Here is a 120,529-nt window from a genome sequence, read left to right as displayed (position 1 = left end):
ACATATAAAACTATAATAAGAATATAAACATCTGGCAGTTCAACAGTGCAGTTGTGCAAAATGACAGTGTGTTACAGTCTGTTTTTCACACTTTAGTCCAGCAAGTAGATGTGTGTGTTAGTGTGTAGTGAGTCCGGAGTTTTTGTTGTGTTATTTTGTCCATTTTATCGCCATCCCCGGTTGGTGTTGAAGAGCCGGATGGCGTGGGGGAGGAACGATCTCTTCGGTCTGTCTGTGGAGCAGGACAATGACTGCAGTCTGTCACTAAAGCTGCTCCTCTGTCTGGAGATGCTGCTGTGCAGAGGATGACTTGGATTGTCTGTGATGGACAGGAGCCTGTTCAACGTCCGTCGCTCTGCCACTGATGTTAGACTGTCCAGCTCTGTGCCAACAACAGAGCCAGCCTTCCTCACCAGTTTGTCCAGGCGTGCAGCATCCTTCTTTTTCAAGCTGACAATCCCCAGCACACTACTGCGGGGATTGTCACAGAAGATGTCATTTAAACTGTGAGAACAATAAATACTGGGTAAGGAAGGTAAAATAGAACTGGTTTGACCGATGCACACATTTTTATTGGACCTCAATGGTTTGGAGGGATGTTATCTTTTAGAGTTTCTCTTACTTCATGTAGTCATTTATCTCAAGATAAGATTATCAAGACAAATATAGTCAACTGAAAATACAGAACAACATCAACTGCAAGTAAAACAATGGCTAATTATAGAATCAAGCAGAGACATTTCCTCAGTTTCAGTTTTTGAATGAAAGTTAACGTGTCACGAGTTGCTTATAGTATTGAAGTGGCTCTTCCGGCTTTTCTCTCTTATTTGTTCCTCTCTCTCTCTCTCAAAATCAGATGAAGAAAGAATGCAGACCAGTATAAATCACGTAGATTAGAAGTAAATAGATGAATTGTTCATACTGCATTCATCCTGTTTTTTTCAAGAGAGAGAGCTCAAATCTTGTTTATTTCTTCCTCCTCCTGCTTGTCTGTCCTCCATTGTTTATTTTTTCTTATTCCTATAATTTTAGCTCTTCTTTTGTGTCTGTTCTCTGCCTTACATCTTTTCATCTCTTCATTCCTTTCTCTTTTTCCTTCTGTCCTCTTCTTTTCAGGTCTCTTCTTTTCTCTTCTACCTCGTTAATGCACATCACTGAGGCTTCTTTTTGAGTGTGACGACACATAAAGCCTTGTTACAGTTCGTTTTGTTCACAGAGTCATGATGGTGTCTAAAAATAGACTTATTCAGGGCCAGTACTAACTAAAGAGTAACTAGCAGGGCCGGCCCTAGGAGTTTGGTGGCCCTAAGCAAGATTTTTTCTGTGGCCCCAAAACATGCACAGGGCAACTACCAAATCACGTGCATAGCTTGTAATTGGGTTAAAACACACATGCACATGATTAACAGCAAATATTTATTTTTTTAAAAATGTATCCTAGACAGGGACAAAATGCGAATCACACACTTATTGTGGTGTGGCCCCCTCTAGTGGATGTGGCTATAAACAATGACATAGAGTGTGTATGCCAGCGGCCGGCCCTGGTAACTAGCCCTGCCATTATGAAATAAAGAAATTAGTATTATTTGGTGACAATTTGATTAAACATAGTAATATTATGGATATGATTGAAGTCGGCACAATATACCTAAAATAAAAAAGCACACATATTAATTGTGCTGCTAAGGTGTCAACCTGCATAAATACATCACATGTCAGGGTGTGAGCATTGACCTTATTAAGTAAAAATGATTAGTATCAACACTTGCTACTTTACAGTTTTTCTCCAGTGTACTGGAGTGAGGATTAAATATCTTTACTTTAAATGCTCCAAATACCCTCCAGCCTTCAGGTCACAGACATTATTTCCTCTCCACAGATTTATATTGATATTTGCATTTACATCACATGCACACTGAAGCCACAGTTCTTTGTTGTGAAGGCCAAATGTTTTTGAAGTTGTGATCGTTGCATCACTTCTCCTGTTCGCCCCCGTGTCGTCCTGCGGGCCAAATTGACCCGTTTTAAAGTTTGAAAATATATATATGTTTTCACTGTGAGATTTCTGATGTCCACATTTTCAACATTTATGGGAAATTTTTGAAAATGTTTTGGTGGAAAAAAGAAATCTTAAAAAAATTCTTAAGAACATTCACAAAAAAATCAACCAAAATCCAGCGAATTTCGCTGGATTTTGGTTGATTTTTATGTGAATGTTCTTAAAGAAAATGTCAGAAGTTTTACTGATTTATATGTAGTCACTTTAGATATGTTTGGAACATTTTTACTCTTTTTTAAAAATATTTACAAGAATTTCTTGGCAAATTCAGAGGATTTTTTTTTAAAATAAAACTATTAAGGGAAACTATTCAGGAATTATTTTAATTTTGTTCCTGAAGGCTTTGCAAATTTTCTGGACTTTTGATTAACCTTTTTGCTGATGTTTTGGGGTTTTTTTCAGACAAGGAAACAATATTTTTTAGTGCCCATAAATAAAGACAACAGGAGGGTTAAAGTAAAAGCTGTATCCTGAACTAAATCGCCCTCTAGTGGTAAAATGTGGCTCTCAGTCCAGAGCAGCTGTTAACTTGTCCAGATTTGCCCATCATCCAGCCCCTGCAGGATATGAACCGCTGGGAGGAGACTGGACCTTCAGACCTACATATGAGTAAAGACTTTTCTGTAGTTTAAGCTAAAGGAGTCAAGACTTTCAACCGGCATCATGGCTACAAGGTGTGTATTTTCTATTTTGTCCTATTTTTTCATCTGAAATTCAGTTTGGCTTCACTGTTGCACTGTAAAGATGTTTTTCATATTATTAAGCAGTAGATTAAATGTCAAAAATGTGTTATTTTTGTATGCAATTTGCAGGTTCTTTGGATTCCTGCTCCTTTCAGTCTTTCTCGGTGGACTGAATGCATCAAGGTACAGTGGCATGTGTACCATTCTTATTATGTCTCCTGTATTTGTAAAGGATTGCTGTATTTACTTTCCTGATTCCTTTTATAACAGACCAGCTATAAACCAGGAACTGTCCAGTATTTTCAATGAGTTGTGGAGGTTAGATGTGAACCGCATGACACCAGGGATAGACTACACAATCTCTGTTCAGGTATGGCACGTTTTATAATTCAGACGACATTTATCTTCATGTGTTTTTACAGAGCTGTGTATATTCTGTGTTTGAACTGTGCAGGGCAGGGCCGGGTTCGTTAGCCAGGGCAGCCATGTTGTGCATGATCACGCCTCACAGCCTCTATTCTCCAACGTTAATGAGAACAAATTGAGCAACACAACCACTTTCTCCCGTAAGTGTATCTGAGACAAATGTCTTCCCACTTAACTTTCAGAGTATTTGCAGACCTTCCTGTAGTAAATGGGATTTCTGTGCTTGCAGGCTTCATGAGTATCCTGGACAACTATGAGCGTTCGACAGGCGTGACAGAACGAGTCACTACAGAGGAGCTGACGGAGATTAATCTCTTCCTGGATGCCGTCTTAGAGACACAAGTCATGAAGGTATATTGACATGTTACAACTAGCTGCATTTAACTTTCAACAATTCGGATAACGGCCTCTTTTACAACCACTTGTTTGCTTTCTTGGGCCTCTCAAAGCACCAAGATGAGCCAATAAGAGCTGTTTTGTTCCCCCACTGTCTGTTGTATCCTACGTTTTGTGGTTTTGAGGCAGCAGCTGAACTCCAGTGGGAGTTTTGTCTCTTCCTGCTGCACTGAACACATTACTTCATGGTGTTAGAGAAAAAAAACAAACATCTGTGTGCAGCTGTGGAATGCTGCTCTGGCCTCGACGATCTCCCCGAAGAGGATCACTGGAAAAATGTGGACATGGAGTACTTGTTGTATTTGGACCAGAAAACATATTTAGACAATGGACCTGATGGCTGTAGTGGACTTTAGGACAAAAGTCTTGACTCAAATACATATTTTAGTATAACGCTGCAAGAAGTACAAGCTTTGTTATGTTCTCATTTATTAATTGATTGATTGATTAAACATATATTTGTCACATATGCACTCATGCAGATTAAACACAGTGTGGCCATGATAAATAAAGACAAAATATATTTCCACAGTGAAACTTCTGATGTCCACATTTTCAACATTTTTGGGAAATCTTTGAACATTTTTCTGGTGAAAAAAAAGAAATGTTAAAAATGTTTCTTTACGAACATTCACAAAAAAATCAACCAAAATCCAGCGAATTTCGCTGGATTTTGGTTGATTTTTATGTAAATGTTCTTAAAGAAGACATTAGAAGTTTTACTCAAATATATGTAATCACTTTAGATATTTTTAGGATTTTTTGGAAGATTTTTACTCATTTTTTAAAAATATTTACAAGAATTTTCTTGCCAAATTTGGGGGATTTTTAAAAATATAACTTTTAAGGGAAACTTTTAAGGAATTATTGGAATTTTCTTCCTGAAGGTTTTGCAAATTTGCAGAAATTTGGGGAATTTTTTTTCAGAATTTTAGGATTTTTTTCAGACAAGTAAACAATATTTTTAATGCCTGTAAATAAAGACAACAGGGTTAAAGATGGAATCAGCATTTCAGCAAACACTAAAATTCTGGTCTGAAAATCCAAGCTCTTACCTGGTAGAATTTTTTTCATTAATAGTTATATTTATATTTACGATTAAAGATATTTTTTTTGCTGTTTTTTTGTGTATTTAATCCGTTCTGTGAGAAAGACACCAGAGTTGGTTTTTACTGATCAATCTCATCTGTGTTTCTTCTCCACAGCGGGCTCATCAGTACCTGGTGAGCAAAGGAAAGTCCAGCTCCGACTTGAGGCTGTTTAAGAATCAGCTCAACCTCATCTGGTTCCACCTCTACCACAGGCAGAGAAACACAGGGTGAGATGTGAGATGATTGTTTTTATTTATGAAACAAAAGGAGAAAAACTACAGCTGTGTGAGAGATCATCTAACTGTTTTGTCTGGGATATTTCTCACCTAAAACATCCCCAGCCTGGACTCCTGTGGATTTGAACACGTCTTTGTCGGAGAAACGAAGTCTGGAACAGAAATCATCGGTTTTCACAACTGGGTCCAGTTCTACCTGCAAGAAAAAAACAGACATTTGGACTACAAAGGATACAAGGCCAGGGAGCACGACTTGGTGAGTGTAACAGCTCATCAGAAGTTTTTATTTCTGGATTCTGTGGTATTAACACCTTTCTATTGATGAAACCAAGTCCCATATAAAGGGCCAGAGTCTACGACTTGACCATGTTCGAACGTTAAGGATCTTCAAACCACAGAGAAGTCAGTGTCTGAAGGCAACAGGATTTATTAGAGTAGTTCTTAACAGTGATTAACCCCAAGAAAAACTAAAGATACTGAGCTGTGCATCGTCTTTTATTCTGTGAGCGTTGGTCATTTTTCCACGTCTATAAGGTGTACGATGGGAGTGACAGTTTTGACACTATTGTACTTTTCTAACTCTATTGGTCAGATCTTGTCACCAATATATCATATTTCATTGTCAGATTACACTTTACAGTGGACATTAGGTTATCATTAGGCCATGTTTCACAGAGAATATGCCCAGACATGTTCAGACTTTTACGTCCCATCTTATCCTCATTATTTTGTGGCAGATTTCATTCATGATCAATTTATATGTTACTATGATTCCAGTATATATTAAAAGTTATAATACCTTAAGTATACACCGTTATGTTTTGAGCACTCCACATTTCATCTCCTAGAAAGCATCAAAGTTACAGATTATACCTTGTGATCAACCCTTCAGCCATCTTTACACAGCTTCTAGTTCCTCTTTTCCTTCACACTCTTTCAATACACTCAAAGCATCGGCGGTTATTAGAATATTTAACATTCAGTACTTCACACACATACTACTGCATTTGCCAGGATTACATCATCATTCACTGTCAGCATATCGTACTCAGAGAATATTCCACTACACTGTCTGCAGCCTGATCACGACGACCACGTCCTGAACCTCCAGTTCAGCTGGCACGGCATGGTGAAGCCCGTCAGCGGCGCCTTCATCGGGACCAGCCCCGAGTTTGAGATGGCCCTCTTCACCATCGTCTTCCTCATGAACACAGAGAGAAGCACCACGGTGCTGGTCAACATCGACCAGTGTCAGATGGAGCTGGTGGTCATCAGACATGGACGCTCCCTCGGGACGGCGTACCCCAAACTGATCAGCAGCAACAGCAGGCATGTCAGGCAGCACTCACACTGATGAGAAGGGTCTGGATGTGCCGCTGTTTTCACTTCTGATACACAATGATATGCGTTTGAGAAGATGTCTTTACATAAAGGATGCTTTCAAAGTCAAATATTTGGTTTTTGTGTGCAATTCTTTGGGCAAATGATGCTCTTTCTAACCTTAAAATGCATTTAAATCTGCCTTACAGATCCAGTGAGTTAAGGTTTAAGTCTGTCCAGGAAATATTTAAATCCTCCACAAAGTTAAAAATCGCAACAACACATTGATGAAATACTCTGTTATATGATACTATTGTAAATAACTGACCTGAAATTGTTCTCGTGCTTTAAAACAAAGGTTGTAACTGTGAAGAAAAATCCCAGGAGTCCTTCTGATGTTTGCGTATGAGCCATGTTTTATTGCTGCAGCTGCTCCATTCACTGCGTCCAAAAAACTTCCAACGACTTTGGCAGAATTAGATCCAGTGAAATTCCCGGTCAGTGAAGTCTGTAGATTCTTAGGAGCAAACTTCTGGAGCCAAACTTTGTCTAACTGAAGTCAGTGGACTAGATCCTGTTTTTTCAGGGGTCTCATTGCTGGCAACCAACTGAATATTTCACTTTTCCATCTGTGTAAATAGTGTTTTTTGTTGTTGTTCTTACATAACAGAGGACTGAGGCCTAATAAATGGATATATCATGTGTGAGGCTGTTCAAAGCCTCTGCTTTTATTATACTGGGAGAAAAACCTGAGATATGTTTTTGCTTTTAGTCATTTAAAAATCAAGTTTCATTATAAATTCTCCTCCAGAAGTCTCACAGTTGTGAAGTGCAGGTCGAGACTTTAGTAGTTTTGTGACTGTACAAGGATGACAGCATAAATAACTATGTCCTGATGACATCCATAGACCAATATGAAGTCACAGTCATAGCACCACCTAGTGAATGGACAGGAAGTGCTGCATGTTTAACCTGTACATGCTGCAATCTGCCTGAAACTTTACACATGTGATCACAGCCCAACTCTCTTGGGCATTCATTGGCTGAAATATACTCTCAATCACAGTGCCACCTGGTGGACATGATTGGATTCACCGACCAGCAAGAGTGCGAGGACCCGTCCAACGCTGCTTGCAGCTTTAATTTTACATTTTATATTTGTTTTCAATTGACATTACTTAATAAATATTTTATTTCACTTTGATATGAAAGTGTAAATTAGCAAATTCTTGACCAAAAAAAAAAACCCACTGGCAAATTAAACTGACCATAGTTTAAAGTTGAAAAGTCATGAAAGAGGAAAACTTCCAAGGTGGATGAATATTTTCTAATATTTTGTCTACAATGATAAACTGTCCAGTTCACATGGTTTGATCCTGTAGAAGAAGCAAACAGGTTAGATAACTAATCACAATACGTGTGTTCTCCATACCAGATGGCCGTACAAGTAAAACATCCACAGCTATTGGATTTTTATTTCTGCAACAGATTTTCACTAAAAGCAGAACTGTTTCTTTGGTTCCTCCCGCACGGAGGTTTTACGATGGAACACGGGGGAGCGACACATGCTGGTATCACTTCCGACGCCGTTCATCAACACTGACAGAGTTTTATGCGTTTACTGTTGAACGACGGCGTTGACCATGGAGGTCCTGGGAGGAGAGTTTAGCGACATGAGTCCGCAGGAGCTGGCAGCTCCTGTCAACACGGTGGCGGTGAGTTACAAGAAAAAAGGACGGAAAGTTTGGAGCCACGAGCAGTGAGAAGCTAACGTGTTAGCCGCTAGCATAGTGCAGCACAACAGAGTGTGGAGGAGTTGGTGGTGAATTAGTGCAGTTAAAGTGTTGTTAGCATAAAATAGTTTATATATTTGCGTACTGAGTGGCAGTCATTTTGAAGACATTGATACAAGCAATTTTTTAAGCAACTGTATGATAAAACATGTAGCAATTAAATTAATGACAGGCTTGAGAAATATCTGATGTGGTTTTTGTCTTCTTTTTTTTTTACAGGAAAAATGGAAATTGTTACCGGCCTTCCTGAAGGTAACAGGACAGTTTTGTGTCCAAAATTTTGTACTAAATTTGTTGTATTTTTTTCATTTAATGCTGCAAACGGTGATGGGAGAATTGGTAGAAGTCCTCTACATTGTCATGGCGTATGTAACATTATATGGCTATGTCAGTTTAGAGCATTTTGTCATGTGCATTTCCTGAAAATAACTTTTTTTGTGAGGGCTAAAATAGGAAAAGTAAATAAATGAGCTGAAGTCAAGAAAACTCATTGCCTTGAATAAACAAACCCAAAAATATAACTAAAATCTCTTTCTGGTCTTTGACTAATCCCACCAAAAATGATTTGCTGTGTATTAAAATGACACATTTAGAAGGTTTTTTTTTCCCCCATTGAGATACTTCCTTCATGTCTTAACCCTGGGAACCCTAAACAGTTCTCTGGGTGTTTTTTTTTTCACCCCATTGTAGTATTTTTCATCACTGTCATTTAATTTTTCACTGAAACATACAGTCCTGCACCTCTATGAGAACAACACAATCATCGCTGTAAGTAGAGGAACTCAAAAATATAAAACATATAATGTAATATATAACTACTTTGAAATTCCGCCATATGTATGACTGCAACGGACAGTCAGGACTGCAGAAAAAATCATCGGTGCCAGCCTGCCCTCCATTCAGGACTTGTGCATGTCCAGAGTCAGGAAAAGGGCAGGAAACATCACTGCAGATCCGTCACACCCTGGACATAACCTGTTTCACCTCCTCCCCTCCGGCAGGCGCTACAGAGCTCTGTACGCCAAAACCATCAGACACATGAACAGTTTCTTTCCACAGGCTGTTGCTCTGATGAACATTTGAAACCAGTCACAGTCTGAATCATGAACGTAAACATCCATAACCTCAACAAACAGTCCTATAAACAATAAAATTATAACTAGAAATGCACCATTTCCACTGATCACTTAAACTAAGTTATGTCATGTTATGTCATGTTATGTTAAATTTTCTTATTACGTAATGTTAAAGTTATGTTTGTATTTTTGTATTTTTTTGGTTGCAAAATTTATGTTTATTATTTAATTTTCTATTTGTCTAGTACAAGAGGGTACTGTAAAATAACGGAGTCAAATTCCTTGTATGTGCTCACATACTTGGCAAATAAAAGTGATTCTGATTCTGGAGCTGGAATTAACAATATTTCTGTTGTCAGTTAATCTGTTAACAATTTTTTCAACAAATGTCAGAAAACGGTGACATCATGCATCACAGTTTGGCATCTGTAAATATAGTTTTGTTTAAAATAATGTGTTTAACACCACATACAGTGACCTTTATTTATTCTTGCATATAGCGTCCACTTGTCCTTCAGTTTTTCGTGTGTTGTTCTTTTTGTAGGTCAAAGGTCTCGTAAAGCAGCACATCGACTCCTTCAACTATTTCATCAATGTGGAGGTAATACACGAACCAAACATGAGTGCGTTTTAACTGTTTTTGTTGCATCTTGATTGAAATATTAATGTTTTCTTTTCCAGATAAAGAAAATCATGAAAGCAAATGAGAAAATCACAAGTGATGCTGATCCAATGTGGTACCTGAAGTAAGTCCTAACCTGAATACGTCTGACGTAGAAACTTCTAGATTCAGATTTAAATACAAAAAACGACGTGTTTTCTTTGCAGATACCTCAATATTTATGTTGGCATGCCTGATGTTGAAGAAAGCTTCAATGTGACCAGACCAGTGTCTCCTCATGAGGTGAACTTTATCCACCGAGGGCTTTTAGAAGGACAATGGCTTGTTTCTGGTGTTAAATATGAACTATTGCTAACTATATTCTAACATAATTGTTATTAGAGGGACAGAAAGTTAATCAAGAAGCAGCAATATTTCCCAGTTTTGAACAGTTGCTCAAAATGTGAGGATATCGTTTGAGTTTACAATACCCGTGGTGCGTATTTTCTGTAGATTTTTTTCAGATTTGATTGATTATGTGGCACGTTTCTTACTCAAATACGTGAGTTTTTCCTGCATAGAGGACTTTGCAGTGCTTCCCAAAGAGATTTTAGATTTTAGGAGCATTACCAGTGTCAAAATAATAAAAGAAAAATTATAAATTGAAACCATTTTTGCAAATTAAGGTTTAATTTACACGAGCACAATAGACATTTTTGTTCATTACAAATGGTCAGAAATAACAAAAAAATGCACAGATTTCTGTTAAATAAGTTGATATGGTTTTATTGCTTTGTATGAGGCCCAATCAGTCAGAACTCTGAATACATAAAACGTTAATGAATAAATGCTAAAGTTAAGCATTAGTTTTAGGGATGTTTGGTCGTTATTTTTGGTGAAATAGTGTAAGCTGCTATGTTGCAGTCTTTTGTAAGGTGATGTGATGCAACTAATTATTTGTGCACTGAAGCATCCTTTCAGATCCACACGTTGGATCAAATGCTGTAGAAATGCAGCTCATCGTTTGTTTCCGCAGTGTCGTCTCAGAGACATGACCTACTCGGCACCCATCACAGTCGACATAGAATACACCCGCGGCAGTCAGAGAATCATCCGCAACGCACTGCCCATTGGAAGGTGTCTTTGTTTTTCTATTTTACACCCAGTGAAAGTGGCATTTAAATCTTCAGCAACAAAAATCATTGAGCTGTTAAATGCTGTACCGCTGTCAGCTCTGTATTTTACTTTTTTTTGCACTTAAAATAACAGTTTCTGCACGGTAACAATCATATTTTACTGTGGGATCACTCACATGTTCTTGTTGTTGATATCTTTAATTGTTCTCCTGTCAGGATGCCCATCATGCTGCGAAGCTCCAACTGCGTCCTCACAGGAAAGACGCCCATGGAGTTTTCGAAACTCAATGAATGCCCTCTGGATCCAGGTAATAAAACAGTCAGCCTAAAACTACATAAGCACATGATCCCAATGTAAAACTACAACAGTGAGTCAGTACAAATGTCTTGCTGCCAGTGGCTCTAAAAAGTTTAACTTACTATGTTCTTTTCATCCACAGGCGGTTATTTTATTGTGAAAGGTCAGGAGAAAGTCATCCTGATCCAAGAACAGCTGTCCAAGAATCGAATCATCGTGGAGCAGGACAGGAAGGGGGCAGTCGGAGCCTCAGTGACCAGGTACTGAGACATCTCCAGTAGCCAGTGACTCCGTTCAGTGATAGGATATAAAGAATAGATTACACGAAACTATGCTGTGGAACTTTTTTGCCCTTTTCTCTTACTGTTGATGTTCGCAGGAGTCAAGTGTAAAACAAGCCAAAAAGCTTTTCTACAATCCAGGATGTAGATTTTATGAGTTTTCTTTCATTCCAGGATAGAAATGTTTTACAACCTTACATCTCAGAAATGTGTTTGTCCTGTAATGTAACATACACGTGTTGAATTAATGCAGATATATGGGAGTGCTTAAAATGATCTCATGTATCTGTTAACCCTCGTGTCGTCCTGCGGGTCAAATTGACCCGTTTTCAAGTTTGAAAATGTGGGGAAAATAAGTATATTTTCACAGTGAGACTTCTGATGTCCACATTTTCAACATTTTTGGGAAATCTCTGAACATTTTTTGGTGGAAAAAAAGAAATCTTTAAAAATGTTTCTTAAGAACGTTCACAAAAAAATCAACCAAAATCCAGCGAATTTCGCTGGATTTTGGTTGATTTTTTTTGTGAATGTTCTTAAACAAAATATTATAAATTTTACTGATACATATGTAATCACTTAAGATATTTTTAGGGTTTTTTTTTTTGAAGATTTTTACTCCTTTTTGAAAACATTGACAAGAATTTTCTTGCCAAATTTGGGGGATTATTTTTTAAAAAAAATAATCTTTGAAGGAAAACTTTTTAGAAATGTTCTTCCTGAAGGTTTTGCAAATTTTCAGGAATTTGAGGAATTTTTTTGCTGAATTTTTGGACTTTTTTCAAACAAGGAAACAATATTCTTTGGTGCCTGTAAATGAGGACAACAGGAGGGTTACAAGTGTTGCAGTTAGTTTGGCCTCATTATCCCCGAATTTTCCCACATTTTTACATGAAACTTAATGTCTTCTTTCCTTTTCTCGCCTCTTCATTGCAGCTCTACTCACGAAAAGAAAAGCAGAACTAATATGATCGTTAAACAAGGCAGGTTCTACCTGAGACACAACACGCTGTCCGAGGACGCTCCCATCGCCATCATATTCAAGGTAGAGGAGTTTTTGTTCCTGCTGAATGTCCAGCAGGTGGCGCTGCAACACAGCGAGATGATTTTAGATGGAGGAGTTGTTTTTCATGTTGTTGCCTCACAGCCTGAACTAAAGACGCTTCAGTAAAAGGCTGTTTTGTGTCTGTCTGTCCTTCATCTCAAACAGCAAAAACTCCAAATCTGACCAAGTCTGTTTGTCTTATTTTTAGTCAAAATGTTTCATCCCTCTTGGTCTAAGATATATTCACTTACAAGAGACATTTCAGTAAGATGGAGGGACTTGTTTTAAGACAATGCATCTTGAATATCTTGTTAAATCAAAAACAATCTTGAAATTTCTTGTTTTGAGTTGTATTTTACAAGAAAACTCAAAAGCAGTTTAACCCTCGTGTCATCCTGAGGGTCAAATTGACCCGGTTTAAAGTTTAAAAATGTGGAAAAATGTACGTATTTTCACAGTGAAAACTTCCACATTTTCACTTTTTTTGGGGGGGGGGAATTTTTAAACGTTTTTTGGTGGAAAAAATAGAAATGTTTCTTTAAGAACATTCAGGAAAAAAATCAACCAAAATCCAGCAAAATTCGCTTTATTTTGGTAGATTTTTTTGTGAATGCTCTACAAGAAAATATTAGAAGTTTTACCGATATATATGGAGTCACTTTTTAGATATTTTTAGGGTTTTTTATTTATTCAATTTTTGAAAATATTTAGTTTTTTTTATTTTTATTTCCTGCCAAATTTGGGATTTTTTTTAAATATAACTTTTAGGGGAAACTTTTCAGGAATTTTCTTCCTGAAGATTTTGCAAATTTGTCTAAATTTGGGGATTTTTTAAATATTTTTTTTTCAGACAAGGGAACAATCTTTTTTGGTGCCTTAAATGAAGACAACAGGAGGGTAACACCTAAGCTTGACAATCCTGGTAAAATGCAGCTTAAAATAAGTTTTCCCAGCTAATTTTAACATCTCAAGATTCAAAATCTTCCCAAGCCATTTTTCACTTGTTCTATTGGCAGATTTTCTCACTTATTTCCAGGTAAAAGTTCTTTAAAATAGTGTTTTTTTTTCTTGTTTTGAGAGGGGCACTTTTTCCAGTGTAAATAACACATGCATGAAGTGGAAGGTTTTGATAGAAGTTGTCGTTTATTTAAAAGTCTGCAGCTTCAATCGTTCTTTGAAAATGCCAGTTGGACAGCTGGTATCATGAAGTAGCAAACCTCTGCAAACGTGCTACCTCGTGAGCATGAAGCAGTCGTTATCCACCGCTGTGCATCCCGGCTGACTTTCCTGCAGAAACAGCCGCATCAGTTCCCACCGCTTCGCATTTCCATAAGCAAATGTCACCTTCTGACTCCCAGCTCACCTCTCCCTCCCTGAAAACACACTTCGCCGCCGTATGTCGTCTCGTCTCCGCTCTTGTTCTCGTTACAAAATGCCGACTGTGCGTTTGTTTTGTCCATAAGGGCTTCATCTGGTTACACAAATTAAAACAGGTTTTCATGTTGCGTCTGTGTGCACATTCTCTCCTGTTTGCATGTTGTTCACACAGGGCATGGGAGTGGAGAGCGACCAGGAGATAGTGCAGATGATCGGCACCGAGGAGCACGTCATGGCCAGCTTCGCTCCGAGTCTGGAGGAGTGTCAGAAAGCCCAGATCTTCACGCAGACTCAGGTACCTCAGTGGCAAATATCTGCTGGGGCTGAGAGGTAGAAATCATTATTACAAGCCCACAGAAACACTCGGGTTACTTTACAGCACACGAGGAGTCACGCTCAGGCTTAGGAAGGAGCTTTAATTAGTTTTTAATTTGGATTTACAAATACAAATGTGCAAATAATGTCACCATGAAAGCAAAAATGTTCAAATGTTGATCTAAAAAAGTGCTTTGTGTGTACGTTTTGAAACCTCTTCATTAAAGGAATAGGTCCAGATTTTTGGAACTGAGGTGGATGAGAACACTGATGTCAGTCTCATGTCTGTACAATAAATGTGACCCTGAAGCCTGCTGCTAGTTAGCTTAGCTTAGCTTAGCTTAGCTTAGCCCAAAGGCTGGAAACGAGGAATCAGCTACACTGAATCCATCCACCTGTAGGAAAATCCGTCTTCTAGCATTTCCAAAGCTTCCAGACCTCATGATGGCACTTAGATTCAGAAACTTCTCATTCTTGCTCTTTGGTTTTTGTACCGATTTAGCAAATGAGATGAAACGTGTTTCTAATTTTATATTTTTTGAGGTTTTTGTTACAGTTTCCTTGTTTCCACTCTTGTTGCTAAGAAACTAATGATTATTTCCACTGTCAGTTAATCTTTTTTTTTGTTTGGAAAATGTCCCAAACAGCTGAATCAGTGTTTTGCAAAACAAATGTGCTATTTTGGAACCAAAATATATTTGATTTACTGTCACAGAAGAGTAAAGAAGCCAGAAAATAATCCATTTTAAGATGCTGTAATCCAAAAAAAAATCACTTATTCTTTACTTGATTTATCTTTGCGTCTGTACTTGGCGCGCATTGAAGCTAACTTCTCTCAAACTCTCAGCAAGAAAGAACACATATTCCATTAAGTGTATTTAAAATCGCATATAAATCATTGAAACTGTTGTAAATATCTGGATAATTTTCAAACCACGGCTTGTTCAGAATAATTAACTTGGAAATGAAATGTCTGACGGCGATGAGGTGAGTTCAGAGCAGCTTTAAGTCCACAAACGGCAGCGTTGAAGCATCAGTCAGCACTAATGTTCCCGTTAAATCCATCTGAAGAGCAGCACGTCGGGACGCACAAACAAGCGGCTGCTGCCTGTTGACAGAAGGTATTTTCTTTGTCTCTCTGTGATCCGATGACTGAGGTTTTGTCTTACCAGCCAGTTAAGTAATGCTTTCCATGCGTTATTCAGGAGGCCCACGTGCTTTCTTTGACATCTACAGATGAATGCAATCGGCCAATTTGTTTTTCATAAAGATTATGTTGTTAGAGGAGCCGCCGATGCATTGATGAGGCCATATTTGCTTCCTAGCAACCGGTGGCCGCTGCTCTCATGTTCCTCTGTCTGCCAGCCTCCATGATGTCTTTTCATGGCATTCATCGGGTCATTGTGTTGTGGACAATGAGGCCTAAATCTATATAATTAAAGGCAGATAAGGCTTAAGAAACATTGTTATCAGATTATGATAAGTAATCTGCCCGTTCCAAATTTGACTCGTCTTCTTTGGGGATGTGTGCTGAGACGTTAGAAACTGGACAGGTGATTTAATCAGATCATTAATGTGTTTTATTTCTCTAATTAGAGGATTATGTTTTGTGCACAGCTGCCTTTAGGCCGTTAAATGCATATATGTTTGTGTATTTCGTGCGCTGTGGACGGCAGGGTGGGTGGTCCTGGAGAAAACCTTTAGTCTCATTAACCTCTGACCTTTTCAGTGGTTGAGCAGCGGCTGCAGCTGCCTCAGGTGTGTGGGTGTGAGTGTGTGTGCACGCATGGCTACGTGCGCATTACGCCCTTTGTGATTCACTTGACCCACCAGCGGCCCGATGCACGTGTTTTCTCTGCTCTTTCTTTAGAAAATCCAACACGTTTCCATTTAGACATGACATTGGCGTCTGATGGCAAATGTCCTTAATGGCAGCGTTTGATTGACATGGTGCTAATTTAACTGAGTATCGAACCCCAGAACCCGTTTATGTAACGTTGATTATCGAAAAGTGAAAACTGAAGGCATCGTATTGTCAAAAACATGTAAGATCCTGCTTTCCTCTGGGACTCTGACTCCTGCTGTGCGTCCTTTACCCGTTTCTCCTTGTCATCTTTGCATCTAATGCATGGTCAGATCATAGACATGTTCACTTGGAGAGAACTCTAGAATGTCTTTTGTTCAGTGTGACAAAGTTATAAGACCATAAATCATGAAAAAAACCAAAGTTGAATTCCTTTGGTTGCTTATTTTACAAAAATGGACATATTTAAACGTAGAATCAGCATCTACAGCATTTTTCCAAGTGCCTTCAGGTGTTAAGAACATTGAAAAAGACATTCTTTGCTTTCATACTTTTTCCTGAGTGTCCCTGAATTAGATTTATTTTAAATGTGAGTGTTGGTCACTGCAGAGTCACTTCATAGTTGCACAGAAGAGCTCAGGTTTTCTTTTTCTTTTTTGCAAAATCTGGTTTGTTTTTGGAGAAACAAGGCAGGTAGAATGAAATGATTTTGATAGCATCTAACAATTTTAAGCTCAGATTTGGTTCATTCTTCTGACACATTATTTCAAGGACAAGTTGAAAATCTGATGATTCTTCCTCTTTTTTTGCAGTTTCCGGCTCTGATAAATGGCGTCTTTATGTAATTTTTAAAAACGTAACTTGCCTCTCAAACATTTCAGTCCTTTACCGTGTTTTATTAGATTTTAAAAAAAAGCATGTTGATGGTGGGATGTTTTCCTCAGATAAGAGATTATTGGACTGAAGTATTTCTAACTCAAATCCAACCCACACAATTTCTAATTTATCTTGGCTTTAACTATTTTTTTTGGCTCAGTGTTGTAATAGTAGAACCATTTTTTAAACTCTTAGTTTAAAAGTCACATCAAGGGGAACTAACCTGCATCAAGATGGAGATAATAAGATACAGAAGTTTGTAACTTGATGTTCACTTTAACCAAAAATTATCGTCCCGGTTTGAGTTTCGAAGCTGAGGTGAAACATTGACACCAATATGCGTTTCAAACGACGTTGAACTCCCCTGGTTTCTGCTTTCTAACCGGCATTTCAGGCTCTGAGGTATCTCGGTAATAAAGTGCGACGACAGCGCATGTGGGGAGGCCCGAAGAAGACCAAGATGGAGGAGGCCAGAGAGCTGCTGGCGTCTCTAATCCTCACACATGTGCCTGTAAGTGAGCTCAGGAAACTCGTAGCTTCCCGGTTTAATCCACGCAAAATGATAATTGTTTTCTGTTCTGGCTGCAGGTTAAAGAGTTTAACTTTCGAGCTAAGTGCATTTACTTGGCTGTGATGGTTCGGAGAGTGATTCTAGCTCAAGGGGACAACAAGGTGGACGACAGAGATTACTATGGCAACAAACGTCTGGAGCTGGCCGGACAGGTACGCTGCAAAATCTGACAATCTGACCAAGTCTGTTTGTCTTATTTTTAGTCAAAATGTCTCATCCCACTTGATTTAAGATAGATTCACTTAACGAGTGACATTTCAGCAGATGGAGGGACTTGTTTTAAGACAGCGTATCTTAAATATCTTGTTAATTCAAACAATCTTAAAATTATCTTGTTTTAACCGTCGTGTCGTCCTGCAGGTCAAATTGACCCGTTTTAAAGTTTTAAAATGTGGAAAAAATATAAATATTTTCACAGTGAAAGCTTCCACATTTTCTAAATTTTTGGGAATTTTTTGAACATTGTTTGATGGAAAAAAAGAAACGTTAAAAAAATGTTTCTTTGAGAACATTCGGGGAAAAAATTATTTTTTTTCTGAATGTTCTTAAAGAAAATTTCAGAAATTTTACTGATATATATGTAATCACTTTAGATATTTTTTAGGATTTTTTTTGCAGATTATTTATTTTTGAACATATTTACAATTTTCATTTTTAAAATTTTTATTTCTTACCAAGTTTTTTTTTTTTAAGTAAAACTTTGAAGGAATTTTCTTTCTGAAGATTTTGCAAATTTTTGTTTTAAATAAATTTGGGGAATATTTTTGCAGAATTTTTTTTTCAGACAAGGTAACAATATTTGTGGTGCCGTAAACGAAGACAACAGGAGGGTTAACACACCTAATCTTGACAATCCTGGTAAAATACAGCTTAAAAAAAGTTTTCCCAGCTATTTTTAACATCTCAATATTCCAAATATCACATCTTATTTCTGGAACTCTTCCCAAGCCATTTTTCACTTGTTCTATTGGCAGATTTTTTTTCACTTATTTCAAATTAAAAGTTCTTTGAAATAAGTTATTTTTTCTTGTTTTGAGAGGGGCATTTTTTTTCCCAGTGTACTACACAACTTTCCTTCATGTGCTAATTTACTGCTTGTACTTTGTTTAACTCTACATTCAGGTAATTATTACTCTTTATGTTAAAAGACAAGAACATCAGCTCCCTTATTTTCTCTTCGTTCGTCAGTTTGATCGACTGTAAATGAGCCGGAGTTCAGTTCTGACATTAAAGGCACCCCGTTGAACTGGTTGGTTATTCATTTTACACAGGCGAATGGTGTTTACTGCTTTTTTCTTTACTCCTAGCGCTACTACAAAACAAAACGGGCCCGGTGCGTGTTAACAGTGTGTCCAGAAACACGGCAGTCGCGCTCACACGCCTCAGTGGGAATGGATCACAGCGCTGCTCCGACCCTGATCTCTCACCTGCATCTTTGTTCCTGCCACCTTCTTTTAATAAGACTCTCATTATTTCCCCCCCCCCGGCTTTGTTTTTCCCTGTTTTGTTTTCCCCTCCACCTCCCCCACCCCCACCCCTGTATTTCAGCCTGGCTTTGTCAGGGGAGAGATATGCGGTGGCACCAAAATCCCGAGGATGTGGAAGCATGGGGATTTTTCAGCGCCGTGACAATAGAAACGCTGCCTTGACTGGAGCGATTGAGCTAATCCGCAGGCCCGGCTCTGATAATGTAATTACGGCTGTCTTAAGGCCTTTAATTTCCCCCCAACCTGCTCTGTGCAAGGAGTAGGAGATGGGGAGGAGCGGGGGGGGGCACAGAGCCCTCTTTCAATAGGGGGCTTACACACTAACAACGCCAGCAATCTCCTCACTCTCCAATTATGGTTCCCTGACATTCAACTAATTGGCCTGGCTGCGCAACGGAAGCTTAATTTCTTTATTAATTTCAAGCAGCGCTGCCTGTTTGTTTTGATGTATGCTAATGCACGGGGTGGGTGGGGGTTGTGAGAGAGGTTGCCTCCTGTAGGCCTGGCGGAGGAGGACAGGGACCTGGGACAGAGGCCAGGTCAGGCTTATTTGTAAGCCGGCACACCTGGTTATTAAACGTGACGGTAAACGCACCTCAGCGCTGCAAAAACTCCAAATCTTACCAAGTCTGTTTGTCTTATTTTTATGCAAAATGTCTCATCCCGCTTGATTTAAGATTAATTCACTTAGCAAGAGACATTTCAGCAAGATGGAGGGACTTTTTTTTTTAAAGACAATGCATCTTTAATATGAATTATCTTGTTTTGAGTTGTATTTTACAAGAAAAGTCAAAATAACTTTCACCCTCGTATCGTCCTGCGGGTCAAAATGACTCGTTTTAAAGTTTGAAAATGTGGGAAAAAATATATTTCCACAGTGAAACTTCTGATGTCCACATTTTCTACGTTTCTGGGACATTTTTGAACATTTTTTGGTGGACAAAAAGAAAGATGTGTCGTTAAGAACATTCACCAAAAAAATCAACCAAAATCCAGCGAAATTCGCTGGATTTTGGTTGATTTTTTTTTGGTGAATGTTCTTAAAGAAAACATTAGAAGTTTTACTGATATATATGGAATCAATTTAGATATTTTTTAGGATGTTTGGGAAAATTTTTACACATTTATTTTGAAAATATTTACAAGAATTTTCTTTCCGAATTTCTGAGATTTCTTTTAAATAAAACTTTTAAGGAATTATTGGAATTTTCTTCCTGAAGGTTTTGCAAATTTTCAGAAATTTGGGGATTTTTTTTTTTTGCAGAATTAAAAAAAAATTTAGACAAGGAAAATATTTTTTGCTCCCTGTAAATGAAGACAGCAGGAAGGTTGAAACATCTCAGATTAGGAGATTACATGAGAGTGAAAACTGTTTTTTTTTTTTTTTTTTTTTTTAGCATGTCTGGCTTATTTTAAGACACCAAAACTTGACAGGAATCCTACCAAGCCATTTTTCACTTCCTCTATTGGCAGATTTTTTTCACTTATTTCAAGGTAAAAGTTCCTTGAAATAAGTTTTTTTCTTGTTTTGAGAGGAGCGTTTTTTCCAGTGTGTCTGACCCGACGGTTTGGACACTTGACAAGTGAATAAAAAGTTCACGCTGACTGTCTGTGTTTTCCAGCTGCTGTCTCTGCTGTTTGAAGATCTGTTCAAGAAGTTTAACTCTGAGCTGAAGAAAATCGCAGACCAGATCATCCCCAAGCAGAGAGCGGCTCAGTTCGACGTGGTCAAGCACATGAGGCAGGATCAGATCACCAACGGCATGGTCAACGCCATCTCCACGGTGAGTCGGAGCCCGTAAATTAGACCCTCCAGAAAAACACGGGCAATAATCCTTGATTATGCGGGCTAAAATCCTTGATTATGCGGCCTCAAATCCTTGATTATGCGGGCTAAAATCCTTGATTATGCGGCCTCAAATCCTTGATGATGCGGGCTCAAATCCTTGATTATGCCTGCTCAAATCCTTGATTATGCGGGCTAAAATCCTTGATTATGCGGCCTCAAATCCTTGATTATGCGGGCTCAAATTCTTGATTATGCGGGCTAAAATCCTTGATTATGTGAATAAATATGCGGGGTTTTTATGACATTTTATGCGGGGAAATTGTGGAAAGTTGATTATGCGGGCTCAAATCCTTGATTATGCGGGCTCAAATCCTTGATTATGGGGGCTCAAATCCTTGATTATGCGGGCTCAAGTCCTTGATTATGCGGGCTAAAATCATTGATTATGCGGGCCCAAATCCTTGATTATGCGGGCTCAAATCCTTGATTATGGGGGCTCAAATCTTTGATGATGCGGGCTCAAATCCTTGATTATGGGGGCTCAAATCCTTGATGATGCGGGCTCAAATCCTTGATTATGGGGGCTCAAATCTTTGATGATGCGGGTCAAATCCTTGATTATGGGGGCTCAAATCCTTGATTATGGGGGCTCAAATCCTTGATTATGGGGGCTCAAATCCTTGATTATGCGGGCTCAAGTCCTTGATTATGCGGGCTAAAATCATTGATTATGCGGGCCCAAATCCTTGATTATGCGGGCTCAAATCCTTGATTATGGGGGCTCAAATCTTTGATGATGCGGGCTCAAATCCTTGATTATGGGGGCTCAAATCCTTGATGATGCGGGCTCAAATCCTTGATTATGGGGGCTCAAATCTTTGATGATGCGGGTCAAATCCTTGATTATGGGGGCTCAAATCCTTGATTATGGGGGCTCAAATCCTTGATTATGGGGGCTCAAATCCTTGATTATGCGGGCTCAAATCCTTGATTATGCGGGCTCAAATCCTTGATGATGCGGGCTCAAATCCTTGATTATGCGGGCTCAAATCCTTGATGATGCGGGCTCAAATCCTTGATGATGCGGGCTCAAATCCTTGATGATGCGGGCTCAAATCCTTGATGATGCGGGCTCAAATCCTTGATTATGCGGGCTCAAATCCTTGATTATGCGGGCTCAAATCCTTGATTATGCGGGCTCAAATCCTTGATTATGCGGGCTCAAATCCTTGATGATGCGGGCTCAAATCCTTGATGATGCGGGCTCAAATCCTTGATGATGCGGGCTCAAATCCTTGATTATGCGGGCTCAAATCCTTGATTATGGGGGCTCAAATCCTTGATTATGGGGGCTCAAATCTTTGATGATGCGGGCTCAAATCCTTGATTATGCGGGCTCAAATCTTTGATGATGCGGGCTCAAATCCTTGATTATGGGGGCTCAAATCTTTGATGATGCGGGCTCAAATCCTTGATTATGCGGGCTCAAATCTTTGATGATGCGGGCTCAAATCCTTGATTATGGGGGCTCAAATCCTTGATTATGGGGGCTCAAATCCTTGATTATGCGGGCTCAAATCCTTGATTATGCGGGCTCAAATCCTTGATTATGCGGGCTCAAATCCTTGATTATGGGGGCTCAAATCCTTGATTATGCGGGCTCAAATCCTTGATTATGCGGGCTCAAATCCTTGATTATGCGGGCTCAAATCCTTGATTATGCGGGCTCAAATCCTTGATGATGCGGGCTCAAATCCTTGATGATGCGGGCTCAAATCCTTGATGATGCGGGCTCAAATCCTTGATTATGCGGGCTCAAATCCTTGATGATGCGGGCTCAAATCCTTGATGATGCGGGCTCAAATCCTTGATTATGCGGGCTCAAATCCTTGATTATGCGGGCTCAAATCCTTGATGATGCGGGCTCAAATCCTTGATGATGCGGGCTCAAATCCTTGATTATGCGGGCTCAAATCCTTGATTATGCGGGCTCAAATCCTTGATTATGCGGGCTCAAATCCTTGATTATGCGGGCTCAAATCCTTGATTATGCGGGCTCAAATCCTTGATGATGCGGGCTCAAATCCTTGATGATGCGGGCTCAAATCCTTGATTATGCGGGCTCAAATCCTTGATGATGCGGGCTCAAATCCTTGATGATGCGGGCTCAAATCCTTGATGATGCGGGCTCAAATCCTTGATTATGCGGGCTCAAATCCTTGATGATGCGGGCTCAAATCCTTGATGATGCGGGCTCAAATCCTTGATTATGCCTGCTCAAATCCTTGATTATGCGGGCTCAAATCCTTGATTATGGGGGCTCAAATCCTTGATTATGCGGGCTCAAATTCTTGATTATGCGGGCTAAAATCCTTGATTATGTGAATAAATATGCGGGGTTTTTATGACATTTTATGCGGGGAAATTGTGGAAAGTTGCAAAGTATGCGAATAGTTGTGAAATATGCAAAAAATACGCGCGATTCACCTGCCGTCTGGCCGCGGAGGGATGTGTCCTCTAATCATACACTGGGACTGCTGTGGGGTTACTGGACTGACAGCCTGTGCTTTGGGACTGGTAGAAGCTCACAGCAGCACCTGCTGCTTGTTGAGGACAGTAGCTGCAGAATGATCCGAGTTTTCCTGTCAGTCTCCAAAACGGCAGAAAAAGTCGCTAGATTTGTGGCTAGTCGCTTTTGACAAAAAAAGTCGCTAGGATGCTTTGGAAAGTTGCTGGATTTAGCGAGAAAGTTGCTAAGTTAGCAACACTGGCGCCGCGCTCCGCATCAGCTCGTGTGTGTGTGTGTGTGTGTGTGTGTGTGTGTGTGTGTGTGTGTGTGCGTGCGCGCGCGCACTGATGACGTCAGGCCGGGCGTCACATAAAAACTCACTCACAACTCCATTTATATCGGTTATAGTTTTCTCATTTTATGCGGAAATTGTGAAATCAAGCGGGACCCGCATATTTCTCTTTTTTTTTTTTTCGTGGAAATGTGAGATTCTTGCGGGAATTATGCGCTGTTTTGCGGGGATTATGCGGCCTTTTGGGAAATAATTGACCCCCGCATAATCAGCGGCATTTTGGTGATTAATGCGGGAATTCATGCGATCGCATAATCGCGTTTTTCTGGAGGGTCTAGTAAATACGCAGTAACACCTGAATGTTATGGCTGATCCTTGTTCACATCCTGGTGCTTACAAACATCTGGCGCTCAGACGAATCCGTGAGGCAAAGGTTCAGCTCCGTCCTTTAGCTCTGTCTCTGTAGATTGTGTTGGAAAGGAGACACAACAAATTAAGATTTTAATTTTTTAACCCTGCAGCTTCTTAGCGTTTTTTATTTTTATTTCTCTCACATTTTCACTCAATGTGGGAAAATCTTTCACTACTATATAAAGTCCTGCATCTCTGTAGAAGCAGCAAAGCCAGGAGTAGAAGTGGAGAGTCTTTGGTGCAACATAACCCACTTACAATGTCGTAAATAAGAGTTGAATTATTTCAGAAAAAATAGCTGAACTTGTAGAAAGTTTTCCAAGGTTGCCAATACTTTCTCCATAGATAATTTACTACTTACATTTTTAATTTACTTCCATACGTGCTTCTTATCTGTCCTGTTTAAACACATCTAGCAGAGGAGGAATTTCTGCCATGTGACCGTTAATGACTCAATAATGGTTTCCCAGTTGCAATGAGAAGTGCCTAATTTTTTATTTTTTTACAGAATCTGACCAGAGCAAACTGTGAATTTATGGTGAATTTTTAAATGAGACAAGACAAATAAATGATCTTGATGAAACTGTACAATTTCTAACTTTAGATATGTTGTTTTTTTTCACACCAAAGGACACGTCACATGTTGGTAATTCAAAGATTGTCAGACAATTTTAAATCTGAACATTCTCTCTTTTCTTTTCGCTGTTTCTGGCTCTGATAAATGTTGAAATCTTGGTGGTTTTCTAAAGACAACATACCTTTCAAACCTGCCGGCAGCTTTTAGGGTTCAGAGGATAATAAAGACACAACCCTGAACTGTTAACTTTTAATTTATTTCACCAAAAAGCGTGTAGTATGGTTTTTCAAAGGTCAGGATCTACTCACTGAGCTGCTCCCACAGCTTTCAGCTTCTGTTAAAGGAGGCTGCAGTTTGATGTTTGACAGACGGAGGCTCAGTTGTAATTTAATCAACCCCTCCTAATTAATGTAGTAATCCTAAATTTTTGAAGGTCAGGTTGTATTTTTTTAGCCATGAAAGCAATTTAGCCTACTTTAAATAGCTTCTGTAGCGGTTAATAATTTGTCTTCGTGTTTTCTGTCATGACAGGGAAACTGGTCTCTGAAGAGATTCAAGATGGACCGTCAGGGGGTCACCCAGGTTCTGTCTCGTCTCTCTTATATCTCGGCTCTCGGCATGATGACCAGGATCTCGTCTCAGTTTGAGAAGACCAGGAAGGTCAGCGGGCCGCGGTCCCTGCAGCCGTCGCAGTGGGGAATGTTGTGTCCGTCCGACACACCCGAAGGAGAAGTGAGTCTCTGCAGCAGCTACACCCGATCTGATCCGATGACTAAAGTTACACAAACATCAGCTCTGTGTGAACGCAAACAGTCTCCATGCTGAATTAAATGTGTTTTGTGTGTAAAAATAATGCATCATATTAGTATACAGTGCCCTCCATAATTACTGGCACCCCTGGTTAAGACGTGTTTTTTATCTTCTAATAAATTCATAAATTTTCTAAATAATATGGGACCACAATGAAAGAAAGAGGGAAAATCCAACCTTTAATTCAAGTGTATTTATCCAGTGGGGAAAAAAAATCACACATTAAGAAATAATTCTTTTCCATCAAATCATGTGTGCCACAATTATTAGCTCCACTGATTTTAAAGGTAGTGTCTACAGATACGGACCCGTATCCGTAGGCCACAGGCTACGGATACGGCACTTTCCATTTGCCAGACAGATACGGACCTGTACGCGAGTCTCGCGAGTCAAGAAGCTGCTAACCACTGCAAACTGTTGAAAGGTAAGCAAAGGTTAGGGTTAGTGTTAGGGTTAGGTTTAGGGTCCGTACCTGTAGTACCGATGCTACGGGTCCGTACCGCTAGCGTCTACCGGGAGTCACGTGACCAGATCTCGCGTATCTGATTGGCAAATGGAAAGTGCCGTATCCGTAGTCCACAGACTACGGGTACGGGTCCGTACTTCTAGCAACAACCGATTTTAATACTTTGTACAACCCCCTTTTGTTGAGAAAACAGCACCTAATCTTCTCCTATAATACATTTTTCAACAATTTTCAGTGTGAGAGTTTGCTTCTGCAATAAAAACTGGATTTATTTTAAGGTTTTCAACACATCTTAACCAGGGGTGCCAATAATTATGGAGGGCGCTGTAAATAGGATTCAATTTGGTTGATTTTTTTCCCGAATGTTCTTAAAGAAACAATTTTTTTTAGCATTTCTTTTTTTCCATCAAAAAATGTTCAAAAATTTCCCCAAAAGTTTTGAAAATGTGAAAGTTTTTACCGTAAAAACATTATGTTTTTTCCACATTTTCAAGCTTTAAAGCGGGTCAGTTTGACCCACAGGATGACACGAGAGTTAAAACAATAATTTCAAGACTGTTTGACTTAACAATAGGGCTGGACCCGACTATCCGTTTGCTATGGCACTATCCGGATATAAATTTTGGTATCCGAATATTCACCCCACCCCCCGACCTGTTGGCCCGTTTTAAAGCTTGAAAATGTGGGAAAAAATATATTTTCACAGTGGAACTTCTGATGTCCACATTTTCTACATTTTTGGGAAATCTTTGAACATTTTTTGGTGGGAAAAAAAGAAATGTTAAAAATGTTTCTTAAAAACATTTCCAAAAAAAATCAACCAAAATCCAACAAATTTCTGAAAATTTGTAAAACCTTTAGGAAGGAAATTCTGATAATTCCTTAAAAAATTTCCCTTTAAAGTTAAAAAAAAATAAAATGAAGAAATAAATCCCCCAAATTTGGAAAGAAAATTCTTTTAAATATTTTTTGGAAATTAGTAAAAATCTCGTCAAAAAAAATTCCTAAAAATATCTAAAGTAATTACATATATATCAATAAAACATTCCCATAAAAATCAACCAAAATCCAGCGAAATTCGCTGGATTTTGGTTGATTTTTATGGGAATGTTTTTAAAGAAAATATCAGAAGTTTTACTGATATATATTTGGAAACACTTTAGATATTTTTAGGATTTTTTAGAAGATTTTTACTCATTTTTTGAAAATATCTACAAGAATTTTCTTGCCAAATTTGGGGGATTTTTTTAAAATAAAACTTTTAAGGAATTACTGGAATTTTCTTCCTGAACATTTTGCAGATTTTCAGAAATTTGGGGGGTTTTTTTGCTGAATTTTTGACTTTTTTTCAGAGAAGGAAACAATATTTTCTGTTGCTCATAAATGAAGACAACAGGAGGGTTAAATGCCGTCGTCTTGTGGTTTGATGCTTCTGTGTTGTCGTGCATTTCCCCTCTGATATCTGCTCAAACCTGTCCTTTCGTAGGCCTGCGGTCTGGTGAAGAACTTGGCTCTGATGACTCACATCACCACCGACATGGAGGACGGTCCGATCATCAAGCTGGCCTTCAACCTCGGGGTGGAAGACGTCAACCTGCTGTGCGGAGAGGAGCTCTCCTACCCGAGCGTCTTCCTCGTCTTCCTCAACGGTAAAACTCCTCCGCACCCGAGAACGTAACGAATAAATAAATAGACAAACGCAGAGAGAATTAACGCCGGATGCTGTTCCTTCAGATCGCTTGAAAAGAAAAGTCTTAATCCTGCCTTTTTTGAATGCGGTGCGTGTGAACATGAAGGGAAAAACATTCTGTTTAGTTTACAGAAGGTAATTTTGTGTTTTGCGGGGCGGCTGATAAGTCGTTAATTTCACGGCAGCAGTAGGTATTATTCTTGAGTCAAAACTTGGCCCCTTAATTACTGTATATGTTTGTCTCGCCGCCGATAACTGTCAAATTATATTAGCTGCCATACCATTTAATTAGTTGGTAGCAGCAGGTGTCAAAGCCCTTCAGAGTGTGTTCGGCGCAAACGTGCCCTCACACAGAGGCAGAGCACAGTGTCTCCTCTGTTCTCCGCTCATTTGTCTGTCAGGCTTGATATGAACAAACCCCTGCAGGCAGTTTGAGCTCTGCTTTCTGTGTAGAAAAAAAACAAAAAAAAAACGCCCGTTTCAATCCTTCATTCCATGCAGAGTTTGTGGATGCGAGCTTCGAGTCACAAATTAAAAAATTCAACTGCAGTGTTGAGTTGATTGATCGTGAATTGTGACTCTTTTTCTGTTTCATTTATTTTTTTTATTGGTATCCAGAGCCTTACAGGACAAATTAAACGCGTTGAGAAAAGAGAAGTGAAGGCATTTCAGAAGATAAAGAGTAAATAGTTACAGCTTAAAGTTCTCCTCCTGGTTGTCGTCTTTCATCTACAGAAACAAAAGTACAAAAAAGAGAGAAAAGGCAAACACGCATCTGATAACTTGTGTTGTATCTTACGATTCTTTTTCAAGTCAAAATGTCAGAATTTTCTTTTTGCAGATGATTATAAAACTAAATTTGCTCTTTTTCCTCGTTTTCTGTGATAGCAAATGGAATATCTTTACGTTTTAGACTAAAGACGCCACATTGGGCTCTGAGGAGCTGTGAGGAGTTTTTGTTTTCCAGGTAGAATTATTGAAAACGTAATGAAATATCACATTTGATCATTTTTAGGTAAACGCAGAATTCACATAAAATCGCACAAAAATCCGCTCAACAGAGCCATCTTCTAGAAATAAAAATAAAAAAGAGTTTTAATTGTAATGCACTTTTGATTTAGTGTGACATTGAAGATACAAACAAAACAACCATGTAATGAAAACAAAGCAATCACAATAAAAAGTAGAAACTTTAGGGGTACGTTTGATTGAAAGCTTTGTTAGAAATAAAGGTCTGTAGGCCTTTTTTTGGAACGTCCACCGTCTCTGAATCGCTCAGGTGTTCAGGGAGGGAAAGCAAACGTCATATTTCTGGAATCAATTTGAGTTTTTGTCCTCCGTCTGCTTTACCTCCTCAGGTAACATCCTTGGTGTGATACGAGACCATCATAAGCTCGTCAGCACCTTCAGACTGATGCGCAGGGCGGGTTTTATCAACGAGTTCGTTTCCATCTCCACCAATCTGACCGACCGCTGCGTGTACATCTCATCTGACGGAGGACGGCTCTGCAGGTGGGGAAGTTTAGCTAAAAATATTTTTAAAAAACGAATAAAAATGTAGTATATGGAGTACATGCAGCACGGCACTGTCGCTTACAGCAGCCAGGATTCAGTGTTTTGTGCTTCAGAGTTGTCGACTTTGAGAGTTTTTCTTCATTATGTGCTCACAATAAAGCAGAGGAGAAACGTGCCTCAGTGGTTGAGCTGCTTTGGTGTGTGCCGTTTATCTCCTGCAGGCCGTACATCATCGTGAAGAAGCGAGTGCCGATGGTGAAAAACAAGCACATTGAAGATCTGTCTCAGGGCTACAGGTGAGGCTGGGAGTCATCGCTTGTTTTTAAAGAAACAGGGTTTTTCATGGAGCTTGTCATTTGGATTTCATTCATGTGTTTAGATACCGAACAAAAACCTCATACAAGAAAGTTATTCATTCATTTGCTGTACAAAAATGATATTAATATCGTTCTTATTTTGTCTGGAAGTTTGAGTTCTTTCTTCTTGTTGCACACTTCTAGAAAAGGGCCTGAGTTGTGGGTAGATTTTTCCAGAGTTTGTCTTTGTAGAATATATTTCCTACTCAGATTCCTAAAAGAATATCTCAAAACGGTAACGCTCAGTGTCACGTTTAATGGTTCTCATGTTGCTTTCGTGCAACTTCCTGCCCATATTTATTCTGTTACTGGTTTTTATGTGATTTAATCTACCTCCCACTCTGTATTGTATATATCTTGCCCCTTTTGCATATGTTGTAATACTTATTATTATAGTCTTGTTTATATGTACTTTTGATTTTATTATTTGTTGTTGCTAATTTAGCTTCTTATCAATTCAGTCTTTTCTATTCAGTTCTAACTTGTGCAGTGTTTCAAATCAAATTAATCTTTTCTGAAGCATCCTTTTTTTTTTCCTTCTTCACTCTAGAACCTTCGAGGATTTCCTGCACGAGGGCCTGGTGGAGTATCTGGACGTGAACGAGGAGAACGACTGTCAGATCGCGCTTTATGAATACATGATTAACAAGTGAGTGGAACAAGATGACCTTTAAGAAAAAAAATCCTCCTGGTGTGATCCGCGCAAACCTCTTCTGTTTGCCTCATTTCTTTAGAGACACGACGCACTTGGAGATCGAGCCCTTCACTCTGCTGGGAGTGTGCGCCGGCCTCATTCCCTACCCCCACCACAACCAGTCGCCCAGGAACACATACCAGTGCGCCATGGGCAAGCAGGCCATGGGTAAGACGCAGCCGAGCAGGTAGCTTCAGTCGGCAGCCAGCAAACTGAAATTGTTTCTCGAGCCTCCTCCTCACAGCTGCAGCTCTTTCCACAGACACTACAGTAATTCAGTCCTGCATGAACGCTGCTCTTAAGCCTCCCAAATCTGCCGGTTCAGAGTTTAGAGTTTTATTTGCACGAGTTAAAATCATACAAAAGGACATTAGAATAACAAACAGTACAGATACAAGCAGCCTGCTGGTTCGTCTCTCCTGAAACTCGGCTCCTGCGCTACTCCCTGTCACAATGCATTTGTGTGTGTGATTGAGTGTTTGTCTTATGTGTGTGTGTCAGTGTGTGTATGCGCATGGACATCAAACATGGGGCGCTTGCGTAGGTTCTCCATTGTGCAGTGTGTGCGGAGGCCCTTTCCCTGCCAGTCACCCAGAGTGTCATTAGCAATTCATTGTGTCTGCTCTGGCTGTGCTCAGGGGGTCAGTGTGCTCAGCTGCAAAAGACCACAGAGTGTGCACCCGGAGCTCCTTGGTTACCAAAACTTCCCCAAACGGCCCTGCTAACATTCGTAAGAGCCGCGGTCACCCCCACCCCGCCGCTTCACCTCCGTCCATCCCTTCCTCCGCTCCCCCTCCCCTCCAATCTTTACAAAAACACAGACTGGAACTATATTTGGCCCAATATCCTCTGCCTTGTCTGTTTTGTATGGACGGCGCTATACATGTGCAAATCTGGCTGTGTGGCCCGGGCCCATTATCACACACTCTGTGCTTGTAGCCTGATTGTGAAGTAATAGCATCTGACAAATGTCAAGGCTTCCAGGGAGGCCAGGCTTTATGCCATAACTCGCCCGTTCCTGCTTCGCTGTGAGACGCTGCTAGCCACACCCAGTCAGACGGGATATTTAACACCTTTAATCTGCTAAAAAGAGCTTTATTGACAGTTACAGAGGTTCTGTGTACATTAAAACCCTACAACTTTGAAAATAATATTGCAGGTACACGGTAGAATTGTCTCAGAGTCATTTTATTAAGTATTCCAGAAGTTTCATTAACTGTATTAGTTGTGTTTCATTTTGACTCACTGTGGGTTGTAAAAACTTGGAATCATCATGCATAACATTTTCAAAGTGACCACAGCTGTTACCCATACTGGAAAAAATGGCGACTCTACAAACTACGGATATTTTACTGCTTGGATTTTTGATTTGCTTCTATGCTTGTTTCCTATCTGCTGAACACTGCCTGCAGTTCAACAAAAGCGTCTCGATTTGTCACGGTTTTTGTGAGAACTTTTTCCTTTTTATGGAATCTAGTTGCTAAAATTGGTTTATTTTTTAGAAAAAAAATGCAAATGAGATCTGTAGAACGAAGTGATTCTGATGTTTAGCTTGAATGAAGTCAAAGATAAACGGGAGTAGTTCAAGGACCTTCAGAAAGTTAGCCCTCGTGTCGTCCTATGGGTCAAACTGACCCGTTTTAAAGTTGGAAAATGTGGAAAAAAATATATGTTTTCATAGTGAAACTTCTGACGTCCACATTTTGAAAATTTTTGGAAAGTTTTTGAACATTTTTTTTGGTGGGAAAAAAAAAAGAAATGCTAAAAATATGCTTCTTAGGAATCTACAAAAAATCAACATGCATTTCTTTGTCTGAAAAAAATAAAAAAAATTTAGCAAAAAAAATTCCTCAAATTTCTGAAAATTTGTAAAACCTTTAGGAAGAAAATTAAAAAAAAAACAGAACAGTGAATTTCACTGGATTTGGTTGATTTTTATGTGAATGTTCTTAAAGAAAATATGAGAAGTTTTACTGATACATATGTAATCACTTTAGATATTTTTACTAATTTTCAAAAAATATTTAAAAGAATTTTCTTGCCAAATTTGGGGGATTTATTTCTTCATTTTATTTTTTTTACTTTTAAAGGAAATTTTTAAGGAATTATCAGAATTTTCTTCCTAAAGGTTTTACAAATTTTCAGAAATTTGAAGAATTTTTTTTGCCAATTTTTTTTTTTTTCAGACAAAGAAACAATATTTTTTGGTGCCTGTAAATGAGGACAACAGGAGGCTTAAACAATGTCGAATCTTATTGTTTTTGCATCTTGTGCTGTAACACACTCTTCAAACCTGCCAGCGATCTTTCCAGAGTTCAGATTCACTCTTGGTGTTTCATCTCTGTAGGAACTATCGGCTACAACCAGAGGAACCGCATCGACACTCTGATGTACCTGCTGGCATATCCTCAGAGGCCGATGGTCAAAACGAAAACCATCGAGCTGATCGACTTCGAGAAGCTGCCGGCCGGTCAGAACGCCACCGTGGCTGTGATGAGCTACAGCGGCTACGACATCGAGGACGCTCTGGTCCTGAACAAAGCTTCACTCGACAGAGGTGAGAGCTGCTGGTCTTAAAGTACCGTTGATCTTTCAGTGGATGCGACTTCAATTTTAGTTAAATCAGCAGCATATCAGCAGTTCCAGGCAGCAGACAGGAAGTCTAATTGCACTAAACATGTTTCCCTCCAGGATTCGGCCGCTGCCTCGTCTATAAAAACACCAAATGCACACTGCGGCGTTACACCAACCAGACCTTTGACAAGGTGATGGGGCCGATGCTGGACGCCACCACAAGGAAACCCATCTGGAGGCACAACATCCTGGATGCTGACGGCATCTGCTCCCCTGGTGAGACACCCAGCATGCTGTGCTGCTCTTCCCTCGACTACACAGCAAAAACTCAAAGTCTATTTGTCTTATTTTTAGTCAAAATGTCTCATCCTGCTTGATTTAAGATAAATTCACTGAACAAGTGGCATTTCACCCGATGGAGGGACTCGTTTTAAGACAATGCATCTTGTTAATTCAAGCAATCTTGAAATGATCTTGTTTTGAGTTCTGTTTTACAAGAAAACTCAAAATAAGTTAAATACATCTCAAACCAGGAGGTTACATAAAAGCAAAAATCTATTTTTGAGTGAAAAACTGCTACTTTTTTTAGCATGTCGGACTTATTTTGACTCTGAGTCAGAGTTGACCGTTTTAAAGTTCGAAAATGTAGAAAACGATGTATATTTTCACAGTGAAACTTCTGATGTCCAGCCTAGCTGCGCCAGACAACCCACAGCAACGAATTCAATTAGTATCCTCGGTAAGCCTCGAGGTTGGATGCTCCTAAAACTGACCGGACGAATCACCATGAAGTGTAGAGTCGGAAGGCGGGCGTAACTAAGTGACGACAGAGGCATGACGATTCTGACAGAACAACCGGAAACAACTAGCCTAGCCGCGCTAGACAACCCACGGCAACGACTTTCATTCTCTGCCAGGGTCGACAACAAAAACGACAACAGTCGTTGAGCTCCATTAGCGACGACTCTGAATAATCTTTCTGTTAACATGTCTGTAATATACTTGAGCTTCACCCATGACTGTATAAATAAGGCTTCACCGAACTACCGCATCCTCTGATTTCCGGCGCTCTAGGAGCCTATTCGTTGCGTTGATTGGTTGTATACCTACCCAATTGCTGCAGAGTGATTTGAAAGACGACCTTTTAGCCCGCCTCCCTGCCTGTCGAGAGTTCCTAGACCCTTGTGTCTTCAGAGCTGGGTCTAGCGCGGCTAGGCTATCTGATGTCCACATTTTCAACATTTTTGGGAAGTTTTTGAACATTTTTTGGTGAAAAGAAGAACTGTTAAAAATGTTTAAGAACATTCACATAAAAATCTGCCAAAATTCGCTGGATTTTGGCTGATTTTTATGTGAATGTTCTTAAAGAAAATATCAGACATTTTACTGATATATATGTAGTCACAATATTTTTAAGATTTTTTTTGGGAAGATTTTTACTCATTGCTACAGTAAATGTGGCCAATTTTATCGTTAACAGTATTCATGACTCAGTACTGTGGTTTGTTTAACCCTTTATGCTTCAGTGCGTCGTAGGTGTACCGCCGGCGGTACACTTACTAATTTGCATAGGAATTTCAAGAATGTCCGACGGCTGCAAACACGATTATACAAACACTATACGCCGATGGAAAGCTTAGATTCTCATGAATCCGCCGGTATAAACCACTTTCAGATGCGATTACCACAGCGGGTGAGAAAAACACATTTGTCCGACAAAAACAAATATTCATCCATCCGTTCTCTACACACGGCTTCAACGTACACAGAGCGACTCACATTTCCGGGTTCATTATTACACACAGAAAAAAAGATTCCACAAAAAACGGCCATAATCCAACCTTTTACATCCAGACAACACAAGCCAGTAAACTATTTTGTCCAAAACATGTCCTGAAGTCGGTATAAAATCCACGAATCGGTCGTTTTCAAGGAAATGCACCTCGCGATGTGCGTCCAATATTCCCTGTATTTTTCGTCATTTTTTTTATTTAAAAATAGAATATTAGCGATTTTTTTGTACTGAAAACGGCTGGAATTGACTGAAGCTTAAAGGGTTAATGTGATATGATTCATCTTTGATTCAGATTATGGAGGATTTTGATTCTTATAGAGTTAAAGAATCGCCGACGTCCACGAAAAGAACAGAGTTTCACTGAGTTAGTTGAGTAGCAGAGTACCCAGCTGTCTTTATCACCACTCCATTTTGTGCTGGCATGCACACACCATGACTAAACGAAGGACACTATCATGGTGCAATGAGTCACTTTGCACATTTCACACACTTGCACACTTGTTTCATCAGCGTCCACTGAGAGCTTCCAACGTGGCATCCAAAATCTCTTCAGAGCAACAATTTACTCAACACTCAAGTTAGATAAAAGGTCGTTTAGCTCAAGTTTGTCCACAGGGTGTCTTGCATTCTCAAGCAGCCGAGCAGCAACTTTTATAAACGGAGTAAATCCTGTAGATTCGAGCCACAACAACGTACGAGGCTGCAAAAAAATCCAAAATACTGCATTTACTGATACACATGAGTAGCTTTATTTTCTGGTGTTGGTTGAAAACGAGCTGTGAGAGTCCGCATGTCTGTCCCTGAGCGTTGTTCAAGACGAAGAAAACATACAAGATGACTCAGAGAGCGCAGTACTCCGCCAAAGCTGCTCAGTTTTTTGTCGTTTGTGGATCCAGACTAGAAGCCGCATCCATGCCAAAATCTAATCGGTTGGTCCTTGTCTTTTCTGAGCTTTCCTTGAAAATTACACAGACGGCGATTGCAGAATTTCTTCTTTTTTGCTCAGTTTGGTGAGAGCAACAAAGATTGATTTTGTAATTTTGACATTACAATTTAAAGGTTATATTTGGGTCAAGTTTTCCGACTGAAGGGCACGTCGCAGATGTGGAGTTCAAGGACTCTTGGAGAGTTCAAAATCCCACAAGTCGTCCCGTTCTGACGGTTTCTGGCTGCACATTTGGCAGTTAATCAGAAGCAGCGTTCCTTTCAAACCCACAGCAGGTTTTTGGTGTGTGTCTGCATGCCGTTTTAACGCCGTTTGAACTGTCGTGTGTTGCTCAGGTGAGCGAGTGGAGAACAAACAGGTGTTGGTGAACAAATCCATGCCAACTGTCACCCAGACACCACTGGAGGGCAGTACCCAGCCAGGCCAGCCCCAGTACAGAGACGTGCCCATCAGGTGAGTGCGCTTCAGCTCCCAACACCACGCCCTCCCACCACGACTTGTTCACCTCACTGTGGAGCCATTTGTGCAGCGTTTGTATATGTGTAGGGAAATACCAAAACAAGACTCAGCTCTTCTACATCCTGCACTCTTCTACATTGGCTCTACTGTTTTCTCTTTGCAGCTATAAGGGATCGACCGACTCGTACATCGAGAAGGTTATGATCTCATCCAACGCTGAAGACGCTTTCCTCATCAAGATCCTCCTGAGGCAAACCAGGAGGCCCGAGATAGGAGACAAATTCAGCAGTCGACACGGACAGAAAGGTGCTTTATACCTCAATGAGATACGAGCAGCTCAGACCTGCCGTAAGAAAACAAAGGGTTGCATTAATATTCACCGCTTTGATGTCAAATTTCAACCTGTTGCAAAAGATTGTAAATGACTGTACCCAAAAAAAAAAGAAAAAAACCTCTGTGCTGAGCGTTTGTTGAGTCAAGTCCCAGTAGCTGTTGCTCTGTCACTGCCCCCCTGTCCTCATCTTTCAAGAGCTCTTTTCAATTAATTGGCTCTTTGTCCTGTGCCAGACTATGCAAATTTATTACACCCCAGCAGTATTCTGCTGCTACTGGGGAAAAAGTGTTTACAACCTCCATTGTTTTGCAGCACCTCCCCTATAGAGGGCTTGTATGATGTTTTAATCAAAAAGCTAACTGGCGCCATGCATAATTTACTCTCTTCATTAACACGGTGGGCACTGGGCGGTCAGCTCAGGACGGGACAATGTCTTCTGTCTCAGATGGTGACGAAGAGAGAGGGGTCGCCGTGGGGTTAGCCGGAGGAGCTCTGGATGGAAACGCCCAGATGTGCAGCTGAAGGACTGCTAGGTTTTAATTGAAGCTCGTTGCAGTCACGCCGAGGTGTTGGCCGCTGTGAAGAAAAGCTTGTGAAACCTACATTTTTAGCACCAGTGGGTTTGTGTCTGTCTCTAGAAGTGACTCCTGATTCAACATATGTGTAATTATTTAATTAGAAGTGAGTCGGCTGCTGTGGTAGATCTCACAGCTACTCATGACTGGTCTCATAAGTCCTGGTCAGCAGAGCAGAATGAGTTAATTATTTACCGGTCACACACACACACACACACACACACACACACACACACAGCTGTGGAGGTGGGGGAGGAGGTGGAGGTTGTCCGTGGTCGGGGCCTATTGTGCGAGCCGCCACTGTGGAGCTGTATGAGCCGTGATGGAGGGCTCTGGACCCTTGCTGTTGTCTTGCCTTTCTCTGCTGATTTCATGCCTCTTTTATCATTCACTTTCACACAAAACAAACAACACCGAGGATGTCTGCTGTTGGAACTAGTGTCTCTCTCTGGTCAACTTCTCCACCGCTTTCCACCTCTTTCCTCCTCCTCTCGCTCCTCTTTCACCCCGCTTTTTTACCCCCGATATTCAGCCTTTTTCTTTCTGCCTTTCCTCTCTTTTTAGTTTCTTCTGGCCCTGCATTACTCGCCTTTTCTCGGCTCTTTTCACCTTCTTCCTGCTGTTGGATGACTTTCCAGTAAATCGCCGCGCTTGTTCCCCGTCAACATCCTGTTGCAACATCCTGTAAGGCATCAACAGTCTTCTGTGTCGCCGACTGCTCAGCTAATAGTGAATTTTTCCCACGTGCACTGATTGAATTTCTCCTCTCCAGTTGATCCCCTCCACTTCCTCTGACTTGAACTGAAAGTCATGGGTGTGTAATCCTGGTCTCCCTGTCCGGCTAAGCACCTTTCTCCACTTCCTGCTCTCCTTCTCTTCGCTCCTCTTTCTCCGTCTTTTTTTTTTCATTTGCAAATGGGCCTACAATCTGTTTACCCTGGCCAGTGAAAAGTGCTTCGGCCCCTCGGCAAACATTTGCACTCGCACTTAAACTCCTGGCTGCCCGGGTGCTTGTCCCCCACATCATGTGAGTCAAAAGAGGAGCCTGTCTGTCCACATGAGTATGGAAATGTCATCCTCCGCCAGAGGTCCATGCAGAGCCTCCCAGCACAAACACAGACAACAAAACTGTTTCACTACAGGTTTTGGTGTGGTCACTTACACTAAAGGACAAATCTGCAATTTAAAATTTTCCATTTTGGCTAAAAAATGAGAGAAAACTGTTGGTAACCTTTTTGTTGCACCTTAATTTTATAGTTTTTTTGTTTTATAATAAACATTTAGTCTGTAAAATGCAATGGAAAAGATTGTTACATATGTATAAAAAGCACAAATGTTTGCCAACATACTAACTAATTATCTGCATTTTATCCGTTTTATTCTCTTTCTGTAGATTTGTTGCTTGCGGCTTTGGACGGCCACATGGTTTTTATTTATTTTTTGTCTTTGTCAGATTGTGCATTAGTTTCAGCATCTTTGTTCTTTGTGCGTTTGTGTTCACTTCAGGTGTTTGTGGCCTCATCGTCCCACAGGAGGACATGCCGTTCTGTGACACGGGCATCTGTCCAGACATCATCATGAACCCTCACGGATATCCCTCCAGAATGACGGTGCGACTCTTTGCAGCTGTTAAATAACAGATGTTGCATTTTCATTGCATACTAATCTGGAGATTATTCCCTCTAAACCAGTGTTTTGTTTTGAAAATGTCAAAAAAGAATGTGAAATGACTGCGATGATTCCCCTGGAGGGTAAAATGATGTATTTTATTGTGTAAAATCCAAAAATGTGCACTTTACTGTCACATTTCTGCAGCTGGAACTAGTAGATGTCTGCATTTTTGCTAAACGGTGATTGAATGATGATCAGAATAGCTGCAGCTGAATTTTTCAACCATTGATTCATTAATCGACTAATAATTTCACCTCTAATATTCTGCGTAACGTCTATCGAGGAGGTTAAATTTCCTTTTGTTTTGGTGAAAAGCGGGTAATTTGACGGCTAATCCCGGACCTGTAGTCGGCTGTAATTTGTGATTTTTGGCCGTGACTTCAGTCTGAGTCACCTCAGTCGCTGTGTTGACTGTCGCTCTTCATAAGTTTGTGTCGGCTCTTCTGAGACAAAACCCTCATTATCCCGGCTCCTCTTCTCTCTGGGTTATCATTGGCTTCCAGAGCACACGTCCATTGACGGCGTTAAGCAGCAATCTCACTGTTCACAAACAGATATTTGTTGCTGCGGAGACGGCTGCCAGCGAAGCCGCCGCCTGTAGCAGTGTGTGGAAGTTTTATCAAACATGCCCAGTACATCTGAACTGTAGCATGGTGCTGAATGTGAATGACATGAGACTTGGCCCCGTTTCTGGCTGCTTTTTTGTCCGCTTACACTGTAAAAACCTGAAAGATCTTTACTGCTGAAGTTGTCAGTGCCAGTGTGTTTGCTGGCTGTGGTTGCCATGGAGAAGGCTCAGAAATGTTTGGCTCGGGAGGACGTTTCTGTGGCCGGAGAGTGATATGAGAGTAGGTGTTTCCTTTTATGCGGTGGGGTCAGGGGTCCTCCGGGTGCGACCTCGGTGGAATTGTCGAAATCAGTCATCCTTGGACCGCTGTCCCGACCCTGAGGGGTACATGTGCGATCTAGCCTCGCCCACAGTATCTGCATGTGATGTAAATCAGACTTATGAACAGAGCTGTTGTTCTGTTTGTGGACTCCATCAGGTGGGGAAGTTGATTGAGCTGCTTGCTGGGAAGGCGGGAGTCCTGGACGGCAGGTTTCACTACGGCACGGCCTTCGGAGGCAGCAAAGTGAAGGATGTGTGTGAGGATCTGATCCGTTATGGCTACAACTACCAGGGCAAAGACTACGTCACCTCAGGAATCACTGGGTAACAAAAACATGTTTTAGATCAGCAACCACAGCATTTCTATAGCATCCTCATTTTCAGATTTCTTGTGTTAAGACCTTTTGGCTGTTGTTATTTCTACTGGGGCTGTCAAAATTAACGCGTTAATGCGGATTAATCCATCAGCATGATTAATCTGATTAATAATTTTAATGCAGTTAATCCATCTGCAGCGTAGAATGACTCAAAATCTCAGAAACGCCTCTGATATTCATTTTTGAAGTTTGTCCAAGCAGACTTATAGGAGATAACACTAATAATTTATTTTTTCTCTATTTCTTCATGTATTTTTCTACTGAGTCAAATCCACTCAACTTCAGTTTGACTGATATTATCTCAAGTACACAATAAAATAAAATGTTTTCTGAAAATTTATCAAAACAGAGTTATCTGTTTTTGCAAATGAACTCTTCATATATTCCCTTCTTCCTTGGATCTGTTTGCTCATACAAAATGAAATGAAATAGATTAAAAATTAATAATATTTATTCATGATAAATCAAAATTAATCCACAGCAACCCTGTGATTAATCTGATTAAGAATATTAATCGTTTGACAGCACTAATTTCCACCTTTACAGTAAAATTGTGAGCTTGTGATTTCAAAAACATAATCATACCAAACCGTCACTCTGATTTTAATGCTATGCAGCTGTTTCTAAGAGAGTTTGCTTTTTCCATCATGCTCTTCATCAGTTTTCTTTCATGTTTCATTTCCTACCTAACTGGTCATTGGGTCCAGTTGTTAAAGCAAAGCTTCTTGGCGACCAAATCTTAAATGTCTGACGTCTCAGAGGCCCCTGAAGGCACCATTATAGTCATGATGTTTTTGTAAAGCAGCACCTGCTCTCACCTGCATAATTACAAGGCGATAGTTATCATCAACAGATGATTCCTTTAGTCTGTAGCAGTAAACCCACAAATGTTCATTGTGCAGCCTCCCCTTCCCTCATATTTTACTCATTTAATTTCATATTTAATAAATAAGAAAATGCTTTAGCCTGATGTGTAAAAAGTGTCTGAATGCTGCGTTTTTCTCAGGGAACCTCTGGAGGCGTACATCTACTTCGGCCCGGTGTATTATCAGAAACTGAAGCACATGGTTCTGGACAAGATGCACGCCAGAGCCCGAGGCCCCAGAGCCGTCCTCACCAGGTAAAACCAACCGTCTCTGCTGATAATACGCTTCTGCTTGTGACAAATGTTTAGAAATTTTTTCTAAAGAACCTCAGATAGTTCAATGTCTGAAGTAACCGTGTTTGGAAGCCTCAGACAGGGAGATGGTAGCTGTTATTCTGGACAAATCAGGTTGATGTGTCCTAATTTCTTGTATTTCTTGAACTCACCTCTCCCGCTGACAGACAGCCGACGGAGGGTCGCTCTAGAGACGGAGGTCTGCGTCTGGGTGAGATGGAGCGAGACTGTCTGATCGGCTACGGAGCGAGTATGTTGCTGCTGGAGCGCCTCATGATCTCCAGCGACGCCTTCGAGGTGGACGTTTGTGGACAGTGTGGACTTTTGGGATATTCTGGATGGTAAGAGGAACCTCAAACCCATAAATGGGATTGAAAGGCATGTTGTCTTTGGAACCATAAAAAGAGAGAGAAACATTAATCTGTGGCACGCTGTTCAGTCGGGAAACGCAACAAACTGTAGGGTTAAAATCGTGACATTTCACCAAAACCACTTTCTCAAACATGTTATTTTAAAAAGAAACGCCAAAAAGAAACTGTTTGCTTCAACCACATTCTGTAAAAAACTAAAAATTCTGCGCTCCTCTGCAACAACAGAAAGCCAGAACTGACTCGGCTGCGACCTCCAGTCACGTGACAAAAATTCTGGGACTTTGTGGCAAAATTACACAGAGCAGATAGGAGACAAATATGGAAACAGTTTATAAATATTACTAATAAAATATCTGTAGAGTCACCTTTTTTTTTTCCAGTATTGGTAACACTTGGGGACAAAATGCTCTTCGTGTTGATTCCTGGTGTTTCTTTGAGGTTTTGTTTTCAAAAAAAAAGTAATAAAAGAAATTCACTTTCATTTGTAACATTATAATTTAATTACACTGCATTTTTGCTGTTGTTTTGTTTTTTTTAACTTCAGGCATTATTTTGAAAAGTCAAATTTCCAACATAACTCAGAGAATTTTCTTTCTTTTTTTATGAGTGATTGCAGCTTTACCATACAGTGAGTAAAAATGTGAAACTGCTTGGTGTTCAGAGGGTTCCAGAACTACTGCAGGCTCTGAAGAGGCGTTGAATGAAGCACCAGAAACGTCAGAGCTTTTGTCCACGATTCAACATGTGCTAAAAGAACAACTAACTAATAGTTTAAATGTTTTCAGTCTCTTCCAAATCAGCTCCTCTTTGTTTAAAACTAAACGCCAAGCTCTAAACTCGTGTGTTTTGTGTCCGTTTGTCGTCCAGGTGTCACTACTGTAAGTCGTCGTGCCACGTTTCCTCCCTGCGGATCCCGTACGCCTGCAAGCTGCTGTTCCAGGAGCTGCAGTCCATGAACATCATCCCCCGACTCAAACTGTCGCGCTACAACGAGTGAGCAGCTCAGGGACAGAAACGTGTGTGAGTGGAAGGTTTAGAGTCAGAGATGTGATGTAAAGAAACTGGTTTAAGTTGTAGATGGTCGAGGTTTAAGTTAGCGGAGGGAGAAAAAGGGTGAAAACAGTTCTTCACAAAACGCAGCATTGTGAAGTTTGGAACATGTTTCTGATTTATGTTGATACCTTTGTATGTGTACATAATAAACACAAAACAGTCATTTTGCGAACAACTGCTGTATTTTGCTCAGTTTTTATGAATATCAAAATAGGAACACACCTCAGAAAACATTTGATGAAGCATAAAAATAACACGAGGAAAATTCAGCAAACGTTTTTAGTTTCTTGAAAAGACGGCCGTGTTTAGTGCTACAAATCATTCAGATCTTTTTTTTTTTTTGCTGAAAGATTGAAAAAGAAGTATTCTGGATTGTTGAATGTTTCTTTAATCTTCAAGTAGAATGGGGTTTTCAAATCAGTCGTGAATCTTCCTTTCACTCACTGACCTTTGACGTCGCTGCTTTGATTCCAGCTGTCCCTCTTTATTACATGTCTAATAATTTCTAAATGCCTGATCTTTTTTAAAAAAACTGCTGCATGATAAAACAGCTTATAGTACAAACTCTACACAGTCTGTAGTTTTACTTATGATGTGTTCAAGCGCTAATTAAAAGCTCAGGTTAACCGAAAAATGATGTGAAAATGATGTGAAAGTCTCATCAGGCGGCTGAACATTAACTGTTGTGTGGCAGAATGATGGATCGTCTCCTCGACAGATGTGACAGCAGCTGCATGAAGGGCTGAAACTGCAAAGAACTTAGTTTTATAAACACATAAGATGGAATATGATGTCAGGATGCCTCAAGTGTTTACAAATATGTAAAAAGAGGATAAACTGAAATGCATAAGTCATGAGAAAAAGATGGTTAAAGTCTTTATTACAGTGTTAATGCAGAGGAAAACATTTTTCAATAGCAATATATGTTATGGTGTGGTAAATACAGGCATAATCAGTTAGAAAAACAAGCAATTTACTGTTTGTTATAATATAATATAATATATGGCATCAAACTGTTAACCAGCCTCAGTGTTTTAATCTTAACTGATCTTTTGATTATTTGTCTGATTACTGGATATTTGTTCAACAGAAAAGCATTTTACAAAGCCCACTCTATAGAATTTAGTAACACTCTAAATATATTTACATTTTTGAAGCTTGAGCACAAGAAATTTGGCCTTTTGCACAAAAAACAAAAAGTGACAAAATGATTCACTCTCTGTTGGTTGAATCTTTCTCTATATAAAAAAAGTAGCTTTCAGTTTAATTTTTTGGGGATTTCCTGCCTTTTTTTCACACAATAAGAATATTTTTCATCATATCCCCTGTAGTGGCCAACAGAACAAAAAAAAAACAAAAACAGGAACTCTTTGAAATCCAAACAGGCTGACAAGAAAACAAGAGCGTCACTTTTACCCTCCTGCTGTGTTGCGGGTCAAATTCACACATTTTAAAGTAAAAAATCCAAAAGGAAATTGTTAAATTACTTTTCAGGTTGAAACATCTTCTGCTTGGCTTAATTAGCGTCACCAGCGTAGAAAATGAAAACGGTTAATTGCACGTATTTGCAAACCCACCCTGAACAGAAGAGGTGTTTGGTGTTATTTTATCAACTCTATGAAAAGAAAAAAAAAATCAAGATGTAAAATAAAATGATTACAATTGTATTTTATATGCAAGTCGTTCCACAAACAAGTTTTAACATGCATTTTTTTAATGAAAAATAAGCAAATTATCCTCATTGAACCGTGATCTGGAGAGGTAAAGGACTCCATAGCATTAAATATTGATAGAAATGGTTAATGGTGGAGTCAACAACGAGATATAAACAATGTGTTTTGGGATTTTTTTGGTTTCTTACACTTTTGGATAATTAGACATGACCCAGGAACATTTTTGCTGAACCTAACAGGAGGGTTAAGAAACCAAAACTGAACATGAACATACATTAAACTCAACAGTCAGGAGGCCTGCGTTTTGTCTCAGCATGAAAACAAAGTTCTCCTCGACCCACCTAAACACGAGATATGATTGGAAATGCTGGGATGCCCTCTACGGAGCACATCAGGGTTTAATAGGGTAGCTCAAATGAGTCAAAAGATATCGATCAAAAACAAATGTCCACTACGGAGGACATAAATGAATGATCTGATTTCCCTGAAAATCAACATCCAGTGATGCTTATTTATGGCCCTGATCAACTGAAAATTAGGGCTGTTGTATTAACATCTACTAGAAACTAACTGGCTGCTCATAAAAGCATTCAAAGGAGTTTTGTTTGGGTGTTTTTTTAAATGTATTTGCAAGTGTCTCACTGGACAGTAAAGGTCCACTATCATGTAAATTTCCTGTGATGAGCAGACAGAGATATGTGCAGAGCAGCAACAGGCTTTTTGACGTCAATAGGAGGACGGCGGTGCTTTGAGTCGTGAGGTTTCCTCTTTAAACCGAAGCCTTAATGCCACCAACACGTCGTGCGTGGCGTAACCATACCCCCCACTCGCACATACACACAACTCAATTGGGGCCTTTTCACCGAACAAAAGCAGAACACATCCGTTTGTGTGGGCAGAGTGTGCGAGAAAAGGAAGGATGGGAGAGGCTCTTTTGGTGGCTGCACCTGTCCCATTTCATGAGGCTCTAATAAGCAGATAACAGTGGCAGGATGAGGAAAAAAACAGGGAGATACAGACTCCCCCATTCGCCTTATTAGAGGGAAATTAATTAGATCCTCCTTTGAGGTCACGACTTTCCGTGAACCACCGTTTAAACCTTGAGTCGCCGTTGTTGTATTTGTGACGTCTTGGATGCAAGTTTTCTCCCAGTTTTGACCTTTTTTCCGTCCTCCAGCAGCTTTTTTCCTCCATGTGTGAGTCTTTCAGGGTGTGACCCCAGCACATGTGATGTAGCTGCTCCTCGTCCAGGTCGGCCGAGTGTCGGTGGGCATCGGCGGCGGCGTCCACGCCTGCGCACTGCAAGAGAAAGTCCTCCTTTGCTATCCATGGTGTGGTGAGTAATTCAGCCATAATCCGCCTTTCTCCTCTCCCCTCTTCTTTCCCCTCTCCTCTCCCCCTCTCCTGCGGTTCCATTCATATTCTAATCACAGCTTTCCCTTCTCCAGCTCTCAGGCACTCCATCAGAGCCCTCCCAGCCTCGGGCTTTGCACTTTTACTTCCCCCCCTTTGTGACCGTTCCCTCTTCTCAGAGGCACACCAAAAATAAGGTTGCCACAGCGAAAGAGTGAGCGAAAAGAGGTGAGAACTGTGAGCTAAAAAAAATGTTTTTTGAATCACACTTGCTCAGTTTTAAGGTGTTCTGGATGCCCGTCTGAACGCATCGACTCCGTGAGAAAAGTTAGCACAAAGATGGTTTAATGGTGGAATGAAGAAGCAGCGCAAATGTGGCAACAAGTGTCTGCTGGATGTGAAGTTAGGAAGAGGAGCGGCGGTTGTGTAGGGATGTATGTTTATGTGGAGCTCGAGGGTGTATAAAAACGTATTAAATGCCATAATGGAAGACGGGGAGGCCACAGTGTTAGGACTGCGTAGATCTAAGCCTCTTTTTTTTTTTTTTCGTTGGGAGGGAGCTTTTCTTATTCAAAACAGCCCCACAAAAGACTTCCAGTGAGCCTTGCCACATCCCCATCTGACTTGGGGCCATTCATCAGCCTTCCAAGCCTATCAATGACATGTCCCCATCAGGGCTCCTATAAAATCAGCCCCTTTCCCATGAAACATCAGCAAACATTTTGACGGGTCTGGCTTTCCCCCCGCTGGATTTCTGGAGTCTCTACCTCCCCCCTTTTCCACCCTTATTCCCACCTCCCCACCACCACCACCTCCTCTCCTCCTCCTCCTCCTCCTCCGCCAACACCACCCCTCTCCGGGCGAACCTCAGATCCTCAACATCTCCTGTGACGGGCAGTGGTCACGGAAACACAGAGCGAGACGAGGGGAGAGCCGCCGAGGAGGGGGAAACGTGCACTAAAGCCATTTTCTTGGAGGAGCCAGTGTCGTTGATGGGAAGAGGATGCATTGCGGGCTGCTGGAGGAGCCAGATATGGATTCCACAGGTCAGTCCGGCTCAAACTCTCGCTTGTCTGGATGAGTTCAGAAAATGTGTTGAGAAATGCTGTGAAGCTCACACCGCCGCTGCACTTTTCTGCGAGTCTCAAACTTTCTGTGCAGGCGCTCAGAGGGACTGTCCGGTGTTTTTTACCCTTTTAAATTTCTGCTGTTATTAGTGAAGGAGGATTTCTGTTGAGACGCATTTATGGGAAGCACCGCTGTCCTCTGATTAAAGAAAAAGAAGAAACAGACCCTAAAATCTCCTCAGACTGGCAAACAAGTGGTTTCTTGCAGTTTTTTTCAGTGTTTTCTGTTAAACCGTTGCACTGGGCATCAGGAGGAATAAAAACAACAAGTGCACATCGAGGTGCACCTGTTCCTTTCAGCTCACTTGTTGAGGACTAAACTGGAAAACTAAAGCATTTAAGTAACTCCATGGCTCATTTTAGCTGGTCATTTCTTAGCGAAATAGTTTTCCGATAAAAGAAACTTTAACAATTAAAGTATAATCTGATTAAAAGATTGAAATTATGCAGTAATTAAATACTAAAAAAAGAGGCTTTATCTGTTTAAGGTTTAAAATCCGTACATTTCGGTTGCCTGTTAGTGTATTCAGCAGCAGGGCGTAGTTTAGTAGTGAATGTGTGTTAAGAAATGAGTGAGCATCCGTTTCACTTGTTGATCGAATTTAATCCAATTATTTAGATCCCCAACGTATCTGTCCTTGTGGCAAATGAAGCTTGAGATCTGAGCCTCTGAGGAGAATTAGCTCCACTTCGGTGCGTTCACTTTTTCATTTCCAGGATTTATTCTTTCTTTTTTCTTTAGATAGAAGGAACACTGACAGTAAAGGCTGTCAGTGACATCGATGGTGTTTAATTGAAAGTTAAAATGCAAATGCTGTTTTTAATTTAAACGAAAGAACTGTGACTGTAAGAGGAATGTTATTAATCATCCATTAATGTTGTGAGGTGATGCTAATTATGAAATTAGAGAGGCAAACAGTAAACTTTGAATTATTTTTGTGCAGCATTGTTTTCCTTTTCTTTCTTTCTTGACTCGACCAGAGTGCAGACTGATCTTTAAGGTGAATATTTAGAGTGTAAGCTGGTAAAACGTTGCATTAACTATGATCTGAATCGACTCCTCTCATGAGCCAACAATTCGTCCTGCCAACAGTTCGTCTGAGCAGAAACTTCTCAGCTCACATTTAGGCAATTTCAAGAAATATTCTGTATTTTTTTTGTTGTTGTTAGAGAAGTTAAAAGTAGCTGCTTGTCATTTTTCTTTAGTGCTTAATTCACTGCTCAAAGTTGTGAGAATCTCTTTCCTGCTTATTTAAATGTTGGGGTACATAATTATTTCTGTCTCATTCATTTAATGGAAAACATTTATTTTTCTGTTCATGTAAAAACAGCCGTTAAAGAAGAAGTCGAAGTTCAGAAAATACTTTAATGCACTTAAATAAATAAGAAAGTCTGTCTTTTTCACCATCAATTACTGAATAGCTTTCTTAAAACCAGAATTGTAAACGGGTTTCCACTCTGCCAGGCTGCATCGACATGAAAGCTTTGGTGTTTTGCTGCTGCTCGCCCTCAGAAAGCACACCAGTTGAGCTATTTCTAAGTAGAAATTAAAACGGGACAATGGCCCCTATTCCACCACACTGCTTCAGTAATGTGCACAGGGCTCTTTTAAGCAAGTGTGCATGCTCGTAGTCTTCTGGGAACAATGCTGGATTCCTGCCGTCTTGGTGAAAACATCTCAAATAGAGCCATGGCTGCCTCGCTGCCCCTACAATCGATTGTTGTCAGCTCGCCCTGTCACATTAGTGACATTTAAAGTGTCCTGTATAGGCAGTGATTTGCACTGTTTATGTAAATACGACTGAGGCTCTATTCTAATGCACGATGATATTAGATCACCTCAGAAAAAGAGCTTTTAAATGTTCACTTTAAGCCAAAATTTATGTGGAAAAACAGAACAAAATAAGAATAAACTGATGTTTTTGTCAAATTACAATCAACGGGTTCGCTGTGAATTAAAATAATAAATACTTTCATCTTCATTTCTTTTTGTATTTTTTTATTAAATGATGCCGTGAGGTGATCTGTGGCCCTTCGTGTCTTTTTATAGAGAGCTGGATTGAAAGATGCCTCAATGAAAGTGAGAGCAAGCGCTACTCCAGCCACACGTCTCTGGGGAACATGTCCAACGACGAACGTAAGCAGGACCAACGCCGTTAGCCTCAAACTACTGACCGACTTGGGGAATCCTGTAAACTGTGGTTGTGCTGTGTGTTTCCCAGAACTAACATTTAAATCTCATAGTTAAAGTTAAGTGTCATTTAAGCATGTTTGCATCAGAACGAGTGAGATTAGTCAGCGTTTGTTTGTGCCACGCTTCTGTCAGTTTGTCCTGATAGCTTAATTCCATGTGTTGAACGTTGCAGATGAAGAAAAGGAAAATAACAGAGCCTCTAAACCACATTCGACACCGGCTACTCTGGAATGGTAAGTCATCAACTATTTATTTTATTTTTGTTTATTATTTTGTCATGTGTGAAAATAAATGAGAAAAAAGTGGGAACATGTAAAAAAAAAAAACAGCAATTTATTTAATATATGATTAAATATTATACATTTAATCAAAAAATGGATGGAATTGGTCCTTTAAATCAGTCAAATTTCTGAAGTTGTTATTAGCTGAAGCTTCTATTTGTCATGTGAAGCGTAAAGTCCGGAAAGAGTTAATTTTATTTAGAAACCATTAATATGATGCACATATCATGGTGTTTGTTTTTCTTGTCTTAATCCTGCTCAGCAGTGATAACTTGGTGGGAAAGCATATAGGATTTGCGGCGTCATTTTCAGTCATGTCAGATATCGAATTTGCATTAATTTGAATAGTTTTACATGACACACGCAGACGCTCTATGAACACTGCTTTCTCTGTACGCTGCTCTCTCCTCACATTCCTCTTATTGTCTTTTGTATTTTAGGAAAATGTTATGTGTTTGTTCTTTCCTAATCTTAATCAAATCGGATTTTATGTTTGAAATTGTCCTAAAGAGGAAGTTAGTTTTAAACAGACCTTTAAAAAACAGCATCAACGTGTGAAACATCCCAAACATACCTCCAGTTTGTGTGCCTCCCTGTTGCTCAGCCCCATGACTAATCACACTTAATAGCATTCAAACTGCACATGGGCTTAAATGAATATTTAAACTGCACTGTGAGGAGCTGAAATTAAGTGTGAGGGAACTGCCTTTGGAATTATGTACCTTTTAAAGGAAAATATTCTAGACACAAGTAATGCAATAATTTCTCCACTCGTCATATTGATCATGTTTTCTTGCTGTAGTACTATAAAGGCGGTTTTCATTTAGGCTCAAAACACAGATTTGGTTTGTATTTTATTAGAACATTGCTTAAAAACTAAATAATATTTCAAATGTTACAATTCTAATAATGGATTTTTATTAATTGAATTGTTTAATTAGAAAGAATGCATTGGTCACATGACAATTTGCATCTCATTATCAGAAAACTGAAAGCTGTTATTACACGAAAAAGCATAAAAAAAACAGCTGCAGTTCTTTTGTGAATCTAATTCAAGAGGTAGCCCACACATATCTGAGCGAATGGAAATGTAAGTCAGACAAACATACAGCATAGTCCACGAGAATAAGGAGATAAATAAAGAAAGATGTGACACATTTCTACAAAACATACAACGTGAGAGAAGCAGTGAGTACGAGCTAATCTATTCTGACAACAAAAGCATAAACTGGTGTGTTATAGAAATAAAAAACTAGTTGTGAGGTGTTGGTGGAAACTATGTCTAGTTTATTTACTTCTTTGAGAGACTAAACTCTGAATTCATTGCTTTGTAATCAGTCCATTGCTTCTTTGATCATCAGTTTATGGTCCAGAGATGTGATTGTTTTTATTTATTGTTTTAAAATTTATAAACCTAATAGTGTGACGGTGCTCATCCTACTGCTATGAAAAAAAGATTGTTAGTGACAGATTTTGACAGCAATTTTAGAATTAAAATCTGTCTGCCATTCATATCTAAAAGTCTGACGGTGCTTGTCTTTGCAAGATCCCGTTTTCTCACTGTGTTTTTGTTTGTTTTTAAAGCTACACATTTTTTATCATGAACCAAAGGTAAACGTTAGCAGTGCCCATATTGATTATTTATGAAAAAAATGAATAGATAAATAAAATTTTAAAAACTAATAGTAAAATATACCAAAAAATGGGTCTAATCAAATACTGAAATTCCCCGCTAATGATGCTGGAGTACCTCAAGGCTCCGTTTTGGGTCCGTTTTTGTTTAGTGGTTTTTACTTCCGTTGTTACTCATGATGTATAACGTGAAATTAGAGGCGCATTGTGATCTTCAATTTCTTAAAATTCTGAAACACATTGTGGTATATTAGTTTTACGCTTTTGTCCCTGAGGGAATTCTTTGTTGAACCAATAGGGGGCAGAAATCCTCAAACCCAAAGAAACGTTTTCCTGAAATGCTAATAGTTTAACATGAATTTGTGGTGTATTTTTATTTACATACAGACAGCAAATACATCTGTGAAGTTTTATTTCACGCTGCAGTGCGTAAATTGATTCTTTGCCAGTATCACGGTATATAAAGATTTGCGTAATTTAAAAGTGTAAATACTAATTGTACAGGTGCGATGTACGCCAAAAACATCATCTGAGATTCTGTAGGTTAATCAGCCCAAAACAATCATATAGGACCAGACTAAATGTAAAATTCGCAGCTGTTCTGTTTTTAATATAAATTTTCCTGGGAATTAATTAGAGTTTAGCCACCACAGCTGAGATCAGGCTGCTTACGATCATCAGGAAAACTCGGTTTCAGACATTTTTTATTGCGCAACTCCTGGAAGAGCAGTTGTTGTGTTATTCTGAGATATGTCTGTTTTCATGCTGAAAACATGTTTGCAGGCAGTTTGTTGTTGAACATCTAAAGCCGTTAAGATTTATGGGACAGTTTGTCTTTGGCTGCACGACGTTTGGTCTAACTGTGTGCAGATCTGCTTTATATTCCATGATTTGTCCTGTTTGCTGCTTTAATGTGTTTCTAACTGTGCTTTTATTTAGTTTTCTCCTATGTTCTTGTGCTTTTGAGTTACAAATGTGTACAAATCACCTTAATAGCTAAATCTGCTTCATTTTATTACCCTCTGAAGACAAAAAAAATGCATTTTTGCACATTTTGCAGCACAATTTTACCCAAAATCCTGTAATACAAGATACTGAGTTGAATTTTTCTCACCTTCTACGTGTGATCTGTTGTCTTTCTCAGGCTAGAAGAAAACTATGAGATAGCCGAAGGTGTGTGTATCCCCCGAAGTGCCCTCTACATGCATTACTTAGACTTCAGCGAAAAGCACGACACGCAGCCTGTGAACGCAGCCAGTTTTGGAAAGGTGAGATTCAAACGTCAGCGGTGATGAAACACCTGCATCCAGTTTATGCTTTAAATTTATAAGTGCACTCAGTGAGTAGCTCAGACATCTAAACCGGACATTTAATGTGCATGTGTACATTTACAAGTGACAAAACAACAGTCAGATGCTGCATGAAAGCGGTAATCTCATCCACCCAATCAGCCGTGAGCATTAGTCTGATGGTTTCACGCCTGGGTTGCTTCTGCCGCTGCTGTGTTTGGCTGCTGTGTTGGAGTTATATCAACCACAGCTCAGTGTGAAGCAAAGCTCTGCGGTCGCTCGCTCAACACATAATCTAGAGCCAAAGGATGATGTGCTTTCGTCTGTTCCCACAACCCCAAGAAGTTCCTGAAGCCTTCCTACCCCCAGCCATCCCCTGTACCCTGGACTCCGGCCCCAACCCCCAACCCCGGCCCACCCCCGCCCCTCCAGCAGCTCCTGTCGGAAGATATTGAAAAAGAGAAGGGGCCTGGATTAATGTGTAATTAAAGGAAATTTGGAAGGGTGAGATGTTGCGGAATGTTAGATCAGTGGCTGGAGCAGTGTGGGGTGTCCTTTAGGAAGGCTTCATTGATTCAGGACAAAAAAACGAGAGAGGGCCCGGACTGCCTCCCTGTCTGCTCATTTATCAAGCGGGGCCTGACAGAAACTTCACAGCTTGGCCTCTTTTTTCATCCCACACAATGGAGAGCTACACTGTTTGCTAAAGTTTCTGCACCAGGAGCTGGACCAAGGAGCCAATCTCTTTGGACAAAAAAAAAAAAAAGAGAGAGAGAGAGAGGGAAGAAGGAGGGAGTGGAGATGAGAAAGAGAAGGAGTGAGGCTGGGTGGGTGGATGGATGAGGGGAGGCTGTTGATATAGAAAAAAAAAGTAATACCCCTGGATGTCATAAATGGATGGCTCTCAAAGCTTTTTTCTTTCATGGACCTCCCTGTGGATGCAACAAACTTTATTAAACACTTTCTCAGAGAAATGAAGACAAGTGCAGCATTCTCTAATGTATTCTGTATTTACTATGTTTTAATTTTAGGTTAAATGAACCTCACCCTTTTCCTGCTAAATAGAACAATAGTGCTACACAGTTCAAAAAGATTCCATTTGTTTTGCTCCTCATGTGTCATGGTTCCACCTTTTTTCCTTTTTCTCTTTAATTTTATGATTTTCTGTGAAATGCTGGTGTGATTGTGTATGACTTGTTTGTTTTTTTAACCTCTTTTTCTGTACTTTAAGCACACTGACAGCTTTTCTGTCCTGCAATAAACAGATCATAAGGCAGCAGTTTCCAGCACTAACTACCAGAAGACTGGGGACAAGAGGGCAGTCGAAGTAAGTAGTTCATTTTCTTAAATACGGCACAGTGTTCACTAGAAAACAACAAAATCCCTCCTAAAAAGGGCCTGCATTCAGTTTAACGTGCAGAAATAAAAAAATACTGAAATATCTTAAATAAAAAGGATGTTTCACAGCAAACAAAAAAGTTATTTATGTTCAAATATTCTTTATTAACTTGCTATAGCAGCATATTTCATTTTGTAAGGATCTGAAGTTGTATGAGGCATGTTTGACTCCTCAGATTAAGCAACAGAGTCAGAGAGAAGCATCTAAATTAGTTTAATGTGCACTTTCTTAACACGCCGGTGTAGATTGTAGTAATCCTGTGTGCTCCTCTGCTCCTCAGGTACCACTACTACGGCATCGCGGTGAAGGAGACCTCCCAGTATTATGACGTGATGTACTCCAAAAAGGGAGCTGCGTGGGTGAACGAGACGGGCAAGAAAGAGGTCACCAAGCAGACAGTGGCGTATTCACCGCGCTCCAAGCTGGGGACGCTGCTGCCAGAGTTTCCAAATGTCAAAGACCTAAATTTGCCTGCCAGCCTGCCAGAAGAGAGGGTAAACAGGAGTTTTAAAAGTCCATCCTTACAGCCACCCCCCTCACCTCTCCCTGCCATCTCACCATCTCTGCGCCCCCTCTGGCTCTTTTATCTGCCCCGGGACCTTCACTGGGTTTGCGTTTAGAGAAGGACCTTGAGGATTTATATGCTGGCTCCTCACTAACTCTTAATCTTTTGGAGGGAGATAATAAGATCTAGCGACGGACAAAGGACAGGCACTAGCTGTCCGGCTTTTAAAAGGGGGCCGTGATTTTAAATGGTTTGTGTTTTTGCTGATCTCTAAAGCTCGTTTTTGTGTTACTCCTCTCCCGGCTAGACCTGTAACATGTATTTATTGGTTCACATGCTTTGTTCAAGATTTATTTTCTTGTTTTTGCAGCACTGTTTTTTTTTCCCCAAAAGAGAAAAAAAGCTATTAAGTTCGTGATGCAATTAGATTAAAACCGTGTTGTTGCCCACAGGTGTCGACCTTCATCATGATGTACAGAACGCACTGTCAGAGGATACTGGACACTGTTATTCGAGCCAACTTTGACGAGGTGAAGTTTTCTCTGCTTACAATTATTCCTGAAAATGTAGATTTCTTCCTGTAATGTTGAATATGTTGTGTTGTGTGTGCTGTGTGCAGGTCCAAAGCTTCCTGCTGCACTTCTGGCAGGGCATGCCGCCCCACATGCTCCCTGTCCTCGGCTCCCCCACGGTGGTGAACATCGTCGGTGTTTGTGACTCCATCCTCTACAAGGCCATCTCTGGGGTGCTGATGCCCACCGTCCTGCAAGCACTGCCTGATAGGTCGGTCTGTGTTCTTGTTTTTGAGGAATTTAGTGACATTTTTCAGTCTGCTGTTGCTTTTTTCTTGCGTTTTCTTTATTTCTCTGACTTTATACCAAACATTTATGTGTATTTTTGTAAAATTCATGCACTAATATCATGGTTTAGCCCAGCTTATTTATAATACCTGTTGTTTTAAAGCAGCTTTCACAGCTATAATATGTACCATATTACACTGTTAAATAAGCAGCTTCCAGGTCCATGTCATGGCTGCTGATCTGCAGGTGCATCAGTGAAGTTCACTCAGATTCTAGGAATAGTTTGAAAAGAAATAAATGACATTTCATATCAGCTTTACAGTCTATAGTAGAGCTCAAAGAGTGCAGAATGTGGAAAACATGACAGATTAACGTCTGGTTTGGATTATTAAGCACAACTTTAAAATTAAAAATACCGACAAAAATGAAAAACTTGAGAAAAACACAATAAATCCTCTGATTTAGCTCAAATGTGAGGGTTTGTTGCTTTGATAAACTCGAGGATTTTTGAGCGAGAAAATTCACAGTAGGACTTGGAAACAGTTTTAACACTTTGGCAAAAACAGTCTTCAAAATGCCCTGTCAAATTTAAGGCAACGTCAAGTGACACCATGAATTTTATTTGAAAAGAGAAGTCAGGTTGTTCTACTGTCGCTGTGGCACATTAACTCTTAGATTAAGATCAAGAAGGATCATTTCAAGCAATCTAGTGAAGCCATTTAAACTCTGAAGAAGCCCCTAGATAAGTACGTCCCTTGTGTGAAGTTAAAAATAACGAATAAAAGCAGAGTTGTTTATAAAGACAAGGCGCATGACATTTTCTTGAATTAAGGGAACACAGTTTCCTGGAAAAGCACAAGATAATCTGACTATACTAAAAATAACATCAGCTAGAGTTTGGATTCTAAATATAAGAAGATGAGGATTGGTTTGTTCCGTAGTTTTCTGCATTCATCAAACAAACAGTAAATTGGTTATTTAAGAGAATCCTCATCAGATGAATCTATAATGGAGAAAAATATCAGCTGCAGCCTTTTATTATTGCACTTGCTTATGATGTTGAAAGTGTTAACTCTCTTGTCCTCCACGCAGTTTGACTCAGGTTATTCGAAAATTTGCCAAACAGCTCGATGAGTGGCTTAAAATAGCACTTCACGACCTTCCAGAAAACCTGAGGAACATCAAATTTGAATGTAAGCCTACAATACATCGCTTTTCTATCTTATGAAAGTGACACTCGCAGCCTTAACCTCGTGTTTTTCTCTTTTTTTATATCCAGTGTCGAGGAGATTTTCCCAGATTCTAAAGCGGCAGACGTCATTAAACCACCTGTGTCAGGTGCCTATCGTGGTCTGAATGTTTTTAATAAAATCCATATGAAAGAACAAAGCTGATAAGGGATATGGGTATGCTCGGGTGCGTCATATTGTTGATTTATCTGTGCGTAGGCATCGCGGACTGTGATAAACAGCGCCGACATCACCTTTCAAATGCTGGAGGACTGGAGGAATGTGGACTTGAACAGCATCACCAAGCAGACGCTTTACACCATGGAGGACTCTCAGGAGGAGCACAGGCAGCTTATTATCCACTGTAAGTCCACTGCACTTCCACGTAAACGACACGCTGACGGGCAATCATTCCCACGACCAGCGGAGTCAAAGCATTAACGATGGAGAGCAAAAGGTTAAACAAGTTCAGTCTCCTCTGAAGCACCCTGCTGAGCATCTCCACTTCCCCCGTCCTGACAGGATCAGAGGTCACGGACACGTCAAAGATGCCGTTTGTTTTTTTTTTCCTCCATTAAATGACGTAGAGTACGATGTGACCTGATGTTCTTGCTCCTGTCGCAGTGTATCAGGAGTTCGACCGTCTACTGGAGGAGCAGTCTCCTATTGAAGCGTACATCGAGTGGCTGGACTCCATGGTGGACCGCTGCGTTGTCAAGGTCAGATTTTTCAAACTTGATCTGACTCAGCTCCTATTTCCCATAATTGCATGGATTAAAAAACAGTTAAATGCATTTAGTTCAAGCTGCACAGGTTAGAAAGATGAGTTTGTGTTTGCTCAGACAGAGACACCTGTTTCTGCTCCTGCATGTCTTCCGTAGACGGAGGCACTTACGCTGCAATCCTCCCAGTTAATGATGTCTTCAAGCTTCCCATTTGCGGCCATTATGTGCCAGATATGGGCTTGTAAAATCTGGTCGCCCCGGCAACGTCTTGGACCGCCCGGACAATAGTTCAATAGGAAGGCGTGTCTCTGGGGGCAAATTAAATAGTTGACTTGTTGACATGTTTTTCGTCCCTGAGGGTTAAGCCCCGGTACGGACCCAGGGGTTAATTCTGCCGCAGCATCCCCACCCTTCCCCCTCTTTTCTCATGGAAATGTTCTCTCTAGGTGGCAGGGAAGAGGCCCGGGTGCCTGAAGAAGGTGGCCCAACAGTTCCTGCTGATGTGGTCGTGTTTTGGTACCAGAGTCATCCGGGATATGACCCTCCACAGCGCGCCCAGCTTCGGTGAGCTGCTTTATCGTCTTCCACTCACTTTCATTGTTTGTTGCGTCACGTACAGCGCCTTCCATAATTATTGGCACCCCTGGTTAAGATGTGTTCTTTAGCTTCTAATAAATTCAGCCTTTTTCTAAATAATATAGGACCTCAATGGAAAAAAAGAGGAAAATCCAACCTTTAACCACGAGTGCATTTATCCAGTGGGGAAAAAATCACACACTAAGAAATAATTCTTTTCCATCAAATCATGTGTGCCACAATTATTAGCTCCACTGATGGTAATACTTTGTACAACCCCCTTTTGCCAAGAAAACAGCACCTAATCTTGTCCTATAATACATTTTTCTACAATTTTCAGTGTGAGAGTTTGTTTCTGCAATAAAAACTGAGTTTCCTTTATGACTTTCAACACATCTTAACCGGGGGGGCCAATAATTATGGAGGGTGCTGTAACTTCACTGGATGTTCTGCAAGAATCTGCAGCTCAAAAATCACCACTTAATGAGCTTTTTTGCTACACTATGCAAACACAAATGGAATATAAACTTGCAAGGATGCTAAATGTCCCAATTTAAAACCAAACAAGGACGAAGCATCGCTCATATAACATTTGGCGATTCATAAAGCAGAGGATCGTGTGTTTGGTTGTGATGGACCCGAACGATGTGGTGATGTGCAGCAGGAACCTAAAAACATTTGAGGTTCCTGCTCCACATCACCACGTCGTTCAGGTCCATCACAACCACGTAAATGCTCGTCTGCCACGTGAGCCTCAAAATAAGCAGAGAGGAAGGAACGAGTCAAATGGCTGCTGCTGCTTTAATAGCTTTCCGTCCACGGCCAAGATTTGCAGCGAGCGAAGAGCAGTAAAAAACGAGAGAAAAGAAAATGGCTTCTCTTTCCTCTCCTGGTGTCCTTTGGCCCCGTCTGTGAATATCAAAGACACAGCTGGTTGCAGTGTTTTGATAAAGCAGGTCTCTGTGCACAAACAGCTAATTGACAAAGGAGGTTTGCCCGTCTTTTCCATTTTATGACCGGTCAGTATTACACCCCGCTCCCCCCTCCTGAGCAGCCACAAGTGTTTATTATGCGCACGGCGGCCGCACAATGACACAATTGTGACGCTCCCTCACATGCCACGGTCTCATCTTCCGTGTGACCCCGAGGTCAGCTGACATATTTCTGGCGCTGAGTCGGTACACGGAAACAAGCGCACGTCTTTTTAACGGCAGCGGACCTCCTGTCGGCCTGCAGGATGTGAAGTCATCACATGTTTTTGGTCCTAAAGGCCATCACGGACTGGCAAATGCCTGTCATGCTGAAACAGAGTTAACTCCTGTTTTTTTTTTGTACGAATAACACGTGTTGGTCTCATTTGTGTGTCTGCAGGATCCTTCCACCTGATCCACCTCATGTTCGATGATTATGTTCTCTACCTGCTGGAGTCGCTGCACTGCCAGGAGAGAGCCAACGACCTCATGAGGGCCATGAAAGGAGAAGGCAGCACAGGTGAGTCCCACCTGTTGGTCCACTTAGTCTTTGTCACAACCCGGCTCAATGGCCATGACAAAGCAACAAGAGAAGTCCGCTTTCAAAAATTATGAAGTAATTTATTACAAATTAAGATAAGATAAACAAAGATAACTGTAAGCATGGAGTGTGTGTTGTCTGTAATATCAGTAGTGTGTATGTGGCTGTGTGGAAATGATGTGATGCTAACAAAAGAAGCTAAATAAAGGATGCATGTGGCTCAGGCGACTGGAACCGGGAGCAGAGAGAGAGAGCCCAGACAGATCACAGGAAGCAAGTATTTATAGCTGAGGTGGAGCGGCGGGCCCAGGTGCTCCACATCTCAGTGATTACACCTGGCCAATCCCAGCACCTTAAAGAGAACAGATGTCATTAGTTCACCTAATAGACGGACACACGGGGGCCGTCACAGTCACTCACAGTCACAAACTCACCAACATGCTAATTATGTTAGCCGGAAAGTTTATCTGGAGCTAAAGCTTTTCCAAGTAAATATTCCAAACATTTTGTAGTCCCAGCTCATCAGAATTGCTGCTATTCTTTGTTTTATGTGATAATAAACAGATAAGTTTTGGATTTTTGAGCTTTGGGAATGATTAAACAAATATACTGAAGACTTCAATCTTTGCTGTAGGAAGTGATGATTAGGGTCAAATATGAATCAATTAGTTTAGAAAATAGTCAGCGGATAAATCAGGAATTCAAATAATAGTCAAAATGCATTTTAAAGATAAAATGTATTTATTTAGTTGCGTAAAAAGTCTGATTATTGGCGTCTTTTAGGACCTCAATGCAACAGTCAGTGGCCAGAAAAGTTACAGAAGCGCTGCTCTTTTTCATGTGTAGCTGTTAAATGACCTCATTTACTGTTGTTAGTCCAAGATTTTAATATTCCAGCTTAATGAAGTGAAATTGCAGTAAAGTTTCAGTTCTCTCTGTTAAGTGGTTAATTGACTGTAATACACAATATCACAAATGTCAGTTTACAAAAAACCGGCAGTAACTCAAATATTGACAAGAAACTTTTGTTACTCTTTCAGCCCTATTTCTTATCGTTTCATTCTTATTTTTACCTTATAGTTGTGTAAATGCAGCATAAAAACAGCTTCACTCTCTCAGTGCAGCTACACATCCAAACATGCTGTCCCTGCAGGGGTGTCCAACATGCGGCCCGCGGTTCAAATCCGGCCCTCCAGAGGGTCCGATCCGGTCCTCAAAGTGTTTACTGCAGATAGTAAATCTGTAAAGCTGTAAATTTAAAATCATTTCTAAACCCTGACAAGTTGTTTTGATCATAAACTAAAATGCTAGATTGCTCAGTGTCTCATTTTTGTAATATTTTGTCTTGTTTTTGTTGTTTTTTTGTCTGACTTTTATTTGTTTTTCTTATGTTTTTGTCTTTTTCCTTCTCGTTTTTGTCCTTTTGTGTTTCCTTTTTGTCTCGCTTGTGTTTTTTGGTCTAATTTTTGTCATTTTATGTTTTGCTTTATTCGTTGTTTTGTGCGTCGTTCTTGTCATTTTCGGTCTCATTTGTCCATTTTTTTTGGCACTTTGTAGCTTTTTTGTCTCATTTTTTGTCTTTTTGTTTCTCGCTTTTGTTGTTTTGTGTCTCATTTTTAAAATATTTTGTCTTGTTTTTTGTCTTTTTTTAGTAAAATACTATATTGTTCAGTTCCGGATGGCTGTTACTAAATGTTTTGTTTCTTTGTAGACACTCTGTGATCTGGAAGTTGTAATGTGAAAATGATAAACTGAAGCATAATGTTGTTGAAATATAATTTACTTTTCTTGAGAAATTTCAGGTTGTTCATGATGTTTGGTGGAAAGACAGTTGCTTAAATGTGAATATTTTCAGAATGTACAGGGGTAAAATGTTGACGCCTCTGCTCTAGTACTTCATGGTCTCATAATCTCCCATTTCTTCACACCTTCAGCAGAGAGAGAGGAGGAGTTCACGCTGACAGAAACCACTCCCACCTCTCCGTCTCCGGCATCCTACTCTCCTGCTCGGTCCGTCCACTCGGTGGGCGTCTCCTCGGCCAGCTCCCCCACAGCAGCAGCCGTGTCCCCCGAGTACAGCGGAGTCCCCGCCACCACAGGTGAGACGGGACTCGCACACGGAGTTTAACGCTTTTCACCGCACATAGTTCCCCTGCGCCAAAACGTTTGTCTCTATCTGTCATATATGTGTCTACCAGGCGCTGTTCAGTCATATACCTGGTCCCTTACATACACAGTGACAACAGCAGGCGGCTCCACTCCAGAGGCCGGTCAGCAGCTGTCCTGTATGAGGAGCAGCGCCCCGGTCCCTCCTCCATCTGCAGCCCACAGGATGCCAGTGTACACCCACCGGGAGGAGCACGGGTAACTATGGCTCAGCTCATCTTCAGCGTTCATGATCACGCCGTTTAGATTTGACTTTTTAAACGAGCTTTGGCTTCTTGTCTTTGGTTTAGTTACACCGGCAGCTACAACTACGGCAGTTACACCAACCAGCATCCTCACTCCATCCAGAGCCAGTACCCGAGTCTGGCCCATGAGCCGGCGATCCCAGCCCCCCTCCACTACTCTGCCTACCACCGCTCCTCTGCACAGGTCAGACATGGGGTTCTGTAGACTTTTAAATGAAGGAAGTCAGTTTCAGTCCCAAACGAACTCCTATCCAGTCATTATCTGTACATCACTTAATCCTCATCAGGGTCATGGGGGGCTGGAGTTTATTCCGGCTGACGGGGACATCCTGGACAGGTCAACAGGGCTACACATAGAGACAAACACACTCATATTCACACCTACGGACAATTTAGAATCACCAGTTAACCTCAGCATGTTTTTGGACTGTGGGAGGAAGCTGGAGAACCTGGAGAAAACATGCAAACTCCACACAGAAAGATCCCAAATTAACTTTTTAAATGTTACTTTGGTAACAAATATTATTGTAAACAATGAACTAAAACTCTTTAATCTGAATTATGCAGTCTATAAATGCTGCTAAATTTAGTGGTTTATTGATTTTGTGCTCTACTCTGTCATGATAATAACAAAAAAATAGTACAATACTTGGCAAGGCATTTTGTTAGACTGCCAACATAATAATTCTGGATATTTTCCAAACTTAGAACACTTACAGAATTGGTGAAAAATCAAGAGGAAGAAAGGAAAAAAGCCTGGACTTCTGAACTTAATTCAAAGTAAGACTATAACGGTATGAAAATACACCAAATATGCAAAGTTTGGGGTCACTCAGAAATGCTTTTCTTTCAAAAATAAGGATATTTGTGAAAGAAAAGCATTTTTTCAATGAAGATAACATTAAATGAATCAGACATCCAGCCCAGACATTGTTAATGTGCTAAATGACTGTTCTAGCTGGAAGTTTTAATGGAATATCTCCATAGGGGTACAGAGCAGCATCACTCCTGTGTTCTAATGCTACATTGTGTTAGCTAATGGTGCTGAAAGCCTCATTGATGATTAGAAAACCCTTGTGCAGTTATGCTAGCACATGGATAAAAGTGGGAGTTTTTATGGAAAACATACAAGTCCACCAGAAGTCCTCCAGATTTTACACAGAATTATTCTCTGTAGAATTAACTTACACATTGAAAGTTAAACATATTCAGCATGCAAAACCTGTAGTCTGAGAGTGAGCAGTTATTTGCTGTATTATTTGATAATTATCAAAGAAATTCGTATATGAGCTACAGTTTAGCATTTAATATTTAGTTCATAGCTAATTACTTTACTGATGGTTTTACCTTCAAACAGTTTATCTTATTTATAAGGTCAGATTTCTATGAAAATTTGGAAAATAACAAATAAATATCGCTGCTAAAATACATGTAAAAAAAAATAAAAAGTGCATTGTTTCCTTCAGAAGAAATATAAAGTAGCATAGCATGTTGTACTACAGTTATCTACATGAATACAGCTGTGTACGATGAAAGCTGCAGGTTATTTTATCCACTTTAAAGGGAGAAAACTCACACAGCATAAACATGCATGGATAGGATGTTTGCAGTGATGTGAATGAGTGTCTAACCTGTACACAGAGCTGCAGATGTGAAACATAAAACAGCTTATTAGGATGAGATGGAGTCGTCGGTGTTGCAGCGAGTGGTGTGAGTTTACTCTTTTGGTGGTAATTTCCTGTCAAGGGTCCTCCAGTCTCCGCTGCCTTTATAGTGGGAGGAGATCAGCTGGGCCTCAGCGCTCGCAGTGTTTCTAAAAGTCCCTGAATCAGCCTCTCCACACAGCGGAAGCAGACAGTGAAAGGTGGCTCGGCCGGGGCCAAGAGGGGCCCTGCTCTGTTACTCCTCTTTCCAGCTCTCAATAGTCTCTTCATCTGTTCGAGCCAGTGGCCACGGAGCCGGGCAAGGGGGCGTTTATTAAAATATTGTTATTCAATGGTCTCTTTTCTGCTTGTGAACAAGAGGCAGCTGAGCCGTCTGTTCTGCACTGACTGTCTTTTTCCATGCCGTGATCCCTCATAATGGAATCGACTGTCGTGTTTATATTTAGTGAGAAAAGGGAAAAGGCTCCTACTTCCACTTTTTTTTTTTTTTTTTTTAGACCCGTCTGAGCTCAAATCGGGCACAATGCCTGCACTTTGTCCATGTGAGAAGTCGGACATTGAGCCGAAACGAGCAGAAAGCTTAGTGGGATCCCCATCTGTCCGAAATATTTTTGTCAACAGGCAGATTTATTCGGTGCTGTTTGTGGTCAGTCACCACAGGCAACAAAAATAACACGGGAAAAGCACCTCTTTTATGAAAACCCTCATTTTCTTAAGTGGCTTAATTTTCTATTTTGACCACTGTGACTTGTGAAACAATTTCCTCTGACAGGAAATTACCATCAGCAGGGTCAGTCCACAGCAAAAGCTGCATGTTTAATGCAGTAATAAATGAGAAATCAGAGCCACAGCTGCCTGAGGATGCTGAGGTCACATCTTCACTGAAAGGGAATTTAAGGATATATATCAACCATTCAAACATTTAAACCTTTCCTAAAGGCATCATTTGACTAATAAGCTGTCAGACAGAGAGTTAAATGAGACGTTAAACACAACTCTGACATTTATTGGCTTCATTTCAGGTTGTAGACAGCAGCTGGTGAGTTTAGCTTAGAATTAAGAAATAGATCTGTAAAAGTAACAACAAACACCTAATAGTGCCTCTAAAGTGCACAGATCAACATGCTGTACTGTAAAAGTGTTTTGCGGGAGGTTTTGTGCGAAACTTTTTGATTTTTTAGGACTCTAAGGAAGAAAGTGAACAAGTATTTTACACTCTCTAGTCCTTTAAATGCATTCAAATGTACAAATGATGTGATTCAATAGTTATCTGAATGATTACAGAAAAAAACAATAAATGTTTAGTATTTTTGGGTAGTAATTGGACACAAAAAAGAAAAACCGACTACATCTCTCAGTGTCAGGGGAATAAAACTAACGATGATGTCATTGATTGATTAGAATAAAGGATGTTAAAGTCAAAAGAAATCTGATTGGATTATCTTGTTTTTGCTTCAGATCCTCGTGTGTTATTGATAGTTAAAGTATTTTAGTGGTATTTATCAGCAGGAACATTTAGGCCAACAGTCAGCAGATCAGCAGCTCTGATACGTTCACTGTGCATTTTAAATTTAAACTTCTCTCTTCCTCCTCAGTACCAACTCAACGGCCAGATGTCTCGAATGGAGCCCTGCTTGATGGGCAGCACTCCCCGGTTGCACCCCACACCTGTCGCCCCCCGGTGGCCAGATGTGTCCCCTGCTAACAGCTGTTACACCAGCCCACCTATGCATTCATCCCGCTATGCCACCTCTGGGGACATGTACTCCCCGCTGGGCCCCCGCAGGAACTCAGAGTACGAACACTCGCAGCATTTTCCCGGCTTCGCCTACATCAACGGAGAGGCCACCACTGGCTGGGCCAAATAGCCTTTAAACACTGCTTTGGACATCCGTGTACGAGCTCCAGGCCGCCAGACTGGTGGATGTAAAGCCTCTGAACTCTTCCAATCAAATGCATCAAAAAACGAGGAGCAGAGAGTAAAAAGTACCAATGTAAGGCGACAAGACTCACAGTATGGACGTACTGACAATTTGAAAAGACTCATTACGTCAATCACTCTGATGGTTGTGGTGTATTCTGTGTGGAGGTTTGTTAAAAGTTCTCCAGTGGAAGTACTAAATCATATAGATTGTCAAAACTTGCAGCAAAATCATTTGAAGAGTGCAATGCTGCTGCCAAGCTGTGCCTTTGTTTTAAGGAATGTACACCTCTGCCAGAGTTTCCCTCGTCAGTCCCTCCATCAGCCTGTTTCTGACTCCAGTACAATCTCCGTGACGCCGTGCAGCATCGTGTCATGAGCTCTTTGCAGCGGATTTGTTTTCTGCGGGATGAAGACGAACTGTTCTGCCTTAACCTTCTCCTGGGACACCGGTTGCATTCAGTGGCACGAAGCCAAACCATCACAGGTGACAGATATAAACTCCTGAAAGACCTGGATCAGTGTGTGAAGGCGTGTCTGTGTCGGTTAGTCTTTTTTAATGAACGCTGTGACTCAAAAACAAGTGTATTCTGTTTTTCTGTGACTATATACACACACATATATATATAGTATGTATTTTCTGTAACTTTGTAACATGGTGTATCCATTATTTTCTATGTTACAATCTGTTCTGTTTTGTATGGTTAGTAAAGGACGCATTAACCTAGGGTTGTGTGTTTTATAATGCACTCAAAGCTACTGAGGACCTATTACCCTATGGGTATTTATAAAAAGGGAAAATATCAAAGTGTACAGTAACATGAAGTCTAGTCACTTTTCTGTAAATAAAAGCACTGGAAACCATCTGTGGTGACTGTTAAACTATCACAGTTGAAGCTGATGTGTGTTTGGGAAATATGGTGCCACATAAATAATTTCACAATTTAAAACAGTGAGTCATTCTTCATTTTCTTCTTGGACAAATCCACAAAAATGATGCACTAACTGTCAGAATTCTTGTCTTTACTTATTAATTAGATCTTTCAAAACTTGAATATAAGGCAACTGTTTCTAATATTCATATTTTAAGTGAAATATTTTCGGTTTGAGTTAATTAATTTTCCAAATATATTGATTTTATAGCTTTTTTTTGTTGTTGCTGTTTTCTGAAAATCACTTCAATTAGCCCTCAGATTTTTAATTCTCATGTTTCTGTTGAAAAGGCAAAGACGTTTTCTGAGCTGATTTTTCCTTCTCTGTCTGGGAAATGACAGCACCGTGGGGGGTTGGGTCAGCGGCAGAAAGAATTACATTTCTATGGTGAGAACGTCCTGCTGTTCTGGGGTCAGTGCACCTCAGTCCTGTAACCTCTGACCTCTGACCCTTGCCGAGGTTTGTATTTATTAGGATGTAGATCCTCTGCGTTACATCTCCCAAATCCTGCGCAATTCACAACACGGACTTTGGAAGCAGAAAACTTATTTAAAAAATGTCCGCCCTTCATTGTGATTTAATCACCTGACCTGAGTGTCAATATCAATATCCGCTGATGATCTTAGGAGGAGATCGGTGAGCTGTGAGGAACGTGGTTTCATCTCTGATATCAACAGAACATCACTGACAGAGCGGTCAGAACAAGTACATCACTTTTTATTTGTAGTTACAAACATAGGAAGTGCTTTAAAATGAGTCCACAACACATTAAATAATATACATTTCTTCTAAAGGAAATAATTAAACTGGAAAATCTGGAGATGCACTTAAAAACATAGATTACAATCATAGAAGAATAAAACATTATAAAACTGGGTTACAATTTTTAAACTCACTGTTCATGAACATTGGTGTAAACTGGAATAAGTGAATGAATAAAAACACGATATCACAAATATAAAATGACATCCAGCCAACAGTGTCTTGAGTTGACTTTAGATTAATGAAGAAATATTGAAGGGATTAAGAAAACTCATAAGACATCTCCGCAGAAATTTCTAAAGCGTTTTTGATCACATATATTGTCAACTCATTCCTTTTCAGTTATTTCTTCCACCCTTGACACCAAACTGGTTGCATTACGTGACACTGAGGGTTAACTTACTTAAATTCTATTCTTAAAATAAAATGAACGTGCTTTAAATGAACTTTAAAAAATAACAGAAAGAATTTCCACATAATTAAATTACTTTCTCTGGAAATGATGCATTTCAGTTCAGATAACTTGATTTACTCAAACTAGATGAACTTGATTCACCTAATTTTACTGGACAAATCTGAATTAAGTGTGACCAACTATATTGAAAAAGGTTGGATCAACCCTGAGGAAATGAGTTGGATGAACCCTGACAAATTAAGTTAAATCAACTTAAGTTCTTTAGGCGTTGGCTTGCAGCTTCCAGCAGTAAAATATTCTTTAATGTGTTTCTTGGTTACATTAGCTCCTGCTTAAGTAAATAAGTGTACTCAAATTAAGTGAATTGAGGTAATTCAACTCAAGTTTTTTAGGGTGGATGAAAATAATTCATCGATGCTTTATGAAAGCAATTTAGTCATGTTAAGCTCACTCAAACAGTTATTTTCTTGATAATGCAAAAAGTGTCACTGACTCACAGACATTTACTTTCTGTGTAGCAGGGGCAGATCCAGATTAATTTTACTGGGGGGCACAGGGGGGTGCAAGAAGTACCCCAGGTACCCCAGTCCAGGGATTTTTGTTGGAATGTTCCTTTAAGGTGGATGTGTGAGGACCTTGTAGGTGGAATACTTCCTGAAACCAACCTTTCAGGTCAACATTCAAAAATTTAGGGTGGAATATTCCTTTAAACCAACCTAAATTTCATGTTTTGATCATTATTAAGTGAGAAACCTCAATCCAGACTCCTCATAATGATGTTTGAGATTTATGCTGCTGTTATTTGTTTAATCCAGACTAAATTACAGAAATCCACAACTGTAATTTTATTTCAGGACTCGGTTATTAAATGTCAAAACAATCCATGTGACTCTAAAAATTCTATATTACATTTTAGACATTTAGGACATTTTTTTATTAATAAATGATTGTTTCCATAATAAATAATTATGGAATTTGTAAAGACATGATCATAACAAACACAAAACATTATTATTTTAAAAATATTTTTAATTTAAATGTATGCAAGACATATCCCATGGACTTCAAAAGTCCCTCAATTATATATATATATGGACCCAACCGATTAATCGCTGCAGCTCGACCAACAACACAAACTGCTCTCATTTGCACTTGGTTAAATGTAAATTTATTTGTTTTAATGATGCCGTGTAAGATTAGTATTTTACAGTGCCCAGACTGCGTGTTTAGTAAATCTGTGAGTCTCTATGAGGCTGAATGAGCTCAGAGGAGGACTGAGAGCTGCTGCTGATGGAGACAGTCTGGGGAGTTTCCCTGTTGACAGCAGCAGACCTGACTGACACCCAGTTAGCCTCCAGCTAGCTCCCCAGCTAGCCGCACTACACTCACTGATAACTAAGCTAACCATTCGTGCTCTTCAGATATCCACAATGGATTTGAATACCATCTTGTCGCAACTTGAAACTGCCAACGAGGAGGACATAGAGAAGCTCTTGCAGCAGTATAATCGAGAGGTGAGTCGCGGCTTCGCTCGTTTTTCCTCAAACCAAAACAAACCGCGGCGCTAATGTTAGCTAGCTAGCTGGACGGCTAGCTTTGAGTTAGCTGTGCGGCTTTATAGCTCACTAAGGTGAAACGTTGCCTCTCGGATCGTATCTCATGTCGCATCTTTTCACATGTGACTGTGAATCCGTGAATGAAGCGAACCGGGCCGTGCTACGTTGTTCTCAGCACCGACGCAGAGCTGATAATGCTAATGCACTCACCACCGGTTCAGCCCATGGAATTACACAGCAGCATTAGCAACTTTACCTATTTACTCAAAGCTCTCTAGGAGACCGTGTTTTAGGTTAATATGTGATCATTCCTGGTAAATATGTGTGTGTACGTGTCATTTGAAGGTGTTGTTTGATGTTCACTGTCAGCATTTTTTCCTTTTGCAGAACATGCACACCTTCAGTTTCGACCAAAAGGAGGAAACCCTGAGGAGTGTGAGTACAGGTTCACTCAGCAGGTTCATATTAGATGGTGAAAGGAGCCATGCTTTGTCCTGATCATGGTCTTATTCACTTTGTCTCCTTGCAGAAGCTGTGTCAGAGTGTTTTGACAGTACTGGGGAAGCAGGTGCAGCCCAGCTGTCAGAAGACATGTCTGGAGACCCTCCGCATCCTGTCCAGAGACAAGCGTGTCCTCGGACCTGTAGCCACCAGGGAAGGCATGCTGATCCTGGGAGGGATGGCGAGGCTGCGAGCCGGACAGGAGGAAGGCGACAACCAGAACAGCTCTCAGGATTGCACACAGTCGGAGGAGGAGGAGAGGGTGGTGGTGGAGGCCTTGAAGTGCCTTTGCAACGTGGTGTACAACAGCCCTGCAGCTCAGCAGGTCAGCGTGGACGTGCAGCTGGCTCACGGTCTCTGTGCCAGCCTGCGCACCGCCCGCTCATGGCACCACGAGGTGGGCCTGTTCACGCTGCGCCTTCTCTTCCTGCTGTCTGCCCTCCTGCCTGATGTGAGAGTGGTGCTGAGGAGAGAGTGGCACGCTGTCAGACTGCTGACCGAGGTGCTGGAGCACACCCTGGATGTGCGCTGGGTGGGTCCCTATGAAGCCGCCCGTCCAGACCCTCAGGCCCTGCCCCTGCCTGCAGAGGACAATGAGCGAGCGATGGAAGCTCTCAAAGCCTTGTTCAACCTCACGCTGTCTGAAGCTGGCGGTGAGGTGAGTGTGTCATGGTTTTGTGGTTCAAATGTGACGGGTTTCTGATTCATGTTGGGAGGGAATAAGACGTGTGCATCACCACAAACGTCACTTACTCAATTATGGATTAGGCTCTCTTGCACAACAAAGGTCATACATCTAAGCGCTTTATACCTGTACTCACTATTTAACATGTTTCTGAGGAAAACCTTAACCTCTGAGTATTTTACTGTCAGAGCAAAAGAACATGAACTCAGCCCGAAATAAGGAATGCGCTGCACAAGGACTTTACAGTAGTTTAACTTGATTGTGAGTAATTTCAAACCACAGACGTGACTGGACAAGTTGCACCCATTAAAACACTACTGTCATAGTTGAGCTGTGCGAATAGCCACAGCAGTATTTCTACATGTATTGGGTCAGCTGCTGTCACCAAGAAGCCATTTTTATAACAATAATTCTGACTAGTAGGAAAACCATTGGTATTAATGTTGAAACTAGTTCTGATGTTGCGATTTGATTTGCAAAATAATTCTTTAAAGGCCAACTTCAGTTCAAAACTTACTGTTTAATAACTAGATGGAGCAATTAAATTTATCTTTTAAAATTCTGCACTTCCCAGTGTATCTGTTAAACTCCGCTACGATCTTTTGGAGGATCTATCAAGCACATATTCTATTTAATTGTGATGAATGTCGTTTTTTATTAAACTTAGCCATCTTGTCTGAGAAGCTGTTTTAAACACGCTTGCAATATTTCACGCAATTTGGACCGGAAAGACAGACGACCGCAAAGACAGAACCTGAGGCAGCGTAAGTCCAAATGAGACCAGATTTAGTTCTTAGGCTCACCTGCTCTCCTCTTAGATATCCACATTTCCTCTTCCTCAGTTTTTCCCTCAGACCTTCTCGGCTCCTGCGGCTCTCTAGTCTGGTTTTAATGCCTCATTAAATATTTAGGTTCCTATTTTTGCAGCCTGCTGTGCTTGTACCTTCAGTGTTTTACTGGTTTGTTCTATACAGTCCGTTTGGAGTGATTTTGTACACGTTTGACTCGACAGGAGGACGACCACCAATTCCGACTCATCGCTGCCATCCTGCGCCACTTGTTGATGCTGAAGACCGAGACAGAGGAGAAGACGGAGGAAGCACACAGGTGGGAGTCTGATCCACGAGGAACATCTAGTCCAGCGATGCTTCCGTGTTGTGTAGCTTTCAGTTTGTGGAGGCGTGTCTTTATGTCGGATGTCATTTGAAAGCGATTTGCATAGAAAAGAACAAACTAACTGCATCCTTCTGCTTTGCTTTGCTCGTAAGAACCCTCCTGGACGAGCACAGAGTGTCCAGCACAAATGAATGCTCCTGCAGCATCTTCTTCTTGTGGTAATTTAATGCAAGAATGCTGAGAATTCGTGGCCGTAGCCTGAAATTTAACCAATGTCATGTAAAAGTGAGTGATGATCCTGTCAGGCTGATCGTGGGAGTTTGACCTACTGACCGACGCAGTTGTAGTTTGTTTTGAAAAGAGAAGAGGCGTATAAAGGAGAAAGAGATTCAGAATCTCATGGCCCTTTGCTGCAGGTCCTTCCCCCATTCCTCTCCCCACTTCCTGTCTCTCTGTCACTGCTGTCTGTGAGTAAAGCCAGTAAAAGGCCAACAGAATAACTTAAAATAAAAAAATTGTGTCCATGTTCCCAGCCTCTCACACAAACAAACGCCACATGCTTGTGCTCAGTGTTACTTGGGTCCTGTCTCCTGGAGGCACCGCACATCATCTTCTTATGTTTATGACTGCAGGGCTTTGGAGGATTTGTGATATCAGGCTTTGGTAACGTTTCCAAGGTTCAGCAGGTTCTTCCTTCATATGTGCTGTCCAGTTCTAAAATTAAACAATCTGTTTACTTTTTAAATGGGCCTCTCTTTTCCAAAACTGACCGCAGTCATTTGTCTCTCATGGCCTTCTCAGAAAGCAGTGTTGTACATATATTAAGTAACTTAATAAAGCTGAAAACTGCTGGTGATTTTGATGAATTTACTAATATTTTAAGAAGTAGGTACACTGATGAACCAGTGATTGTTTGACTAAAATCTTACAGTCTGAGCACAGTCTTTCTATTTATTTGTGTCTCATTTATAGCTGTTATTCCTAAATATAGATTAAGAACAAGAAGTCATTGTGGCTGACATCCCTTCAGAAGCTCCTTTCCAAAGCCTTCGGCTCCTAATCATCTCTTTACTTCTTAAACCTACTTTTTTAGACTTTAACATCCCCGACCCTTTAGACACTTTTTTCCTGTGAAACACAGAGTAACACTTACATAAAGTCTTTTCCTTTCCTCAGCCATGCTGTCAATCTGCTTAACAACCTCCCCGTGTCCTGCCTGGACGTGTTGATTGACATCCCCGTCCAGGGAGGACAGGAGAAATACGGTGGGAAAAACATGGATGCAGTCCAGGTTTTACTAGACTTCATGGAGAAAAGGATCGACAAGGTAAAGTTCATCCTCTGAGCTCAACACAGGCGAGGCCGGCAGTTCTCTGCCTTATAATTTGTTGTGGATGTAAAACTTTGAACTTCAGTTTAGACATTCTCACCTGGTGTTATTCACGCTACAAAACACGCTGAATATTTCTAACTAAGATGATCCTCCGTCGTTCACCTCATAGCCAGCTGTGTTATTCATTCATTTTGATGTTTCGCATTTATTTTAGGTTTTAAAGTAGAATAAAGCCTAGAAAAGGAGCACATACAGATAATGGACAGATGGATGGACTCTAGCAGGTTTACTGGTGATGAAGTGTAAAGTAGGTCCCAAATTAAGAGTCTAAGATTTAAACATGTTTAACGTTGAAGATCTTCAATAAAATCACCAAGAGAAGTCAGCATTCGAGGCAGCGGGATTTATTCAAATCCAGGAGTAGTTCTTAGCAGTGAAAACATCTCAAGAAAAACCGGAGATACTGAGCTGTGCTTAGTCTTTTATGCTGTGAGAGTAAATCCATCGGTCACATCATGACGTCAGGTTATCATATTTCACCACTAGATCTCACTTTACACAGAACATTCGGTCATCTTTTACAGAGAACAGACCCAGACATGTTCAGCCTTTTTGCTCCACATCTTGCCCCTATTATTTAGTGATAGATTTCATGCATATTATTCCATTTTCCATTAGGTATTGTTGTGTTTCTAACATATTTTAAAAGTTAGAATAGCTTAAGTCTGCACGATACTGTTTTGAGTACACCACATGTCATTTTCTACAAAGCATATATCTACACATTAAAGTTACAGGTTAGACTTTGTGATCTTCTAACTGTGTGTGTGTGTGTGTGTGTGTGTGTGTGTGTGTGTGTGTGTGTGTGTGTGTGTGTGTGTGTGTGTGTGTGTGTGTGTGTGTGTGTGTGTGTGTGTGTGTGTGTCCTCCACAGACACACACATACCATCAAACATCAGTCATTACTAAAATATTCATCCTTATGTCTTTTATATACATATTTTAACTCTGGTCTTCAGCCTAATAGCATTTTCCGTAATTTTATCTTCTTTTACTTTCAGCATATCGTACCCAGAAAATATTACGCTACACTGCTTTTATTGTTAGTGATCAGTTAGACCTCAGAGAGTTGTGATGCCAGACCCGTTAGTGCTGCACCTTAACTACCACGCTGTCTTTACTTCTTCATCATTTTTGTTGCCCATGCTGTTACTGAGCACACTGTGAAGTGTTTGTGGTTTGTGTCACTCTAAGCAGGGCTCCAACTTCAAAGAGGGCCTGACTCCAGTGCTCAGCCTTTTGACTGAAGGATCCAGACACCACAGGGAGATCCGCAGATACATCAAAGCTCAGGTAAAACCGATGGTGATACAGCGTGAGGCGTTTCTCTTGTTCTGTTGGCGTTATTCTAGTGAAGTCCATGAACCCGTCTTTTTATAATCTTGTAGTTGTTAGATGCTGTCTCCATGAGCCAGAGGCAAGGTTTCAGAGCTTTCTTATGATGGATAAACTATTGTAAATGCCTGTTTTTTTTCTCAGGTACTTCCCCCGTTGAAAGATGTGAAGATCAGGCCAGAGATTGGCACCACGATCAGAAACAAGCTGGTTCGCCTTATGACACATGTGGACATGGGCGTGAAGCAGACGGCCGCAGAGTTTCTCTTTGTCTTGTGCAAAGAAAGCGGTGAGTGGAGAGGAACATGTGTCACAACAGCTCAGATTAAGAAAAAAAGTAAAATACGAGAGGCAGTGTTGAGACTACCAACAGTAAAAATTAGAGCTTGAATAGAGTAGAATGGAATTTATTGTCATTTGCACAGGTGCATCACAGTGCAGGTGCATCACAGCGCAGGTGCATCACAGCGCAGGTGCATCACAGTACAGGTGCATCACGGAACAGGTGCATCACAGTACAGGTGCATCACAGCACAGGTGCATCACAGCGCAGGTGCATCACAGCGCAGGTGCATCACAGCGCAGGTGCATCACAGTACAGGTGCATCACGGAACAGGTGCATCACAGTACAGGTGCATCACAGAACAGGTGCATCACAGAACAGGTGCATCACAGTACAGGTGCATCACAGTACAGGTGCATCACAGAACAGGTGCATCACAGCGCAGGTGCATCACAGCGCAGGTGCATCACAGCACAGGTGCATCACGGAACAGGTGCATCACGGAACAGGTGCATCACGGAACAGGTGCATCACAGTACAGGTGCATCACAGTACAGGTGCATCACAGTACAGGTGCATCACAGAACAGGTGCATCACAGTACAGGTACATTGGAATTATTGTACGTTACCCTGAGTCAAAATAAGAATAATTTAGCAACAATTAAAAAGTAACAAGAATCCTGAAATAAGTCACACTAAAGTTTAAATAAATTATAATTAAATAGAGATATTAGCATAAATAGATCAGAAGAACTCATCCTCAGATCAGCATTTATACATAACATCACACCCTTGTGTGTTTGTGTCTTCTAGTGGACAACCTGTTGAAGTACACCGGGTATGGGAACGCAGCAGGACTCCTCGTGGCTCGAGGACTTCTAGCAGGAGGAAGAGGAGAGACTCAGTACTCTGAAGACGAAGACTCAGACACAGAGGAATATAAATCTGCCAAACCTTTGTGAGTTCTCTTTACAATCAGTGTCAACATGTTTAACACTTTACTGTGTCTACACTGACCATCTATCACTTAGTTTGCAGCTATAAATAAAGCGCTTTCTTTTACTTTTGCCAGCATCAACCCCATCACCGGTCACGTGGAGGAGCCGATGCCCAACCCCATTGAAGAGATGACCGAGGAGCAGAAGGAATATGAAGCTCAGAAACTGGTCAACATGTTTGACAAGCTGTCAAGGTAACACACTGACCTGGAAGATAGCAAATCTCTGAGGAATCCTTTATTTTAACCCTCTGATCCCCAAGCGGTTTCTGGGTGTTTTTTTTTTTTTTTTTTTACTCCTGTCACATTTTAGTGGGCAGCCATGAACAGGGGCTGTAGTGGCCTGGGTTCGATTCCAGCTCATGACCCTTTATTGCAGGTCTTCCCCCAAGTCTTCTCCCTGCTTTCCTGTCTGCCTCTCTACTTACCTGTCAAATACAGCCAACAGAAAGAATAAATATACCAGAATATTTTCATTTGAACTGCCTGGTGCATCAGTTTAAAACATCTTTGTGTGCTTGGCTCTGTTTCTGTGGAAGAGAAGAGATGGTGAAATACAATCCAGGAGGTCAGAGGATTTATTAGATTAGAAAACATGTAATAGAATTATTTCATTGTCACAGCAACAGTCACTTTATTCTGCATCAGAAACACCAGCAGCTAAGTATTATGTAGAAATGTGCTCCTGTAATTTCATGTTCAAGTTCTAGTCAGTGATCGTTCCTGCAGGACTGTGTTTGAGGCTAAGTTCAGTGTTAATGATGCACTGATGTGATAGTACGTGTCCTCTTTGTAAGATTCAATAGAAAAACTTGCACAGACGTAAAATGTCACAGAAATCTTTGAGAAATAATGAACCGTGTTTCCTTTGCAAAGCCTCACCCTACATATGATTAACTTCATCAGTTGTTGCTCCACCTGCTCACGTTATTCATATTATTTACTGTTTCCTCAGCAAAAGGTCTTTCTGTATTTGTGTTGACCTTTCCTTAGTGAGCCGAGGCTAACGTTAGTCTGCACAATGCCTGCACAAAGGTAACAGTGAGCTTGCTCCCTGCCAACCAGTTCATCATAGGAAGAATCTGTCGCCGTTAGATGCAGCTTCAATTAGGCCTGGACTTTCAGAACTCCGCAGCATTCAGCCGGAGTAAATGGGTAGCCGCCGACACGCCGCCGCGGCATCATTACCACAGCTCCATTAATTATCACCTAATTGGCGCACACAGTGGACTTGTCGGTTCTGGTTCCTTTATGTACCACATTCAGCTTCTTTAATAACACGTCTTGAGTTTATTCTTCTCGTATTTGACGAGCCAATCACTGGCCTGTCCGGGAGTGGACTGAGACAGAGACACAACTAGACAAAGCAATTTGGGTGGAACACAGATGAAGAGGAAGAGACACGGGTGAATAAATGTGCAGACATAAGAAAGGCGACCTCGTCATTGTTGGGCTGTAATGAGGCACGTGCGCCCTGGAAGAGGAGGATTCCTTTCCGAGGCTGCGTCCTCTTTCTTCCCCCTCCTCAGTGAAGGAGATGCAGCGATGACAGAGAGGTGCTTCCTCAGATCCGGCTCTAAGGAGATCCATCAGAGCTCTGCAAGAATGTGCTCCCCTAACTGCTTAACTGGTGCTCCAATTAGCACATTTTCTGCACCCTCTCCTCCTTTGCACCTGCCAGACCTCAGTCACTCCTGAAGAGGAGAGGTTTCTTCCCTCTAATTAGGGGCGATGATGCTCACGGTTTTGTTTGTTTTGTCACTCTGTTCCTCATTGTACCTTCTGACTTTTCCCAATGATATGAGACTGTGAGTGGAAATGCTTCATGGCAGCTGTCCTCGCTGAAGAGATGTCAAGTCAAAGCCGAGATGTTTTTAGACTTCATCACCCCCATCTCCTTCTAAGGAACGTAATGTGTAGCTTTCCCCGCGAAACGTTACATTTAATTCCAGGAATCGGCAGGAATTACATGGTGATTTGTGTGTGAATCTGACAAATGAATGTGAATGGGTCCTTTTTAAATCTTTGATGGATAATTCTCTGATAAATCATCTTAGAGGGAGCGGTGACACACAGTGCAGGTATAATTGGATTAGGGTGAAGGGGCAGCCGTGGCTTTGAGGAGATTAGTCTGAGCACTGATCCTGTAATTAAACTGCCACAGGAAAGGAGGGGAGGAGGACAGACAGGGGCGAGTGTCCATGAAAGGAGGGAAGGGGGTTGTTCTGTGAGGGTCCTCCAGTTGGAGATGGAAGAGAGCGAACACCTACGAATGAAAGGCCGTCCAGTCTTTTCTCTACGTATTTCGTTAACTTTGAGAATTCACAAGAAAAGTGAGGGATCGACTGATACGGGTTATTTCTTTTGTTTTAGGGTTGATGCCGATTATTGGAACTGATAAACATTAAATCTAATGTTTAACATCATGTGATAGCAGGAGCCTGTCATTTGTAACTGACTTCTTCATTAATAAGGGTGACGATAGCTGAGTATGTAAATAGAAATGGTGATTAAATTAGGACGCTCTCCTCTGTTTATGTGTGATTGACATGTGCTGTTCTTCTCTGTTTTCTTCATATTTCCAGATCTTAAAGCTTTTTGTTGTTTTCCAAACAGTTTTGGGGTGATGTGTGGCAGCCTTCTCAATTAGCCGCTAGCCGTTAGCATCGCCTGTGAGAGATGCAGATTTCCTGGTTTGTGCTAACGGCTTGAGTTTCTCGTTCAGTTTTTACAGTTTCTGAAAGAAAAGGTTGCATCAGACCTGAAGTAGCGCCTTTTATTTTTCACATAATTGGTCTGTCCCTAGTTTGGATGTTTGCAGCTCTCTCATACAGGGACTCTCCATCCAGCAGGTGGAAATCTGATGGTTTTATCTTTGTGTCTGCAGGCAGAACGTGATTCGACCGATGGGCGTCAGGCCGGACGGGACGTTAGCACCTCTTGAAGAAACTCTCTGTGATCCGCACGAGGACAACTCAGGATCAGACTCAGACTAGTGCACTGCACTTCCAGGCCACATTTTCCGGACTAAGCCCACCGAGCGTCCAACACTTCTCAAGCTGTGTCTCGTCTCCAGGGCTGGATCCTCTGATGGATTCATACAGGTGGGTTGTAAATGTGAACTGAATCTGTGCCTCCATGATGACAGAGACAGAGTGCTGCTGGTTCCAAAACCACTGCTGGATCAGAATCATCATCACAGTCAAACTGAAAACAAAAGTTAAACAAAACGGTGACCTGCTGCACTGACGACTGCCCGTAGATCACTTTCCATTTAATTTAATTGACTTTTACTGTCAGTCAGTTAGGATTAAAGCTGTCCAATGTATCAGCAGGAAGTTGCACTAAATTGTCTGAAATGATTGCAGTGGTTAACTTCTAACAGATCATATACATATATTAATAAAAATATGTATATATTAATGATCTAATTTGATATATATATCAATTATTTACAGGGTGTAATTAATAAATACCCGGCATAAACGCTTGCACATAAATACAAGTCATATGATTTTTTTTAAATATATATAAACATTCTGAGGAAAGGATTTGTCTTCGTCATTGGACAAGGAGATCAGGGAATACTTCTGGAGCACAGAGAGATCAAGTTTGGAGACAAAATCAGAACTCATTAGGTAATCCGAGCTGTCAGGAGAATATCGGAGGAGCTGCAGCCTTTAGAGAAGAAATAAGGCTTTCTATTACCTCTGCTGGATCAGAATATGTGCTGCAAAAAGTCTAGAAGCTTGTGAGTGTTTGATTCGCTGTGCTATAAAGTATCTTTTTATATATACATTTTTGCAAAAAATATCATATGACTTGTATTTATGTGCAAGTGTTTATACCGGGTATCTATGAATTACACCCTGTAGGATAATAGATTGTGTGCTTTCAGTCTGAGGGATACTGACTCAGGATCACTTAAATGCAAACACAAAGTCTGATAAATGTACCACGATGAACTGATGTTTTACAATTTAATGAGCAGATGAGGACTTAGAAGTGACATTAGACAGCTGATTAACACGCAGGCGGTTCTGGTGTAGAATGGACTCCTAAGAAAACAGTGAAATCTTCCTGAAATTAGACCGTTAGGACATATTTAGTGAAACCTCAGACGGTCCGGTCCTGTAGCGGGACACAGCTGAGCATTTCACAGGAGAATGTGGACGGCGTGTCGCGGCCGTGAGACTTTCTCCAAAGTGGAAGTGGACTTACCGTGTGGCAGGAAGATGCTACCGAGGCGTCGTAATGCGTTGGAGGCCTTCATGGTTACATCATTTACTTTCCCGCTCCCTAAGTTGTGAAAATAGAGGTAAATAATATAATTTTTGCTGGATCGTGCGTTTCTCACCGGAAGCGCTGTCGTCACGGTTTGTTTCAGGTGGAATTGACTCTGAATGATCATTCCTTCACTTGTGTGGGTTTTTTTTCACGATTTTTTTTAAGTTCCTCTTTGTATCGCTAGATGAAGTGCACATTATACACACAAATGTAAGCATAAAATCATAGTAAACACTGTCAGCAGTCACGCTTCTTCTTAAAGTCACGAGGCCTGTCCAGATCAGAGCACAAGATTGATTTGTAATTTTAAAAAAAATCAGTGTGGATTGATTAAACCTGCAGCTCAGTCTGTTTATATTTGGTTGTGTAATTTAAATGAATGTTGCACACCAGTTAGTCGCCAAGGAAACTTTCTGAATTCAGGGCTTGTTTGGCCCATTTTGAACGAAGTTTCTTTCTGTTCAGACCTTAAATGCATCGTGTTCCTGTGGTGGATGACAGTAAACGGATTGTTTCAGCCTCTCGACAATGAAATGTGTAAACTGCATCGATGGTTTTCTAATCCATGTTCATTTTGCCTAATCTGCATGATGTTAAATCAACAAGTGTGATTCTGTTTTTTCTAGACTGAAAATGTTGCTGATTTTATATGAGTCCACATGTTTAGTGTCTGTATAAAGTCATATTTTTTCTTTGTGTTGGTAAAGTTTCATTGAAGTCTGCTGTATCGTCGCACACGACTTCACTTCACTGAAATCCTGCTTTGGGTTATTATACATTTATTGTAAAGAGAAAAAAAGTGTAATTTAATTGCTGATTACAATCCAAAAAATGCTTTAACCAGAGAATGTGTCTTTATTACAGGAGTTGGTGAAATTTTAGGAGTGAATAATCACAGTGCAATACCTGGTTTTAGATGAGCACAAAAGACTTTTTGAGTCACTTTACTAAATTTCATTTCACCATTCTAATATCTTTTTGTATAGAGACCCTTGAAAAGTCCGATTAGAAATATTCCGGTGGTTTGATGAGGTGCTGGGCCACGCTGCTCCCAAAACCGCTTCACTTCTGATCAGAGCAACAAGTTTTGTGCAAATGCCACAGCACCATTCACAAAATGTTCAGAAACATTCATTCAGTAGCCATTTGTTGTGCCTCTCTGCTTATTTTTAATAAATTTCTTGGACTTTTCAGGCTCCTTCAGTCACCATTGAATGCGTTCAGACTGCATACGGATCACTTATCTAGAAAGAATATATTCAGAAACTAATTTAATCTAATCTTAGATACTGTAAATAGCATCACGCTTATTTTATGCCTTGAGACGTCTACTATTGCAAAGTGAGTAAAGTAGAAAGAAAGTTAAAAAAGCTGGAAATTACATGATACCTTTATTAAATATTGTTTAAAATACAGTGTTGTGCTGATAGAAAACATTAACAACATTCTGAACCTCCAACATAAAAAAAAAAACACTTGAAGAAACATTTACATTTTGTTACAGGGCTCCAACGTTCACTCGCGTTCTTAACGGATGTTTTGTTGAACTTGATAAACTTTTTGATTTGTACATATGAACACAACATAAACATCAAGCGCTGGTAGAAGAGCCAAAGTGTGCACGGTTTACAGAACAGTCTTAGTGTGAGCTCCAGAGGAAACGACCCAGCATCAGTTGGAGGACGCAGAGCTTTTGCTGTCCGTTTCTGAGTCCGTCTCCTCGCCACCACTAACCAGCTGCTCCCGGTCTGGGCCTGGATGTCTCCGGTGCTGCTCTGCTCTGTGATGCTGGGATGCTCTGCAGACAGCAAAGGTGTTTTAGAATACATTCCAGACGTAGCTACCTGTGACCAGAGCTTTTATTTCTGCTTCTACGTTCCCTTTTGATTCAGCAAAAGTACCGGTTGTTTATTAAATAACTCAACTAGAGATGGGCATTACGTGCGGCAGCTTTTTAAAGGCGTGGTGTCTTACATTAGACCCCACCGCTGTTTCCTGACTCCTCATCAGCTCTTCGATCTCGCCGTTCCAGCCGAGCATTCGGCGAACCTCCGGACCGTGTCCTCCAGGTCGCCCAGCTCCATGTGGTCTCCTCTCCGTAGGGGACCTTCTCAAAGGGACCCACAGCATGTCGGTTCAGGAGGAGACGAGGAACAGTGGAGCGAACCGTGTTCACCAGGCTGGCGAAAGGCTCGATCTGAAACCACAAGCTTCCGTTTGGATTCCACTGAGCTCCAGATTACATCCAGTTCATTTACATTGCCTTAAAAACGCCTTCGCTTACCTGTAAAGACGTGCCCATAATGATCAGCAGGTCTGCTTTCGGGAAGTCTTCAGTGTGGAGGAAATACTTCTGAGGGAGGTCCTCTCCAAAAACACCACATCAGGTTTGACTGTGGCAGCACAGAATGTGCAGATGGGGACGTTGTCGTTCATGATGGCGAACTGTGAAACAAACAGAATGTTACTGTGGGCACTGAATGCGGGGAATGGCTGAGTTACGACTGACTGCTTTTGGACGACAGCTGGACGTACCTTAGCCTCCTCAGCCGGGTATGAAGTGTAGCAAAGGTGACAGGAAGCTGTGGCAAAACTACCGTGAGCTTCCACGAGTTTGTCATCCGGGATGCCACACACTGCAGAGGAGGTTTTTAAACGTTATCACGGACATAAAAGCAAACATGGACATCTGTTGCAGGAAATACACTCACATGGTTAGGGCTGAGAGTCAGGCAACGGAGAAATAACTGATAAGTCAATTTTATGCAAAACTTTGCAGTAGAGCTGTAAAAAACAATCGTCATTATGGAGTGACAGATTATCGATAAAACTGAAAAATGTCAACTACAGTTTCTCACAACTCAACGTCTTCACTCGTCTATCCCAAAGCTGATCAGTTTCTCATCACATTAGCCTCATGTTCTAACACTTTACACACTCAAATGTTTATTTCCTTCCAAAACAACTGAAATGATTATTCAATTATCAACATAGTTACTAAATCATTTGCTGTCCCATCGATCAATCCATTAATTGACTAACTGCAGCAGCTCTACTTTGCGGTCTTTTTTCTGGGTTGTAAACATCTTATACATATTCTGTATGTAAACAAGGACATTAAGAACCGAGAGGCAGCCAACGATAAAAACAGCAGCGCATTTAAAGTGAACTCTGAGACCCCTGATGTTCTTCCATCCTTCAACGGGTTTTGAAGGTCCATCCGACTCTACTGCTGCAGTGTGTGATAACGGACATAAATGACAATCTTTCAAGTCTTTGTAGGTTGGTTTTCAGAAAGCATTAGCATTAATGGAAATAAAAGTTATTTTTAAAAAGCCTGCCCATATTTGGTTTGCTTTGAAACAATATTTATGCCGTATCCTCCTGAATGTCAACCACAGTCTCATATTTATGTCATACAGATGGTTATTAATGTATGCTGTTATGTTTAAATAAACGTATCTATTCCATACCAGCTCAGTATTATTTGTGGCTCTCGCTCACCTTTCTCCAGTCCGTCGATGTTCTGGTGTACATTCGCAGCAGCAGGCCTTTGTGGTGAAGCATGCGGATGAAGTAGTGGATGTAGTTTGGACGGTGGCTGCCGGATACAGAGCTTTGGCCAAGGAGAAGAACGGCTGTGGGTCGTTGGAGAAGTAGTCGATGTTGAAAATGGCCTCTGGATACGGGATGTTGTACTTCTCCAGGTTAGCATAAAGACCCGTTCCTGGAGTCCTGAAAGTGTGCAGATGTTTATTTTGGACATAAATATGAGTCTCAGTCAGACAGAAGTGAGCAGGTTTCAGTTTCTAGAAGCACTTTACAGCTCTGTGGTTCTAAAAAGCAAAGAGAAACGAGGCCAAACCACCAACCTGAAGTCTGGGATGCCCGCTGGGCGGTGCTGATCCCTGCTCCGGCCACCACCACCACGTTCCTACAGCGGCCCAGCTTCACCAGCCGAGCCACAGAGGCGAGTCCACCGCGGGACGAAGGCTTGACAGGAGCTGAAGATGGATCAAATGTGGAGCCGGAGGACCGACCGGCCTGCACAGAATCCCTGCTGGCTTTGGACATCCTTCCTTTACTGGGGAAAAAAAAAAAGACACAAACACTTTACTGTATTGCTTCTTTTCTCCACTATGAGCAACCTGATGCCACATCTAACACAAAATAACTCAAACAGTTCAGGTGCTTTAGATGATTCCTACTCCTCATGCAGTACAAGCAGGGAGGTGTGTGTTTGGTTGAAAACTCATTGTGCGGCATGAAAATGAGCCTAAACGGAGTCAAAAAGAACCATCTTCAGTGACAAGAAGAAAACAGATGGTTTATCTCATCATCAGGGAGTCAGTCTGAGGGTTTAAGACAGAAGACAAACAAGAAAAGCTGCTAACTGTACAAGAACAATGGCAAGTTCACAAGGATACGACTTGCCAAAAATCAAGCCAAAACAAGACGACATGGTCATCAATATCCCCCACCACATGTGATGTCTACGAGTCTATATCCAAGATAGTGATCAAGGGCCATAACTCTGTTAAATATTATCGCACAGGTCTCATTTTCAAACTGATCAAGGTGTCCACGGTGTGAAGCTACACACTAAATTTCGTAATCCTAGCTGTAATAGTTTCCGAGAAAAGCTGTCCCCTTCATCTGGGACGCACGACGGACGGAGGCCAAACCTATATCCCCCTTTTCCACTTCATGGAGGCGGGGATAAAAATAAATAAAACAAAAGTCACACCAAATAATACTGATCTACAGTCAACAAGTTTTAGTGTTTAAAACTTTCACATGCATGCCTACAAATGTGCATTTATGGTGAGATGTACGTTTTCTTTGCAGCTTTTCTTTCATAATCATCATCTAGTATAAACATCGTCCCTGTTCATCGTCTCTTCACCTGGTATTTAAGATCTCCTGTCCGCTCACGCTCATCTGGCTGAGGTTCTGGGCCAGAGCGGAGTCCGTCTGCTTCCTCCGTTGTTTCCCATACGGTCCCGGTGCGGAGTCGTGAGGCTCTGCAGGGCTGCTGTGTCTGACCTGGGAGCTGCGAGTTAACCTGGTGACTGGAGGCTGGACGGCTTTTCTGTCACAGCTGGACCTGGACCTGTTCATTCCAACGCCTGTCAGCAGCAGGACGGGAAAAAAAAAAATCACTTATCAAAATAAAACACTGGTGGCTGTTGTCAAGCTGCATATTAGCTTCATTATCACATATTTATCTCTGTCGCTTGTTCTTCTCACCGTTTATCGGCTCCTTTGTATATATATTTACACTTTTTATCTTATTTGTACTTTGCACCACAAGAGCTGTCTTTCAATTTTGTCGTACATAATGACAATAAAAGTATTTTATTCTATTTTTTTCTCTGTGCTAAAAGCTTAAAAGGGAAATCTGTCAAAATAATGCCTGAATGCAAGACAAGAAGACCACTTTTTATTTCCTAAACAGTGCAGAATGCAAAGCAATCGCTTGATGTATTGTCTGTTTTACTCGACATTTCTTTTTATCCCCACTTTTTCTAGATTAGACATGGACTTGTTCTCAGTGATTTGCTTCCATTTGCTCTCCCCTCCATCTTCTGTGTCCCATATTTAAAAAGCTGTTACATTGAAATCACGGTGGAATCCTTTTCTCTTCGCTCACTTTGCACAGAGAGAAGCCGAAATGTTTTAAAACTGTCAACTGTTGAACAAAAGGTAATGGCTGCAATATATTTAGCACCCCCCCGGCTCCTCTGCAGCTATGCTAATACAGTCCACAGCTGTGGCAGCTTTACTGTTCAGACGAGGCGGAGGGCAGAGCCGAGAGTGGGGGATGAGAGTGTAAAAGAGGGGTGGCAGAGGTGAAAGAGAACCGTAGATTGACTGTGTGTCAACAAACCCAGCTGGGAGAGAAAAGAGGATGCCCCCTAACGGCCCCCACAAACCGAGAGAACCGGGAGGAGGGGGTGAGGAGATAAATGATATGGAGGCGGGATTCAATAAAGAGGGAGCAAGCAGAGGAGTGGAAGAAGAAGAAGAGGAGAGAGAGAGAGGAGGAGGAGGAGGAGGAGGAGGGTTTCTCTTCTAAAGCTATTCTAGGCCTTCAAACAACTTCCATGAGGGAATGAGTGCGAGTGATCAGGGAGAGGCGGCGAACAAGGAAACAAAAGAGCTACAAGCCATAAAACAGGACTGTTGGAGAGGGCAGAGGGGAGATAAGACGAGCTTTTCTCCAGAAGAACCTTATCGGCCTCCCGGAGAGGACAGGAGGAGACAGGAGAGACAGGAGGAGACAGGAAGGACAGGAGGAGACAGGAGAGGACAGGAGGAGACAGGAGAGGACAGGAGAGGGCAGGAGGGGACAGGAGGGGACAGGAGGGGACAGGAGGGGACAGGAGGGGACAGGAGAGGACAGGAGAGGGCAGGAGGGACAGGAGGGGACAGAGGAGACAGGAGGGGACAGGAGGGGACAGGAGGGACAGGAGGGACAGGAGGAGACAGGAGGGGACAGGAGGGGACAGGAGGGGACAGGAGGAGACAGGAGGAGACAGGAGGAGACAGGAGGAGACAGGAGGAGACAGGAGGGGACAGGAGAGGACAGGAGAGGACAGGAGGAGGGGACAGGAGGGGACAGGAGGGGACAGGAGGGGACAGGAGGGGACAGGAGGAGGACAGGAGGAGACAGGAGGGGACAGGAGAGGACAGGAGGAGACAGGAGAGGACAGGAGGAGACAGGAGAGGACAGGAGAGGGCAGGAGGGGACAGGAGGAGACAGGAGGACAGGAGGAGACAGGAGGAGACAGGAGGAGACAGGAGGAGACAGGAGGAGACAGGAGAGGACAGGAGGAGACAGGAGAGGACAGGAGAGAGGACAGGAGGGGACAGGAGGAGGGACAGGAGGGGACAGGAGGGGACAGGAGGGGACAGGAGGGACAGGAGGGAGACAGGAGGGACAGGAGAGGGCAGGAGGGACAGGAGGGGACAGGAGGGGACAGGAGGAGACAGGAGGAGACAGGAGAGGACAGGAGGGACAGGAGGAGGGACAGGAGGGACAGGAGGGACAGGAGGGGACAGGAGGAGGGGACAGGAGGGACAGGAGGGACAGGAGAGGACAGGAGAGGACAGGAGAGGACAGGAGGGACAGGAGGGGACAGGAGGGGACAGGAGGGGACAGGAGGGACAGGAGGAGACAGGAGGAGACAGGAGGAGACAGGAGGAGAGGGCAGGAGGGGACAGGAGGGACAGGAGAGGACAGGAGGGACAGGAGGGACAGGAGGGACAGGAGGAGAGGGCAGGAGGAGACAGGAGGAGACAGGAGAGGACAGAGAGGGACAGGAGAGACAGGAGGGACAGGAGGGGACAGGAGGAGAGGCAGGAGGGGACAGGAGGGACAGGAGGAGTCTCTGCAGGCTGACAGCAACAACATGGCAAAAAAATAGATCAACATTTAACACAGAAAGTGATGAATCAACACGGATCATGCTCCAACAGCTTCCCTTTTCTCTACATCAACGTTTAAACAGAAAATTCATTAGTGCCGAGCTTAAAGCTGATATCAAATTGGGCTTTTAAAGACTGAATTTGTAGACAACTGCCTCAAATCTCACATTCTGTCAACTGCTTTCATCCTAAATCTTCTCTCACTTTGCCCCTTTAAAGGCCAAAGTCTCCACATTACTACAGTTTTTTTTCTCACTCCTGCACATCCTAAAGAACTATTAAAAGCAGCAGGAAGCCGAGGGTCTCTGCTTTTGTCTGGACTCCTCTCAAAAAGACACTGCTGCGTACAGGCAATAAATCAGCCGCCCGGTTATTAAGGCCTCACACAGATGGTGTTGTGTAGCAGCACACAACTGGTCAGCGTGATCGCAACCATCTAAAGTTGCAGAAGAAAAGTAATGGACATAAACAGCCGCAGTAAACCCGAACCTCAACAAATGAAGATGGTGGTGGTGTTTTTTTGTGAAACTAATTGTGATTTTTATGCCAGATATTGTGATTGATTTGCAATACAGCTTTTAAAAGTCATGTTTAGTCGTGTTTTCACTGTGGAATAGATTTAAAACATGACGGAGAATCAGAGGTGTGACTTTTGCGCGAATTTGTGAAACCACTGACTTGTTTTAAATCATAAACACAGCAAAATAGGCAGTGCAGCTGTTAAATGAGACTTTCCCCGTGTGCATTCTGATCAGAACCTGCATAAATATGGTGTCATTTCTGCCACACCTTGTCCTGTATCCTGAACTGCAGGATTTGTTTTTTCTAATTCCATTGTTTCAGATTGCCATTTACAGGTGCACAAAGTCATTTTTCATGACAACAAACTCCCTGAAGTGATTTAAACATTTACATTTTCTGTCTTATAAAGGCCTGAATGTGCCACAGATGCTGTTATTATTCTTTAATGTCAATTAAATCCCTGTATAAATGACAAAAGGCTTAAAAAGGATTTGAGAGCTCCCCTCCTCCCCTCCTCGCTCGGCCTTTTCACTCCACTTGTTCTCGCGGCTCTCCCCGGTCGAAAACTCTGAGCCTCAGCGTGTCCGAGTGCCGGACCACCAGGAGTGAAGCTGCTCATATGAGGGTTACAGTTATCTAATTAGGGACAATACCGGCAGCTCCTCGGTGATCACATTAACACACCCACAAAAAGATGCAAAAAAAACACGTCAGGCTGATTGATAATCCTTTTAGTACGATGGAGGCCGAGCCCAAAAGGCCAAACATCAGAAGAAAAAAAAAAGAGCGCAAAAAATCTGAAAAGCAACAAAGACGTGGCTGATGAGGCAAAAAGGAGCATCTTCTCCACATTTACTGCTTGGTGGGAAACAGGAAAGCAGAATCAAAAGCTCCATTTCTACTTCCATGTGAGACTCCTCCACCAGCTGCCTGTGCACTTTTAAAATTCTTTGATTTGTTTTTGAATCTTAAATGATCTTGCTCTGCCGTGCCTCTCTGAGCTTGCTTTAGCTTCAATCTGTGGTTGTTTAAAGTGCTTTATAATATATTTTTAGTCTCCTCAGGTTTGGTTTGGGCCAGATGTTTAAAATGAAGCTATGTTTCATCTCTTTGGCTACACCTCAGTCCTGCAGCTGAACTTCTATCTGAGGAGCTGAGTGGTTGAAACGTGGATGCTGTGCCTCAGAGCGACGCCTTAAAGGAGATTTGGTTAAGTTTAATGAGGGGCTTTTCCCCTGCAACCCCGCCATTTAACCCTCCACTTACAGCAGAGTCAAGGACGGCCGACTCTGATCTCTGCTGCCCCCGGACCCACCATGGTCGCCACGGTAACCTCTTCATTACTTAGCTGGAGAGGCAGCAGCTCCGTGTTCTCCCTCCCCACCTGCTCACTAATGACATATCACTCTGTGCAGCATCTTTGTTGGACCCTCAATTGACACAAAGCAGCGAGTCCTAATTTGTGTTGGTTGTATTGTTTGCTCACACGGGGAGGAAGGTGGGTGGTGGGGAAGCTAAATTTGCCCAGTGGGTCGATGGCAAAGTAATGACTCTTATCCCCTGAAGACGCTTTGAACCTAAATTAAGACCCAATCAACTGTCAGTATAAACTCTGTAAGACTAAGGGATAAGATCATCTAAAGTGTAAAATTTTCAATCAGTCAAATAATTGTTCAGTCTGCAAACTGCTAGAAAACAATGAAAAAATCCATCAAGAACAAATATTTATTGTTTTGTCTGATCATCCTCCCAAAATGCACAGATATTTCATTTAAAAAGATGAAATATCACAATAAATACTCACATTTTAAAAGAAATACAGATCTGTTCTGTTGCTAAATGACTAAAATGAAGAATCTATCATTTAAGTAGTTGCTGGTTAGTTAATCGTCTTGCAGCTAAACAGTTCATTAACTCGTCATCTACAGTGTTTCAGCATTTAGGCTATCAAAAGGATCAGTAATGGGCCTTTAAAAATGTGTGTATTTGTAACGTTAATGCTGTTTTAATTGAAGAAAAGGCAATAATGAGCCTGTTGCTGAGGACGTGTTGTGCTTTAATTCTGTGTGTATGCACAAAGAAAAACAAGAAGCTCTTTTGGATGTGCATAACTTTCCCACTGCCACACAAATGCCAAATGAATTCAGAAAAACAAGTGGACACATTCCTTGCATCAGTGCCAGGTTTAGCAGTTCCTCAGAGTGAGGCGACACTGCCACCTGCTGGACCTGCACACTCATTACACATGAAAGCTCCAAGTCCACTTTAGAAAACAATCAATGTCACAGACAATGTGGCGACTGTGACCGACTATGCTAGCCTAGCCGCGCTAGACAACCCACGGCAACGAATTCAATTCTCTGCCAGGGTCGACAATAAAAACGACAACAGTCGTTGAGCTCCATTAGCACCGACTCTGAATAATCTTTCTGTTAACATGTCTGTGATATACTTGAGCTTCACCCATTGACTGTATAAATAAGGCTTCACCGAACTACCGCATCCTCTGATTTCCGGCGCTCTAGGAGCCTATTCGTTGCGCTGATTAGTTGTATACCTACCCAATTGCTGCAGAGTGATTTGATAGACAACCTTTTAGCCCGCCTCCCTCCCTGCCTAGACCCTTGCGTCTTCAGAGCTGGGTCTAGCGTGGCCAGGCTAGAACTGAAGGACAGATTTGCCTCTGTGGGCTTGGAAACATTTGATCAGCATCTCCTTCCAGGCTACCCTAAATTAACAGCAGAAATGTTGTGCACGTTTGGACCGACCGATCTTTGTCAGGAAGTTTTCTCAGTAATGAACATTAAAAAACAACTGCGCACAAAGCTCACACATAAGCACTTAACTGACATGCTGAAGTTGGCTGCTGCTCAGGACACGATGCAGGCTAAAAGATGTCAAGTTTCAGGAGTAAATATGAAGCAAGAATAAATCCTGTAAAATGCTGCTTTAAACATTGTTGCCCTAGGAAAAAAAACAGTTGCTAAATGAAAACTTGCTGGAGTAAATACTGTGAACTTCAGTGTTGGTCATCAGATTCACTACAAAAGTGTTTGGTTGAGTGGAATATTATTTCTAATGGATGCATCCATGTTATGTATGTAGTTTTTTTATGTATATTTTACATTTTATACATAAACAAGGCAGGTGACAGCTTTACTTTCTTAACTGTCTGTATAAAATAGCTGCTACTTAAGATTTAAAGGTGTGCAGAGTTAATTTAGGTGTTCAGTTACTTTCCAGATGTGGAAAACAGACTTCAAAACATTTCTATATCTTGATAAGTTTGATTTTTTTTTAATTCCAGGACTATGTTTTTAAGTTCCACATACCTGTGACTAAATATGTTGTGCCATTGTACAATCACTGTGATCAGTTGTAATGCACAATGCACACAAATAATTGTTAAACTGAATCATAGTGTTGTTGAAATTGCACTTACTTTAATCTCTGGTTGTTTCTAATATATTTTTAAAAGGACAGTTCATTACATATAAAGATTATTCTAATATACTTGTTCTCCTTTGCACTAAAACGTCAGAAAAACTTAGACTTATTGTTACTTCTCGGTAATTATGCTCTAAGTTTACTGGTCCGGCCCCTTTGAGATCAAATTAGGCCGTATGCGGCCACTCGACCAAAATGAGTTTGACACCCCTGATCTAAGCAGACATTGTTTGAGGACAGTCTTCTATACTGGATGTGTTGTCTAATTAAATACTAGAATAAACAGGTTTCAAGCTGCGATTTAAGGCCTTCTGGTGTCAAACTGTGCAGATGAACACAACTGGAGATGAAGTTCAGAAACACAACAGCCTCATTCTGAGACTGAACTGAGAAGTCCACAGGCCCTGAAGCACCCACAACAGATAGCTAACTGCCTTGGAACTGATCAGACTTCACTAGAAAGACACGGGGACTCCTTTTTATCTCCAGTTGCTGCTAATCACACCGTAGATCCGAATACTGGTTGGATTAAAATGAAAAAAAAAATCTGCATCTTGGAAGCCTATTCTGACATGCATTCGGGCTCAGTTAGCAGCTCTCTGCAGGAAATCACTCCCATTGTCACGAAAAGATGGAAACCCACCGGTTACAGCAACAATAGTACCGGTGGGGTTACATCAGGGCTGGTGTTTGCAGCAGTGTCAGGATCTACCTGTCTCCTCCAGACGGCACAGCTTCTGAACGACGAGCAGACGACGGCGGCGGACTGCACACTTTGTTTGGGCCACTCGGGATGCGAGCAGGAAACCGGCTGAAGCTCCTTCAGGGATAAAATGTGAGTCCGTAATCCACCGCAGGCTGCAGTCAGGCCAGCGGCATCAGATTTAACTGGAATACAGGTGTCTGCTTCTTGTGAAACACAAGACAGTGGATGTGCACGCAGCCTTCAGTGGAAGTTTCACCCGGGACAGAGCTGGCACTCCGCCGCTGTTTCCGGGGACTAATAAGTCATTATGAATACAGCGGGAAACACAGGCGGATCACGGATCACGTGTTTTCGTTTTCTAACTGTCCCGATATAAATCCTCTCCCGATGACATTTTCTGGACAGTCTCTCATTCTGGAGCTGCACAATTGCCCCTGATTTATATGTTGCTCATATAAAACAGGAAAATAAACAAATGGGATACTGCACGTTTCAGGCCACATCTGCCCCAAATACCAGCAATCTGGTCCCCTAATGTGAATGTGTTCAACTGCAAAACTGCAAAATCCAGAAAGATGGACCCAGAATAACATGTATCCACATAGATGTACAGCATTGATATTAACAAACAATGTGATTGGAAATATGTTCAAGCTGGTGCAGATATTGCCTACAGTGTTAGATTTGGTGTGTTAATTACCACCAGATGCATACCAATGGAATGGATCATAATAATTCTGGGAGTTTGAAGTCTTGTGGGATATGTCTTGCATACATTTATTAAAGTTTAAAAAGGTTTGTGTTCATTATGAATCATGTTCTTTACAAATTCCATAATTTATTATAGAAACAATCACTTTTAACAAAAAAAAGATGAATACTCACTAAAATGTCAACTTAACAAACGTCCCAATTTAATAACACCACCTTCTAATAGCTAATAAAAATAAAATAAGCTGATTCAAAATGCTTTGATTCTGTCGTTTATTAAGTTGAGATAATCATGACATGTTTCTTTTTTTTTTTTGCATATAGGATGTCAACAGTTTCTTACAATATCTTTATAAATAACTTTCAATTTACTCAGTTGTATATATAATATTTAGAAGAATCTTCAGTAAAATGCCATTGGTGTTTGGTTGTAGGCGGCCATGTTGATTTTAGGCTGAAAACAGCAAAAAATGTCAACTATGATACAAAAAGTCCTGCAACTACATATTGACACAGATATTATTTTGCTCCTTTATACTAACACCTGAAAGTAGATTGCCTCAGTCAAGTATTAAGTTATTAAGTTTTTATCTTTCAAATTAAATCTGCAGTAAAGACTGGTGAACTGTGTGGACAGTGCACCTCCTCTGCACCATTAGCTGTGATACACTGCAGTCACTCAGGTGTACAAAACAAAATATGTGTCTGGATTGACAAACACGACAGCTTTTAAGAGGATTTAATATTTAAAACATTTCAATTTAGCATGTAGAGGAGAGATGTGTTATGCAGGCGTTCATCTGTAATCAAGTATTAACAAACCAAACAGCATAGACGATTAAAGCTCACACGTCTTTGTCACAAAAAACAGTCATGGACTTTGGTTCTTTCATAAATTATTCTAGCTCTTCTAAAAGTATGACACATCTGCTGGCTCAGAAATGTACATACAGTAATGCTGATACATGGTAAAATGTCTGCTGGTCCTCCTAAAACTTCTGGTTGTATCTTGACCACTCCTCTTGACAGAATTACTGCAGTTCCACTACATCTGTTGGCTTTCTGACAGGCTTGTCATCATCTATTTTCAATGGGTTTTAAGTTGGGATTGTGGTAAGGTCAGTGTAAAACCTTAGTTCTTACTCTAATTTAACCATATATTTGCCACTTTAAATGTGTGCTTGGGTTTATTGTCTGAACCTCCTCTGGTGCAGGATGAAGACACCTGGAGGGTAAAGGAGGTGGAGAAAGTCACTATGTAATGTTTTTTTTTCTAAGTTTACTTTAAATGTTGTTGTTTTTTCCATAACTACTTAGACGCTATCATAAAGTGTAATTCCCTCATTAACCACGCCCGACGGGTACGTCGGCGGGGTTATGCATTCCGTGCGGTATCTGGCTGGTAAGTATGTATGTATGTATGTGGCTATGTCCGGTCCGATATCTGCAAGTGCTGAAGTCAGGATAATCAAACTTGGCACTGAAGATCAGTCTAAGGTCCCCTGCTCAGTTGTGGAGTTACAGGTCAGCAGATCAAGTAGGGAGGGAGATACGTACCATGACCAAAATTGATACATATTGCATCAGTTGTATAGGGAGGACAGGGTTTTCGCCAGCAGAGGGCGTAGTTCCACCCTCTACTGAGGGCTCATCTAGTTAGTTTAATAAATTCATCTCATCAGCTGACCAAAATGTGTTGTATTCTTGTTTTCAGTCAGCAGCAGTTGAGATTTGCCACATTCCTAAAACTTATCCAAAAACACCATTTATGTGTCTGTAATGGCCACCACCAGTATTAGTGTGCTGTCTGGTTTCTGAGGTGGTGTCCTGTTGGGCTTTGTGTGGGGAGAGATTGCATGTGTGGGTTCAGCTATGGCGGTTTCCAGAGTCTCTCCAGGAACCCCAGCTTGCCGGCCATTTCCAACTAACGACTCAGGAGCTGAAGACCTGCAAGGCGGCTGGTATGTGTGACCAGTCTGCCCTGGTGCCTCTCTGTGTGATAATTTGTTTGTAGTGTGATGTGTTTGGTCTGCAGGTGGGTGTGGTTGGGTTGGTGGGTACTGCAGGCACTTTTAGGCTTCTGTTGGCGGCTGCTACTTTGGTGTGGAGTCTGGGGCTCCATGTAGCAGTCATGAAGAAGCCATTCAGATTTTGAGTATTTGTGACCTGTGTGGTCAGTGTGTGTGTGAGGCACCAGTTTTGTTTAGTCCATCCATCCATTCTCTATACACCGCTTTATCCTCACTAGGTCTCATGGGGGGTGCTGGAGTCTATCCCAGCTGACTCGGGCGAAGGCAGGGGACACCCTGGACAGATCGCCAGTCTGTCACAGGGCTACATATAACAGACACACAATCACACTCACATTCACACCTACGGGCAATTTAGAGTAACCAATTAACCTCAGCATATTTTTGGACTGTGGGAGGAAGCTGTAGAACCTGCAGAAAACCCACGCATGCTCAGAGAGAACATGCAAATTCCATGCAGAAAGATCCCAGGAAGGCAGGGACGCTAACCACCAAGCTACTGTGCAGCGCTGCAGTATTAACAGTACTTACTAATATTTTTGGTTTGTTTTCACTTTCTGCTTATGTTACTTACATGTTTGCATTGCTTCTGTGAAACTGCAAATTTCCCTCCTGTGGGATTATATTATTTTATTATATTTTATATTATAATACATGACAATGTTCACAATAATCATTTTAACTTTGTATTTTTTAATCTATTTTCTTTTTCTTATTTTAGCTTATTTTATTGCCTTGCTCTTTTCTTATTTTTAATTTTAATTTTTACCATTGTCTTATTTTGATATTAATTTTGACCCATCTACAATATTTCCTTTTTTCTCAGATCCTGTTTTTTTTAGTCCTTCATTTATAACAAAATGTTTATGGAGAGAGGTGTTTTGTTTCATTTGTTTCATTTATTTTACATTTATTTGTTTTTATTCAAATTATATATATATATATATATATATATATATATATATATATATATATATATATATATATGAAATAACATTTTAATTATTTTTATTTTTAAAAGATATGCATATTTTTTGTTTATTTTATTTTTTTGGTTTTATTTTGTTTTTCATTCATTTTGTTTCAGTAAAGAAGTTTGTGCTACACTTTATTTTCATGGAAAGTGCTTCACTGGGTATCTCACTGCCTTTATACTTCATTATATTTTCAGCGGTGACCTGGTGGTCTAACTACATCTGGTCTTTTACAGAACTTAAGGACATTTTCACATTAAAAGTAATGCAGAAAAGGAACAACGTGGTGCATTATATTTCACCAGAATCCAGGAATTGTGGAAAAGGTGCTCGAAATATCCATGAATTCATGTCATGATTGTACAAGAGGGGTATTAGTGTGTGTGTGTTTTTTTTAAGTATGATGTGACTCATCTGCTGAAAGGAGACGATCTTGGAGTGAGGATGTGAGGCCTGACCGTCACTTCCACGTCGCGGGGAGGAGGTGGTCTGTGGCTGTTTGGATCCGACTCCTCTCCCGCCAAAGACAAGGGAAAAACCTGGGTCCCCCTCTCTGCATCCTCAACTAAACCCTCATCTCATCCTTTCATCAGCTTCGTCAGGCATCCCTACAGCTTTCTGATGTATTTCTGAACGTGGCACCCAAACAGTGAATGATTTCTGCGCTCCTCGTCCATCACGAAAATGTAAAAACAATAAAAGAGCATCTCGGTGCTACTACGTCACAATGCCTTCTGCCAGTTATCATCATTGAGCCATTGTTTGTGTTTTGATACCTCACTGCAAAACTGTTTCAGTAAACACACGCTGAGAGAATGTAAAAATCGGGCTATCTATAGTATATGTAGAATCATTTAATTTCGGACGAATAAAGAGCGAATTGTAGTATTTTAAAGTCATGCTTTAATAGCAAACAGCGCATACATGTGTTTGAATGCGTGTGTTTTTAGCAGCTGGAGCTCCAGCCTGCGGACAGTGTGTACCTCTGTGAGTCTTTATGGGTGGAGACTGAGGTCCTCCCCCCTAAAAAACAGTCAGACAGACACAAACATAAACCAGCCTCAACCATCAGCAGCTTCACTCATTACGGGCTGTGAAATCCGAAAAACACCGCGGTCAGTTAGTTCACAAGCCCAGCACACAGCCTCCGCTACATTGGATCAGTTTGCTAGCTAACGTTAAGACAAGGTAAGTGCTAAATTAGCTGGTTCGGGTCCAGTTTGTGTAGCGAGTGTCAGCCATGAAAACTTCTGCACAAACCACGAGCGTCACTTTTTGGAGAGAAAAAACCTGAGCCATGTTATCTTAAAAAAGGAGCTTCTCTTTCGAGGTTTAGCTTCGACGGGACGGATAGTTTGGAGGAAACGTCGACCCCCGTCCACCATTAGCGGTGGAAAAGCCGTTAAAAGTGGAGCAACGCGACGCTCGCGCTGGAAGATTCCACAAAATAACGTTCAGACAGAAGCCAGGCGGGACCTTCACTATTATCACCGTTACTGGCTTAGAAAGTCCCATATTTACGATAAAAATGGACGGAAATTCAACAACTTTCAATCGAGCATCCGAGTGTCTCTGTTGTTTGCGTTAACAGTTGCTCAAATTAAACTTGGCGTCCTCGAAACAATGGTGTAGGTAAGCTACCTAGCATAAGTTTTAGCTACGTTAGCCAACTACCATTATTAATATGCTGTTCGAAGCTAACGCAGTTAGTGTAATGGTATTGTTGTTTGGCTTAAATAACTCTCCCTTATTTCCATCTTAGAAACGCCATGATTAAATAATGCTGTCGTCTTAGCACATTTCATAACTTCTCCATGACTCTAGTTGTCTTCAGTTGTGCAAACAAGTCATAAACCCCCCCCCCGAAAAACACAATTTCAGATCAAGTTTAAAGTGCTTGGCTGCTTTTTGTTCCCCCAAATGTACAAGATAGAGGCCGTTAATGCTGTCAAGCTTTTCCAGCATCAGCTGTTCTACGTGTAGAGTTCATCTCCTTGCCTTTTACATTTTGACCTGCTGTTCAGCCCTGTGGTAGACTGAACAGGTCTGCCTTGTTTTAGCAGCACACCCAAAGCAAGCTCCTTTATTTTCTTTACACGTTGGTGCCTAAAGCAGCCCCATTCCTCACACTGACATTCAGCTACAGCTGTCTTTGTAGGCCAGCTCATTTAAAGCAGTTTTGAAAGAAGTTTTTGATCGCATATACACAGCAAGTGTGATTGCTAATGTTTTTCACCGTACAGTACCTAGATATATCTCTTTTCCAAGATAATCCAGGAACTTGTGTCTTCTTTTACCCTCTCAACGTTACACGGGATAAATAAACAGAAAAAATGTGCTACAAGCACAGACATGGGTCTTCCCCACAATTCACAGCATAACAGAAATACTTCAGGGATGCCAGACAGAACAGCCTTATTGCTAGAATCTAATGTAGGTCCCTACACTGGATATATGTGTTACCCATGTGTCATTTTGGTAATTGTATTGTTTATTTTCCCTAGAGAGATGAGTCAGGCAGAGCAGGTGCCTGAGGACGTGCCTGCATACCTCAACGATGAGCCAGTCGCTACAGGTAAGCTTTGTTCACCAGAATATTCCAAATCTTCACATAATTTTATAGCACAGTGTTTAGTTAAAGCAACAGTATGTGGGACAAATTTGATGGAAACTAGATTTATGAGCTATTATAATTGCACTGGAATTTTTTATTTTTTTTTAAAATGCAGATTCAGTAGGTTAGTGTTGCCAAGAGGCAGAATTGTGTAATGTCTTCACCAAAAGTATTTTAACAATGACAATTATGCTCTTTGCCAGACTGCACTTTTGAGACTTTGCAGCTCTTTTTAATGTGCAGTGTAAAATGACAGAACTTTCAGATGATTTGGTAGGTGATTGTCTTGTTTTCATATCTGCACGCAGTAATTCCTCATGAGGGGTACAAGTACTTCTGATTACCTCAATTGTTTTGGGGGAAATAATATATCAATTACTGTTCAATTAAAGAATTGACTGAACCAGGTTTGAGTCAAAAAGTGAACAGCACCTAAATGTAAGGGATGATCAGCCAAAAGAAATGCAGAAATGATCAAAGCAGATAAGTAATGATAGATAGATACTTTTTTAAATGATTGAAATAGCGACCTAACAGCAAAGCTAACAGTTGAAATTATTAGCTAATATTATGAATATATACAGTGCCCTCCATAATTATCGGCAGCCCTGGTTAAGATGTGTTGAAAGCCTTAAAATAAATTGAATTTTTATTGCAGAAGCAAACTCTGACACTGAAATGATGCACATCATGACTGGTTACTACATACATTTAGAGGGACAAATCTCCATTTTTCATACTTTGAGATGGAGGTAACCCCTGGTCCCTTGGCTATTAGATGTTGGCTGTGTATACGAAAGACTTCCTCGAGGTAACTATTGTAAAAAAAATTAAAAAACAAAGAAACATTGTGATAATGTCGTACTGAAACAAGTAGTTGATTTGATATTTTACTACTTATATTCACATTTACTGCTGATTTTTTTTCCTTAATCTTAACAGATTTTGAAATCCGCCACATACATAAAGAGAAACTTCTGCACGAGATTTGAAAATAACGGTGCTTCACGTACTACAAGATATTATTAGGATTATTGTGCCAGAGGGAGTAGTCAGAGAGCGGTTTGCCACCTCACATGATCTCATGGATGTAACCAACATGACGACTACTTCTCAGTGAGAAGAAAGCAAAAGCAGAGGGCCGAGATGAGAAAATGTTTCAGAAGATGTAGTCATTATGAAATGTTTATCCCTAGGAGGAACTGGAGGTCAGATTTCAATCTTAGTTTTAGTATCTGTAGCTAACATTAGCATCAAGGTCTAGAATGTTTACTGTCGTTGGTCTGTAGCACGATAATCGTAGCCGTGGCCGCTTAAGTCTGCCAGCATATTAGGAGGTTTAAACACTTCATATTACCAGATAGTCAGGCCCAACATTAGTTCAAACCAAGTTCTCAGATATTTCTCCTCCATTTCTGTGAAGGGGTGAAATGAGGGTTAAATTGACCCAAAATCCCTTTTCCAGCTTGACATTGGTATGTAGACGCCTTATCGAGTCTCTCTTGTTGATGTGAATTGGAGAGTTTCAGGGAGGAAGAAACCAAAATACACCCCACAAATAATTTGGTGAAACTGCACCGTGCCTCATTAGAGACATACTGTCCTCCTGATAAGTTTTCTGGTGTCATAGGTAGACAGCCAGCGAATGTGTGATTCCTCAAAGCATAACTTTCCTTGTTATTGAAGATCACTTTATTTTCAACTGTATAACTGTAACAAGAACAAATTGCAAATAGAAATCGGAACATAATCAATACATAAACGCACAACAGCTTAAGTTGTTTGTCTTAAGTTGTTTGTACTTAAGACAGACAACTTAAGTACTTACAGACAAGTACTGTCCAAATCCACAACACTGAAATAAAAGCAGGAGGAGAACCAGCAGCATCCAGGTTCTCTAGTAATCCTGGAGCCCAGATGGCCTACTGTGTACCCCCCAAACACAGGCATGTTATTTGGTCGTGGATACGTGAAAATTCGCGTATCGAGGTATCAATTTTGAGACCCAACGTGTCAATATTTTTTTTTCTTTTTCCACAAATTTTTAGGTTCTTTTTTTTTTTTTAAACTGAAAATTAACATAGCTATTGTAACCATTTTCACTCATGGCAATCACAGCATATTATATATCAAATAAAAGCCTGGAATCTGTAGTGTAATACATGGCAGCATCATTATCATGGGTGACATGAGAACTGTTTTCTAACATCTAACAAGGCCTGTGAAATAGAACAAAATGATTTGGAGAAAATATCTAATTACACATTTTCTGACAGACATGTTTTCGATTTTATTTCCGGTATAATCCAATATAATGACATCAATCTTCACTGCACTGCAGATTTAGGACATGCAATGGAACATTACCATGTGAGATGTAGTCAGAAGCATGACTGTCACACAAGGAAAACAGAATGAGTTTATAGAAACACTGACGTGACAAGTTGACCTTTTGTCTTGTGTTCGTATGTAATTAAATTGCAGCTGATGCTAATTGCATTGTTCCAAGTCGCAATTTCAATTTGAAATCGATTGTTGCTCAGCCCTGCTGTAAAGAAGCGGTATGTTTGATGAAGAGGCTAGGGCCGGACCCGAATATCCCAAATATCCGAATATTCGTTCGCTACAGCACTATCCGGATATTAATTTTGGTATCCGAATATTCGGATACCAATATCCGGATATTCGTTACGGGGCGTAACGAATATCCGGATATTTGTCTTTAATAGGGCCCGAATATTCGGAGGCCAAAAACCACTATTCAGGCCAGCCCTAGAAGAGGCGGAACTATAAGTTGATTTGTCATTTATTTGGTCGACAGTAAAACAGATTTGATAACACAATAGAGTAATATTTCATATAAACATACACACGGTGCCTATAAAAAGTACCTGCTGAATGATTTGCATCGTTTTCTCCCCAGCATCGTGATTGAAACTATTGCCTTTTAAACAGTGTTCTTGAGAATCTTGGTATGTGAATCTATGAATTGTATCTCTGAAACCACATGTAATTCCTCCAGCCTAGTGACTGGTTCTTAAATACGTGAAGGATCCATCGTGTCGGCAGTGAAACGGTGAAGAATCTGTCGTTTTTTCCAGATCATATCATACATGCTCTGTTTGCTCAAGTTAAAACTATGCACAAGTGGTTAATAGTTTTGTTACTGAGGAATGTTTCTGTCTGTACGTACCAAAATGATGGCTGACTGTAAATAGATTTTCTTAGTTTTGAGCTTTATCTTGTAAATTAGTGTTTATTTTATTACAAGACGGTGCATTCCCGTGATATTATCTGCATACTGAAAGTGTTCATTATCTTCTTCAGCTTTATCTTCTTAAAGAGCACTGTCCTTTGAGGTTTTCTGACTTTTATTTTTCAACCTAACATTGAATCACGGTCAGTTTTAGACTTTTTGAAAGAAATTTAAAAAAAAAAAAAACCTCACGTCTGAATGAAAACATATTTTAACAAAGCAATACGAAGTAATGACAAATGTAAAATTAAATATCTATATATAATTAAAATGATAATATAAAGGAAATGGTGTTCGTTTTTGGGCTCTGTGTTCCTGTTTGGCGTCAACATATTGAACGTTTAAATGTCGCTTTTGTCGTTTTAAATCAGATAACAACAAGGACCACCCAGAGACACAGCCGGGCATGCTTGGCAGGCTGGCGGGGGGGTTGTTCGGCGCCACCAAGGGAGCTTTGGGAGCGACGGTGGGCGGTGTGACCTGGATAGGGGGAAAGAGCCTGGACCTCACCAAGACTGCAGTCACTTCTGTAGCTGCCGTGCCTGCAGCGGGGATCGGGCTGGTTAAAGGGGGAGTGTGCGCCGTGGCTGGAGGAGTGACTGCCGTCGGCTCTGCAGTGGTTAGCAAAGTCCCCAGAGGGGGAGGCAAAAAGAAGGACAAGTCTGACTGAGCAGAGAGGAGAGTGAACACACACAGCTGAGTTGTATGGCTCGCACTGCATTTGCTTGTTTTAGCATACATGAGCAGGAAAAGAGCAAGAGAGGACTCAAAGTTCAGTGTGCACGTTTTTGGTGTTGGTTCTGTGCTTTTTCTTCTTTTTTTTTCTTTTGTGATGTGATTTGTTGGTAAACCCACATTGATACAATTGTGTGGCAAAGATTTCTAAAGCAACAACATAACAAAGACTCCTTCTCTGTTGTTAAAGCAAATCGCACCAGACTGTTTCCACCTGTGCCTGAAATTTCTCAAATGAAATAGTCATATTACGTTGTTAATGAGCCACAACGCTGTTTTCGCTGTAAGTTGTTGTCTTTTGCATTAGTTAACTTCAACATTAGAGGGAAACAGCACGGTAGCAGAAATGAAATGTCACTTGCAAGACAATCAGTGATGATATCTAACTGACAATGAGGTGTTTCTTGGAGATTTGAAGTATTTCGCTGTTAAATTGATCTAGGAATGCTCACAGTATAATTTCAGGATATTAAAAGTCCAGATTAAAATCTTAAATTACTTTCCAGCTGGTAATATCTACTGTTGAGTTCCTGTGACAGTTTCTGTTTTCTTCTGACTTCTTATCACCCTCTGGTGGTTAAATTCCAGCTCACTGGAAAGCAACTCCAGCTTTTGATGCAGAATCCGACTTCGTACAATACATTTTGTGCCACACTATGAAAGCATATGAACTGCAATTTACTTCTTCTCTCATTTCGCAATTTCTGCTTATTTTGTGTAAGTATTTCAACATGTTTCCTTGGAAAAACAAACCCGAAAAGACACTCAGAAGCTTAAAAATTACACTCCGCACAACAGCAAGAAAGCCAGCTTCTCAGTGTTTCGTTAAGCTTATCTGTTAAGAGACTCCATGTTTACTGTTGCACACCAGGAATCTGATGGCTGGATTTCTTGACATTACATTCTGAATTTCAAGTGTCATTTACATTTTAAAGATGAAAACCTGTAAAAAAAAAAAAAAAAAATGCATTTAAATAAATAAAAAAATCTTTTGTTACTCTGCTTTGTATCATGCAGCAGTAAGGTTGCAAAGCTTTTGCCTTTACCAGTGTCTCATGTCAGGATGTTTTGAACATTATCGACACATGGTGATATATTCAGAACTTGTATAAATAAAACAACTGGAAGTTTGCTTTGTTTTGTGTTTCCTCGGTTATTCATTTTAATGTATGTACATGTAAAAATAGCTGCTTACTAATAGTCTTGAATAACTGGAACACTCAAATTATTCTGCTTATTTGTAAATATCCAGAAAGTTTTTTATTTAGAACAACTTCATACTTCAGGTATCAGGTTTTTTCATGCAGTTCTTTTTGTTACTGTTGCTTGACTTGTAAATGGAACAATTAATCAATTGAGCTCTCACACCCCCACACAAGATAGAACTTTTTTTTTCTAAGCTATTCAGATTTCATTTATTGCTGATATGATTTCTAACAACTTAATTCTGAGATTTTGTTGTTTTGTTTCATTTTCGGTGAGTCAGTTTCAGTGGTTCCTGTTTTTATGTCATTGATAAACAAAAGATGTGGTGTGCATAATATTTACAGCATGTTTGGGCCAATTCTTTAATATAAATCGGAATACAATATTCTGATCAGAAGCATTTCATTCTTCCTGCAGCACATTTAAAGCTTTTTTTTTTTTTTGTGATACATAACAGTTTATGTCCTTTACAGTTCATGCTACTAATAACTGAACCGTGGTCCAAATGTTTTTCTAAAACTGAGCTTGATGCTGTTCACTGCTGTGGAGGCACCATGGCCACTGGTCCAGAAGAAACCACAACCTTTGGTTCACTCTTCTTCTGGCTCTCAGCTGCAGTATCTCTCCCTGCAGACAAACAGACAACACAGTGAGATTGAGGACATATTTACTTCAGATTTTTAGAGATTATAAATTCGTCTCTTACTTTTCCTGAGGAGACACACTTGTTGACATCTGGCGCCTGGAGCAGCGTAGCACACAGCCGTACTACAGTGAATGTAGACCTGAGCAAGGAAAACAGTGTTGGAAGAGAAATACAACCGTGTTGTGTTGCTGTAGTTCAATATCAATTATTATACGTATATTCATTACCAGTTCTCTCAGGGGTTCCATTGAACTGGGGTTCACGAAGGTAAACATTTTGAAAATGAAACGTTTGTGGTGACTTGGGAATTCCAGACCAGAGGACGAATCCACTGGAACCAGTGACGACAAGTAGCGATCGTCCCTGTATGGACATCTGGATGGAGAACAGTTTAAGTTAAGCGAACCATAAATTTAGATTCTTACCAGACATGAACATAGCAGGTGTCTTTAGGAGCATTTCAGTTTGCTCCAGTCAATATGTTGGCTTATAAGTAACAGCTGCAATGCAGATGTGACGTATGAGATCAGTTGGAAACAAGGTCTCTGTTGGATTGCATGTTCACTACTGAGAACTGTGACGTTTATTTACAGGTATAAATACGCTGTAAAACAATACAAAATTTTTAATCAGAATTAAGGGATTTTTTTGTTGCTGAGAAGATTGTTGACATTTAAAAAAAAAAAAAATCAAATGCCCATTCAGTATTATCAAAAATGTTGTATCAGTCTGTCTCCAGATTATAATTAGTTTTCCCAGTGAGCACATCTGACAGTAATGGACATCGTTCACAAAGGCCCAACATGTCACCAGAAACAGGACAGTGGAAACTGGTCTTTTAGTTACCCGTCTATCAGAATGTCCCACTGGGGCAGGCTGTGAGGTTCGGGGCTCGTGGTTGCCCAGCAGCGACCAAGAGTCAGAACAAGGAGTGGGTCTGTCTTTCCGAGGAGTTGAACTTCCACGTACACAGGATCCCTCAGTACTTTTCTCACAGGATAGTCTGCCTCCGTATAGAAAGAGTTATAGGCCACATCCACTGTGAGAGCAGAGATACCGGTCATTATTGTGAAGAGATCTACAAACAAAGCGACTCTGCCAGGCTGACGCACTCCCACCTTCATTACAACCCTTTGTGGTGCATTGCCCATTGGCCAGTCTCAACTGTACACTGATGGGTCCTTGACCAGCAGCCGGTAGAGGAAGATTACCCAGTGGTAGAATGTCTACAGTCAGAGTTTCAACAGAGGTGCCGATGTACCTACATTGGAAGAGCACTCTGGAAAAAAGACCGGGCATTATGTTGCTTGGTCAGAACCTTTATTTTAATACTGTAACACTTTAAAACAGATCACTTACTCATAGTGGCTGTCTCTGGTTATGGCTCCACGAGGTCCAACTCCCACTTCATAAGCGGAAATTAGCCTGTTCTCGTAGACGATAACACCAGGTTCCTCCTACAAAATGTTGAAAAAATGACAAGTGGAGTAGCAATACTTGAACATTTGCTTTGTTGGTTAAAAAGCAGAGAAAATCAAGATCTTACCGTGACGAGGGAGCCACAGGCAGTAACAGGAAATTGGTAGATAGCAAATTGTGAATTAGAGTCAACATGTGTGCAGCCTTGACCGTCTCCCAATAATGAAATTGCCTCGAGATCAATGTTGGGTTGAGTGGCATCTTTGGCTGCTACAACAACGAAAAATCCATCCTTGGTGCACCCGACAGTTACTGGTGGAGCAACAACAGGCAGTGATGACTACATATTACATATTGTTGACCTATTGTAAGCAACATCATTCTACCAGAGTGTAATAATGCTTGGAATTATTTGTTAGCTTCACTGCAATGTTAATCACCTGATATAGAAAAAAAGTGAGTTTCTTGTCTTTAAAGAGCCCAGGAACCTTTAAAAAACTCACCTGCCTTTCCAAAGTAGCAATTGTTGCCATCAAAGCAGCAGTTTAAGGCTTCACATTCAGTAGCAGTGATGGTAGGAAGTCCACATGTTATTCTCACACTTAAATCCACCGCACAGTCCCGAGGGGGAGGAGGATACTGTGGTTTTGTTGGTGGTGTTACAGGTTGCTGTTGTTTAGGAATCTGTGGACTCTGAGGAGCCTGATCATAGCTAGGAAGTTGAGGACTTTTTTTATGAGTATGATATGGGGGCTTTGGCTTTTGTGATTGAGGATATGGAGGAGGAGGAGGGGGGTTTGGTTCCTGATAGCGTGGTGGTTTCCGTGCTGGTGGAGGATTGACGTACGGTGTCTGATAGTTTGGTAGAGACCCGGGAGGTGGTAGGGAGTATCCTTGAGGGTCCTGACTGTTCTGAGGAGTTTGAGATGGTGGTTTCGTATAGCTTGGCATCCACGATCCCTGAGCTTCCACTTCTGTCCCAACTAGGCAGCCCAGCAGAGCTAACGCCACTAAAGAGGTGGCACCCAAGAACTTCGCCATAATTTCACAGCCGTCTGACCTGGAAAGTCCCCAAGTGTACGCTATCTGGGTTGCTATTATATATGCATATGTGACCAGGCTTGATGTTTTAAAACCCCCACCTCTGAGGACAAAGAACCACCAATCAAGGCTTACCAGCTTTCAACAGCCACTTACAAGCTTCAGGGTGACTTACATCATGTTTTTTTTACACCATTCAGATGGAACATTTTATCTTTTTAGCAAACAAGCTCAGCTTTATGGGTGGTACTAGGGAATGAAACTCATTGGGTCAGGTCAGTGTGTTGGATGACAGTTTGACATTGATGTGGTTGTTGACAAGTCCAACGTTAGGGTCACAAAAACCTTTTTAAAGGTCATTGTAGCCACAGTTTGTCACCAAGTGTTTATTTTGTTGGTGCACCAAGACAAATAAATTGATCTTTTCTCAGAATCTGCAGCAAAGTTTGCCATAATATGCACTTTAGCTCAAACTCGGTCTGTATGTATTCTCTGTGCTCTGCAACTTTATTTTTATGTTCACATCCGCTTATACTGTTATCATTGAAACACATTTGTGTTAGAATTTTCTCAGCTTCATCTTTATTGTTATCTCAGCCATGTACAAGGTAAACAGAACAAAATTACATAATTTTTGGACCGTGACCACCAAACAAACAACATGAGACGCAAGAAACAACTTGTCTTGCAAACAACATTTATTGCAACTACATAAGACAGGGTGCAGTGACCAGACAGTGTAGCAGATTAGGTTCTCTTAACATCAAGTCAACAGAAAGCTTTAACTCACAAACAAGACAAACATCCTACAAAGTTTAATGTCAGAAAAAAATATTTGCAAGTCTAGAAAGACTTTTCTAACTATTGCTGTGTACAGCATTCCACACCCACTGTAAAGTAGGTGTGTAAAAGATGAAAAAGATCCAAATAATTTCTCAGTTAGTTAGATAACTGCCAACCATACAATGTGTAGTAGTGTAGAAAAGATAATCGTGTGTTTTGTAAATATTTGCAGCTAACTTCCTCAATAGAAATGAAAACTAACTTTGCAAACTTCTGCTATTTTACTAATTCCAAGTGAAAGGTACTGACTGGTCTTTGTCAGTTAAAATCTGAAGACTGGTGCTGATTTATGGATTGATGCTGACTGCCTACACACAAGATAATCTAGCATCTCAGAATTTGTGTCATTTAAAAAAGCCGGATGAAATTGTTATTGTGGACAGGAAAATATATATTTTTGCAAAGAACCTGGTTTGTATTCCGTAAACCAATGATTATGCTAGGTGTAATTTAAGGTGTGCAAGGAAAAATCAGTTTTAACAGTATTGTTAATGTTTGCTGCTTGTACTTACATCTTATATACCTCGAACCTGTGCCTCCAAAACACACACAGTTGGGATCAGAAGTTTACATACACATGTAAAGACTATGAATATAATGGCAGACTCTGACAGCTGTTATGGAATGATTAAAAGGCATGTATCTTTTGTGACTGAATACAGTCATGTGTTTTGGTTCTTTCGTAGATGTATCACAGGTCTTCTGGAGGTATGACAAAATCTGCTGGTATAAAAATATACATATAACAATTCCAATAATTGGTTAAAATGTCCACAAGCTGTCCACAAGCTTCTGGTTGTATCTTTGACCACTCTTTGACAGAACTGGTGCAACTACATTTCTTGGCTTTCTGACACAGACTTGTTTCTTCATCACAGAGTCAGGACTTTTGGGGAGGCCAGTCTAGAACCTTAATTGTAGCTTGATTTATCAATTTCTTTACAGCTTTTGATGTGTGTCTTGTTAAAACACCCAACTGTGTCCGACAGCCAACTTTCTGGTGGATGATTTAAGGTTTTCCTGAAGAATGTAGAGGTAATCCTCTTTCTTCATTATTCAATTTAATTTGTATAAAGCACCTGTTCCTTTGGCAGCAAAACAGCCCCAGAGCATAATACTACCACCACCATGCTTGATGGTAGGTTTGGTGTTCATGGGTTAAAGTGCTTCCCCTTCTCTCCTTGAAGCGTATTTCTGGTCATTGTGGCCCAATAGCTAAATTTTTGTTTCATCTGATCACAGAACTTTCCTTGTTCACTCTCAGCTCATGGCAATGTAAAACACTGTGGACACTGACACCTATGTTCCAGCAGCTTCTGATTCATTGTAGATCTGCTTTTTGGTGATTCTTGCTTTACTTTTGGTCATCCTGACAGATTGTCTGTCAGCAGCAGGTGACAGCTTTTGTTTTCTTGCTAATCATGGCAGTGACACAACTGTGCCATGGGCTTTAAATTAAAAAAAAAAAATGTTTGCAAAGTTGATTTTGGGATCTGCAGCATCTTTGGAATGGCTCCAAGTGGGTTTCTTGACTTGTTCAAGTCAGTGATTTGCTTTTCCAGATCTTTGCTGAGGTCTTCAGATGTTTTTACTGCTGTGTTTGTGGCCGAGTCTGATGATTTTATCAAACAGGCCTTATTTAAGAGTCACCAGCTGCAGTCAATTTTAATCACTCACAAGAAGGTCAGAGATCATGCTACTTAGAAAATTCAATTATTCCAACTTTCTACATTACTAAAAATGATGATTCAAGTTACTGCAGATATATTTTTGACCCATTAGATTTTGCTGTATTTCCATAAGTCCTGTAACAAATAAAAGAAGCAGAATGCCTGATTGTTTTTTGGGACAAAGATGCATCTGTTTCAATCATTCCACTGTAGAAAATGAAGAGTTGTAGGAGTCACTGGAAATTCTTTACAAGTCTTTAGAAATGTATGTAAACTTTTTTTTTCACAACTGTACATACTGTAATATTGCAAAGAAACACACGGATATCAGTAGACTGATTACTGTCCGTCAGTTCTCTTGGAAGTTAGCATTAGCATCCCATGGAGCTCTGTGAACAGATGGCGAGAGGGAAAGTAAGAGTTTTAAAAAGCTAGAAGCAGTTTTAAAGCCATTTAATTGTTCCATATGCCCTTGTATATAATCCTAAATAGAAACTGATTAAAACGCTGAATCCTATTTGTTGACCTTAAAAAGATTTGCAGTAAGTCTATTCACCGGTTTGAACGATGTTTTTATATTTGTTTTTTACTTTCTCCCACCAGAGCTGCAACTGACAAAAATGAAGCTAAAGTTGCTAAAATGATCCTCAACATAACTGTAAATGAGTTTTATTTTTATTACTTGATTATTTGTTACTTAAATAATTTGTCCTTTTTGTGAGTTGCAGAAAGCGACTACATCTGTTATTTTTTAATGCAATGTTGGGATGATATGATGGTATTTAAACTGAATCTTTAATCCTAAATAAGGATCCTGCATCTGAACAACCTCTAAACAATGGGACAGTGATACTGAAAAGCCTTTTCATTACACAATCTGCAGTTTATTGCAGCTTTCCTTCCTGACTTTCCGGGACAGCCGTGTTGCTTTTATGCTGTTATATTTTAAAACTTGTTTTATAGCTTTGCTATACTTGTGACAAATATGCAACTGAGAACATTTTCATATCTGCAGTTGGTCATTTGTTGATAACATCGCTTTTTACATGTGAACACTGTCAGAACTAGATTCAGAAACCCTGGGTTAATCACCAATCAAATCACTTTTTATTGCACATGTTGTAGACCAAGTAATTCTGGGCACAGCAGAAACGGAGGCTTTAGCATGTCAGTAACGTGGAGCTCCAAATAGCAAAATCTGACTAAATCAACACTGAAATGTCATCTGGAAAAACCCTTTACTATTTTGATGCTTGACACTGAAACTGATTAGCGGTCATCTGACCCTACTTTTGACAGTTACTCCAGTACCCTGTAAAAACATGTAATAAAATAAAACTTTAAGCACTTAAAAGTTATTTCGATGAATACCAGAGAAGCCTTCCAGCAGACACAGTGAAGTGATGTTTCAAACAGCAAAATCTGACTGAAGCATTACTGAAATGTCATCTGGAAGAAAGCTTTAATATTTTCATGCCTGACACTGGAACTATTTTGAAAGAACTGTTGATGACAGATGTTGAAATAACGTCATATTTTCGGCCACACTGAATCAGTATTGATTCAACCTTCAACTAAAATGTCCCTCTAAGCAACATTTTGGCTGATTAAAAACTGAAACAATGTGGATGAAACAATAGTTAATAAAACATAATTGGTGGTCCTAACCAAATGGTGGCATATATACACACGTGGACAAAATTGTTGGTACCCCTCAGTTAAAGAAGGAAAAACCCACAATTCTCACTGAAATCACTTGAAACTCACAAAAGTAACAATAAATAAAAATTTATTGAAAATTAAATAATCAAAATCAGCCATCACTTTTGAATTGTTGATTAACATAATTATTTAAAAAAACAAACTAATGAAATAGGGCTGGACAAAAATGATGGTACCCATAACTTAATATTTTGTTGCACAACCTTTTGAGGCAATCACTGCAATTAAACGATTTCTGTATTTGTCAATGAGCGTTCTGCAGCTGTCAACAGGTATTTTGGCCCACTCCTCATGAGCAAACAGCTCCAGTTGTCTCAGGTTTGATGGGTGTCTTCTCCAAATGGCATGTTTCAGCTCCTTCCACATATGTTCAATGGGATTCAGATCTGGGCTCATAGAAGGCCACTTTAGAATAGTCCAACGCTTTTCTCTCAGCCATTCTTGGGTGTTTTTGGCTGTGTGTTTTGGATCGTTGTCCTGTTGGAAGACCCATGACCTGCGACTGAGACCAAGCTTTCTGACACTCGGCAGCACATTTCTCTCCAGAATGCCTTGATAGTCTTCAGATTTCATCGTACCTTGCACACTTTCAAGACACCCTGTGCCAGATGCAGCAAAGCAGCCCCAAAACATTACTGAGCCTCCTCCATGTTTCACCGTAGGGACAGTGTTCTTTTCTTCGTATGCTTGGTTTTTGAGTCTATGAACATAGAGTTGATGTGCCTTACCAAAAAGCTCCAGTTTGGTCTCATCTGTCCAAAGGACATTCTCCCAGAAGCTTTGTGGCTTGTCAACATGCATTTTTGTAAATTCCAGTCTCGCTTTTTTATGAGTTTTTTTCAGCAGTGGTGTCCTCCTTGGTCGTCTCCCATGAAGTCCACTTTGGCTCAAACAACGACGAATGGTGCGATCTGACACTGATGTACCTTGGCCTTGGAGTTCACCTTTAATTTCTTTGGAGGTTGCTCTGGGCTCTTTGGATACAATTCCAACGATCCGTCTCTTCAATCTGTCATCAATTTTCCTCTTGCGGCCACGTCCAGAGAGGTTGGCTACTGTCCCGTGGGTCTTGAACTTCTGAATAATATGAGCCACTGTTGTCACAGGAACTTCAAGCTGTTTAGAGATGGTCTTATAGCCTTTACCTTTAAGATGTTTGTCTATCATTTTTTTCGGATGTCCTGGGACAATTCTCTCCTTCGCTTTCTGTTGTCCATGTTCAGTGTGGTACACACCTTTTCACCAAACAGCAGGGTGACTACTTGTCTCCCTTTAAATAGGCAGACTGACTGATTATGAGTTTGGAAACACCTGTGATGTCAATTAAATGACACACCTGAGTTAATCATGTCACTCTGGTCAAATAGTTTTCAATCTTTTATAGAGGTACCATCATTTTTGTCCAGGCCTGTTTCATTAGTTTGTTTTTTTAAATAATTATGTTAATCAACAATTCAAAAGTGATGGCTGTTTTTGATTATTTAATTTCAATAAATTTTTATTTATTGTTGCTTTTGTGAGTTTCAAGTGATTTCAGTGAGAATTGTGGGTTTTTCCTTCTTTAACTGAGGGGTACCAACAATTTTGTCCACGTGTGTATATTATATTACATAAAACAGCAACGGGCAAATGCAACTTGCAGTGTGGCTTCATTGTTTCCAAACTCTTTGTTTTACATAGCCACATAATTTATGTGGATACACGCAAACTGAAGTTTTTAGGAAACCGAAACATTTGGAAAGCTTTTGAAAAACCTCAGTTTAAGTCACCTAAAATGTTGTGCGTGAACGAGATGCCAAATTATTGATTAAAATGTTTCTTGAGCAGAATATCTGTATTAATGTGCACAAGCCCTTAAATGACATAAACATGAAACGTGAAGCAATCAGTCTGTTGTGTTTGACAGCTTGTATTTGCTTTTTTTCAGTCACAAAAAAAAGTCGTATAAAATTCTACCACAATATCTCGGCTTTGGAAATCATTGCACAACTCAATCCAATCAACTGGTACATCAATAAAATATCTTCATGCATTTTCGAACAGTCATTTAACCAGCATTTATATTTTTGGTCTTGCATCATTTATTATATTTTTTTATAAAAAGCAAAAAAAAAAAAAGAATAAAGATCTTAACTAACAGATGATGATCCATATCGGTAATCCTTTACAGGTTCTGCATGGTTACAACAAATAGTTATTTTTCAGTGTGAATACCTGTTAAATCCACATCTTTTATATCATTCATAAAATGTCTCTAAACCTCTTCATTTGTTTTGTTTTTGTTGTTGTCGTTGTTTTGGTCTGTCTTCCCATACACATATAAGGTATCCTTTTAAAGTGGAAGATTTGACAACATTTGTCTTATCTGGTGTGTAATAGTTGGTCTATTTTTTTTTTTTTTAATAACAAGCCTATTTACAGGGTGACCCAAAAGTTTGGAAACAAAGTTTAACTGCAGTGTCTATTTGAGTTGGGGGTGCATGAATTCACTCTTATTTTACGCATTTTTGTTATATCACAATAGCATAGTATTTGCCGAGTGCAATAACTCGGAAGAAAATTAATAGAACCATAAGGTCCAGGTACAGGGTGACCCAAAAGTTTGGAAACAAATGAAAAGTCTATAATCCAAATAATATAATGTTATTTCAATAAATCAGTACCAGAGATATATTCAGAAGAGTAACAGATTAGTGTAAAACAAACATATTTCGACATGTTCATGTTTGTTTCTTATACAAAGTTGTGAACGTTTCCACCACCTGGTTACACTGGTATCTTCTGGAATGTATCTTCATTCATGCTTATGAAGGTTCCTCAAACTGGCCAGTAAATGTTGCCTCATAGTACTTTTGGATGTTTAAAAAAATTAAAACTGTCAGATACTTTACCATGAAGAGTTTAGAAATCTGACACTGATGGCCTGCATTTTGAGGTTATGCTCCAGCATACCTGGCCCTTATGGTTCTATTCATTTTCCTCCAAGTTATTGCACTCGGCAAATACTATGCTTTTAAGTTATTTTATTATGCTATAACAAAAATGGGTAAAATAAGAGTGAATTCATGCACCCCCAACTCAAATAGACACTGCAGTTAAACTTTGTTTCCAAACTTTTGGGTCACCCTGTAGTGTTCCTTTAATCCCTGTGCACTTAATGCACATGTGTAGTGGATGTTTATTGTACTGATTTCCATCAGTACATCATCACTTTAAAAACATAATTTTATTCAATAATAATAATAATGTTACATTTGGCAATTGACTTCAGTTTTAAAATAAAGTAATAAATCTGCTCTCTCAACACATTTCAAACAAAGAGAACGAGTTCAACTGAAAGGTAAACAGTGAATAAAACAGGACACAGCAGTCAAAGCACACCTGTATCAGGTGTCTGATTAGTACACCTGTACTGCTTCCTGCTTCCTGCTGGTGTGTCCTTTGTTCCCAAACTCAGCAGTCATCTGACCCCCACTGATGATGCATTTAATAGAAAAAAAACAACAATATTCTGGTAGTTGCGGCGCCATAAAAAAAAAGGTAAAATGACAGAAAATAACAACCTCATCAAAATACAGTGACATTCCAAAATTAGGATTAAAATACTTTTTCCTGGCATTAATTTTTACTGAGATTGTGTGCATATTGAGAGACTTTTTAATGCTTAATGAAGAATATTTACACGTATTCTCTAATTTGTTTAACAAACAAATTATTATTTAATCTATATAATTCACCGTTGCAGGATTTAATGCAATTTTACATCAAATATGTACATTGAAAATGTATTTTTGCAAAAAATTTGTGATATTTTCATGTATTTTACAAATATTTTAAACATCAAAAGAAAGAATCCATAAATTAAAGATTTTTTTTAAAAAATTACATTGTGGCTACATTTGCTTGAATTTGTCATGTACATTTGTATTTTATATAATATTGTGATGTTTTAACTGAAATATTTAAGGAGTCTTATTTTTATTATTTTAATTTTTGGGGGCAAATTAGCAATATCTGTTTTGTTTCTGCACTGAAAAGAACTTTGGCTCAACATCTGTTGCTTTAAATGTGCTTAATAAATAGCAGTGATTTGACTTCAGTTGTAAAAGGAGAAATTCAAACACAAGAATTTTACTGGACTGAAATTTTTCTTTGCAGAAATACTATGCACATAAAAGAGTAGCCTTCACTTTAAATAATGAAGCTTAAGCTATCAAAATGTTGTGCTTTTTCCACAAACATTGCCCTGCCAGTTCATGCTTGATGCTGCTTGCTGAAAATATTGTGTTATTGTGTGTTTTGATGCTGCAGCTAGTTGTTAATGTGCTAAAATTATACTAAGCCATTTGTAACATTCTGCTTGCCTTGTTTATATAAACTAGGACTGAAAAGAGACACACATTAAATACAATACAAGCCAACACAATATCAGCACTAAATACAGTCAGTTAGATCTGCGCCTTGCTGACATAAAAGTTTTCCTATCTGATCTCAATTCGGTTTCTTACACTTTAAGCTCTTTGTGATACATTACAATATATGTCCTTTTCAGTTCATGCCACTAATAACTGAACTGTGTTCCAAATGTTTTTTAAAACTGAGCTTGACACTGGTTACTGCTGTGGAGACACCATGGCCACTGGTCCAGAAGAAACCACAACCCTTTGTTCACTATTCTCCTGGCTCACAGCTTTGACATCTCTCTCTGCAGACAGACATGCAAACACAGTCAGATTGAGGACATATTTACTTCTGAATTTTGTAGAATTCACGTCTTACTTCTCCTGGAGCACACTGGTTCACATCTGGCGCCTGGAGCTGCGTAGCACACAGCTGTACTACAGTGAATGTAGACCTGAACAAGGAAAATGGTGTTAGAAGAGAAATACACCAATACTGTATTGCAGCAGTTCAATGTTAATTTATGTACATGTATTTCTTACCATTTCCCTCTGAGTTGCCATTGAACGGGGGTCTAAAAAGGTAAACATTTTGAAAATGAAATGTCTATGGTGACCTGGGAATCCAGAAGCGTGATCCGCTGGAACCAGTAAGGTCAAGTAGCGATCATCCCTGTTTGGACACCTGGATGTAGAGCAGTTTAAGTTGTAAGATATAAAATGGCTAAATCTTTCAAATTAAATTATTAGGTTGTCTCTGTGCTAACACCAATTGCACTGCTCACTATTCCTGTAAGCAAATACACTACCGTTCAAAGGTTTAGAGTCGCCCAGGCAATTTCATGTTTTACATGAAAACTCACATTTTTATTCAACTAACTGTCCGAGGGTTTTCTAATCATCAATGAGCCTTTCAACACCATTGGCTAACACAGTGTAGCATTAGAACACAGGAGTGATGGTTGCTGGAAATGTTCCTCTGTACCCCTGTGGAGATATTCCATTAAAAATCAGCCGTTTCCAGTTAGAACAGTCGTTTACAACGTTAATAATGTGTCGACTGCATTTCTGATAAAATGTATTGTTATCTTCATTGATAAAACTGCTTTTCTTTCAAAAGTAAGGACATTTCTAGGTGACCCCAAACTTTTGAATGGCAGTAACAGATGTGTTTACTGACAAATACTGAAAATGTCATCACGAACAGAACAGTGTGAACTGGTATTTTAGTTTGACATATCGTTAACCTGTTCTATCAAATGCAGATTCAGTTTTAGCTCCAAAAATGTTGCATCAGTCTGTCTCCAGATTATAATTAGTTTTCCCAGTGAGCACATCTGACAGTAATGGACATCGTTCACAAAGGCCCAACATGTCACCAGAAACAGGACAGTGGAAACTGGTCTTTTAGTTACCCGTCTATCAGAATGTCCCACTGGGGCAGGCTGTGAGGTTCGGGACTCGTGGTTGCCCAGCAGCGACCAAGAGTCAGAACAAGGAGTGGATCTGTCTTTCTAAGGAGTTGAACGTCCACGTACACAGGATCCCTCAGTACTTTTCTCACAGGATAGTCTGCCTCCGTATAGAAAGAGGTATAGGCCACATCCACTGTGAGAGCAGAGATACCGGTCATTATTGTGAAGAGATCTACAAACAAAGCGACTCTGCCAGACTGACACACTCCCACCTTCATTACAACCCTTTGTGGTGCATTTCCCATTGGCCAGTCTCAACTTTACGCTGATGGGTCCCAGACCAGCAACCGGTAGAGGAGGATTATCCAGTGGTAGAACTTCTACAACCAGAGTTTCAGCAGAGGTGCCGATGTACCTACATTGGAAGAGCACTCTGGAAAAAAAGACCGGGCATTATGTTGCTTGGTCAAAACCTTTATTTTAATACTGTAACAATTCAGAACTGATCACTTACTCATAGTGGCTGTCTCTGGTTGTGGCTCCACGAGGTCCAACTCCCACTTCATAAGCACAAGTCATCTTGTTCTCATAGACGATAACACCAGGTTCCTCCTACAAAATGTTGAAAAAATGACAAGTGGGGTAGCGATTCTAAAAAAATATATCTTAGTGGTTGGAAAGCAGAGAAAATCAAGATCTTACCGTGACGAGGGTGCCACAGGCAGTAACAGGAAATTGGTAGATAGCAAATTGTGAATTAGAGTCAACATGTGTGCAGCCTTGACCGTCTCCCAATAATGAAATTGCCTCCAGGTCAACGTTGGGTAGAGTGGCATCTTTAGCTACTACAACAATGAATTTGGCATCTTTGGTGCACTGGACAGTTACTGGTGGAGCAACAACAGGCAATGATGAGCCGAAACTTAAGACATTAAAGAAAATGCAGCATGACAATTACTCCACAGTCATACAAGAAATCATTTCAAGGTTTATCAGTCTGAGTGTAGGGTGTTGGAATACAACCATTTTATAATTAGCCCCAATTGAACAAACTCCAATTTTCATGTTGACACTGCTAAATGTTAACTCATTGGATTACTACTAATTAGCATGTCCTCTGTGCCAAACATCATAGCAATCAGTGCAATATTTTGCAAAATATTTCACTCTTTACTAAAGCGGTGAATCAACAATTGTTGTCATAACGGCTACATTTTGTTCAGCAAAGGTTGATTTGAAACTAGGACTTTCTTAAAGGATATCTGTTATCCATTAATGCAACATTGTTACTGAAACTCACCTGCTTTTCCAAAATAGCACTGTCGGCCGTCAAAGCAACAACTAATGGCTTCACATGCAGCAGCAGAAATACCAGAACCTCCACATGGGATTCTCTGGCTCTGTGCTACCTCACAACTCTGGAAAGTAGGCCTTGGTTGTGGCTCCTGCTGTGGTTTCTGGGGGTGTGGTTGAGGGGCCTGTGGGTTTTGGGAAGATTGTAATGCAGGTAAAGTTTGAGGGTATGTAGTAATCATTGATCCATGAGGATATTGTGGAAATGTTGGATAGTTGGGATTTTGAAGCTGTGGCTTTGGGGGTGGAGGCTGGACATGTGGCGTTTCAGGGTATGGACGAATTTTTGGCGGTAGGGGCTGAACCTGTGGCCTTTCAGGGTGCAGAGGAGTCTTTGGTGGAGGACGTTGGATCTGTGGTGTTTGACGGTGCAGAGGAGTCTTTGGTGGGGGAGACTGAATCTGTGGTGTTTGAGGGTATGAAGGAGGTGGTGGAGGAGACTGGATCTGTGGTGTTTGAGGGTGCAGAGGAGTCTTTGGTGGGGGAGGCTGGACCGGTGGTGTTTGAGGATATGGGGGAGGTGGTGGATTAGGCTTGACTTGTAGCATTTGAGGGTACAGAGGAGTCTTTGGTGGAGGACGCTGGATCTGTGGTGTTTGAGAGTATGAAGTAGGTGGTGGAGGAGGCTGGACCTGTGGCATTTGAGGGTACAGAGGAGTCTTTGGTGGGGGAGGCTGGATTTGTGGTGTTTGAGGGTATGAAGGAAATGGTGGAGGAGGCTGGACCTGGTGTGTTTGAGGATATGAAGAAGGTGGTGGATCAGGCTTGACTTGTGGTGTTTGAGGGTACTGAGGAATCTTTGGTGGGGGAGGTTGGACCGGTGGTGTTTGAGGATATGGAGGATTTGGTGGAAGAGGCTTTACTTGTGGTGTTTGATGGTACAGAGGACGTGGTGGACGAGGCTGGATGTGTACCGTGTCAGTGTCTGGGCGGATTTTTGGTGGAAGTGGCTGCACCTGTGGTATTTCAGGGTGTGAAGGAGTCTTTGGTGGGGGAGGCTGGACCTGTGGTGTTTGAGGGTATGGAAAGCGGGGTGGAGGAGGCTGAACCTGTGGTGTTTGAGGGAACACTGGAGTCTTTGGTGGGGGAGGCTGGATTTGTGGCTCTTGAGAGTACAAAGCAGTCTTTGGTGGAGGAGGTTGGACCTGTGGTATTTGAGGGTGCAGAGGAGTCTTTGGTGGGGGAGGCTGGATCTGTGATGTTTGAGGATATGGAGGACGTGGTGGAGGAGGCTTGAGTTGTGGCGTTTGAGGATATGGAGGACGTGGTGAATTGGGCTGGACCTGTAGCGTTTGAGGGTATGTAGGAATATTTGGTGGGGGAGGCTGTACCTGTGGTGTTTGAGGATATGGAGGACGTGGTGGATGAGACTGGATGTGTACTGTTTCGGGGTTTGGCTGAATTTTTGATGGAAGGGGCTGCACCTGTGGCGTTTCAGGGTGCAGAGGAGTCTTTGGTGGAGGACGTTGGATCTGTGGTGTTTGAGGGTATGAAGGAGGTGGTGGAGGAGGCTGGACCTGTGGCGTTTGAGGGTGCAGAGGAGTCTTTGGTGGGGGAGGCTGGATCTGTGGTGCTTGAGGATATGGAGGACGTGGTGGAGAAGAGTGAACCTGTGGTGTTTGAGGATATGGCCAAATTTTTGGTGGAAGGGGCTGCACCTGTGGTGTTTCAGGGAATGAAGGAGTTTTTGGTGGGGGAGGCTGGACCTGTGGTGTTTGAGGATATGGAGGAGGTGGTGGAGGAGGCTTGATTTGTGGCGTTTGATGATATGGAGGATGTGGTGGATTAGGCTGGACCTGTGGTGTTTCAGGGAATGAAAGAGTCTTTGGTGGGGGAGGCTGGACCTGTGGTGTTTGAGGGTATGGAGGAGGTGGTGGAGGAGGCTGGACCTGTGGTGTTTGAGGGTATGGAGGAGGTGGTGGAGGAGGCTGGACCTGTGGTGTTTGAGGATATGTAGGAATATTTAGTGGGGGAGGCTGGACCTGTGGTCTTTGAGGATATGGAGGAGGTGGTGGAGGAGGCTGGACCTGTGGTGTTTGAAGATATGAAGGAGGTGGTGGAGGAGGCTTGATTTGTGGCATTTGATGATATGGAGGACGTGGTGGATTGGGCTGGACCTGTGGCGTTTGAGGGTGTGTAGGAATATTTGGTGGGCGAGGCTGTACCTGTGGTGTTTGAGGATATGGAGGATGTGGTGGATGAGACTGGATGTGTACCGTTTCAGGGTTTGGCTGAATTTTTGGAGGAAGGGGCTGCACCTGTGGTGTTTCAGAGTATGAAGGAGTCTTTGGTGGGGGAGGCTGGACCTGTGGCGTTTGAGGATATGGAGGAATCTTTGGTGGGGGAGGCTGGACCTGTGGCGTTTGAGGATATGGACTAATCTTTGGTGGGGGAGGCTGGACCTGTGGCGTTTGAGGATATGGAGGAGATGGTGGAGGAGGCTTGACTTGTGGTGTTTGAGGGTACAAAGGAATCTTTGGTGGATCAGGCTTGATTTGTGGCATTTGATGATATGGAGGACGTGGTGGATTGGACTGGACCTGTGGCGTTTGAGGGTGTGTAGGAATATTTGGTGGGCGAGGCTGTACCTGTGGTGTTTGAGGATATGGAGGATGTGGTGGATGAGACTGGATGTGTACCGTTTCAGGGTTTGGCTGAATTTTTGGAGGAAGGGGCTGCACCTGTGGTGTTTCAGAGTATGAAGGAGTCTTTGGTGGGGGAGGCTGGACCTGTGGCGTTTGAGGATATGGAGGAATCTTTGGTGCGGGAGGCTGGACCTGTGGCGTTTGAGGATATGGACTAATCTTTGGTGGGGGAGGCTGGACCTGTGGCGTTTGAGGATATGAAGGAGATGGTGGAGGAGGCTTGACTTGTGGTGTTTGAGGGTACAAAGGAGTCTTTGGTGGATCAGGCTTGATTTGTGGCGTTTGAGGATATGGAGGACGTGGTGGATCAGGCTGGACCTGTGGCGTTTGAGGGTATGTAGGAATATTTGGTGGGGGAGGCTGTACCTGTGGCATTTGGGGGTATGTAGGAATATTTGGTGGGTGAGGCTGGACCTGTGGTGTCTGAGGATATGGAGGACGTGGTGGACGAGGCTGGATGTGTACCGTTTCAGAGTGTGGCCGAATTTTTGGTGGAAGGGGCTGCACCTGTGGTGTTTCAGGGTATGAAGGAGTCTTTGGTGGGGGAGGCTGGACCTGTGGCATTTGAGGATATGGAGGAATCTTTGGTGGGGGAGGCTGGACCTGTGGCGTTTGAGGATATGGAGTAATCTTTGGTGGGGGAGGCTGGACCTGTGGCATTTGAGGGTGTGGAGGAGTCTTTGGTGGATCAGGCTTGATTTGTGGTATTTGAGGATATGGAGGACGTGGTGGATTTGGCTGGACCTGTGGCATTTGAGGGTGTGGAGGAATCTTTGGTGGGGGAGGCTGGACCTGTGGCGTTTGAGGATATGGAGGAATCTTTGGTGGGGGAAGCTGGACCTGTGGTGGTTGAGGATATGCAGGAATCTTTGGTGGGGGAGGCTGGACCTGTGGCATTGGAGGGTATGGAGGAATCTTTGGTGGGGAAGGCTGGACCTGTGGCGTTTGAGGGTATGGAGGAATCTTTGGTGGGGGAGGCTGGACCTGTGGTGTTTGAGGGTATG

At 40.9% G+C, this 120,529-nt stretch overlaps 8 protein-coding genes across 12 annotated transcripts; 5 read left to right on the top strand and 3 right to left on the bottom strand.

The window, feature by feature from the left end:
• Positions 1-2,592: 2,592 nt before the first annotated feature.
• Positions 2,593-6,342, top strand: endouc (endonuclease, polyU-specific C). Its single transcript, XM_022200563.2, has 8 exons — positions 2,593-2,733; positions 2,872-2,925; positions 3,013-3,112; positions 3,197-3,308; positions 3,398-3,519; positions 4,770-4,882; positions 4,997-5,147; positions 5,970-6,342. The coding sequence occupies exons 1-8, from the start codon at positions 2,723-2,725 to the stop codon at positions 6,243-6,245; spliced, it is 939 nt and encodes a 312-aa protein (XP_022056255.1). The 5' UTR covers positions 2,593-2,722; the 3' UTR covers positions 6,246-6,342.
• A 1,407-nt stretch (positions 6,343-7,749) lies between these two features.
• Positions 7,750-42,358, top strand: polr3b (polymerase (RNA) III (DNA directed) polypeptide B). The gene is made up of 28 exons (XM_022200562.2): positions 7,750-7,926; positions 8,224-8,256; positions 9,625-9,681; positions 9,762-9,826; positions 9,909-9,984; positions 10,718-10,818; positions 11,034-11,125; positions 11,258-11,375; positions 12,333-12,441; positions 13,991-14,113; positions 17,208-17,324; positions 17,402-17,536; positions 20,494-20,655; positions 24,981-25,181; positions 27,212-27,374; positions 28,774-28,927; positions 29,152-29,226; positions 29,837-29,935; positions 30,021-30,148; positions 32,328-32,537; positions 32,672-32,830; positions 35,631-35,748; positions 35,918-36,060; positions 38,170-38,273; positions 39,381-39,547; positions 40,607-40,720; positions 40,927-41,100; positions 41,998-42,358. Exons 1-28 carry the CDS (start codon positions 7,855-7,857, stop codon positions 42,125-42,127), a joined length of 3,399 nt encoding a protein of 1,132 aa, XP_022056254.2. The 5' UTR covers positions 7,750-7,854; the 3' UTR covers positions 42,128-42,358.
• Positions 42,359-43,408: 1,050 nt separating this feature from the next.
• On the top strand, positions 43,409-65,424 carry rfx4 (regulatory factor X, 4). 3 transcript variants are annotated; one of them, XM_022200567.2, is made up of 19 exons: positions 43,409-45,192; positions 45,305-45,437; positions 48,387-48,473; positions 48,703-48,763; positions 51,588-51,711; positions 52,998-53,059; positions 53,412-53,625; positions 54,089-54,166; positions 54,256-54,419; positions 55,529-55,629; positions 55,716-55,774; positions 55,885-56,029; positions 56,290-56,384; positions 56,837-56,954; positions 58,338-58,457; positions 60,413-60,577; positions 60,677-60,842; positions 60,935-61,073; positions 64,149-65,424. In XM_022200567.2, exons 3-19 carry the CDS (start codon positions 48,458-48,460, stop codon positions 64,419-64,421), a joined length of 2,100 nt encoding a protein of 699 aa, XP_022056259.2. In that variant the 5' UTR covers positions 43,409-45,192; positions 45,305-45,437; positions 48,387-48,457; the 3' UTR covers positions 64,422-65,424. The 3 variants fall into 3 exon arrangements, with proteins under 3 accessions (XP_022056259.2, XP_022056258.2, XP_022056256.2); XM_022200566.2 differs by lacking the exons at positions 43,409-45,192; positions 45,305-45,437 and adding an exon at positions 45,462-46,255 and having other exon boundaries at positions 60,716-60,842; XM_022200564.2 differs by lacking the exons at positions 43,409-45,192; positions 45,305-45,437 and adding an exon at positions 45,462-46,255.
• A 2,341-nt stretch (positions 65,425-67,765) lies between these two features.
• Positions 67,766-79,930, top strand: ric8b (RIC8 guanine nucleotide exchange factor B). 2 transcript variants are annotated; one of them, XM_051951971.1, is made up of 10 exons: positions 67,766-68,098; positions 68,528-68,575; positions 68,670-69,299; positions 70,339-70,433; positions 71,619-71,769; positions 73,030-73,128; positions 73,315-73,459; positions 74,269-74,413; positions 74,528-74,647; positions 77,340-79,930. In XM_051951971.1, exons 1-10 carry the CDS (start codon positions 68,015-68,017, stop codon positions 77,446-77,448), a joined length of 1,626 nt encoding a protein of 541 aa, XP_051807931.1. In that variant the 5' UTR covers positions 67,766-68,014; the 3' UTR covers positions 77,449-79,930. The 2 variants fall into 2 exon arrangements, with proteins under 2 accessions (XP_051807931.1, XP_051807932.1); XM_051951972.1 differs by having other exon boundaries at positions 67,768-68,098; positions 73,033-73,128.
• An 878-nt stretch (positions 79,931-80,808) lies between these two features.
• On the bottom strand, positions 80,809-91,104 carry si:dkey-103i16.6 (uncharacterized protein LOC557125 homolog). Its single transcript, XM_051951973.1, is given in 10 exon segments — positions 80,809-81,115; positions 81,118-81,184; positions 81,275-81,375; positions 82,244-82,270; positions 82,273-82,344; positions 82,347-82,474; positions 82,612-82,634; positions 82,637-82,823; positions 83,646-83,868; positions 90,852-91,104. Coding segments are annotated over 9 exon segments (942 nt in total). The 5' UTR covers positions 83,861-83,868; positions 90,852-91,104; the 3' UTR covers positions 80,809-80,993.
• Positions 91,105-95,565: 4,461 nt separating this feature from the next.
• On the top strand, positions 95,566-102,297 carry tmem263 (transmembrane protein 263). 2 transcript variants are annotated; one of them, XM_022200573.2, is made up of 3 exons: positions 95,566-95,748; positions 97,065-97,135; positions 100,802-102,297. In XM_022200573.2, the coding sequence occupies exons 2-3, from the start codon at positions 97,069-97,071 to the stop codon at positions 101,098-101,100; spliced, it is 366 nt and encodes a 121-aa protein (XP_022056265.1). In that variant the 5' UTR covers positions 95,566-95,748; positions 97,065-97,068; the 3' UTR covers positions 101,101-102,297. The 2 variants fall into 2 exon arrangements, with proteins under 2 accessions (XP_022056265.1, XP_051808360.1); XM_051952400.1 differs by lacking the exon at positions 95,566-95,748 and adding an exon at positions 95,786-96,192.
• A 107-nt stretch (positions 102,298-102,404) lies between these two features.
• On the bottom strand, positions 102,405-117,062 carry LOC110955541 (zona pellucida sperm-binding protein 4-like). Its single transcript, XM_051952061.1, has 8 exons — positions 116,828-117,062; positions 116,230-116,414; positions 116,042-116,139; positions 115,794-115,960; positions 115,528-115,720; positions 103,245-103,392; positions 103,078-103,156; positions 102,405-102,998 (listed from the first exon to the last, which is right to left on the bottom strand). The coding sequence occupies exons 1-8, from the start codon at positions 117,060-117,062 to the stop codon at positions 102,907-102,909; spliced, it is 1,197 nt and encodes a 398-aa protein (XP_051808021.1). The 3' UTR covers positions 102,405-102,906.
• Positions 103,860-105,512, bottom strand: LOC110955539 (zona pellucida sperm-binding protein 4-like). Its single transcript, XM_051952398.1, has 5 exons — positions 104,940-105,512; positions 104,564-104,748; positions 104,377-104,474; positions 104,136-104,296; positions 103,860-104,056 (listed from the first exon to the last, which is right to left on the bottom strand). The coding sequence occupies exons 1-5, from the start codon at positions 105,475-105,477 to the stop codon at positions 103,860-103,862; spliced, it is 1,179 nt and encodes a 392-aa protein (XP_051808358.1). The 5' UTR covers positions 105,478-105,512.
• Positions 117,063-120,529: the final 3,467 nt, after the last annotated feature.

The sequence above is a fragment of the Acanthochromis polyacanthus genome, chromosome 8, assembly GCF_021347895.1.
Source record: "Acanthochromis polyacanthus isolate Apoly-LR-REF ecotype Palm Island chromosome 8, KAUST_Apoly_ChrSc, whole genome shotgun sequence".
Lineage (NCBI taxonomy): Eukaryota > Metazoa > Chordata > Actinopteri > Pomacentridae > Acanthochromis > Acanthochromis polyacanthus.
The sequence above is the reverse complement of the archived record's forward strand: the minus strand, read 5'-3'. Positions and strand labels throughout refer to the sequence as shown.

What these genes read in the sequence shown, in the direction of transcription:
- endouc (XM_022200563.2), top strand. An exon ending in ACTACACAATCTCTGTTCAG is followed by an intron (nt 3,113 to 3,196) that starts GTATGGCACGTT and finishes TGAACTGTGCAG; the next exon opens with GGCAGGGCCGGGTTCGTTAG. An exon ending in CAACACAACCACTTTCTCCC is followed by an intron (nt 3,309 to 3,397) that starts GTAAGTGTATCT and finishes CTGTGCTTGCAG; the next exon opens with GCTTCATGAGTATCCTGGAC.
- polr3b (XM_022200562.2), top strand. Translation starts at nt 7,855, where the DNA reads ATGGAGGTCCTGGGAGGAGAGTTTAGCGACATGAGTCCGCAGGAGCTG. An exon ending in TAATCCTCACACATGTGCCT is followed by an intron (nt 17,325 to 17,401) that starts GTAAGTGAGCTC and finishes TTCTGGCTGCAG; the next exon opens with GTTAAAGAGTTTAACTTTCG. An exon ending in TGACGGCATCTGCTCCCCTG is followed by an intron (nt 32,831 to 35,630) that starts GTGAGACACCCA and finishes TGTGTTGCTCAG; the next exon opens with GTGAGCGAGTGGAGAACAAA.
- rfx4 (XM_022200564.2), top strand. Translation starts at nt 46,213, where the DNA reads ATGCATTGCGGGCTGCTGGAGGAGCCAGATATGGATTCCACAG. An exon ending in CCACAGCGCGCCCAGCTTCG is followed by an intron (nt 56,955 to 58,337) that starts GTGAGCTGCTTT and finishes GTGTGTCTGCAG; the next exon opens with GATCCTTCCACCTGATCCAC. An exon ending in CGGAGTCCCCGCCACCACAG is followed by an intron (nt 60,578 to 60,676) that starts GTGAGACGGGAC and finishes TGTGTCTACCAG; the next exon opens with GCGCTGTTCAGTCATATACC.
- ric8b (XM_051951971.1), top strand. Translation starts at nt 68,015, where the DNA reads ATGGATTTGAATACCATCTTGTCGCAACTTGAAACTGCCAACGAGGAG. An exon ending in TGCAGCAGTATAATCGAGAG is followed by an intron (nt 68,099 to 68,527) that starts GTGAGTCGCGGC and finishes TTCCTTTTGCAG; the next exon opens with AACATGCACACCTTCAGTTT. An exon ending in ATGTTTGACAAGCTGTCAAG is followed by an intron (nt 74,648 to 77,339) that starts GTAACACACTGA and finishes TTGTGTCTGCAG; the next exon opens with GCAGAACGTGATTCGACCGA.
- tmem263 (XM_022200573.2), top strand. Translation starts at nt 97,069, where the DNA reads ATGAGTCAGGCAGAGCAGGTGCCTGAGGACGTGCCTGCATACCTCAAC. An exon ending in CGATGAGCCAGTCGCTACAG is followed by an intron (nt 97,136 to 100,801) that starts GTAAGCTTTGTT and finishes GTTTTAAATCAG; the next exon opens with ATAACAACAAGGACCACCCA.
- LOC110955539 (XM_051952398.1), bottom strand. Translation starts at nt 105,477, where the DNA reads ATGGCGAAGTTCTTGGGTGCCACCTCTTTAGTGGCGTTAGCTCTGCTG. An exon ending in TTGCTACTTTGGAAAGGCAG is followed by an intron (nt 104,749 to 104,939) that starts GTGAGTTTTTTA and finishes TTGCTCCACCAG; the next exon opens with TAACTGTCGGGTGCACCAAG. An exon ending in ACCAGAGACAGCCACTATGA is followed by an intron (nt 104,297 to 104,376) that starts GTAAGTGATCTG and finishes TCTTTTTTCCAG; the next exon opens with AGTGCTCTTCCAATGTAGGT.
- LOC110955541 (XM_051952061.1), bottom strand. Translation starts at nt 117,062, where the DNA reads ATGATTACTACATACCCTCAAACTTTACCTGCATTACAATCTTCCCAA. An exon ending in ACCAGAGACAGCCACTATGA is followed by an intron (nt 115,961 to 116,041) that starts GTAAGTGATCAG and finishes CTTTTTTTCCAG; the next exon opens with AGTGCTCTTCCAATGTAGGT. An exon ending in TGGGACATTCTGATAGACGG is followed by an intron (nt 103,393 to 115,527) that starts GTAACTAAAAGA and finishes TTCTCCATCCAG; the next exon opens with ATGTCCATACAGGGACGATC.